Here is a 144179-nt window from a genome sequence, read left to right on the forward strand (position 1 = left end):
GAGAGCCTGGCAGACAATAGCCGACCGGCTCAATGCGTAAGTAGTCAAAAACTGTATAATTAATAAGCAGTGCTCCACTGGAACTGTCATAATTAGGCTACAATTAAAGGAGTTACTTTTCAAATCCACTAACTGTTGTATACTTTAAGAGTGACAAGCAGGTGCATGTTACTAAGGAAATGTAGAGTATGATTAGGTGCAAACAATTATCCACAATCTGTCATTTAATCTATTTTCCTCATGTAACGTTTTTATCTATTTTATCTTTCTGTCCTTCATAAAGGACAAACCTGTCTGGCCATAAAAGGACCTGGCAGCAAGAAAAAATTAAGTATAAGAACATTTTGCAGGCTGGTAAGTGACTCCAAAGTAGATAACCGTGAACAAATGAGGTGAATAGATGAGGTGTCTGCTGACATGTTCAATGTCTGTATGATTGTAGCAGTTTAAAAAAAGGCCTATAGAACTGGCACAGGGGGCGGCCCACCAAGCCAGGATGTGACTCCAGCAGAGGAACTGGCCTCCATTTAAATAAAGGGAGGCCAGTGATGGAGGGGATCCAGGGAGGGACAATAACTGACTCTGTCCCAGCCACAGAAACTGTCCGCTTCATACAAGGTACATCACGTACCGCAATTCTACTGCACATGGAACACAATCAAATATAATATAGTGTCTGACTTTGGATAACCTTGCAGTGTCTGGGAACACAATTACACTTTTGGAGCCACCAGAAGATGATCCGGTTAGTATAGTGTCTCGAAATCACAGGCTTGGTATGTTCTGTGAAATCTTAATCCGAGTCCTCTGGCTGCATGTATACGGCAGGGGGAAGGCACATCTGCAGCTGCAGAATGCACGTCTGCAGATGAGGAGACTGTGTCAGTGGAGTCCAGAAGGCTTGAGGCATGTCAGTTTTATGGGATTGGCCTGCTTATTTATTCCATGAAGGATATGAAGTCAGTGATGTGGTGCTAATAGAAAATGTGTAGCAGGACCCGGATGTTGCACAGTCTCCTAAGCGGCCTGGTAACATTGTGAGTATTGGCTAAAGTAAATCTACGTTATGCACAAATCCTGCTGTGCTAATTGACATTTCCTTTACAGACTTCACAAACTGTCAGAACGCTTTATTCAGGGCACCTGGAGAGAGAGATAGAGCTGGCAGATGTTAAAAGCTGACTCAAAAATAGCAAGCTCCAAGGAATGGAGCTGGATCTTGAGATTAAACGCCGGACACTCAGAAAATTGGACCTGGAAATCCAGTAACCGAAAATCTGTATCTCTCAATGACATAGTCATCTCCAAAGGCTAGGGGATGTGACCTGTCCCTGAAGACTCGTTCACGTCTGAATGCTCTTCTGAGGATTCGGGCTTCCTCGTCCAGCACATCCTCCGAAAAAGGGCAAGCCATTATGAAGAGGGACCAGGTGAAAGGGAGTTGGACCTGAATATTCTACATTGCCCTCGTCACGGATTTCTTTGAATACACCTTTGTAACCTCATCCGCTGTGTTTTGTAATCTCAATTAATGCAATAAAACACATATTTATAAAACCTCTGACAGCAATTTGACGAGCAGTCTTCATTAGCATAGCAATATAACACTTGGCCTGAGTAATAATACTGCAACTCGAATCCATATAAAAAGGCTGTTGCGATTACGAACAGATTTCGATTAAATGTACAGTGACTGTTTATGTAATATTTTAATACTGGATGATTAAAATGACGCGCCATACTTAGGAAGACCATGGACATGCTGTAAAACACATTAATTCCTCACAGAATTGATGTTGGACATGCAGGTGACTCACTAGGATTAATCTTCCGGCAGTTAGCCTGGTCTGGAGCAGGCTAGCTGCAGCGAATAAATCACCACAGTAACGTGGCCGGGATTAGTTTGAGCTGCTTTCATGCAACCGACTTAGGGCTAAATTCAGCCAGGATAACCAACATATCCCGGCTTAATCCCTTATCTTGGTTTCGTGCAATACCCCTCAGTTTATCGTCATCGTGTTGTTTACAGCGGGTTTGATCCCAGTTTAACGTCATCATGATGTTTACAGCTGGTTTGGTCCCAGTTTAACATCATCATGTTGTTTACAGCTGGTTTGATCCCAGTTTAACATCATCATGTTGTTTACAGCGGGTTTGATCCCAGTTTAACATCATCATGTTGTTTACAGCGGGTTTGATCTCAGTTTAACGTCATCATGTTGTTTACAATTGGTTTGATCCCAGTTTAACATCATCATGTTGTTTACAGTTGGTTTGGTCTCAGTTTATCGTCATCGTGTTGTTTACAGCGGGTTTGTTCCCATTTTAACGTCATCATGTTGTTTACAGCTGATTTGGTCCCAGTTTAAAGTCATCATGATGTTTACAGCGGGTTTGGTCCCAGTTTAACGTCATCATGTTGTTTACAGCTGGTTTGGTCCCAGTTTAACATCATCATGTTGTTTACAGGTGGTTTGGTCCCAGTTTAACATCATCATGATGTTTACAGCTGGTTTGGTCCCAGTTTAATGTCATCATGTTGTTTACAGCTGGTTTGGTCCCGGCTTAACATCATCATGTTGTTTACAGCTGGTTTGATCCCAGTTTAACGTTATCGTGTTGTTTACAGCGGGTTTGGTCCCAATTTAATGTCATCATGTTGTTTACAGCGGGTTTGGTCCCAATTTAATGTCATCATGTTGTTTACAACGGGTTTGATCCCAGTTTAACGTCATCATAGAAAAGTCAGCCATTTATGGAAAATGTTCAATAAATGTCTTGTTCTTCTTCTGAACAGTGGGGTAGAGCCAATCTAGTGAGTAAACATTATTTTAGTACAAAACTAGTAACAAGTTAACGTTTATGTTGCTGTGGCTCTAACCTCGTTGCTAAAGTAGATGCTAACATTAGCTTCATATTACAGTAACTGACCTCTCCAGGTGTATTTTAAGGTGGATGAAGGTGGAGATGGTGGGTCCAGCCGTAGACATTTTTAATTCCCAAAAGTTACAGAAGTGCTGAAGCTACAGCTACGTTCACTCTTGCTGTTTGTCAATGTTTTGATGGAGTGCATGTGTTGCAGACATGTCTGTATGACGTTACATCTAGAGAATTAACAGCAGACAACACAGCCAATTGGTCTCTGTCAGGTGACGTAATGCTCGGGATCACTGCAGTGCATTGTGGGTAAATCTCCATGTTGGTTGCATCCCCGTTATAAACAGCTGTTCTTTGCTGCGTTATAATCTTTGATAAAATGGGAGTCATGTGTTGTGTGAAAGACTGCCATACTAAGTCACATGATAATAAAAAGGTAGAAAAGTCGGCCACGACCTTAAATTTGTTCGGTTTTCCACTTTTAAAAGAGGCTTTGGACAGCAGGTTGAGGATGTAACTGAGGTGTGGGATGGCCCGGGTCACTGCACTGAGATGGAATCATTTCCACCATCTCCCTTCATGTGTGTTTGCTCTCGGCATTTTCATAAAGGCAAGTAGGAGAGTTTTTTTGTTGTTGTTGTTTTTATTGTGTAAGTAATGTTAATGAATATACTTTATTTGGCTTTTTAAAGTCGCTATATTCACATTGGCTAACTTCACTTGTAAACTACAGGCAAAGAGGGAGGGAAATAGAAATGGGTTCATCTGTTTGTATTTGATCTGTGTTTATTTTATTTAATCATCTTTATATCAAAACGTCACAGAGTGAATGTTTTTAAAGATACAGGTAAATACCAAGAGTGCTCTGTGAGATCTGATGGGATGTTAACTGGTTGGATTAAGTGGTTAAGATTGTGAAATGTAGTGGAAGCATCCAATGTTAACTAGCTTTTTAATAACACCTTTAATAACACCTACACCTTGCGCTTTCAATGGGGGAGCGAGGAGATTGGAGTAAGAACTTACTCCACCACACTTACTTACATACTTGATGCAGAGTGAATGGTGGATAACATTATAAAAACCATTTAGGATAGACTTGCTTACTTGATACACATTTAATGATCAGAGTGAATGGTGGAAAATATTTCTTGCAATAAAAACGATTTAGGAAACGATCTGTGACTGAAACAAAATGTTGCATCATCCTCTGGACACACACGAGCTGTAAGAGCTTCACCCGCCCTCTGAAATGATATTTTGTGTCATGTAACATAACGTTAAGCAGTCATCTCCCTTCCTTCCACTGATCAGGTCTAATACAAAAGCTGACCGACCGAGCTGCAGGTTCTGTGTCAGAGCCAGTTACCTGCGTCACATGTCACAACAAAATAGTCCACTCAGATGCTTCTTGGGAATAACTTAGGATTTAAACGGTGAAAAACAACATTACCGTAATAATAATTTATTTAATATTTCTTTCTTTTGTAAGTGACCATGGTATATATGGGATAATGCCCTTCGAAGTGTCCATTACCATAAATTAATGAACTTCGCAGAGGCATGAACCGTCTAATGTGAAGCTCCTCCATTAATTTATGATAATGGACATCTCATCGAGCATTATCCCTTACATAATCACGAGTCATAACTTCACTTAACAGCAGGTGAACTTACCTTTGCAGTGAGACTGTGTTGTGCAGTCCTGCGGTGGAAATGTGAACAGATCCTGCACCCAGACATTCCTGAAATGTTCGAGAGCTTCCAGAGATTTGTAGGTTCTGAACTGTTCATACTTGTAAACACTGATACCATAAGCGAGGTAGCTTGTTATGCCCAGCGAGGAAGTTTGAGGTAGTAATGTAGCATCAGAGCTCCATTCCTTAGCTGTGGGGTTGTAAGGATCTATGTTATTGATTGTTAACAATTTGGTCAAATACCGATCTGGGGCCTCCTTGATAAGCTTGTCCCTGTACGGTATCTTCTCATCATTCTTCTTTTTATCCATACTGGCGACTGAGGAAACAGTTTTAAAACATGCTACTAACCAAAATACTGCTCTTCGTGTTGCTTGTTTATATCCGCAATGCAACCAACATGGCGCGGGGGGCATGTCGGCTAGTTAGGTCACGTGTCTGACACAGACCAATAGATAGGAGATCAGACAGATAGGTCTCCTATAACACCCACAAAATTGATGGATTTGTTGGTACTCCTGCTTTTACAAAGAGTCTCGATAAGGGTCTAACTATAGCGACTGTCGCTAAGTTGGCTGCATTGAGGTGCAATGGAGGCAGGTCTACTTCCGGTATTTGCTCAGATTCACCAACAGAAGTGGCAGAAGTGTGCTCTCTTTAGGAACATGTGAATAACAGTTTGTTTTGATGTTGGAAGCCAAAATCAACATTCTATATATTGTACAACCACACCCTGCTTTGTACTGATGGGATGTTCGGCTCTTTTCAGAGAGCGGCTCTTTTGGCTCGGCTCCCAAAAAAGAGCAGGCTATTTTGGCTCCCGAAGGCCTCTTAATTTAGCATCTTTTTTTAGCCCCATAATTTACCTACCTTCTCAAAATTTAATGGTTTGTGTTTTGAAAACACTTTTTGTGTTCAGCATTTGTACAAGAAGTCTTATATTTACCTCCTTTTCTGCATTTATTCTGATACAAAACCACTTACCACAAATGAACAAAACATAGCAAACAGCTGCAGGTTGGCAGTCGAAAAAATAAGATGCCTCAGCTTGGATGGACGATCCGGTTTCTTCTCTCAGTGAGTACGGTTTGATGACACAACACACTCACTCTTGTACTCTCCTCATGGATGTCTGCTGTCTCACTCGCAGTGTAGCGCTGTCTATCCCACCCCCCCTTTCTGTTTTCACATAATGGTATGATCCTATATCCTCACATGTGATTGGCTGCCTGTCCATGTAGCCAGTCCAAGCAAAGCAGTGCCGTGGGCAGACCTGGGCTTAGCACTGAGAGCCAAGCATGCAGCAAAAGAAAACAAAAAACTGGGAGGCTCTTTTGATTCACTACAAAGCATCTGCTCTCAGAGCCGGCTCTTTCGCTCATGGCACATCACTACTGCTTTGTTCTCCAAATGTTTCCTTGTTCACTTGATCAGCGGAGCTCCACAGAGCGACACTGTGCCGCTTTAAACGATATCATCAGCCTGGAAACGTTTGATCATGTGATATCACAAAATTACATTTTCTACCAGTGTCAAAAACTATACAGGTATCACTGCGAATGATATACAGCTAACCTCTCTATCATCTGATCTGTCTCTTCCATCTTTCCGTACAACAGGGGTGCCCAGAGTTGGTCTTCGAGGGCCGCTGTCCTGCAGATTTTCCAATGTTTCCTCCTTCAACACACCTGACTCAAATTAAATAGATCCAACAGCCTATTAAGTTTTGCACAATGACTCATCAGTTTGAGTCAGGTGGTTTTGGAGCAGGGACACATCAAAAACCTGCAGGATTGTGGCCCTTGAGGACCGGAGCTAGACACCCCTGCCCTACAGGTTTCATCGCTTGTTTTCCTTCCATCAATTCCCTTCTTTCCTTCTTTCACTTGCTGTTTTCCCTCTTTACCACTACTATTTTCTCAGTAGCATAGCCTAGTTTAGTCTAGTGGTATACTCTGATTTTTCCTTCCCAGTCTCAAACACCCCTGTCCTGGAGCAACACACACATACAAAAACCACCATCCTCATTAATACATTAAATATACACCCACACAAAGGTGAGATCATGAAAGATGTATTGTAAGCAACATAAAATGTAAAACACTGTTTAACTGCTGGACTTTTAACTATTGACCAACCAGTGACCTGGAGGTGAACAAAAACATCAGTAAATAACATTATTATTATTTAATAAAGATTTTTATTATAATAAAGCTGTTCTTTTTGTATCTACATTTGAACTAAAGCAGCATCTAGAAACCAAACATCCAACACTAATGGGAAAGCTGTTTTCATCTACTACAACACAAACGCATGCACACCCGTGCACACAAACACACACACACACACACACAGCAGCAGCACCTCCTTCTAAGTGGTTATGGGAAATTCGGGACCTTTTCCAACGGGTGTACCAGCGAATCACTTAGACTTCACCATCTGGTTTAATGCAAATGTGTATAACAGAAAAAGGCAAGGCTAACGGTTTAGTACAGCTAGCTTAACCTTCGAAGTATCAAGTACCGTCACAAATGATCTGCCTAACGTTCATTAAATTTTTAAGGCATACAGGGTTTAAATTACTTCTCTGTTTACCTGTTTCGTGTGTTGACCCAGACTCTTTCTGCTCATTGGCAACGACCATAACTGAAGAGTTTCTGTCTTCTTTAAATAAAAAACTGTCAGATGTCCATTTTTGACCGCTGATGATGACCGCTCAAAACAACACCAGAGTTCAGATTAGGGATAAAACACCGGACTGTTAGCCGATAAACACGGAGGATTCCCCACTTCCATAAAATTCCTCTGGGATATTGTTGTACCTGTGTTACATTCACAGAAGCCAGGAAGTCAGGTCCAGCAAGATTACATAAATTCCATAATTCAAAATCAATGAATAAGATTTAAATAAATAAGATTATCAAGAGGAGCCTTATACCCATAGAGCTTGGCAAAGCAGCCAGACTCTGTGACGACATCCGTGAGCCCCCCTGGCAGAGTCCCTCAGCACACGAGCAGGTATGTGATCATTCTCGATCTGCTCGACAACCTTTTAAGCCAGTGATCCCCTCTGTACTAATGGGGAACGTCAACTCACTACCTAACAAGATGGACGAGCTGTTGGCACTGAACAATCAACAGAATTATCGCGCGTGCAGCTTATACATCTTCACAGAGACATGGCTCACTGATGCGATACCAGATGGTAACGTGGATCTACCGGGTTTCACTGCTGTGAGAGCAGACAGAGACATGAACGCCTGCGGTAAGAGCAGAGGTGGGGGGGGCTCATCATATATGTGAACAAACGTTGGTGTTGCTCAAGACATGTCTCATTGAAAAAGGAACTGTGTTGCCATGACTTGGAACTGTTAGCCGTTAGTCTGCGGCCATATTACTTGCCGAGGGAGCTTAGTCATGTGATCGTGCTTTGTGTTTACATCCCGCCCAGCGCGGATGCATCAGCTGCCTGTGAGAAGATACACACAGTAACAGCAAGGCTGCAGACTAAGCACCCCGAGGCGTTTATGGTCATATCTGGGGATATTAATCATGCTTCCCTGGACTCTACCTTGGCCTCTTTCTACCAGGTAGTAGACTGTCCCACAAGGAACAACAGAACAATAGACCTGCATAGACAGTGGAAGAAGCAAACAGGCTGAACATCTTCTTTAACCGCTTTGACCAGCCCACTATCCCCCCTCCCCCACTGCAGTACACATCCTCCCTGACTTCATCCCCTGTGCAGCCCCCCCTGTCAACCTTTACCCCTCCCCCCATCTCAACACCCTCCACACATAACAGCTGAACAGGTGAGGGGAGAACTGAGGAAGCTCCACCCATGGAAAGCAGCTGGCCCTGACGGAGTTCCTCCTCGTCTGCTTAGGACCTGTGCTGATGAATTGGGGGAACCACTCCAGCATGTCTTCAACCACAGTCTACAGCTGGGGAAAGTGCCTACCCTGTGGAAAACATCCTGTATTGTTCCAGTTCCAAAGAAAAAACGTCCTGGTGAGCTGAACGATTACAGACCGGTGGCACTTACATCCCAGCTGATGAAGACGATGGAGCGGACATCACATCTGACACTGTTATTAGCAGCACAGGAGCACCCCAGGGGACGGTGCAGGCCCCCCTCCTCTTCACACTCTACACCTCGGACTTCTGTTACAACTCAGAGCTGTGTCACATCCAGAAGTTTGCAGACGACACAGCCATCGTGGGGTGTATCAGGGATGATGGTGAGGATGAGTACAGGAATCTGGTCAGTGACTTTGTCTCCTGGAGTCAGATGAACCATCTCCAGCTTACCACCTCAAAGACTAAGGAGCTGGTTATTGACTTCAGGAAGTCCAGCCCACAACCACGTCCAGTGACCATCAGGGACGATAAGGTGGAGATTGTAGACAACTACAGGTACCTCGGGTTGTGGCTGGATAACAAGCTGGACTGGACATGCTGTACAGATCACCTGTACTTCCTGCGAAGACTGAGATCTTTTAACATCTGCAGAAAACTCCTGTGGATGTTCTATCAGTCTGTGGTGGCTAGTACGTTTTTTTATGCTGTTGTCTGCTGGGGGGGGTAACATGGCAAAAAGGTGTGCTAATAGGCTGGAAAAACTCATCAGGTGGGCGGGCTCTGTGGTTGGCATGAAGCTGGACTCCCTGGTGACAGTGGCAGAGAGGAGAACACTAAAAAAACTACTGGCTATTGTGAATGATGCCAGTCACCCTCTGCACACTGTCATCAGTGCACAGAGAAGCCTGACCAGTAACAGGCTGCTCCTCCCCAAGAGTAGGACCAACCGGCTCAGAGACTCCTTTGTCCCCTGAGCCATCAAACTGTACAACTCTGCATTAGGCAGGAGGGGGAGAAGGAGGGGGGAGAGGGAGGTGTGCAGTCCGCCTGATAGAACACATGAACATTAAGTTCTTTATTAATTTTTACCCATACAAACAGTTGCAATAACTTATACGTGCAATAGTGAACTGGGAATCTGTACCACCTCTACTGTGTGCAATGCTTGTTTATATTGTTTAATTAACTTATCTTATTGTTATTATTGTTATATTTATTGCATTTTATTTGTCTCTATTTTGCTTTGTACTTGTATATATTGTGTCTTGTGCTTGTCCTGCTTTACTGTTGGTGTTGTATTGCTACTGGTACCCAAATTTCCCTAAGGGCTCTCTGAAGGGATTAATAAAGTATTTCTATTCTATTCTATTCGCTGCAGACTCTGTGTCTCTGCTGTCATTCAGGAAATGAGCTATCCTACTGGAGTCCTGATTCCTTGCCTTTCTAAAGCTGCGTGACAGGTTGGCCCTCCTCATCTCCTGCTCTGAAGGCAGCGTTCTAAGCCTTCAGCAGCCTGCGGACTTCCCTTGTCAACCATGGCTTCTGATTGGCCCGAACAGTGATGATCTTTAGTACTGTTACATCATCAATGCACTTGGTGATGTAGGCAGTGACAACGTGTGTACTCCTGGAGGTCTGTGTTGTTGTTGTTGTTGGTGGCACCCTGATTAAACACACTCCAGTCTGTGGTGTTAAAAGTCCGTAAGTATTCCCAAGGACCGTTTCGGCCACACGTACCTCTTTAAGAACTGGTTTGGTGACTTTAACCAGTGGTCTGTGTGCTGGCATTAGCATGACAGTGATGTGGTCAGAGCCACCGAGGTGTAGGAGGGGAAGGGCCTTGTAAGCTCCTCTCTGGGTGGGGTACACCTGTTCCAGTGTGTTGTTTCCACAAGTAAATAGCAACGAGCAGTATAGCTGTAAACTCCCTCAGAAGGTTGAACGGTCTGCATTTAATGACCATAAATTTCACTGAAAGTGAGCAGTGTTTGCGGACCACAGCCTAGTCACGACACCAGGATGTAAACACAGAGTCCCCCTCCCTGTGTCTTCACTTCCTCAGCGAGAGCTCTGTCTGCCCGACAGCAGGTTAGCCACTCGAGCCAAATGGCGTGGTCTGAGATGTTATTATTGAACCAAGTTTCCTTGAACAGATAAACTCTCACAGCCTTCTGAGTTGTCCGTAGAAGATAAATAGTCCAGTTTGTTGTGCAAAGAACCTACGTTGGCCAGCACGATGGTGGGAATAGCTGGCTTGTGTGGGCTAGCTGCCAGCTTAGCTCGGATACCTCTGTGCTTCCCCTGCTTCTACTTCCTCTCACGCTACTTGTGTTGCTTCCACTGTGGGCAAGGTGCAGGGTTGGGGGTCAGTGATGGACAGTGTTGGGAGTAACACGTTATAAAGTAACGCGTTACAGTAATGATATTACTTTTATGGGTAATGAAGTAAAGTAGTGCATTACACTTAAAATATCGTAACAAAATGACTTTACTGGACTACAGTACTACAGTAACATGTTCTTTTACGTTACCCGTGTTTGCCTGTGTGTAAAGTTCTGATCTGTTTTAAGTGGTATGTGCATGCTGCTGCCTATGTGTGTGCTTGCCTGGGCACGTTGTCATAGAGATCGATTGCATGATGTAGCGGATTGTGCGCCAACTAAAGAGAAAGAAAAATTAAGCTGGAGACAGGAGCTTTTGGTCAGTGGTGATATTCACATTATTTTCCTTTTTTGTTTGTTTTGTTTTTTCTTTTCTTTACCCTGTCCTGTCCAGCATCCTAACTTACAGAACGGTGATCTGTGTGCCACATTTTGTCAGACAGATTTGTTCTACCAAGGCAGACATGCTATATAAATGACTGCCCTTGATGTTTGGAATATTTTTATTATTTTTATTACAATCTTATTTTCTTTCATCTTAATATGTCAGTGTCAAACCTGACAGTGAGACAGAGGATGAAAGAAAAATAGAAAAGGACAGAATTGAAATGTGGAAATAAATGTTGTCTAGGCTGCCAAAATCACATCAGTATTCACAAAAACAATATAAACTACCGCAGTACTACATGATACATAAAGAAAATAGGATAATGGTGATATGAAAAAGTACAACAGTCATCAAACGTACCTGCAGAGAAATGTACCAACACACAAACATCAGCAACATCTGATTGGAAGCGGATGGAGAGACGAGCACGTTTGTGAGCATGCACATGTGAAGGATGAAATGTGTGCTTGCAAGGGGGCAGTGACCACGCTGCACCCCGAAGCATCGGGGGGAGACAGGGGGAGCCCAAGGCCCCAAAGGCCTGGCAGGTCCACAGAGCCAAGGACAGCCAAAGAGCAGCGGCCCACTCAGTCGAGAGCAGAGGGGCCCCCAGACCGGAGTCCCCTGGCGCGACGGAGCAGGGGCATCGGGCAGCCCAGGGCAACAGTGAGCAGGCCCAGTGGGCACCGGGCGCTGTGGCACAGAAGGCAGGCATCCCACAGGTCCAAGGACCACCCATTCCCCCCGACAGAGCTCCACCCAGGAACCCAACGGAACCCGACTGCCCCAGGCAAAAGCACCTACTCACATCCTCCTAGGGGTCTCACTAGCCCCCCAATGCGGCAAGGAGGACCACCCCCAGGGCAAACGGCGCCCAGCAGCACCCCACACAGGACCCCCAGCCGCCCCCAGGCCACCAAGGCCCCAGATCTAGTCAGACACACAGTCTCCCACCTAATGACCCACCCGACCATAGACCCAGAGAAACTGCTAGGGCAGATAGACCCCAAGACCCCCCACCCTGCCCCACCCCCGACCCCCAAGGAACGACAAGACCCCAGCACCCCTTCCCACTACGTGATGTGACTAATCAGCGGGGTCCAGGGAGACTGATAGTTATCTGATTGGTGCACAGAGCCATAAAGCATGTAAGTAATTGTCTGCTGTGTTATCTGTGCACTGTGTGCAGATATCTGAGTGATTAAGATCCATCTTGAACATGTATGAGTTGTAAATTTGGGCTGTCTGTTATATTAAAGGCATTAAGACATATTTGTAGCCAAAATGGTTGGCTAGGATTGATGGATAAATCTATCTCCCATTTTGAAGTAGGTAGGGAATTTGAATAATCTATTTTTAACATTAATCTGTATATTTTTAAAAGTAATTTTGGGGTACAGAGGTCCATAAAATCTGCTACCCCTGGAGGAAGTTCCAGGTCTGTTTAGTGAAGGGGGAATTTTGTGTGTATTATGGTTTTGAGTTGTTGATATTCTAAGAATCTGTTGCTGTTAATCCCATATTGTGATGAGAGTGTATTAAAAGATAAAATGTTTCTGTTATGGATAATATGTTCAAAGCATTTAATTCCTTTGTTACTGTAATCCATTGGTTAAAATTTAGCATATTTTTGTTAAGTAGAATATCAGGATTGTTCCAGGTGGGTGTGAGTTTACATGGTATTATTGAGGAGTTAGTGAGATTGTTTCAGATAGAGAGATTTGTGAGTTCTGGAGGAATAGTAAAACGTCATCAGCATAAAATCTTATTTTATGAATTATATTTTTGGACTGAATGCCTTTAATAGCTTGATTTTGTCTAATTGCAGCGGCTAGTGGTTCAATAAATATAGCAAAAAGTGAGGGGGATAGTGGACAACCTTGTCTGGTGCCCCTTTGTAAATTAAAACTTGGAGAGGTTTGATCATTTGTTCTGACACTCGCATTAGGAAAACTGTATAAGATTTTAATCCAGTTAATGAAAGATGGTCCAAAGCCGAATTTGTTTAAAGTAGCTAGTAAATATTTCCAGTTAACACGATCAAAAGCTTTCTCTGCATCTAAAGAGACTATTATTGTTTCCAGGTTATTGATGGTAGAATAATCTATTATATTAATTAGTCTCCGCATGTTAACAGAGAAATATCTGCCCATAATAAAGCCTGTTTGATCAGGGTGTATAATGAGAGGAATTACTTTCTCTAACCTTCCAGCTAATGCTTTGCAGATAATTTAAAGTCAGCATTTATTGGTGATATGGCTCTGTAGTTAGATGGTATTTGGGTCTTTACCTGGTTTCAATAGTACAGTAATGGTGGCAGAGTTTATGTTTGGGGGTAAGTAACCATTTTCCTGTATTTGTGTCACCATTTTGAAAAATGTAGGGGCCAGTGTTGACCAGAATTCTTTATAGAATTCTGCTGGGAAGCCATCCAGACCTGGGGCTTTGTTACAGGGCATATGTTTAAGGGCTTCATGTAGCTCCTCCACTGTGAGGGGGAAATTTAAGGCCGTGACTTGTTCCTGCTGTAAACCTGGAAGATCTATATTGTTAAGAAAATGATGGATATCGTTGTCTGATGGATCTAAGTGTGATGTATACAGAGTTTTATAGAAATCTCTAAAGATTTTTAATGCATCTGGCTCATGCGTAATTTAACTACTGAATCTTTAACAGGTGATATGGTACATTTTTCCTTATTTATTTTTAACTGATTAGCTAAAAATCTTCTGGAGTAACTAATTACTTTTTTAGAGTAACTAGCCCAACACTGGTAATGGAGCAGGCCTCTGGAGCAGACCGCAGTCTTGTAGGTCTTCTATTTGCATGGAGTTTAACTTACAAGAAGTGGTCCTGTTGACATTGAGCAAAAAATCATGACTGCATGTGCGCTTGAAGACGGACAGACATGACGAAGACGCATCAAAACATTGCGACTCACATGACGAAAAACAGAAAAACAGCATCTCGCTTGGAGAGAGAAGCCGCACCATGCACACATGCCGCCATCTTGGATCTTTTTTTAAACAAGATGCAAAGCTTGTTGCACCTCCCATCTACCACATTATAAACACCAGCTTTGACAATGGTTGGTGTCCACAAAGATGGAAAAAAGCCAAAATACTGCCTTAAAACAGGAAACAGCCATTTACAGGAGCAAATAGTTATATTATTGGTATTATGCAAATGTATGGAAAGTATAATGTATGAACAAATTATGAGCAATATGTTGGAAAATGATCTAATAACTGATTTTCAGCATGCATATAAAGAGGGGCACTCAACTGCTTTGGTTAAATGACTAGTTGGTGCTGTTATATTGTGGCCAATTATATCAAAAGCTGCAAAGAAATCAAGTATATTACTGGAAAAAATGGAACATTATGGGTTTGTCCTCATTGTCATGGATTAAAAGCTATCTTACAAACAGGAAGCAAACGGTTTAATTTAATGGCTGCTTCTCTGATGTGGGAGCTGTGACATGTGGGGTGCTGCAAGGGAGTTTCTTAGGGCCATATTCACAATCTTTACAAATGATCTGCCACATATTTTGAATAGATCCAGTATAGTCGTGTGTGGATGACTCGAACAGATATCTCTCTGCATCCACAGCTAATGAGCTAAATACCATTTTAATGAAGGAGTAAAGAGCAGTGGAAGACTGGGTAATCTGTAACAAAATGGTTTTGAATGCATTGAAATCTAACTGCATTTATACTTTAACATCAAGAATAACCCATAGTTATCCTTAAAATAGGCATAAAACAGGTGCAGGAGACCATGCTGCTTGGAATAGTCATCGATGGAAAATTTTCATGGAAATCACTAAAAAATAAATGGTTAATAAAATGGGAAATGGTATTTCTGTCACAGGAAGACACAGGACATGTTTGAAAGCAACTAAATTAGTAATTCAGGCCTTATTTATATCAAATCTTGATTATTGGTCAAATGCAAATTTGACTGTAAAATTACATAAAGTACAAAACAGAGCTGCACACATTGTTCTTGGTTGTAATTGCAGAATAAGTGTTGCTAATACACATAAGAATCTGGGTTGGCTCAGGATTAAAGACTGCCTACTTTATTCATTACTGCTATTCATTAGAAACTTATCTATGACAAAGTCTCCTCATGCATTATATCAAGAACTTTGTTACAGCTATGATTATCATGAATACACCAGCCAAGCGGCTGGAGGATATTTTGCACTGCCAGCAGTTACATCTAATGCTGGTAGAACTGTTGTGTACAGAGCCGTATACGAGTGGAAGCACATCACCAAAAAAAAAACAGCAAAGGAAAATTTAAACTATTAACTAAGCAACATCTTTTGAATCAGTGTGAAAAAATAAAAATTAGTTAAACAAGCAGCTAAGCTGAGACTTATTGTATGAAGTGCTGGGAACTTTATCTGTTTGAGCCTCTCTTGGTTTTTTTGTTTTATTTTAAGAACTGTATTATTTTAAAATGCTGGCAGACCCCAGGAAGAATAGCTGCAGCCATGCTGCAGCTAATGGGGATCCTAAATAATGAACAATTAACAGACAAACCAACACCACAGAGTACACGACCTCAGCCTCGGCAAAGGTAATAAATCACTGTGTACTAATTCAGCTCCTGATGGTTAAATATAGAGGAAGTCTGTGTGGTCTTCCTTCATCTTTCGACTCTTCCTTGGACCAGAACCAAAGTTTCAGTCATCTCCTCATCCAACCATTTACTGTCCATGACTAATTCTCTTCAACTTCGCTGGATCCTGGTTTTCTTCTGTTCTCTGACACGGACTGAAATGTTGGTGATTCCAGCATTTTCTTCAGCTGAGAGCACCAACGATTCTCTCTCTGCAGCAAACAGAATGTCTGAATTTCTTTAACCTGTTCGGTTTTTACTTCACAAAACTCGTAACAAGACCGAGTTTCAGCTCCATAAAATACGTTGCACCTCAGAGTCTGAGTATCTGAGGTCTGTTAAACAAATGAAAAAAAAAAAAACCAGAGGAAGACTTTAAATGAACAAAGATTTGATGCAGTGCAAATGGAAAAAATATTTACACATCACACTTTTGAGAGGGAGAAAGTTTCTCTCTTTTAGGGTTAAACTCATCTGCCAAACAGGGAGGACTGTTCATGTTTGCATCTTTTATTAGGAAGGACTGGAGCTGGTAAATCAGACACGAGTTTCCATGTTGAACAGAGATTCAGGTTTATTATCCAAACAGAAGAAGCAGTTTACAGTTTCCACACACACCAACACACTGCTACAAGAGTGAAGCATGTTTTCCCTTTTCTAAACATGTTGGCACAATGAACCCAGTAAAACCAGTGCTTTCACCAGTCCAGGAAGAACTGCTGTCAGACCCGGACGTCTGTATTCCACCAAACTGGTTCGTCTCCACCACGAAATACAAAGAAAAACTGAAATAAAACTGGAACATTTCAGTGAAACTGTTTTATTTAAATCAGGTGATTTGTTTATAAAAGATCTGAAACTAAAAGATGTCCAACGTTCAGGTTTTATTTCAGCAGAAATCCAAAAATTTGCAGCCAGAAATCCTGAAACTTTTTTCTATTAAAAACTTTTTCTGAAATATGAACCCAGTAAAACCAGTAGCTGGGACTAACTAAACCAGTCTAAACTTAGACTGAACTCTTTTCTCACATTAAATCATCTTTTTTTAACTTCACTTTGTCTTTTTTTATTTTTACCTGAAAAACGAGTTTCAGAAAATTCTGTCCGATTTTAATCTTCAGGAAGCTGAAAACTCTGAAAGCTCCACAAATCTGACCTGAGACACAGAGTCCATCACACCTCAACACAGATCGAATACACTACCCATGATCCGGTCCTCCTGGGGACCAGAACCTGATCCAGATCCTCCTAGTCTCTGAAATTTCTAAATTTGCTGTAAATGTTTGATGTTTTTTTAATTTTTTTTAACAAGGTGGCTGCAGGAAAATAAAACCGGTACGAACATGTTTCAGTTCCTCTGCAATTCTTTCAGAAAACCTAAAATAAGCCTGGTTCTGGATCAACATTCAGACTCTCAGACAAACCTTTAACATCTCGGCCACTGGCGAGTCTGAACAGAAAAAACTCTCTGAAAACTTCCGGTGATGGTGAATACTGTTAACGGTCAGATAAAAATCCCCCCACCCCCCCGCCACATTACAAAAGACATTTAGAAAAGGACAAATCACAGACAGCATACACGGTTGCTAACGATAAAAGATCAGGACAACGGGAAGAATCAGGTAAACACCTGCTATGTTTATCAGGTAAACGGACCACCTCAGGTTTTCTTTCCAAGACTTCAGGGAAACATTTGAAGAAAAATAAAAAGAATAAAATAATCTGGTGACAATGAACAAGAGTTCAAACTGAGCAGAAAAACCTGGTTGTGATACAAATACTCTGATTTAAGCAGAACTCACTGAAAACGTTGGTTTAGACTGTCCTGGAACCTGATCCAGATCAGGAACCTGATCCAGATCTAGAACCAGATGGTTTTGATGTGGATTGACCAAATTCAGACAGCAGAAGTCTCATCGTCCTGGTTACCAGGAAACAACCATCCTGACGAGTGACAGGAAAAAACCAGAACATTTTAGAGAAACGGTCGGTTGAGCTAAACATCTCCATCCGGATCAGATCCGTGTGTGGTGTTTGTGTCCTGGTTTTCATTTCACAGATGCTCTGAAAGTTGAAAAACCGCTGGGTTGGCGTGAGAAACAACTTCTGCCACCATGTCTGGGACCAGACGACAGAAATAATCCAGAAAAGCGACTTTTTCTTTGATAAGTTCGGAAACCTGATGCTGCTATACTGATCTGCTACCATCTACTGAGAACAGACAGAAAAAGAGACAAAATATTTAAAAAATGAGTTTTTCTTTTTACAAGAGTGAAGATTTACAGACTCCGATCTCGTCAGACACACTCCTCTCCTCTGGTTGGTGTGTGCAGGTGAAATCAGCTGATCATGTATGAATGTTTTCTTATTCTTCTGTGTCTACTTGTGTTCTTTAGTCGGGGCGAAGTACAGCTCCATGGGTTTATTGACCTTCCAGTACTTTTCACTGACCAGCTCCAGGGAGAAGGAACCATTCAGGACCTGTAAACAGAGGCCACAGCTGAAAACATTGTTTACCATCTTCTCTGAACCTGGTCAGCAGCTTCCACTGATGATATGAACCATTTTAATACAAAAGCTTCAACATGTCGTTTGTTCTTATCAGCATTCTGACTATGTCCCTACTAACACCCACCCAAACAATTCAAACGTCTCTAGACTGATCAGTATGGTGCCAGCAGCTCTGGCTTCTAAAATTCAGAAATCCTGCTAATCAGATACTCACAGTGAACTGGTTTCCAGCGGTAGGTATGTAGATGGTGTACTGTTTCTCTGACGCTGCCTCCATGTTAACAGGACTGGCCTCAGCATTTCTTCTCAGCTCCTCCAGAGCCAGACGGACAGCCAGGTATTTGGACAGGTGATCCACTGTGGCGTTCCCGGACGTCTTAATGTAGCGGGGGACAAACTCCACGCTGTATTGAGGGAGGCAACAGACAGAAATAAAAATACACGGTGACCAGATGTGGATGAAAACACCAGGAGCCGTATTTAAGTGTCTTAGGCTAGGTTCATACTGCAGGTTGAAGTGACCAAATCTGTTTTTTTGCCCCTATGCGACCTGTATCTGATCTTTTCAGTCTGAACGACACAGATCCGATATTTTCAAATGCAACCCAGGCCACTTGGATATGTGGTCCTGCATCCGATACGTATCTGAAATGTATCAACCGGAAGTACATTTGCGATTTTATTTTGAATTGTATCTCGTGATTTTTCCTGTCCTGACAGTGGAGGCGGCTTATTAAAAGCAGCACACGCAACATAGAAAGACAAAGTACAATCAGAAAAAGTTACATTGGAAATAAAATTGTATAATATTTTTAAAAAACAGAGTTAAATTTGGAAACATTTATTTCTAATTCATTGCCAATGTTTATATTGTGTATAATTTTGTTGATTATTGTCCAAATACACAGCTCCATTGTCCATTTAACAATTAACTGAGATGTATCTCTAAGATATTTCGATATTCTTAGATAAATCATTTAAATCATTTTGATGGACTTGGAAGTGACTTCATCTAAAACCCCTAGTACTGTCGTAACCCTCACACTTCAGACTGAGTCCTACACTTCGCTAAAAGTGTGAGTGAGACACTTGATAAGTAACTTTTAAGTGCAGCTTTTAAGCAAGGCATTTTTTATTCAACTTAACATAAGAAACATAAGAAATGAGATAAACAAGCCCCAGGACAATCTGAGCAGTTTGTCCTAACATGCTGATTCAGAAAAATGTTTGAATAACATCAGTAAAGCTGATATTGTTTGAAATTTCATAGTGAACAGGCGTTCAGTCAGCTGTTCAGTCAGGCGACTCACCTGTTGTGACCTTCGTCCTTCTCCATCAAGGTGGGATGAGGCCTAAACACCAGCTCTATTTCACTGGCCCCCCCATCGATCACAGAGTCTGCTCCTCCGTTCTCAGCAGCATTGTCCATGTCCAATCCGCTGTCATCGCTCATTTTGGTGCGTTTGATGCTTGGACCCGCCTCCTGGAGACATGCGTCACCACATTTAGTTATCACAACACACACCTGAAGACGTGATTACACCACCGGCCATCTTTCACCATGAAATCTGTGCTCGTGTTGGAACAGTCTGTCGGTAAATCTAGCAGAAGTCCTCAGTCTGGACATCAGGTTCAGCTCAGAGGGCAGGTAGGTGAATAAAGAGCAGCCGAAATGGTGGGTTATTAAAAAATATTAAGTATTGTCTGTTTTCTTTAGGGAAAGAAAAACATGCTTTCTGGATGTTCCTTTAGCTTTTTTATTCATAAAATAACAAATATAAGAGATTTCAATTAACAGCTGGACACTGTGGCTTTGGTAAAAAAAATACAATAAAATTATTTGATCAAACTTATGTAAATATTTATAGTTTTGTTTCAGATAAAGTAAAAAAAAATATGGAATTACTTTTTTGTGAGAAAAAAGTTTGAGAAATATTTTATGAAGTAGTCATGCTCACCTTTTAAACTGCACTGAAATGAAATAAAATTATTACATCTGAATAAAACTAAAAATAATTTATTAATGTCAAAGGATAAAAATATTTATACAAATATAAATAAGTTGTTTCTTTCACAATCTGAGCCCCATGAATCCTGGTATTGTCATCTTGGAGTATGGCCGTGCCATCAACCTGCCCATTTTCAGGCAGTCAGCTGACCTCATTCTCTGGACACAAAGTGTTGCTGAACCTAGACCTGAACCTAGACCTGAACCTAGACCCGACCCACTGCAGTAACCCCAGATCATAGACTGCCCCCACAGGCTTGTACAGTAGCATCCCTTCATCCTCCTCTCTTCTTACCCTGATGCTCCATCATTCTGGACCAGGGTAGATCTGGACTCATCAGACCACATGACCTTCTTCCATTGCTGCAGAGTCCAGTTTTTATGCTCCCTAGCAACCTGAAGCCTTTTCTCCGATTAGCCTCACTGGTTAGTGATTTTCTTAAGGCTCCATTTGCTCCAGGGAAGCAGTTGGAAGGAGTTCTGGGCCTTGCTCAACAGCTCACCTCGAACCCAGGTTCTCCAGACCCAAGCACACCTGTGGAACCACTAGGCTACCACTCCCCCAAAGTCCCAACCCCTTTAGCTCCCCTCACATTCTTCAGGTGGAGACCTTCTTAAATCAGGGCTAGTCAATTCGGTCCTATGAAGGCTGCAGTTCCTGCTCCAACACACCTGACTCAGATAATGAGCTGTTGTGCAGAAAGTCATAGGCTGTTGGATCCATTTAATTTGAGTCAGGAGTCATGTGATCAGCTGTTACCTGGTTACTGTGGACAGAGGCGTTGCTACAGTGGGAAGAATCTCCGTTGTCCTCAGCCCCGCTACCGTTCTCCACTGTGGGTCTCTTACCGCGCTGCAGTCTGACAAAGAAAACGAGAATCCATTTCTTCTAAAGCTTGGAGTGTAAATACAGACCGGCAGCATGGCGGTTGGTGTTTACCTGGTCATAGCCTGTATTTTCAGCCCCTCCTCTATGCTGTGGGAGAGCGCCTGCTGATTGTTGTGTTTGCTAATACGAGCCAAAACTCTCTCCTGATGGGCTTCATACTCGTCGCGGCTTGGATAAATTTTACCTGAAATGAAATAAATAAGTCTGGGGTAAAACAGAATTAAAAGAGGAGGGGGTCAGTGTCCTAATGTGCAAAGACCAGTTAATTTTAAATGCCAAAGGTGATGTATATATTTTCATACTTTATCAACTGTTTATTAAATAAGTCTTATAAAAACTTAGTGGGGGAAAAGTGACCGACTTTCTGTACAACAGAGCCAGCCGAGCTCTTCAGAATCAGAAGTATTTAATAATCCCAGGCAGGGAAATTTCAGTGTTACAGCAGCACTATAGAATGAGAGAAAAAAAAAAGATGCATAAAAACTCCATACAACCGTACCGTCCATACAGCGCTTTACAATATACATCACATTCACCCTTTCAGATACACATTCACACACTGATGGTGGAAGCTGGCTCTCAACCACGACCCATCAGGAGCAATTTGGGGTTCGGTGTCTTGCTCAGGGACACCTCGACATGAGCTCGACAGGCCGAGGACCGAACTGGCAACCCTCAGGCTACAAGACGACCGCTCTACCCACTGAGCCACGCCGCCCTGAGAAATCAAGTAATTCATTTGCCTTGAATAAATAACACTAACACTAGCAAACAGTAACGAGAGTAAAGACAAACATATAAAACAGGAATATCTAACTTGATAAAACTAAAAATAAAAATAAAACCATAAAACTAGAAGCACTCAGAGAGCATGGACCAAGCCATTGTAATTTATTTATTTATTTTTTCTGGCAATGAGTATGGGTATTATTTTTGCATTGATAAGCTCTGATTAAAGAATCTCCCCATAATAAAGAACCATTAAAAAAAAGATTCCTGGATCCAGGTGGTGATCTAGATTACCCCCAAAATCTAATCACTTGTTCCTTTTTTATTTCTGAGATGTCCTAAAAGTTTTATCAAAATCTGTCCATAACTTTTTGAGTTAACAGACAGACCAACGGCGTCGAACACATGACCTCTGCCTTGGCGGAGGTAAATATGTCACCTGGTTTATTTATTACTTACTGATCAGAGCATCAAAGTTTGGGTCTGGGCGCAGCGATCTCTTTGACACAAGCTTCTTCCGACAGGTAGGACACTCTTTATTACTGCAGAGACAACAAGCAGGAAAATAACAACGATGCTGTCAGATGGCAGGAGCTCCCATTACACGACACGGATTGCTCAGAACAAGATGAGATGATTGGAGAGCTTGGCCAGGGTTTATAAAACTACTATTCAACTCCTTATAGACTTAAGAGTGAAGCTCTAAACTTCTAAACAGGCACGAATATCAAGCCTAGCACATCTTTTACTACACCTCAATGTTGTTTTTACATTACCAAGTGCTCCGACGTTGCATTTATTATTCCTATGTATGTACTGTATGTTGTTGTGTTGACCTGCCAAGAGACTACAGATAAAAACAACCTCATTTGCTATCTCTGGCACATTTACATTTCAAATCTAAACTGAAATGTCGATTAATGAGCACAGTCCCCTTTAAATAAACTATTCTGCAACTAGAACAAGAACTAGGACCGGAAGTGGAAGTGCAAATAAGATTAGAACTAGAACCAGAATTAAACTTGAGCCGACCTAAAACTAGAACTAGAGGAGAAACTAGAACTACAACCAGACCGGTCACCAGAACTACAAACAGAAGTGGGGGTGGAACTAGAACTCTGTGTTCATGGAAACTTGGCTCAATAAAAACATCTCGGACCACGTCATGCAGCTCGAGTGGATAACCTGCTGTCGGGCAGACAGAGCCCGACAGCAGGTTATCCAGAGTGGGCGGGGACCCTGTGTTTACATCAATGATGCCTGGTGTCATGACGCTGCTGTGGTCCGCACGGCTCACTTTCAGTGAAGTTTATGGTCATTAAATGCCGACCATTCAACCTTCCGAAGGAGTTTACAGCTATACTGCTCGTTGATGTATACTTTCCTCCGAGCGCCAGTGAACAGGAGTGAGGCATTTAATAAACTATATCAACACATCAGTGAGCAGCAGACAGCTCACCCTGATGCCTTTCTCATTTTGGCTGGGGATTTCAACCACGCACACCCAATGAGTGTGTTTCCAGAACTACACAAACACATAGACTTTCCAACAAGTGGAGCCAACACACTGGACCAGGTTTGTCCAGTGTCATGGTTGACAGGGGAAGTCTGCAGGCTGCTGAAGGCTTTGAACACTGCCTTCAGAGCTGGAGATGAGGAGGGCCAACCTGTCACACAGCTTCAGAGAGGCAAGGAATCAGGACTCCAGGAGGATAGCTCATTGTCTCAATGACAGCAGGACACAGACCATCATACAAGCCCCCACTGCAGACCTCTGACAGCTCCACCTCTCTGCTAAACGAGCTACATCACTTCTTCACACCACACCTGGACAGAAGTCTCCACCCCCTCCTGGTGAAGAGGTGTTGACGTTGTTCCCGGACAGTGTGAGGACAACACCGTATGTTATCAGGACCAGAAGCTTGCAAAGGGTTAGGGTTCCGTTTTACAGCGCTTCTAATAAACATCCTAAACTTACCTGCCTACTGCATCCAGGGTGTTTACCACAGAACCTGTTAGCTGTCTGCCAAGCTGGAAGTCACACCAAAATTCCAGTAAGGGCAGAATAGTACTGCTTCCTGGTTTTTAAACTGAGCTGGTGCAGTGTCAGCGTTTTAGGAATGGAGGTGGAAACAGAACGAAATTGTTCTATGTTCGGTTCTGGTTCCAGAGCAGCTCTATAACACCTTTTCATGTTAAAATACTGCTTCATTTCCTTTAAATAAAAAGTAAAAAAAAACTCACCCAGATCTCAAAGCTGTAATAATACAATCAGCACAGAAGCGGTGCAGACATTCTTTGGTTGTCATGGTGTTCTTCAACATGTCCAGACAGATCGGGCACATTAGTTCACTGTGTAAGGACCTCGGGGACACCGCTATCTCCAGGCCATCTGTGATGGCTTCCTGTGACACACAAAAATCAACATGTCATGGAGAACATGGATCTAAACTAAAACCACAGCTGCGGGGAAAGATTAGTTAGAGGTTTAAACTTGCACCACAGCTGTAGGGGATGCCTAGTTAACATGGCTCTAAACCGGTCAAACTAGGGTCCTCGAGGGCCGGTATCCTGCAGGTTTTCATTGTTTCCTTGGATAACCAGTGGATCAAGTTGACGAGAGGCTGATCGAATTATTTCTTTGTTTTCTTCCACAAACTAATAAAGAAAATGGAAAACACTGAACCATACTGGACTTCATTGTTGTTTTAAATCAGAAAATATCTACCAAACTCAAGCGAACCATCAAAAGAACTCCAGTCTGGTGAGTTTACCGACCGATACCACCCCTGCTGCTACCTTCAGGTTAGGAGGAGAAACTGCAACACGACACCAAAACTATGTGCAACCCCTACGCTCAAGTGTGAACGCAAACTCACCAGCGTCAGCTACACCGTAAACGACCGCATGCAGAGGCTGCACGAGCATAAATCCGGCTTAGCACCACAACTGCGGGGGGGAGACTAGTTAGGGCTTTAAACTTGCACTACAGATGTGAGGATAACAAGCTAACATGGCTTTAAACTAAGCGGGGGCAGCAAGACGAAATAAAACTTCCGCTGGTAAAATATGGACAAATTTGTATGAATTGTGAAGAGACATTTCAACTAGCTGAACCAGTTCCAACGCCATTTGGGAACTTCTCATTCTGAACACAGAGACAAGCCTGTTGATTACTTTAGAAATAAATGGCTTAACTGTTGTTAATAGCGGAGTTGTTTTACTAAAGCAGCGTCCGTCCCATGAAATGCTCAACTCACCTGAGGTAGTTTTCCGTTTCCTGGTTTAAAACGCCTCACACTCTAGCAGACGAACTGATCATTCCCTCTGCCACGGACAGGATGAGGCAACAGCCAATAAATTAAAGACTATTTCATGGCATATTTCTTTGTAAGCATCAGAGTGCATGTGATCGTGGGATTGGTGGGGCTTGACATTATTTTTGTTGATGAAAGGGGCAGAAAAAGTTCAGGAACCACAGGTGTGGAGTGGGTATGAGAATACATGATTCTAACCAAAGTTAACAAGGACCCTGAAGTTAGTATTAGTGATATCTGCTGCTTGGTCAGCCCCCACTGAGTAGCAGAAACATGGGACAGTTTATGGACTGGATGAAATGGGATGCGTTACCTGTGGTGTTCTCTGCAGCTCATACAGACTGAGCTCCCAGGTCTTACTGAGGGGTTGGACCCCATTGGTCTGAATGGTCTGAGTCATCACTGCAACACTGAAACACAAAAACACAAAAACTTAGGCATGGAAATTTCTTTTAAAGCAAAGATAAACACACTAAATTTCTCTATCTGTACACTGGAATTATCTGCAACAACCTGGAATAACTGGAGGAGGAAATCACCTATAGCCTAGTTAACCAAAACTACTTTATATGTTTTATAAAAGCAGATCAAATTCAGGTGCGTTGTGTCGACTTTTATAAACATCTGTATTAGTGATGCGCGGGTCGGGTTTTTTTCCGACCCGCGGGTCCCGCTCTTTTAAAAAAATTGGACCGCACCAACCCGCCCCGCACCTCCGCTTCTATTTTTTTAACCCGACCCGCCCCGCCCTATTAAAACACATGTTATGATATTGACGAATGCTTTTATTTAGTCTGAGAAAGGTGCATATGGTCTCCTAAATTGGCACTGGAAACTGGCAACACAAAATGTATTTTCATTTGAACGTTAAGCCTATAAACATAAATAGGCAAATAAAGTGTTTTAAAGCGTTTAAGTGTTATAAAGCACATAGACAATGCTGCTGTTGTTGTCTGCACTGATTACCTCGTTGAACCTGTCCCAAACCTGTGATTTAGCCATTTGACCCTCTTTCTTCTTTTTAAGGACGTAAACTCCCGAACGAATGTTATTCAACACTTCTTCTTCCATCTTTTGCTGCTTGTCTGCTTGGCGCTTTCTGCACGTAGCCTGCGTAGCCTACTACGCGCCTACGTGGACATTACGTTACAAAACGTGACCTGTGTTTAAATAACTGATAAATATTTTGTCTTACATATTATAGTAACAAAATGTAGACACTGATTAAGGTCTTTATTTTCAGTTTGACAAAAAATAAAATTAATAGATAGAACTAGATATTTCAGAATAGTAAACCACACCAACCCGCCCCGCAGTGAAGCGAAAATTCTTTGACCCGCCCCAACCCGACCCGCGGGTAACCCGCGGGACCCGCGGGTTAGGAGGCGGCCCGCGCATCACTAATCTGTATGATCTTTGTTTGATGTCTGATCAGTTTTCATTGGGAAGCAAACTGCTCTGTTTTTTGGTCTGCAGACCATGTTTTCATTAACAGTGTGAGGGCTGAAACTAGGAATAGGAAAAGAAAACTACCTAAATTCAGTTGATTCCCCAGAAAAACCAACTTATGTTTATTTGAGGCTTTTGCCTTTTTAAAGAAAGTGCTGATGGGTTTGACAAGTTGCTGCTATCACATCGATCATAAAGAAGGATCACCTGTTTCTAGACCAGCCTAGATCTTCACAAGCCCGAACACCATTACAGACTGAAACATTCATGGGCTGAAACAGTCCTGTTATGTTTACACGTCACAGCTGATCAACACAAACTTACAAACTGGATTTTTAACCAGACTGAACCCTGATTTTTCTGACTGATCTCCATCAGCAAAAAGTGGATTAGTGTGGATGCAGATTTCACACGAGAGAAGAGCAGATCCAATATGGCAAGTGGACTCTATCAGCAAACAACAAAGCTTGTGTTTTCAGGCATAAACCACAAACTATGAGAGCCTTTTGTTGTTTTTATATCACAACAGGCCATATCGTACCTTTCACAGTGATACCAGTGTAATGTTCGGGGGTGATACGAAATTGAAATATCGCAATAAAATTTGGATGAAACTAGGGCTGGGCGTTTAATCGATAAAATCGATAAATCGAATTTTCCATTTCTGGCGATTTATTTTCATTAAAATCTGGATTTTTTTCCATAGTTAGTTAGCAGCAGACTTAGCCTTCCCTCCACACCAGAACGGTGTTTGTCTGACAGATTTTCAGTGAAGTGGTCCTTCACTCACAACTGGGATTTAGCTGTGTGTATAACTGCAGTGAGAAATGCTGCTCTCTACGAGATGCAGAAGTCAACTTAACCCACAAACCCTGGTTAAGAGACAACCTTCATCAGGGGAATTATGTCTGCAGTGGATCCTGTATGAAAAGGATCCAGATGGAAAGAGATCACAGATGCATTCGAAGTCGTTTATATGGTGGAGAAGTTATGACATTATATGCTTTATTTTGCTGGCATTCATCTATATAAACAAATAAATGTTTTTAATAAGTTTATTTGTGTTTTGTAAAAGAAAAGAAAATCTGAAATCGAATTTGGTTATAAAAAAGATTTTATTTTTAGGCCATATCGCCCAGCCCTAGATGTAACGTGTATGCGCAGTGACGTTGCCTTCATCCATTCTAAAGCATATAGCGCGAGAAGCATGTAAGCAACGGAGGAGGAAGGTGATAGCTGTGCATTACCGGACACAGAAGAACCAGAACTGGTTTGTGGTGTGGAACTGGTTTGGCTTCCGTCCGTCAGATACACACCAGAGCACTATTTTATGTAAAACATGCAAGCAGACTGTCGTGGCGAAGGGAGACAACACCACAAACTTGTGTCATTGTCTGAAGCAAACACACTTGACGGAGTACAACAAAGCTGTAAAAGCACACGAGGTGGCGTCTGCTTCAACTGACGTGATAGTGAGACCTAAAGAACCGACTGAACAATCAACGCAGCTTTAAATAACGTCACACCTTATGAAAAAAGTGGCACATGTTCAGTAATAACGCTCACAATACAATAACTCATAAAGAAATATCGGCCTTTTTGTTTTCAATGGTCTTTTAGCTGAGATATGATTTGTTTCTCCACAGATTATAAATGCATTTCATTTTCATGGAAGAGGTTATTTTGTATTAAAGTTTTGTATTTTTTAAGTAATTGATCCTGACATAATGTATTGTTTAAGTATTTAAAAAAAGAGAGATGGGTTTTGGAATATAAAGTTTCCGTCTTGCAGCAAATAATAATCTAAATTAACTTCATTGTAGTTTTAGCGCTTCCCCTACCAAGCAGCCTGTCATGTTTTTCTTTTCACAAATATAGGTATGATAGTAAAAATATTTCCCTTCTTAGGCAGATGCCTCCACGACCTGATTACAAAAGAGGAGAGCCAGATTTGTGGCCATGGCATTTTGTGGAGCAGTGGCAGAGAAACGTGGGTACGGAGTCGCAGCCGGGAGTGGTGGAGAGTGGTGTGAGCTTTTACAGATAAGAGTTTATTAACAATGTCGTGTATGACGTGTAGGTCAGGTTAATGCGGCCTGGCAAAAGATCAGATATGTACTGGATGTAAGACCACATATCCAACTGGCTGAGTCGCATTTGAAAAAAATCGGATCTGTGTCGTTCAGACTGTTATGAAAAGATCAGACACAGGTCGCATAAGTGTAAAAAAAAAATTAAAATTAAAGAAAATTGGATTTGGGTCACTTCAGCCTGCATTGTGAACCTAGCCTTAGTGACCATTTCATGCATTAAACCTGCTCTTCAGATTTTCAACAATTACTTGTTCAAAGTAAAAGAGAGTGACAATCAACTCACAAAAGACATAAAAGCAGCAATACTTGACTACATGAACAAAAGCTACAAAGACGGTGTCACAGAGAGGCTGTAACATGGCTTCTGTCCTTGACCAACACTTTAGCACAGAATATCTCAGTGAGAGTGAAGCCAGCAAAGTCCAAGCTCTTAGTGAACTGGAGCACCATGTGTCAGACCAGGGTAGCACAGCTCCAGGTGTTTCAGAAACCCCTCCTCCATCCCCAGGAGACCACATAAGTCAGGGTGCTGCTAAAAAGCCAAAGAAGAGCCTGGAAGCTTTTTGAAGGGTGCAGCTAGTGCCACGACAGATGCAACTGCAGAAAGGTTAATATCTGAGCTGAGCAGCTATCTGAATAGTCCACCGGTAGACAGTGACTGTGATCCACTCATGTGGTGGAAAATTCACTCAGTAAACTTTTCCCACATCAGCAGATTAGCCAGAAAGTACGTTTGCATTCCAGCTACCAGCTCTGCATCTGAAAGGTTGTTCAGCACAGGTGGAAAAGCAGTGACTTGTCAAAGGTCATCCCTTAAGCCCACAACTGTGAACGTGTTTCTGACAAAGACTCTTCAGTTCAGTTTTGTTATTTTTTTTCAGTAACTAAAGGTTATTTTGTTATTTAACTTCTTTATTTTGCTCACTGCAGCTTTATGTTGGAAACAACTCTGCTTTACTTTTGTGGACAGTATACATGGTTATGCCTGCTTGTTAAATCAAAAAGAAATTGTCGCCATTTCGATTTTGCACCATTAAAGTGCAGTTTTGAAGTATTTTGTCTAGCGACCATTATATTGTCAGTTATATGATTACAAATGATCAAATTTATATTGTGATAAATATTTTTGGCCATTTCACTCTGCCCTATTTCACAACATGGATTTAACAATCTAATTGTGATTTTTCTTTAAAGTGAAGGAAATAGTAGTTTTCTATTCCTTGCCGGGAGGTATTTCTGTGGTACTACCAAATGTGAGAGACATGGGGATTGTACACTAGGCCTGAACGGTTTGGAAAAGAAATGTAATTGTGATTTTTCTGACCAGTATTAGGATTGCAATTTGATTTGTGATTTACTCTTTAAATTCCAGCTTCTGCTCGATGTTCATGCAGAAATATATTTTCTATGAGATGAAGGAATCACATGGCATCAAAATATGAATTCCTTTATGTTCTAACAAGGACAAAACATTGAGCTATGAACGGCTTCACTTAACAACACGATGCAACCTGTGGCCAAAACACTGACACTTCCTCTAAAACAGGTTTCTACTTTGTCCTTGCAGTAAAAACCTAACAGTCGGATGGTATTTACTGGATTTACACCACAGCTCCTCATCTCTCTGTAATTTCTGTACGGCACATAGCGAGTTTCAACCTGATGCCACCCGCCCACACCCCCACACACACACACACACACACACAAGTTGGACTTTTTTTTATCCTTGATGTTTGTTGTCTTAGCAATTCGGTCATTTATGGATAATTTGTTCGTGATGACGTTAGAAGACGTGACTGTAGCTGTCCCATGATGTTGAATGTAGCATATCTGATCTTCGCCTTGTCGTATTAGGGTGTTGAACCCTCTCACCGGGGAACGTTTGATGGGCTTGACACCCCCCATGGGTACGGGTGCAGACACCCAGTTACTCTGTCCTCCCAGCGCTGCAGCAGCCTCATCTCCCCCTCCCTCCCACCAGCTGAGAGCAGATGATAATAAATGAGTGTGGGGAATGAAATGCAACACAAATCCGATGTAAACACATTTGAGGCTCAGACGGAGCAAAATCGCATCCGGAGGCATTTTTTAAACGTCAAAAAAGGCCTCTACTGTTCCACAAAAAAGATGATAGGAAATCCATCTGAAGCGAGTGGTTCTGTAAAACCACGAATGCTGCAGGTCTGAAACCTGGATCAGGCGCCGTGTGACATGTAAACTGACTGATTGATTGATCTTTATTAATCCTGAAGGAAATTCATTGTGATCAACTGCTTCATACATACATTAAAACCATGCATCCTTTAAAAAAATATCATCATAGCAATAAAATACTTAATAAAAAATAAATATATCAAAACTTTATAATAAAGATCAAAGTTCAAAAGTGCTTCAGTGCCCCCCCCCCCTGTATAGTCTAATGGCATCTTTCTGTGGAGCAGCACTGAGACAGCAGGCTGCTGTTTGACCTGCTCTTGCTCTGGGTGAAGGCCGAGTGTAAGTGGTGGTTGGTATTCTCCATCACTGCTCTAAGTTTGGACAGTGTTTTCTGCAGGAGCCAGCTTCAGCCCCACCACAGAGCCGGCACTCTTGATGATTTTGTTCAGCCAGTGGATGTTCCTCTTGCTGCTACTGTATCCCCAGCACACAACAGCATACAGAAGCATAGCCTGGTAAAACATGTTCAGTAACTTTGAACAGATGTTGAAAGATCCAAGCCTCCTCAAAAAACACAGCCTCACCTGACCCTGCTTGCTACTAGAAATCAGCAGGTTAGGCTACCACGGTCAGTAACACGGCAGTACGAAATTAGATGTGTCAATGTGTCTTTAACTGATGATGAAACTGACTTAATATTTGCATATAAGCACTGGGAGTCTGAAAGGTATTGATATTATTGATATATTTTCTTGTTGTATGGGTAACTGCGGAAACATTTACATCCATTTTTTTAACCCCACGCTGATACAATTATTTGAATTAAAGATCTACGAGGAATATGAACATAATTATAACAAACTTATTTCAGTCATAGCACCATCCACCTTACAAAGTCAGTCCGTTTTATTGGAGTGTTTGTATCCAAAATGATGAGACATAAAACTCCAGAAACTTATTTGTTAACGATAAAAACAGTGGATGTTGTCAGTAGCCTAACAGATAACTGTAAACCATGCAGTTCTGATTCTGTATCGGTAGTCCAGATTAAACATATCAAGAGGATTCTGGGGCAAACTGGCGTATTAAATCAAGAGATGTGGAAAATGTCCATGACAACCAAAGGGATGCTTCCCTGCGCCGCAACCAGCTAAGCATGTCAATAAACTAAACCCAGTGTCTGATTCCAAATTTATGAGCTTTACTACAGTTATTAGAAATTAAACAGCTTCATAAGCAAACACAAAGACGTGTTTAAACAGACACGTACTCCGGTCTATGGCACCTCCATCGGCTCAGCAATAGATTGACCTCGCGAGCAGATTTCAAGAGAATCTGCGGGGTACAGCTAAAGCTAACTTGCTACCAGATGCTACTGTAGCTATTGTTCTGAACATGAACACCTCAAGACAAAATAAGCAGGGCAACCGAAAACAATCACTCTACAGGACAAGAAAACATTTGATTCTTTCAACTTAACAGAGCAGACTAAGATTAAATGATCCATAAGTGTTCAATATATTTTGTCGCTGTGAGAAACAACAACACATAAAGAGCCGAGCCTCCGAGGTAAGCTAGCTAAATTTTCAACCTTCTCTGTGAGATTTAAACAAGCTGGAACACAATGACAGAATATAAACTGATGTACACACTGAGAGACAAAGGTTAAATCAATGTAGAATTCTAAAATATTTTCGTATCTGTACTTACATTTTCACTAGTAAATAGGGGCCGATCAAGCTAGCGCGTTTAGGGGAGACAAATATGGCTGACACACTGGAAGCGATGCAACCTGGGAAATGGAGGCGTATGGGTCCAGACACCGAACCCAAAGACAGTAGTTAATAGTTCTTAAGAACTTTACACAAAGAACACTTTATTTTATTTGAAAATATTAAAAAGAAAGAAAACAAACACTCCACCGGTTTCAGCAGAATATCTGGACGACTGACAACAGCAGGAAAAAAGTGAAGCATAAAAATCTCTGAAAACACTGATTTAGTTCCACACATGTAGTATCTAGATTTGAATGGTGGTAGGACAATACATTTATTCAGAGAAAAAATATATATAACTGACCAATGCAAGCTTTTTATTTTTTTATACATTAGGTTATCTTTGCTTCAACACATATTACATTTTAATGTTTATCCAACTTAAATATGCTAACTGCATTTCCAGAAAAATGTGCCAGTTTTTCTAAAATGGAACAAAAACTAAATCTGTGGATTGTTAGTTTGTTTGAACCTTTAGCTGATACAGTACAATGAGTGGGGTTTTAAGTGTCTTTACTGACCAGCTTCATTGTACTTGGACAATTTATACAAATCTAGAATTTCTTACCAGAAAAAACTGAAATAGGTCAATTAAGGCAGATTTTAGAAAATACAAGTAAATGGATTATGGAAGATAATAAAATCAACAGATAGTGCCAGAGATCTGTCTTTTTCCAGAAAGAACAGCCCATGAAAACAAAAGGATAAAAAAAAGCGAGTGAATATTGATCCCAAAGGAAATCTGGGAACTCAGCAGAACTTTAATCAATCACAAAAACAAACATTAACAGAAATGTAAGTCAGAAATAAATACAAATCCACGGTGCAGATCATGGTGGGGGTGGGGGGTCTGGAGGCGAGCAGGGGGCGTAGCTCCACGGTGAGGATTGGGGCGGAGGTAAAGGAAGTGGTCTCGGTGTGTGACATGAATGAACCATGTTCGGTAACGGAGGCTTAGCTCTCCCTGTCTGCTCCTTCCTACTCATTCACCTCCCGGCTCTCCCGCTGACCAACCACCGACCCGTTAAGGTAAAAAAACAAAAACCAAAAAAAAAAAAAAGAAAGAAAAGAAAAAATCGATCTCAAAGCTACAGACGGGTTCTGGTTCTAGTTCTGGTTCTGGACTTTGTTTGATCCGGTGGATCATCGTCAGTTTTATATCGTAAACTTACAACTGCCTCAGTTTTTTACTAACAGCCCGTTAGGAATGTCTCAGCTTCCTTCTGGGAATATCTTGGAAATTTTGTGGAATTCTTGGATCCATGTTGTGACGGTGATGTTAAAATGTTTACACCACACAGTCAACAAAGTATTCCCACGGTGTTAGTAGTATGCCATTACTAGTGTGTTGGGGTGGGGGGGTAGTTTATTCTAGTGATTCATTGTTCTGTTCATGGATATTGAAGCATACATGTATAATATATTAAATTAGGTAGAAAAACATCTTTGCTTTATTAGTGAAAGATATATTTTCTGATAAGGGCCAGAATTAGTGGCTAAACAGCTCAGTGTGGACAAAGGGATTTCCAACTGCTTGAGTCTTTTTAAATTACGATCAACAGACGTTGCAGATGGCTGGAAATCTCTGTCAGTATTTAAATAACACATCACCAACGGCACCAAACAGTTGTTTCAAACCATTTTTCTTCCTCTAGTGACAACTGGTGGTTCGTACAGCTTTCCCAGTTGTAACCAGTGGTAACAACCAGCTGTTCGCACAACTTCAGGTGTTGGTACAGATTTACTAGTGGTAACTAGTGGTAACCAGTGGTAACCAATGATGACAACCTGCAGTTATGGTGCATTCCAGTTGTCTCGAAATTCCGAGCAGTCAAGAGTAGATTCAGTTAGATTTAGCTTTATTTGTATAGCACCACTTCACAACAACGTCATCTCAGGGCACTTTTGCAGACATATTGACATTCAAGCCAATTCATCATCAGTAATAGTCTTGTTAAGGAAAACCAACAGATTGCATCGACTCTTCAATCCAGTCCCACATCCTGAACATACACGGGGCGACGGTGGAAAGGAAAAACTCCCTTTCAAGAGGAAGGAAAATTGTCTGGCAGAACCCGGCTCAGGGAGGTTAGCCATCTGCCTCGACTGGTTGGGATGGCGAGTAGGGCTGGGTTCCATCCAAATATCGATATAATTGATACCAGGACTACCCTCTGTATCGAACAATATGAGAGCGATATTTTTCTTACAGAGTGCTTTGGGGGCAAAAAAACACAGAATGAGAGCAAACCAATAGTAGTTTTTTAAAGCTAATTTACACTCTTGACTTTATTTTTCTCAAACAATTGTGTCATAAAAGGGAATAACAGAGTTATTTTATTATTTCGTTACATTGTTATTTTATATTTAAAAAATTTGAAAAGCTTACATTTAAAATGATTAATTTCTTTCATTCAGTTTTTTAATAAAAAAGTTTTATTTGACAATAATATTTATACTGTGTTTGATTATGATAATAGTGATAGATAATAAAGGCCAAATCATTAGATCATTACCGAAAGCTTTGCCTCCCATTGAACTCTTAGAGACTCTGGGAACCACAAGTAGACCTGCAATCTTGAGAGCAAAGTGTTCTGTTGCGAGTATGTGGAACTATTAGCTTTTTGATATGCAGAAATATGCTTGGTCATGGAGAGCTTTATATGTGAGGAGATTCATTTTAAATTTTATCCTGGATTTGACAGGGAGCCCAAGAAGACAAGCTAAAATTGGAGAAATATGATGTCTCCAGCTAGTTGTCATGAGAACCCTCGCAGCAGCATTTTGGACCAGCTGGAGACTTTTCAGAGCATATTTACTGGAAAGATGGCAGCCTTCCTGCTGCCAATAATCAGTCAGGACAAGCTCTTAATGCAGCTAAAGCTTCTGGACAGCAGAATGGATGTCGTAAGCAGTACCCCATTGCTCTGGTTCTGGCTCTGACCAGAGAACTGGCACTGCAAAAATATGATGTAGTAACAGAAGTTATGGTTTTTAGTCCTGGTGCCAGTGGGTCCTCTGGCACAGTATTGTAAACCTGCTGTCAGGTTTACAATATGGGTGTAAAAATGGACAGTAATTTTAATATAGACAAGCAGATCGGTGCAGTGGTCAAATCTAGCTTTTTCCAGCTGAGGCAACGGGCAAAGGACACGGCCCCCAGTCCTCTGATGACCCCTAATACTACTGTTGCCTTTACCTTCCAGGCTTTCTCCAGCTCTTCCTTAAGTCATTGTTGTTTCCCCAGTTTCTTGTGTTTCGTTCTCCTAGATTGATCACTACAGCTTTCCTTTGATGCTTACTCATGATCACCATGTTCGGTTGGTTGACCACCACCATGTTGTCGCTCTGTATCTAGAAGTCCCACAGGATCTTAACCCTCTCATTTTCCACCACCTTGAGAGGTATTTCCCATTGTGACCTAGGGGTCTCCAGTCCATCTTCTGCACATATCTTTCTGTACACTATGCCGACTACTTGGTTATGGGGTTCCATGTATTCGTTGCCTGCCAGCATCTTGCACCCTGCTGTGAGGTGCTGGATTGTTTCAGGGGCCTCTTTGCACAGCCTACACCAGGAGTCCTGCCTGGTGTGGTAGATCTGGGCCTCAATTGCACTGGTACTCAAGGCTTGCTCCTGTGCTGGCATGATTAGCATCTCTGAGCTGTCCTTTAGTCCAGCCCTCTCTAGCCATTGGTAGGGCTTGTTCATATTCTCTACTTCAGCTATCTGTTGGTGGTACATCTTATGCAGGGGCTTGTCCTCCCAGGATGGTTCCTCCATTTCATCCTCCTCCAGGTTCCATTGCCTGAGACATTCATGAAGCTTGGATGTTTCATCTTGGAAAGTGGCCCTGATGCTCACTAGTTCTCAGCCTCCCTCTTCGAGCTTAGTGTATGGAGGGTGGAACCTTTCATGCATGGTGAACAGTGTTTTAACATCTGTGGTCTGAACTTCCTCCTTTGGCCAGCTTATTATCCCAGCAGGGTATCTGATCACTGGCAGGGCAGAGCTGTTAATTGCCTAGATCTTGTTCTTGCCATTGAGCTGACTTCTCAGGACTTGCCTTACTCATTGCAGATATTTGGCTGTGGCAGCTTTCCTTGTGTCTTTTTCATGGTTGCCATTTGCTTGTGGTAGGCCAAGGTACTTTTAGCTCTCCACAACATCTGTTATTCTGTCCTCTGGGAGTGCAATGCCCTCTGTTTTGACTACTTTCCCTCTTTTTATTACCATTCAGCCACATTTCTCCAGTTTGAATGACATTCCAGTGTCCCTACTGTAGATCCTGGTTGTGTGGATCAAAGAGTCAATGTCTCGCTCGCTCTTAGCCATCCAAGGGGAGGTGACTGATGGTGGCCCCATTCCTGAGTTGGTAGTCATAGTCAGACTTGTTCATTAATTGGCTGAGAGGGTTCAGGTCTATGCAGAACAGCAGCGGGGACAGATCATCTCCTTGGTATATACCATATTTGATGGAGACTCAAAGTTGACTCAAGGGTGGTCTGTCACAGCCTCATTAAGTTTGCAATGAGGTTGTGTTGTTGATCTTGTACAGTTCAGGCATTCTAGGATCCATGTATGTGGCATTGAGTCATAGGCTTTCTGATAATCAGTCCAGAGAGTGCACAGGTTTGTCTGGTTTTGCAGTCTTGGGTGACAGTTCTATCATCCAGCAGCTGGTGGTTTGTTCCTCTGGTACCTTTACCAAAGCCTTTCTGTGTCTCATGTGTGTTATGTATTGATCCATGTGCTCACTTACCTTAGCAACTATGATACCCAACAAGAGCTTCCATGTTGTGGAGAGACAGGTTATCAGCTGATAGTTGGATGGGGCTGTTCCCTTCTGGGGATCTTTCAGTATCAGGACCGTACATCCCTTTGTCAACCATTCGGGGTGGGTCCATCCCTCAGCAGTTGGTTCATTTGTGCCACAGGTGCTCATGGAGTGAAGTTAGTGTCTTTAAACAACACGTGTGGATCATGTCCAGGCCAGGTGTGGTCCAATTCTTCATACCTGACAGTCTTTGTTGGATGTCTGCCACTGTGGCGGTTACTGGACTTTGTTCAAGGAGGGTGCTGTGGTCCACTCTCAGTTTTTTTAACCTCTGTGCTTTATTGTTATGTGATGCCTTCTTATCCCATATGTTTTTCCAGTATTGTTCCTTCTCCAGTCTTGGTGGGTTTAGCATGTGTGGGATTATCCTGCCACTGGGAGCACACTTTAGCAGGGTTAGTGGAGATGAGATGGTTTATTTTCCTGGCCTGTATGTCTTTCTGTTTGATTGCACTCCTGATGAGGTAGTTAGGCAGTAGCGTTAAGGGTCTTGCCTAAGGTCCCAACTGGAACGTGTTCATATTTGCTCCATTGTAACATGTCCATTGTGGGATTCGAACTCTGGTCTCTTGCACAGGAGATGCATGCCCTAAAATGAAGACACATTTTCTGTCTGGAACTTAAGAAAGAAGAAGAAGAACTGACTTTTCTCTTTGTCTAAACTCATGCAGATGGCAGAATATCGTGATTTTTGGACAAGAAACCGCTCTCAAAAGACAATGAGAACCTTTTTATTTATTTATTTTTATTTTTTAATAAATGCAGCTTTAATTTATGCAAGACAGCAAAGGTAAGACATGCTTTCTGACTTTTACAAACGTGCAGCATAAATCGGGTTTTCTTCTGCCTCTGATTCGGTGAATCTTGGTCGTAGCGAGATGAAACTTCCAGCTGTGGAATCTGTGAGATGTGAGCTTTCAGAAGAGGAGTCGTTTGTTCATGTTCATGGGGAAACATCATCTGTGTTTACATGTGTGTTTGGACTTTGTGTACCTGGTTTTTAAATTGTTTGTTGTCTTAACTGTGTTTGTTGGTGATAGAAATGGTTTTACTGAGCTGGTAGCTGAGATTCTGGACTTTCTGTTGATACCACACATGTTTATAGTTACATCTACAGACCTGACGTTACACCCAGAAACGAGATGTTAACCCTTAACTCCCGGTAGCGGAGGCTGCAGGTGCAGAGGTGAAGCTAAACAGTGAAGCTAAGAATTAAAGGTTAGAGAATTTATAGGCCAGAAATCTGGATAATGAAACACTGAAGGAGCATGGATGGAAGTTATTGTGCATATTGTGAATATTTCTCTCTCCTCACCATCTAGAAGCTGTGAGATTCTAATCCTGCTTTCTGTCTGTTCACCTGATGCTGATATTCATCACATATTGTTCCTTCTGTGTTTAGAAGGAAGCAGCTTCACAGCTTTAAATTCATCCTGCTGACTTTTACCTTTTAGTTAGTAAATCCTGAACATTTCATCCTTCTTTCTCATAAATATTTGATTTTATATGAAGAAATATTTTAACTGTTGCTGTTTAAAGAGAAAACTGCTGCTAAACCTGTTTATGTGTTTAGTGCAGGGGTCTGCAGCCTTTCCAATCCAAAGAGCCATTTTTCCCTCAGACAGCTAAATAAAACTCCTTTAGAGACGCAGATGTTACCAGACTGTTCAAAAAGGAAACTTAATATATATTGTAACGGGGAGGCTGTGGACCCAAATGCAACAAGAGTCAGGAATAAAAGAAGAACAAGCTTTATTATTTTCTCTGGGTAAGGTCGGGTGGCTCCTCCTCCAACTGCTGTAGGTACGGGTTGGTATCGAGTCTCCCGCTTGCCCGGTAAACAGGTTTTCCTCTGGACCAACAGGACTGACTCAGAGAATACAGGACTGGTGAGTGAACAGAAGTTCAGGAGATGACAACAGGATGATGTGAAATTGTTCAAAGTGGGTGAGACTCTTTGCGAATGCCTGTCCTTTCAGATGTGATCCAGGTAGATCCAGAGATTGAACAGCGCTGAGACAAAAAGCAAGGTCAGAAACAGGCGAGTCGGTACCGGGGAATCAGAGATGACTTCAGGCAGATTCAGGGCAGGGCTGAGCTGAAAGCCGGTGGTCAGGAGCAGGCAGAGTTGGCAACAGGGAATCAGTCCAGAGATGAACGCTGGAGTCAGGTGATAATTGACAGGTGGCACCAGCAGGTGGAAGTGGTTGAGTTGATGAGGGAATGGCAGACCCAGAGAGCAGGCGGTCACGGCTGAGTGTGACACCAGAAAGCCACTTGTGGTTCCAGAGCCGCAGGTTGGAGACCCCTGATTTAGTGTTTGTAAACCAAAATTTACTGCATTGTCTTTATATAGCCGTAGGCCTCTTTTTAATGGAAAGAGATATTTTGCACCTAACAATGCGTTTAATTGCGATTAAAATGTTTAATAGTTGCCCAGCACTAATATATATATATATATATATATATATATATATATATATATATATATATATATATATATATATATATAGCAGTGTATATATATGTGTGTATGTGTCAGATTAATCAGTTTACAAATTAATCAATCATGATTAATCACCATTCGCAACTATACCTGAAATATGCCCGTTTTTACTGTACTGTATCAAGTAAAAGACCAAGGCAATATTCACTCTGATTTTTCTTTGCATTTTTTACATTAGAAGATTTGTTGTAGTTGTAATAATCAGTCAAATCTTTAATAAAATCAAAACCTTAAATAAATATGTCATTTGTGCCACCCTTTTGCTGGTCAGTCCCCTGTCTAGCCCTCATCTAAATTTTTCTAGACCCTGTGTATCTGAAGTAGATGTGTGCTCGGCTGTCTTAGATTTTACAGCTGTCACTGGCAAACCTCATTAATACTGAAAAGTGATATGAAATGAAGGCAAACACTATACAACGATATCTAACTGAGCTAGTTTCCTCCTTCTCAGTTGAATGATAAACAAATGTAACAAGAAAGACGGTGCTGGCAACAGAAAAGCCGATCAGCTGATCACTGACAGTAGTCATGATTCACACCAGGAGAGGGAGGAGGAGGAGGAGGAGGAGGAGGCAGACACGGAGGAAAAACTTCAGAAAAGTGTTTTTAAAAAATGTGTGAAAAGCATGAGTTTCAAAACACTCTCTAATGTATAAATTATGACAATGTATGGGAATTAATATTGTATTAGTTGAAAAAGTAAGACGATCAAAATGTTATTTTAAAATTTAATTTGTAATCTGTGAAAAATGTAAATTGTATACTTTTTCTACTGTAAACTGACCCCAGGAAGAATAGCTGATGCAGCATGCTGCTGACCCTGAAGGGGATCTCAATAAACATAAACATAAACTCTCATTCCCATGAGGGTGAAGATGATGAATCTCTGAACCCAGTCATCTGTTTCCGTCCATGTCTCGTCGTCATAAATGACGGATGCTGTGCATGCTTTAAATGCCTTAAAATTAAGGCAAAAATTAATTAATTTACCGCAATTAATTACATTAGTTACAGCCATTAATGCGTTATTTATGACAGCCTTAGAATTAATATATTATACATGTACTTACACTATATATTATACATTAATTTGTATAGGTGGTAACTAATATAATTGCATTAATATTTTTAACCCAATTAACCCATGCATGGCATAACAAGGCCATACTTCTGTCATTTCTCCGTTATGACGGTGGGACATGGAGGCGTGTAGAGACAAGTTGGAAAAGATCATCCTGCTTACTCTATGGATGGATTTGAGAATAAACACAACTTTAATGGAGCAAGCCATGGATGTTGCTCCCGTTGAGGATGACAGTGTTTTAACAACCACACTTTTCTCGTTGACAGGGTTCCAACTCTCAGAACTGCTTACACCTGTCTCTAATTGGTCTCATTTGCTAAGTGCTTGATTGGTTTCCAGAGGGTGTCAATAAAATCACGTTGCACTCCATAAAACCACAAGGTCTCACAAAATAAAACATGCATTTAAAATACAACAGTTCATGCATCAAATTAAGCAATCACCCTCTTTGGCCCCATCACACATTCATCTCTGGACAATGTGCTCCAGGATCCAGATCAGTCCCCAGAACAGAACCAGAACTTCTGGATCAGTTTGTCCAGTTTGTTTAAGTCTGTGGTTCTGTTTCTGGGTGGGGTTAGGCTTAGACTAAGCTCTCCACCACAGACTGATAGAAGATATGAAACATCTTGGTTCAGATATAGAATTTCCAGGCATTTCCAATCCAGTCTGTTGTCCAGCTGAACTCCGAGGTACTTGTATTCCTCCACCACCTCCACCTCTTCTCTCAGGATGTAAACAGTGTTTTGTTCACTCCTCTTCCTCCTGAAGTCAACAGTCGTATCTTTTGTTTTGTTTGTGTTAAAGATTAGGGGATTATTTCTGCACCATCTCTCAAACTGACCGATTCTCTTTACACAGCTTCTTATCCATCACCGATAGTCCCCTCAGCTGCAGAGTAATCAGAGTACAGGCCCTTGTGGTACTCCAGGTCTGCTGACCACACACACAACCTCTCAGTCTCACATACTGGTCTGTTTGTTAGCTAGTCATAAATCCTGGTGGTGATAGGTACCCACCTGAAATTTATGGACCTTACAGAGCAGATGAACTGTGTTAAAAGCACTTGAGAAGACAACGAGCATGATCCTCAAAGTGCTGCCTGATTGGTCCAGATGAGAGTGGGCTCTCTGAAGCAGGTAGTACTTCGGTTTGAAGGTAGTTCTTCAAACCCAAGAACGATACGATAATAAAACTGTAATGGGTCCTGAAGGGTGTTCACTTACCGAGGTGAGTCAATAACAATGTTAGAGCGACTCGTCTGTAGTCATTTGGTTCAGATGGTTGGGATTTTTTAAGTACGGGAACAAGGCAAGATGTTTCCAACAGCACCGGAACTCTTTTCTGACTCAGGCTGGTGTTGAAAAGGTGCTGAATAATCCAAATAAGATGTTCTGAGCTGGTTTTCAGAACCCTGGGGCTGACACCATCTGGACTTGCAGCCTTGTTTCGGTTCAGTTTCTCCAGTTGTTTCTTCACCTGTCTGCAAGAGACAGACAGGCTGGAGGTGGAGAAAGAGGATGTCTTAGTATGTTCTGTTGTGGGGGAGATGAGGCTGTGTTAAGGTCCATGACTGAGCTCCAGGGTGACAGAGTGGAGGTGCGACAGGAAGTCCCGTTGATCCTATTGAAGAACATCTCCTGCTCATTAGTTCTGTTCAGCCTTCCATCAGTCTGATTCGCCTTTAACTTGAAACTGGTGAGCTATTTCATTCCTGACCACACATCCCTTGATTGTTCTGCTGGAACTTTCTAACCTTTTACCATGATATGACGTTGGCTGTATAAATGATTTATTTGGGATAATAGTTCTGGTTGTTGCTGTCATCTTGAAGTAGCCATAGTCCTCTGAATACTAATATTCCTAACTTTAAATTTAAACCACTTTCACTTATTTAAGTAATCTAACATTGTGACTTCTCTGATTAAAGATAATATTTTATCACTGAAATAATTGTTATTTAGTAAATGACTATAAAACTTAAAAAAATAGAAAAAACTTTAAAAGCTGGTGGTGTTAAATGACATCCAACAGGACCAATACCGATACATGACAATTATCAGATCATTTTTTAACTTCTGAAAGTTATTAGTATTTATTTTATCATTGTATGTAAAAATAAATTAAATAAGATATATAAAAAAACATATATACACTGCTATTAATCTGCAAGAGAAATTCTACATGTTTGTAAATGCAGATGAAAACTTAATTACAATTCCAGAAGGCTGTTTCATGGCAGCAGTACATCATTATCAGATCTTAATCGCCTCAAAAATGAACCATGTTAAATGTCAACAATTTCTTTCCAGGAGGTATTTCAGTGGTGGGGGGAGTGGTCCAGTTGGTCTTCCTGTTCCAGAAGCTGTGGAGGAGGCGTGAGGAGTCATGAAAGACACTGTCTCATCCAGAGGTAGAGTTATTACATCAAACACACAAAGCTCCACTACTGAACTTTGTCAGACTTTCTGCAGGACGTTTCCAGGAAAGTACATAATAAATATCAGTCTGGCATCAAAACACAGAAACACAGAGTTTTAAATTTGGAAACTCATGTGGGGCTACTTTAACGGGTTGTTGTCAGATACTTTTATCTGCCAAAGCCTCTGAAAGAAGTTTTTCTGACTCCAGACAGGTTATCCAGAACACAGTGATGGATTTTGGTTTGTGTAAAACTCATGCTACTTTTCAGAGGTAACATAATGGATGATGAGCAGAACTTCAGAACATCCTGGAAGATGATGTTGTGTATATTGATGACTAGACCCACGACTTTGCTTCTGTCAGCAGCTTCTCTAACATTTAGTGAGTTACTTTTCTCACTGAGGGGGGAGGATGAGTTTTCAGTAAAATCAGGAGGCCTTATGGAAGCAATGGTTGAAATAAACTGATTTCCACACAATCAACTTTTTCTGTCCTGTTCTCCACCTCTTTCTTTCTACCCAATACCACAACGTCTGTACTCCCAGTTTCTGCTTCCTCATCATCTGTTACCAGCTAGATGTGACATTTTTCTACAGTAACCTCCCTCTCACCTCCTCCTGCTGTTGTTCTGCGTTATAGGACGTCAACTTCCTAGATGTTCTTGCTACAATTTTTTTATCAGAGAAATAATCATGATCATTCCATGTCAGTTAATTTCCCAACACAACAAATGTTCAAAATCTCATGAATACTCATTATATCAGTGGGTTTCAACTGGTTTGAATTTGACAGTCACCATCACCCCTAAATAACAACCAGTGACTCAAATAAATTATTAAAAGTGCTTACATGCACAAACACGGAATAAAAAAAGAGCAACAAATGAGAAGCAGTTAAAATAAAACAACACTCAGCTTCAGCCATGTACCCTCTAACTGAATATATAAGAAACACTGGTAGTATTTTTAGCTCCCAACAACATTTTGCCCAGGTAAAGGCCTCACCAGTTGAGAACCACTGCTTTATAGGTCTTAAAGTGTCATTTATTTCCATTTTTTTAATGCAAACATAACAAAATTCCGATGTCCGATTGAGTGAACGCTGCCGTGTCTGTCGCCGCTGCTCACCAGTAAAATTTAAATTTTAAATTAAACAAAACACCGTTTGTACCGCATTGGATGGAATTATCGATCTACATACCGATATCGATGCTGCCTTTCTGTAGGCAGTTTTACCCGTGGCTAATTTTGGACAGATTCTTACCTGGGACCTCTGGCTCGCTTGTTTTCATTCCTAAGAAGTGATGTGGATTCTCCAGACCTGCTTGTTTGCAGTCGGCTGGCTCCTTGTGGCCATTGTCCACCTGCAAGCAGGCGCACTCCTCCAGTATTCTGCTGCTGAACTTTTAAAACTTCAACGCCACATCTGCTCTCCACAGCCACCACCTGGTCTTGACATCCACCCGGACATCGCCTTTCAACCCCGTCAGAGATACATTCACCGTGGATCGGGCAGTAAGCTCCATTACAATGACTCTTACTCCATTAAACTGACTTGGTCCACTACACACGTCATCCCCATACTGCTGGCCGAGTGTTAATCACAGAGTCCTGGCCAGCTTGCCTGGGTCGGCTAACTTTGCAGCCAAGAACAATTCCACCACCGTCAGCTTCGGCCTCCTTAACATCCACTCTCTCAGCAGCAAAGGAATCTGCTCCAAGATGTTCTTGTGGATGGAAAGCTAGACTTCTTGTGGCTCACTGAAAGGCCTCGCTCAATGAGTCAGCTCCGCCGGGGTTTGTTTACATCTGCCTGCTGTTCCCGTGTTCTCCTCCTTCCAGTACTCTGCATCACTGCTGCCTGGGCCCTCTCCTACAATTGTTGCTACCATCTACCGTCCTCCAAAACATAACAAGGACTTTTTAAATGACTTCTCAAACCTCCTGACACTTTTATCATCTCTGTCTTCAAACGCAATTATTCTCGGTGACTCTATTATTCATATGGACAATAACAGTAATGCTCTCTCCAAAGACTTTTCATCTTGTCTAGAAAGTTTGTCTTTTTTCCCAACTCAATGTAAAGGTCATATCTTGGATTTAGTCTGCTGCTCTGGTATCACTCCCATTGACTGCAAACCTCGTGTGCTTCCTTGCAATGACCATAGGCCCATAACTTTCAATGTCAACCTCCTTCTGTCCAGAATCATTCTCCCCCGGACCATCTCATTCCGTAGTGTTAAGGACATCAACATTGAGACTTTTTCTTCTGAAATCATCAATTTTCCCAGTCCACATACCAACTGCTCACCTGATGACCTGGTTTCCCACTACAACAACAATCTCCATACTCTTCTGAATACTCATGCTCCACTGAAAACCAGATCCGTCTCCTTCACCAGCTCTGCACCCTGGTTCACTCCTGCCCTCCATCGGCTGAAATCCCAAGTACGACAACTGGAACGACTCTATAACAAAACTGGACTCACTATACACAAATAAATGTACAATAATCATGTAATGCTATACAAGGACAGTCTCTCCTTACCTAAATCTGCGTACTACTCTGGTGTCATTCAGTCCAGTCCTGGGGCCCCTCCTTTTCATTATCTACATTCTTCTGCTTGGTTACATCTTTCGCAGACACAATATTAATTTTCATTGCTACGCGAACAACACCCAGCTCTACCTCTATACCAAACCATCCTCTTCACTTCCACCAACCTCCCTCACCACCTGTCTACAAGAAATTCATTCTTGGTTTTCATCCAACTTCCTCAAACTTAACAGTTCTAAAACAGAAGTCCTCGTGGTAGACACGCCCCACACTCGCTCCAAATCCAACAGTTTTCCTATTTCCATAAACAACTCTCCTGTCCTTCCCTCCCCTCAGGTAAAGAGTCCTCGACAGCACTCTTTCCTTTCACTCCCACATTAACAGTATCACCCGGTCTGCATATTTTCATTTGAGAAACATTTCTCATCTCCGCCCCTCTCTCACCCCCCACACCACTGCCATCCTTGTCCACATCTTTGTTACCAAGAAAGTGGGGCTGATGCAGAACAACATCTACTACTGCAGTGATTTGAACTATTTAAAAACAGATCCTTGTAGACCTACACATTATTTAAGACAGGACAGAAGAATTCTGTGGTCTATTGTGTCAAAGGCAGTCCTCAGTTCTAAAAGCACTAAGATAGCAGCATCACCAGAATCAGATCATTTAAAACTTTTGAAAGTGCCATCTCAATGTTGTGATGGGATTTAAAATCAGACTGAAAGACTTTCTTCCAAGAGAGACTGGATTTGTTGAAAGACCATTTTCTCCACAACCTTTGAAAGAAATTGGAATTTTGAGACGGGCCGGTAGTTGGAGACAATTAATTAGAGATAATGTTTAAAGTTTTTTGAGTAGTTTATAAATGTCTTAATGGTCTTGGGCCCTTTTATTTATCCAACTTGCTTTTAAATTATGAACCCTCACGGACCCTGAGGTCCTCTGGTAGCGGTCTATTAGTTGTTCCAAGAATGAGGACCAAGACATATGGTGAGGCCTCTTTCTGTTGTTACGGCCCTGCTTTGTGTGTATACATGCATGTTCCTGCGTGCAACCGTAACTTTTTTTTTCTGTTATGTAGTTTCTTTTTGTCTTAATATGCATAAATTGATTTTTCATCTAAAGCACTTTGTGTTGCCCCCGCATGAAAAGTGCTTTATAAATTCAGTTTGATTGAATGTTATATCCATTAAGCAGACTCTTCGCTCAAATAAACCCTTTACAAATTGACGGTACAGAACAACAGCCACAACACATTTCCTCCAGTCACAACCTCATCTACAGTAGACCTTATTCCAGTACACATCACTAGCAGACATGACAAACATCTCCAATCACACCCACACACTAGCTCCATTATCAGAAGTTGCCATCCACTATACTACACTATACCACAACAGAATTCACCCTCAGCTTTTAACATGGCACTTTTAAAAGTCTTTTATCATCAGTGATCTGATTTTAGGTAACAAGATCAACTGTCTCTTTTTAACTGAAACCTGGCTTGACACCAGTTTTTCTCACTGAGGCTTCCCCCCCCCAATTTTTTTTACTATCTATCACGGGAGGCAAAAAGGTGGAGGAACTGCATCGACTACTCATATCTCAATTTTAACTCAAGACAATCCCTTTAAATATATTTTCTTCTTTCAAGCATGATGCATTTGTTTTTATCAGCCCATCTGTTACAGCAAGGGTGCCCAAGTTCGGTCCTCTAGATCTACCATCCTGCACCTTTTAGATGCAACCCTTCTCCAGCACACTTGAATCAGATGTCATCTGCATGTCATTCAGCTCTGCAGAGGCCTGGTAACGAGCCATTCATTTGATTCAGGTGTGTTAGAGAAGGGTTGCATCTAAAAGTTGCAATTCTTGCCTTCACCTGTGGGGGCGGTAATGTACTGAAAGGTGTACAGTCTGCCGAAAAGTCAGATGAAGAAGTAGAAGAAGAAACAGACAAAGAAGAAAACAGAAGCAGTGCAGCCATCAGTTTAACTGAATTGAAAGAAGCAACATTTAATAAACATTCATCTTTTCTGTCATTCACTCAGGCACTTCCCACATTTTGACTCTAATTTCCCCGTCGGCTTCTCCGTTGCCAGAATCTTCTCTGTACCTTAGCAGTCACAGGCAGGCAGCCAGCATAATGCAAGCCTGGAAGTGAACAAACCAGCCAGCTAACCGGAACGTATGATAATGCTGTAAGTTTCATTGTGCTGATGTTTATTCAGCTGTTGCACACCTGACGACATAGTTCATAATGCCATTATGATAGGCGGAATACACAGAAAAAGATATATGCTGGTTTGATCGATAGGTTACAATGATATTTGATATTTAATTTAGCTATAGTAATTTCCAAGTTTAACATTACACATTCAATCTCATGGCATTTTGCGAAAAGGTGCTGCATGCTAATAAATCTGTGCTATAACACGTGTTACAAGCGGCAACCTCCGCCTGTAAAATGTGAAGCCTATGTGGAAGTGCAAAAAATTGCAAAATAGATCAAGTTACCTTCATGACAACTGTCATTTTTTTCTAACTCATCCGTTTGGATGTTATTTAATCTTGAAATTCGGCATAATTAGGGTCATATCCATTTGACTGACAGGTATCCAATATCCGCAGAAAGAAGGGAGAGTGTAGCACAACCGCAGTTTTTAGCCGGCTAACAGTGTGCCATAGCTTTAGCCCGCTTAGCTCCGTTAGCTGGTTAACTACCGTTGCTCGGGGTTAGCTCGGTTAGCTCTTAGCTACAGGCTGCTCGGAGTTTGATGGGTGTCAATCATCCACCCCACCTTCACAGTCCCCCTCTCAGCTCCACCTCTTTGCCCAATTTTCGGGACTAATGACACGCGTGACGCTACCAAGATGGCGACGGTAGCAATGCCCAACTGGCTTCACTTTTGCTCTTCAGAAACCTACGGGTGACATCACGGAGGCTCCGTCCATCTTTTATATACAATCTATGGTTTAAACAACAATAAAACTTCACTTGCTAAAAGATTAACAGGGGAAAAACTGCATTGCAAGTATAGTTTCATACACCTTATAATGGTTTTTTAAGTGAACTTTCCCTCTAGCTTTAGTCATACAAGAGATGCACTTGAGCAGTTCTGCTAGTGGCTTCACAGTCAACTTGACAACAAGCTGTTTTATACTAAGCTGTCAGAACACCTGCTTTAATATTTTCATGGCTGAGGGTGATTGGAGCTGGCTGAGGATATTAGATTCCAATGTTATTTGTAATGTAGCAGCCACGCTTTTGGTCACGTCAGAAATATTGTCAGAATATATACACACACACACACACACACACACACACACATATATGTAAATGTATTTATGGTATTTATATAGCATTTTACTTTACCTGGAACAATACCCAAAGCGCTTGACATCATACATCACATTCACCCATTCACACACACGTTCACACACTGATGGTGGAAGCTGCCATGCAAGGCGCTCAACCACAACCCATCAGGAGCAAGTTGGGGTTCGGTGTCTTGCTCAGGGACACCTCGACATGAGCTCGACAGGCTACAAGACGACCACTCTACCCACTGAGCCACGCCGCCCCCTTACACGTACACGAAGTAGACAAAAAGGTCCGAGTACTTATTTACTATTTTAAACTATAAACATCATAAAGAATATAAGGTATAACCTATATATTATTGAACTTTAAGATAAATGTTTAATTTTCAGTAAGCAGCGCTGCTGCATGTCTGAATCAACATGAGACACGGCAGCTCTGCATGGACTGCCTGACAACTGCTGCCGGCCTTTGTCTTCATCGAGATCCTCCCCTCCATCATCATCATCTGCCTTCCCCTCTTCCTCCACTATTGCATCCAAGATGTCCTCTGCTGCCACACAGATGTTATGTAGAATGCAATAGCCTCCTACAACTTTGGGAGCGAAGAGGGGCCAGATCTCCAGAGCTAAATGGAAATGGATCACAGGGTGCTGCAAGCAGGGGTATCCACCGTCTCCCAGCAGAAAGAACCCAAATGGAGGATTAAGGCCTGCTTGTACATGGGCGATCGTCACAGGAAAAGTGCAAGCCTGGGTTGCCTATGTACACGCCAGGAATGCTCCCTTGGCATCACACACACACACCCTGCATTAATGGGGGGAAAAACTTTTCTGTTCATGTAACTTTTCATTTGTGGCTCTGCAGGTGGAAGAATTTGGATATGACATCCATCAATGGCACCAATGGGCCATGAGGGGCTCCACCCCTCATGGCCCGCAAGGCCTGCAAATCCTGCTCCCACCTCTTCCAGCTCTTCTGCCTGGGAAAATGAATGACTCTGTGTAGGATGGTCATCATTTCCTCCACTACATTGTTGACAATCCTGCAGACAGCGGCAGTTGCCACAAAAATGTCTGCAGTTGCTCTGTAGGAGGCCCCACAGGCAAGCCACTGAATGGTAATCCAGGACCTCCGTCTCATGGCTCCATCCATGTGTGTTGGTTTTCCGGGGCAACATTTGGACCAACATATTAATGCTGGGCCTAGACAGCCTGAAAGCCAGTTTTAGGTCAGCTCCAGAAAAAACAGACTGGCACATTGGTGTCCAGTTGGCAGTACCTCTGTGCAGGTTCTCGCTATTGTTGGAAGCAAAAAGTGGTGTTGGGAAAACTTACGGTTAGACTCATTTTTTAATTAAAAGATTAGTTTATTTAATTTCTTTTTTATACATTGCAGTGTAACCTAAAAGTTGTAACTAACCCTGAATATTTTTCTTCTAGCTGGTGTAAGACGTGTATTCATGCTTGTGTTTTAAATTATATTTGTTAATTTACAATAAGTTGACTGTACTGAAAGTTCTATTTATTTATTTTTTGTTAAATCCATCTAAAACTGAACTAATCCTGAGATGTAGTTTTCAGTCATATAGTGAGTTATGTGCTTGACAGTGCAGAGCAGGAAAGGGAGGCGTAAACTTATGGATACAGTCCTGTTTGACCGTAAGCATAAACCTACAGACAGGTGTATGAAATGTCACTGAATTATATTATTTATTTAACTGAAAAAGTTTTCAACTTATTTCTGAAAAACACTCAAAAGGTATCAAAAGGTATTTAAAGTATATTACATACTTAATATATACTTTATATATTGAAAGTATACAGACACTAATAACTTTACATTGTTTTTTGTTCTGCACAATAATACATTTTAAAATAAATTTATACAGTTTGTACTGTTAAAAACTGAAAAGGAGCATTTTGGAAAAAAAACGTACGTACGCTGACAGGTTGCATCAGGAAAAGCCATCGTTCCTCCCTCTCCACATCCTGCCTCTTGCTCCTGGATCTCCCTCCTCAGCCAGCAGCACCCGTGAGCTTTGCTCAGTCCGTTTTTAACCTTTGCAGCAAATGTTTTGTGATTTTTTTTTTTTAGCAACATCTTTGACATCATCAAGTACACTTCCGTACCAAATGCATGAGCAATGAGCGTACTTGCATCCTCCCGTCCTCAAAAGTTCGTAGTTCTGACAAGTTCATACTAGCAAGTACACAAGTATGTTCTAAGCGTACTTGGTATTGAGAAATACCAAGTTAACTAGTCTACATTTGAAGCCTTTGTTTAGTTTCCAAGTGTCTTCTTAAGTTGTATTCTTTCATTACAACCTCACTGTCTCCACACAGAAGACACAGCTTTGTCCTTTACATCTGCAAACATATCCTCTATTTTTAAAGTCCACTTTTCCTTCAGCCAATTTTTGAGGAGAAGGGTCGTTGACAGTTGACACAAGCTGTGTCTCAGTTCAGGGTCTTCACACTAAAGGCGTGAAGCTGGCTACCCACCCCACGCAAAACTCAGTGAAAACAGTCTCAGTCGTTTGTGCTGCTTTGGTTTTTAAGATATTATAACTTGAGGCCCTATTATCCCTTTAATATTTTGCTAAATGTTTAGTTCATACTGTGCAGGTTTGGACTCTTGTGTCTATCACTGATGGACACACGAGTCCAAAGTGCCATCACTGACACTCCCCCACTGCTGCAGAGTATTTTTGCAGATGACAGGACTCGGAGTTGGACCGGAAGTCGGACAGTGTTCAGAGAACTGGTGAGAGGACAGGCCCATGTGGTGCTCCAGTGCTGCCGACCACCACCTCAGACACACAACCTCTCATTCTCACAAACTGTGGTCTGTTTGTTGGTCATAAATCCAGGTGGTTGTGGAGGTTCTACCTGGAATTTATGGAGGATCCTGAAGTTAAATAACCCTGTCCTGTATTAAATCTTACATGCAGTGTGATGTAAACTTGTATACAAACTGTCCTGTGTGTCTCAGGCTGCCCTCCACCCTGAATGTAAACGACTCATATTGTGTTGGTTCCACTAAACAGTTCCAGCTGTGTCTGAGCCAGGTATGGTGCTACTTATTGATCAGTTAAAAGAAACCAATGAAAAGTTTTATTTTAAGCTGTATGTATCGCTTTTATCTCATTCCAGCCCTGTCCAACGCCCAGTGTTAGCTTCAAACAGCACCAGTGTTCCCAGTTCAACTCTAAAGCCTTTGGAAACAGATACTACCAGTGGATACCACTTTACCCAGGTGTGTCAGCTTTTCTTTCTTTGTGGTTTCATTCACATGAAACCACACTCACCCAGCGTCCCAAAGTGCTTGCCGTTGTCGCACATTGCAACCTGTAATGTAAATATTTGGGAATTGACTTAATTTTTCAAGTGACATTAAGGACACTGTGTTGAATGTCCAAACATCTAAAGGTAATTTTCTCAGGATGTCTGCCAGAAGCAGATGTGTCAACGTGGTGAAGCTCCATGATGTACAAGCTGTTGTACATCAGTGTCATAGATGTTCTGCATAGTTGTTTCTAGCAAACCGATTGGGTCTGATGTCTCATATTTTAAACCTCTGGGTCTAAAAAAAATCCACTTATGCAGCACTTCCATACACCAAACTTTCCAGTTCAACACCTGTCTGCATTTATAAAGGTTTTATAGAAGGCTTTTTTATATATCTCATTCACAGCCTGATTTATAGAGCATTTCATGCCCAAAACATGGCAAAAATGTAGTTTTTCTGGTTATTGACAGTATTTTTCTAAATGAGGACTCATTAAATAGAGACATTAAACCCCCCCTGTTATGGTACAGTAACCGCTAACGTTAAGACAACATCCGCAGTCCAACAGGAAATCAAAAATGGAGTTTTTATTTGTTTTTACTTTAAGAATATCACATTTCAGACATGGATGCAGACATCAGATCTGATTATTAGTAATCTGATTACTTCCAGTTACCTGATTTTGATGGTCATGTAAAGATAGTATGTGAAGCTTTTATTTATTTATTTTTTTTTGTTGTTGTTTTGATTTTTGTTTTTTTCTTTTTCATTTAATCTACTGATAATGGATTTAATGGCTTCTAAAGGATTTTCAATTTTTATTTTATTGATACTGTATGTTTTTGGTTTTTATAATCTGGTTGATCCCTTTAAGTTTAAGGGTTGATTACTTTTGTCAGGTGTTGTAAGGTGAATTTACAGTTTTTAACATGCAATTCCCTGTTCAGCTGATTATATCAGCATCTCCAATAAGCCATGTGACCTGCAGTGCACAACCATCGGCGGTGAGCGGCAGCTGCTGGTTCCTGCTCATGACGGCACTTTCTGTCGCGATACCAAATACCACGGCGTGTGTATCCAGGGTATTTGTCAGGTAACCAAAGATGTGATCGTTTTTAAATTTCCATCCAGCATAGGAGGATTTAATTTCATTCCATCATGTATCTTCTCTGCTTCAGCCTGTAGGCTGTGATGGGGAGCTGTACAGCACTCAGACCATCGACAGGTGTGGAGTATGTGGAGGAAACGGGACGTCGTGTCGGCGCGTCACAGGATCCTACAGGAAGGCACTCACACAGTTAGGTAACACACACACACACACACACAAAATGCCGATTGTTCAAATGCACGTAGACACACATGCACAAAGATACAAGAACATACAGTATGAGTTTATTTTTTGTATGAAGTATTTTTATTGTTGAATGTTTTTTTCAGCTGTTCCCAAAGATTCAGATTCAGCTTCAGGTTACGCAACAGAAACACTCGAAACAGCATTAACAATCCCTCCCAACAGACAGACAACAGCAGAAGCTTGGCAAAGATACCGTCAAATCCCAAATAACAATGACCAGTTGATAAAATATTTGCTGAAAATAATTGATAATAAATAAATAGTGAGTCTGTATACACCCGGCCTGCTGCCATCAGACGTATTTAAGAGTCTGGTTGCAGAAGGTAAAAAAGGAGTCTGAATGTTTTACTTCCACCCTCCACAGGGCGTCAGCTGAAACTCCGGTGATTCAACATGATCGGACTGACTCATGATTTACTCCCTCAAAGCTAGAAATCTTCACACACAAACCTGCTATAAAATCATCCAACATCAATATTTTTTCAGATTTTTTTTCTGAAATCACTTGAACAACTTCAGACCTGCTCAAAACTAACATTTGATCTTCAGTTTCTTTTTTTTTTATCAATTATCAATTATTCATTTAAAAAAAAAACTAAAATGATTTTCTACATAGTAAATATCAGAGGAGAGGGTCTCTAGTGGTGATTAGAGTCTTGGGTTTGTCAAAGACTAACAGCAAAATTAATTTGATGGCATGGATATTTGCATGTGCTATCAGAGACTTCTTCAGGCAAACTTCATGGCCAAAAATGGCCATGACTACTGATATCCATTAAAAATCCGTTAGGAGAGGGGCTTGAGTTAAAAATTAATTAATTAGATGCTTTGTAAATAATTAATCTCTATTAATCGCATTTTAATCACTTAACAATATTTGCTACAAAAGCAGCTTTTTTTTTATGGATTTTTGTGGACGAATGAATCAAATAATAGACATTAAAATTGTAAACTCAAGCTCTAGGAAGTTGGCAACACTGACTGAGCTCTGACATGTGCATCAGTGTCATCGGTGTACCAGGGTTAATGCAATCAATGCAGTAATGTTTTTTAACGCATTCATTTTTTGTCCCAACCCTAATTAAAACCACATATTTTGATCTCACAGTCATTCCCACCTAAAATAATTCATGTTTTAATGTCAGCATTTCATTTTGAACGAATGGTTTCTTATTGCAGGCGGATGCAGGATTTTTTTTTTTGCTTGTTATATTATGGAGTCATGGTTAGTCACTGTAATATGACGCTAATGTGAGCATTTCTGTTAACAAAGAGCTTAGTGCCACAGCAGTGTAAATGGTAGCTTGTTACTAGCTTTCTACCATCAGATTGGCTCCACTGAGTAAGTTGAGAAGAAGGAGACTGAGCAGTTTCCATAAATGTCTGACTTTGCCATGATGACGTTAAACTGGGACTGTAAACAACGCAGTTTTACTGGGTCTGTTTATTAGACAGAGCTGTTGCAGACTTAGGAATGTAATGTGTAATTATTAGGCCTGCAGTTATTGGATCAAATTTCTTTTTACAAAAGGTTTACTTTTTATTCGATTTTAAAAAGTTTTAATTGAATATTTGCTGTACTTATCTCGCAGAGTTCTTTCAAGCTCTTGAAAAAAAATAAAGATGTTCTGATGCACTAGAGTTCGTGTTAATTAGGAGCTGACAGGAAAACTTGGTTCAGGATGGATTGGATGATACTCGCCCTGGGGTGTCGGTTAGGACACTAATGACATGAGGCAGGATGCAGCTGAACAGTTTACTGAAGGGTTCTTAAATACAGCACAACAATGCGGCAGGCCCGCGGGATAGCAGCTATTAGGCTTGAGGTATTTAGGTAGAGTGTGCAAAGTGGTCTGGAATATACGAAAAACACATACACCAATCAGCATAGGAGCGCATCATTACAGACAATAAATCAGATATTGTACTGCTTATGCAACAATAAACCTTCGCTATGCAGAGAGCTATAGTCATATTAGCACCATTAGACCAGAACAACCCGCCGGTAAATCAAAACATGAACAGAAAGACGCACCGCGGCACAACGGGCGGCATATTAGCCAACATGACCTATATGAAATAACAGGCACGCAGCATAACATCATTCAGAACATCAGGGAAATTACATAGAACTTACTATCTCTTCATGCACGCACTCACACACAAGGAAACAGTCCGTGGACGAGGGTGAACAGCAGGTGGAGGGACAAACGTCGTTCGAGGGCGAAGGCGAAAGCATGAAAGAAAATAAACTTTGTCTTCTCCGGGCGCTTATTCCCGCCGCTGCTCGTTCGGCTGAGCTCGTGTCCGCTCGGGTGCTGTCGGGAGCGCTCAGCTTCGCTCGGCTGCCCTCGTGCCCTCTGGTGTGCGCTGTCGGGACAGCAGTGGACTTTATTACAGCCGGGGCAGTTGTGTGGCAAATGTGTGCACTCCAGAGATGGTCAGGTGAGGTTAATCAGGGGAGCTGTCGTCGGGGATTTCCGGGAGGACGATGAGCTTGACAACCGGGCGAGTGTAGACCTTGTCTCCGACCTTTATTTCCGCTGCTCGGACATGCCCGTCAGCACTACTGATCACCTTGGCAACCCGACCGATGGACCAAAGGGCTCGTGGAAGCTGAGGGTCAGCCAACATGACTACCGTGTCCACTGCCAGGTTATCTGTTGTTGCATGCCATTTCAGCCTAGGTTGCAGAGTGGGCAGGTAGTATTTCACGAACCTAGACCAGAAATGGTCCGTCAAGATCTGGCTCTGCCTCCATCGCCTCCGACTTAGTAGCTCTGACTGTGGGTAGACCACGGGAGGCAAGGAGCTGCTGGGCCGCCCCATGAGAAGGTGATTCCGGGTAATCGGGTCAAGGTCAGCGGCATCAGAGGAGACATAGCCTAAAGGCTTCGAGTTCAGGATGCCTTCGACCTCTATTAAGACGGTCAGAAGGACCTCCTCGGTGACGGTTTGAGATCCGAGGATTGTGCGGAGGGTGGATTTCACCGATCGGATTTCTCGTTCCCATGCCCCTCCGAAATGTGGAGCAGCCGGTGGGTTGAAGTGGAACTCTATCCGGTGATGCTTGGCGAGGAGCTCCTTCAGGCTAGTATGCATCTCCTCAAATGCCTTAGCCAGCTCCTTTTCAGCTCCACGGAAGTTGGTGCCTTGATCAGAGTAGAGCTCGGCAGGTGTTCCTCAGCGTGCAGTGAATCTCCGAAGAGCCATGAGGAACGCGTCTGCATCAAGGGCAGTCAAGAGGTCCAAGTGGACGGCTCGCGTCGTGAGGCATTTGAATATGAGGCCCCATCTCTTCTCCGCGCGGCGTCCTACTTTGACCAGAAAGGGACCAAAGCAATCCATACCCGTAGAATGGAATGGGGGTTTAAAAAGGCGGAGGCGTGCCGGAGGCAGGTCAGCCATGGGCGGCGTAGAAGGCTTAGCTCTCCATCTTCGGCACTCGGGGCAGGCATACTGCTGTTTCTTTATAGCTTCGCTGCCACGTAGGATCCAGAAGGAACGTCTGAGTTCTGCGAGAACCCGTTCAGGTCCTGGATGGTGCAACTTGTCGTCGAGGTGCCTTATCAGGTGTGTTGTCACTACATGATGTGGATCTAGGACCACGGGATGGACTACGGACGGGTCCAACCCTTCTGCCCGACGCAGCCTCCCTCCTACTCGGATAAGGCCTGAGGCTGTGTCCATCTCTGGGGCTAAGGTGATAAGACGACTGCTCGCTGGGATAGGTTTACCTACTCTTAGTAGAGCATACTCGTCAGGGAAAGAGTCAATCTGAGCTCTCTGCAGGATGAGATGCTCCGCTTTCTGGTAAACTTCTGCTGAGGGCGCTCCGCCTTCACTGGCCGCCCCGTGTAGCCCCTGTGCTGTGGCATCACTCAGCTCTTCCCAGGTCTGGTACCTTCCTGGGTCTGGCACGGCTGGCTCTGGTTCAATGGTAGTGGTACCACAGAACACTGATCGACGCAGCTCAGGAGTGTCCTTCAGCGGCTCGTGCAGGGTAAGCTGAGGCCATTCCTCTGGTGGTTGCAACAGGAAGGGTGGACCATGCGTCCATCTGTTGGGTTTGGCTAGGTCAGCCAGGGATTTACCTCGAGTCAGGTCGTCGGCAGGATTAGCCTCCGAAGTGATGTATCTCCAGTCATGAGGACCGGTAAGGTCTTGGATCTCTGCAATCCTAGTGCCCACAAAGACCTTAAATCGGCAGGAATCGGAATGCAGCCAGGTGAGCACTGTGGTTGAATCAGACCAGAATACCATCCTCCTGATAGGCAGGGTGAGCTCAGTCCTCAAGAGCTTGCCCAGTTGTGCTCCAGTAAGGGCAGCGCAAAGCTCCAACCTCGGGATGGAGTGCCGTCTTCGCGGTGCAACTCTGGACCTGGCCATCAGGAATGCCACGTTGACGTGGCCATGACTGTCTTCGGAGCGCAGGTACGCCACTGAGCCATAGGCCTGCTCAGAGGCGTCACAGAAGACATGTACGTCATGGACTACATCAGGGTGATCCATGTGTGCAGGAACATAACAGCGAGGTAGGTTCACTAGAGGAAGGGAAGAGAGCTCGGTTACCCAGGTGTTCCAGGCTGTAAGGAGCTCCTCTGGGAGCGTTGGGTCATCCCAGTCCCGTGGCTTGTCCCACAGGCGCTGAACGAGTATCTTGGCCCTCGTCGTAAAGGGAAGCAGGAGACCCAAAGGATCATACTGGGTTGCCAGTACCCGGTATACGTTACGCATGGTAGGTGGGCCATGGTTCACCGGTCGGTGTTTATAACCAATGGTGTCCGAGGCACAGCGCCACGCTAGACCAAGGGTGCCCTCCTGCATATCAGCTTGACCTTGGGAGATCCAAAGCTCGGTGGTATCAGAGAGCGCTTCTGAGGGCAGGTGGCTGACCACGGATGGGATGTTGCTGGTCCACTGTCTGATCTCAAAGCCACCGGACGACAGAAGAGCCCGCAACTTGTCCAACAACTGCGTTGCTCCGTCTGCAGATGGAACACTCTGCAGGCAGTTGTCAACATAAAAACACCTCTCGACTGAGGCTCTAACGTCTTCGTCTGGACTGCTGTGATCAGCGATGTGCCGCTGAAGGGCGTAAGTGGCACAGCACGGTGAGCAGGTTGTGCCGAAGGGTAGCACTTGCCACTCGTAGACATCCGGGGGCACAGTTCTCTCCAGGTTCCGCCACACAAACCTCAGGAGGGGCCTGTCCTCGGGCAGGAGTCTGACCTGGTGGAACATGCCTTTTATGTCCCCGCTTATGGCTACGCTATGTTGGCGAAAGCGTAGCAGCACTCCTAAGAGGGATGGTCCAAGTGTGGGTCCAGGGAGGAGTGCCTCATTGAGGTTGAGACCCTTGTACTCATAGGAGCAGTTGAACACAATGCGATTCTTCTGATTATGGTGCACCATATGATGGGGTATGAACCATGATTCCTCACCATAATTCGTCTCTGTATTGGCCAGCTTAGCTACTGAGCCTGCGTCTTCGAGCTTCTTAATCTCTACACTGTATGCTGTCGCCTTCTCGGGGTCCTTTAGGAGCCGCCGCTCTGTGCTCCGCAGGCTGGGCATCACAGCTTCTGGGGGGGCTTGGAAGTGCGGCGCGTTCTTACGGCGGAGCAAAGGCGTGGCATAACGCAGGATTCCTCCGACATCAACACGTACCGTCTTCTTCTCCAGCAGGGCTATCGCCTCTTGATCCTCCTTTGATCTGGTCACCAGCTTCTCATCTCTGAAAGGTAAAGTATCTACCTGCCATAGACGCTCCACATGACGGAGAAGCTCGGCTGTGGCTGGGTTGGTGGAAGTGAAGAGGCAGCTCTGTGTCTCATTGTACTGCGGCAACCCCCTGGCTGGGCCCTGCAAGGTCCAGCCCAGTTTGGTTCGGATGGCTGCCGGACCTCCTGGTGGTCCGCTTCGCACAGGCTCGATAGGTGTGATTAGGTGGGTCTGATCGCTGCCGATAAGGAGCAGGGGACTGACTCCCGAGAAGGACTCCAGGGGAAGGTCTCTAAGGTGTTTGTACCTCTTCTGGAGGGCAGCCACTGGGTACGAGTGGTCGGCCAGACAAAGATGTTTGGAGGTGAAGGCACCGCATACCTCGTATGACTGGTGAGGATAGGAGATGGGTGAGATCTTAAAGGAAATCTTGGCACCATGAACAGTCTCAATATCCTGCCTAACTGTTCTCAGTGGCAGGTCTTCAGGGGTGCCCTTTATGCCTAGCTTGCTGGCTGCAGCGGAAAGAAGGATGGTCCGTTCTGAACCGTCATCTAGGACCACGTAGGTGTCCAAGGTGCGGTCACGATGGCGAAGTTGGACCCGGATGACCTTCAGGAAGACGCGGCTGCAGTCGGCTGGTCTGCCCAAGTACAGGGTTGTCCCCAAGGCTCTGATAGCTTTATGTTTACTGTTCACGCTATGCAGGATCTGTAGGTGTCTCTCCTGGCAGATATTGCAGGGCTTCTTTAGATTACACTGCTCAGGTAGGTGTGCTCTGCCGCACTTATAGCATCGCTTGTTCTCCTCTAACCAGTTGGTCATCTGTTCGAGAGTGAAAGACTTAAAGGCAGTGCACTGGCTGAGGAAGTGGTCGGTGCCGTCGCAATAGGGACAGAAAGGTTTGGGTCTAGGTTTCTTCCCCTTGCCTTCAGGGAAGGACTTGGCTGGAGAAGGCTTCTCTTCTTTGGAGGGGCTTTCTGAACCATGGAGAATAGTTGCGGCTCTAGGCTGAGCTGATGGCTCCTTCCGCCGCATCTGCTTGTAGCCCAGCTTCTCCTTCCTGTCACCAAGCTGCTCTTCGTTGCCTTGACACCACGTTTCATATTCCAACCACTGTGAAAACTCAAGGAGGGTGTAAATGTTACCTGGCTTGTGGAACATATGTCGGCGGAACGCTGCCCGCAGTTCGGCTGGCAGTTTTCCCAGGAGCCTGGCCACATGTGAGCCGCATCTGAGTTCTGTGTCGCCTTCGGGCCCAAGGGTCTGCAATATGCCCACCAGTGCACGGATGTGTAGAGCAAACCTCTCAAAAGCCTCAGTGTCTCCACGTCGGATGTCGGGAGAGTCCATCACTTGAGCAATCTTCTTCAGCGCCAACAGGTGAGGCTGACCAAACTTCTCGTTAAGTGCTGCCATGGTGTCAGAGTATGGGGCAAGCGAGTTCAGGTAGGAGTCAGCAATGAGGCGTGCTTCCTCCAGTTTCAGATGGTCCACTAGGATCTGATACTTAAAGAGCTCGGTGCTGTCGGCTGGAAGGAGATTCTCCAAAGCGATTTTGAGTCTTGCAAACTCTCCTGGGTCCCGATGGACAAAGGTAGGAATAGTTGGTTTCGGCCCTCTGTAACTCCTCTCAGGGATCACTGAGGGTGGAGGCTGTGCACTCACATGAGGTAAATAGGCCTGAGAAGGGGACCACAGTTGGTGTTGATACTGCGGCGCAGACCTCGACGGAGCATATGGCTGCTTGGGTGAGACGGTCGGCTGAGGATATGCTGTGGGCACAGCATATGAAGGCGTCGGCCTGCCTGATAGCTGCGGGTAAGTCAACCAGCCTTGAGGTGGAGTTGGCTGTGAGTAGGGCCTGGACTGATATGGCTCAGGTGCAGCAAAGTCAGCGAAGCCTGGGCGTCCCTGAGGTGCCTGCAGCTGATTATAATATGAGTGCTCCATAATGGACTGTGGCTGATGAGGCTCTGGCCTGGTGGTAGAGGGTGCTGACATATAGTCTTTCATCATCTGCAACTCCTGCATCATCTTCTCTAAGAAGCCCATCAGCTTGTCACCAGATGCAGGTGCCTCCTCACCTGTCCTGTCTCTGCTAGGCCTATAACCTGGGTCAGCCTGGCCTGGCCCTACCTGAGCAGGAGTCAGCTCTCGCTGGGGCCATCTAGGCTGTTGGGAGGCCACAGGAGGCGGAGCTTGGATGGGTGGTGAATATACATGTCTCCCAGATGAGACTGGTGGACGAGAGTGAGGCCAAGAATGTTCAGCAGGGGCAGTGATGACCCTCTCTCCATCCCTGGGATTGGCCTCTGATATTATAGAGCACGGTGGAGACTCATATTCTACCAGTTCTAGCCGGCGTCTTAGCTGCTCCATCAGACAATCTGGGCTGGGGGAGGCTGGATTCCTCCTGGGTGCTCTGCTGGTGCTCTCCACCCCGAGATCAGATGTAGCTGGGGAACTATGGGGTGGATCATCAGCTCTATCCAACATGTGCCACTCTTCGGCTGCTTCTTTTCGGGGCCTGCCAGCCTGCTGTGCTGCATGATATAGGTTGGGTGATGATAAGGTGACAGGTCTGCGTTGGAGAGGACCGATATCATAATCCAGTAAGTACCGGGGGGGCTGAGTGTCACGTCTAGGGCGTGTCGGCTTCTCAACCTTATCAGTCTGCCGGCCAGGTGAATCCATCCCTGACCAGGGCAAGTACCCAAATCCGGCTCGAAGGACCACAATGTTAGTTAGGAGCTGACAGGAAAACTTGGTTCAGGATGGATTGGATGATACTCGCCCTGGGGTGTCGGTTAGGACACTAATGACATGAGGCAGGATGCAGCTGAACAGTTTACTGAAGGGTTCTTAAATACAGCACAACAATGCGGCAGGCCCGCAGGATAGCAGCTATTAGGCTTGAGGTATTTAGGTAGAGTGTGCAAAGTGGTCTGGAATATACGAAAAACACATACACCAATCAGCATAGGAGCGCATCATTACAGACAATAAATCAGATATTGTACTGCTTATGCAACAATAAACCTTCGCTATGCAGAGAGCTATAGTCATATTAGCACCATTAGACCAGAACAACCCGCCGGTAAATCAAAACATGAACAGAAAGATGCACCGCGGCACAACGGGCGGCATATTAGCCAACATGACCTATATGAAATAACAGGCACGCAGCATAACATCATTCAGAACATCAGGGAAATTACATAGAACTTACTATCTCTTCATGCACGCACTCACACACAAGGAAACAGTCCGTGGACGAGGGTGAACAGCAGGTGGAGGGACAAACGTCGTTCGAGGGCGAAGGCGAAAGCATGAAAGAAAATAAACTTTGTCTTCTCCGGGCGCTTATTCCCGCCGCTGCTCGTTCGGCTGAGCTCGTGTCCTCTCGGGTGCTGTCGGGAGCGCTCAGCTTCGCTCGGCTGCCCTCGTGCCCTCTGGTGTGCGCTGTCGGGACAGCAGTGGACTTTATTACAGTACGGAAGCCTAAAAGATTCATAATTAAATCAATAAATACAACACTTTTAAATAAATATCATTTTAATAAATAACAAATATATAATATGACCATGAAATTGTAAAATGGGGCAGTAATATTGTGAAATACATTTCATTTCCACTTTTTTTATTATTAAATAATTATTTTCACAATATCATACTTTTTAAAATAATCCGTTTTATTTAATTTCTCAAGATTTTTATTAAACTTTTGTTTTACAAATTCAGTTTTTATTTCATAATGCCCTTTCCCGCAATGGTCTATTTATTTCATAATTTTGTTTTTCAGCAGAATGACTTCAGCTGTCAATCAAAGCTAGTGGGTTGGACCTCTACTTGATGCTTTGAGATCGATTCTTTTTCCTAGACACCGGTCATGGCCTTGCCTTGGGAGACAAACTCCAACATGCAGAGTCAGCAGACAGTAGATACGACCGACTCCAGCAGAGTTTCTGCAGCTTTGCTGACTCTAGCTGATCAAATAGAGCGTGAGAATCTGTCAGGAGATGCTGTTTTGACTCATTTAGATGATATTTTCGAAATACTCGGGATGGTAATTGTTGTACAGGATGCTAACATCGATGACAATATTTTCGACAGTTTGAGAGAAATTGAGCACCGGGTGCATATAGAATATGCACAGGAGGAACTGTCTTTAAGTTCTGGCCGTCCACGACTTGAAATTCCGCGTGAGACTCTCAGGACTTTGGTGCTCTCTGGCATAACCATCCGGAGTATTTCTGACATGTTTGCTGTGTCGCCCAGCACTGTTCGGAGGAGAATGGTGGAAGAAGGTTTACGGTAAGTTACTTTTAGTATTTTTATGGAAATGCAGTGAAATTTAGCTCACTGTTGTATTTTCACAACAGTCTGTACAGTTGTTGCTGCCAATATATAAAAGGATGATTACTTTTTATGATCTGTTTTCTCAAGTAGCTCGAGTTATGTAAATGTGTGTGGCACGAAATGTAAAATGTAAGCTGCAAGAACCCCTTTAATAGATAGATTGTGCATTTCTAAACTGCCCCAGAATTATCTTACATATTGCATTATTATTATTATTATTATTATTATTATTATTATTATTATTATTATTATTATCATTATTATTATTATTATTATTATTATTGCATTAAGCCGCTGACTGCACTGCCACTCTTAAACGGCGCTATCATCGTGCACTTGAACTTTATAATATTAGGAATGTTTTGCCCCATGAGTCTGAGAGTAACGCAGCTTTCATTCTCCTGTATGTACCATGCATGTACCAGAACTGACAATAAAGCAACTCTCTTAAGTTGATGATCCCCACAAAGAACATGGCAAACGGCAAATTCATTTCATTACTAGGTGAAAACGTTTTTCTAGGCTTTCAGAATTTTGTGTTAGACATAGTATATTTAGTTCATGCATTCTGTAACATTATCATCTGTTTTTATATGCAGGAAATCTGATAGGTATTCTTCTGTTGGAGATGAAGAATTGGATGCCAAAGTGCTGGATATTCAGCATTGTCACCCAAATGCTGGCTGGAGAATGATGTTGGGACATCTACGATCCAGAAGAATACACATTCAAAGTAAGGGGATACTGTTTGGATATCCAGTCTCTCTCTCTCTCTCTCTCTCTCTCTCTCTCTCTCTCTCTCTCTCTCTCTCTCTCTCTATCTATCTATCTATCTATATATCTATATATATATATATTTATTTATTTTTGTAAAGATTGTTGAACCTGTCAGTACTAGGTTTTACTATTCCATTACCTCTGTAAACCAACTGTGAAGTCACAACATCATGACAGTGAATATAACTGAAATTGTCTCATCAGGATCTCGACTGGTAGAGTCCATGAGACGTGTGAATCCAGAGGGGGTCATCATGATGTGACGCTTGTCTATTCAGACTGCCAGACGCCGTCAGTACAGTGTGCGAGCACCAAATTACCTCTGGTATATAGATGGAAATCATCAGCTAATTCAGTCAATATTTTCTATTACTTTTACAAATGCACATTTTTTAATTCCGTGTATTATCATCCATGTGTCAAATTCTTAGCACTTTCTCATGTAAGCTGTAGAGAATCTGACATTCATACTATAACCACACAAACACCACCCATCTATCCATCTTCTTTACTACTTAGTCCAATTCCGGGTTCTGGGGGGCTGGAGCCTATCCCAGCAATTAGTAGGTGAGAGGCAGGTTATGGAAACAAGTTTATTACAGGACCAACACAGAGACAGACAACCAGTCCCTACAACATGCAAATCTAGATTATTTGATCTTTTAAAGTAATTAATTTAGCACTTATATTCTGTCATTGCAGTAGCATTCTTGTCATGTAATACACTGCCACCACTTTTAGATGAACATTTGAACTTGTAACTTTTCACATCAAAGTCCCCCCTTTATTATAATTCTTTGAAATTGCATGAAAAAATCTAATAACTCTCCAGAGATGACAGGGATCTTTCTCTTCTTTTAACCATATGGAGATTTGTTGTCCATGGAGGAATAGATGGTTTTTCCAGGTTAATTGTCTACCTTAATGCTGCCACTAACAACAAAGCCACAGCTGTGTTTGATGGGTTCTTGTCAGCTGTCAGGCAATATGGCATACCATCACGAGTTAGGTATGTAGTCAAAGACGTATAATATCTTTACATTCCTCTACTGGACTCTTCCAGACTGTAGATACCAGCAGAATTTTACTGCAGAATTACCACACACCAACGTTCCACTCAGCCAGGCTTTGCAAGTCTACATTCAAACTGTTCATGCACTCAAACATTTGCTTCATAGCAACTTTTGAACTGAGAGTGCAAGATGCATCACTTTGTCATTACTCATGTAAAATATATACTCATTTTTTAAGTCATCCTTCCTCTAATAGTCCGATTGCTAATCTGTGGGAACTTAACTTTCATTCAGCTACGTCACAGTAATAAAGACACTGAATATGACCATGTAGTGTGTCTCCTTTATTAATTTCTGAATGACAGACAAACAGTACAATAGCTGCTGCTGTCACACACTGTGTTTACATCTGTGTGCTCTTGTAACAGATTCTCAAACTTAAATCCTTTTTTTACCACTGGAACAACTGTGGAAACCTAGCAAACGTTTTCAGATACAAACCTCTGTGCCAGTTCTGTACATAACATGTAACAACACAGATTTATTAGCATGCATGCACTATGATTATGCCTTAATTTTCCACTACATGTCTGTATTGCATCTGTATGAAGCAAATATTAACAAAAATGCAATAGAAATACAGAGGGGTCCAAAAGTCTAATATCCCATTGAGCGTGTTTAATTCTCAATTTAACTTGAAATGTAAGGAAAATAATCACCTAAAAAACAGAAGATGTTATGTAAAATTGAGAAATATCTATTCTTTGTTAGTGTATTAGACAAGTTATTAAACCAAGGCTTAAATGACAACATCAGGATTGTGTAATATGATTTCTGGACCCAAATGAATGGAAAAATGACATCATGTCATTTCACATTACTGAAACCTTCATGTAGGTGTATCTGTATTTTTCCCTGTCTGTATAATTAACTGGAACTCTGTTACGGCCACTGCCGATTGCTGGCAGCTGCAGCTCATTTTGACGCTGATTGGTGATCTTAGAGCGCTGCCTGGATTGGCTGGAGCCGACACACCTCCGTTTCCGCTCCTCTGATTGGCCATGTCTGGACCTATCAGGCTGCAGTTTGTTAAGAGCTGAGGCTAAAAAGGCTGCAGCCGAGGCCAGTCTGGAGGGGAAGCTAGAATGGCACAGGCCGCTTCCCCTCACCTTAGTTACTGTGTGTTTGTATTGTAGGAGTGAGGCTGGTCAGCGCAGCTGGCCTCAGCTCCGAGTTTGGCAGACGTTTTGGTGGCATAGCTTACTGGGTGTCTGCTGTGCTATTTGGTGGTCTTGTGTGCGTTGGACTGTTCGAGTGTGTGTTCCCCGTGGGGGACGGTAGAACAGTCCGTTTAGTTTGGACGCACCTTTGTTATACACTCAGTTTAGTCCAAGCTTTGCTACACTTCGGTTTGTGTTCTGCCACTGTGGTTATCTTTTGTTTAGTTTGGTGTTGGGCTAGTTTAGTGTTTTGTTTGTGACAGGCGTCACATTAGTTTATGGAACTGCTGCTCTTTTGTTTGGTTTGGTTTTCACACCGAGTTCTGTATTTTCATTTGGTTTCACTCGGTGGGTTTTATATAGGGTTTTGTTAATTCCTTTGTGTATTTATTTCAGCAGTTTCACTAACCCCAACACATGTTTTTCCTTTGTTCCAGGTTTTATTCTGTGTTCCATGTTTGTGTAAATAAAATGTGCTGTATTCACCTTTTACATCTTCGTCCCGACGTAACTTTGTTGCACCCAGTCACACCCCAGATTTGGGTCGTAACAAACTCACACATAGTGCAGTAAAGGAACAACAAACACATCTCCATTGCAGTTTATATCAGTCCTAAACCAGACCAAAACCTGAGCCAGAGAATTTGAGACACAAAATGACTCATAGTTCTGGTAATGTGCAGGAAGACGCAGGACCTCGAAACAGGTGGAAGACTTAGGAAGACCTTGGCTATTCACCACTTCTACAGCCATTTCTGTGGGCAGGACTTCCCATCTAGTCCAGAATTTCAGAAGGGCCTTATGTTGTTCACATGATGCAGCAAAAAAGAGGTTGTTTCTGACAACATCCTATATTATTGTACTTGGTTACAATGTATGGGATGTTACATAACTGTAAGAGACTTACCATTTTCAATGAAAGACCAAAGGTACCCTGTTACTCTGCACTGGTCCTCAACAGCGCATTCTTCCCCATCTTCATCGTCTTCCATGACAGGCCACACAAGCTTTTCTAGGATAGACTGCATGAAACAGTAAAGTACTGATAAATCTTTCTTTTGATTGTTATTAGATTTGTCTGCCAAGCATGTCAAACTAGTTTACATTTAAAATTTTTCTGTAATACTTGTGGCAATTGTCATATTTATATTACTTTTTAAGCTTTGTGCTTTCTTCAGATTTGAAAAAGGGGTAAGGTTGCACTTTACCTCACCAGTGGGAGCAGTCTCTGATTCCCTTGGTAAGAACAGGGGAATAATGTCAGCTCTCTCTGTGAGAAACGGCCAAACCATGGTCTCCTTGAGCCCTTTCCTCAGCTGCTTTATCTGGTGACTTGTTCGAGTCATGACCTGAAATGGTGGGACCAAAAAATTCTTCAGTTTACAGAGTGCGCTACTAAACATTTTTAAGTTTAAATACTCAAATGTCTTTAACCTTTGTGAAGCAACTCATCTTTTTTGGAATTTTGGTTTTGCTTTCAAATTTAACAACAACAGCTCCTGATTAGAACAAACCATAACTCACAGCATGGAATAAAAGACGTTCATACAGCCACCGTCGATTGGTTTGTGTGACACCTGGCAGGTCCCAAGAAAGTGCCAGCTCGAGAACATTGCTTTTTCCTTTTTCTGTTAATTCAGCACTGCTGTCAAGATATAAACAGTGATACCATTCTACAGAGCACACCATTGTAAATTTAATATCTAAAGAAATAATATTTTCCATTTATTACCAATAAATGGAACTAAATTCCAAACCAGCTGAATAGTGCTGGATAAATCAATATCAATATCCGGGCATCCTCAATCTGAATTGCAGCCGTATCAGGTGAACCACTGAAAAAGACATGAATGATTGCAGGACTCATCCCAGACACACATGGTCCACCATGAATGAACGAATGAACCAAAATTCACTAAGCATGTCATTACAATGTTAATAACAAAGCTTGCAACGTGGCTATTTAGGACACATCTTACAGCATTCTCCCTCAAATGCTGTCTGAATATCTACAGTAGATTGATGCATAGCTTCAACTTTGTCTTTACAATTTTAGTTATTAGAATGTGACAGTAAGTGCTGAGCCTTTTCCATTTCTACACAATACCTGCCACTAAGAACATGTCACTCTCCAGCAGAGTTTGAGAGGTAGATGGTGTCAAGTGATCAGGTTCTCCATCAAACAACCTTGTAATGTCTGTGTTCCCTGAACAGGAAATGGCAACGTTAACATGCTACAGCAAAAAACTCAATTATATGTCACCCATTTGTGCCAAAACAAAAAAGGACATATTTGACTTATTCACTGCTCCACTTAACTATACTTTCTCTCGTCATTGTAAATCACATACCAAAGTTCAAATGAAAACTTCCCCTTCCCCGACAGCTGCATCTCCTGGGACAAAAAATTAATGAAGAAAGACTAACCAGGCAAACTTTGTAGACATATATTTAACTAGTATTCCCCAGTATGATGGCAATACCTTCCAGTTTGCAGAAGACAGGGCTTGCCCACTCGACCTTTGGCTCTTTGTAAAAAGAGATAAGTGATCTCTCTTGATCCGTTATACTTTCCCTCAAATCCATGCGCAGGACAACAGCCTTTCTGGTCTCATGCTGTGCAAGTGATTTAGACTTGTAGAGCCAAGCAGCTCTGGTTCCATCAGCTTCACATTTCCACTCTGAAACACAAACTTAGATTAGATAGGGATGGATTAACAAATACAATAATTTCATCCTAATTCATGTAATTCTGAGCTATATAATCATTTATATCCTCAACTGTTTATCTCTGCTTTGACTACCTGGTGTTTCCCCTACACTTGATTTTTCTTCATTTGGACGAGATGCTGCATCTTGAGGCTCTACCATGTCATGTGAAGATTGCTCAGCTCTTGTTGAGACAGTGGTAGATGCCAAGATAACAACATCCTGTTCCACTGCACTGCTGCAGAGGTTCCAGGCATTGCTGCTGCTACAGGATGGAACCTCTGTCCCTACGGTAGAATTATCAGCCTGCCTAGCCTGAGTCTCCGTGAAGTTCTGCACCATTCAGTGAGCTGTGAGGAGGATTAACAAATATTTTAAACCTATCAACAATGTACAAAGTGGACTTACTATTAATATTTTTGTGTAAAAAATGTTAAGTACAAATAAAAACGCAATACCCTACCTTGTGCATTTGCTGATGTGGTTTTTCATTTTATTTAAGGGAATGTCTGTGTCACAGCTCAGACATTTTGTGAGTGGCCCTTGTTGATGGAGGGTGCAGGAACTCTAAAAAAAAAAAAAAAAGAATAATGTATACTTTATATACGTTTCTGATAATGATAAAAACATTATGTATTTATTTATTAGTAAAAAATCACTCACATTTTCCAAAGGGATACTTTTCTGTAGTGGTCTTATATAGATTACTGCTTGTCCAATTCCAGTCAAAGGGCTGCGAAGATAGCGTACTGTATATCCGGTGTTTGGCCATGGGATTGAGCCCAGGTTACGGCTTCGTGTTGTCCCTGAGATTCTCAGCAATTCAAACCCTCCTGTGTCGTTTAGCTGAGGATAGTTATCCTCAATGGTTGCCTTGAAGATTAGTGGACCATCATCCCTTGCTGCACAATAGATTACATGTAGTTATACAATATCAATATATATTCATGTCATAAATTTTTACATTTTCTTTTCTCCTTAAACTCTGACAAGTCACATCACCTCGAAATGAGATCCGTTTTTCCCCAAGTCCAGCTGCCGTTAGTTCATATTTAACTTCTTTGGTTGGTACTGTATCCGACATGTGATCACATAAGCAGAAGAATGTGTGTGTGTTTGTGACGCAGCAGACTTTCTTAGATGATTGGGAGGCCAGAGATGAAGGTGTGGAGGATAGCCTTGCTCTGTAAGGGGCAAACAATTTTGCGACCTCTGCTTTAAAACTTGAAAAAACAGAAAATTACAAAGTGCCAAAGAAAAATTGAATTAAAGTGCAATCATAATAAAAAATGATGGTATCATGTCTGCTTTACTATGCTTAAAGATCAATGTAGGAGCCGTATTATCGCTGAATTTTGGGATTTTTTTATTTGGTTGTCATGGTGATGTGAATCACTTGATGTTACCTGCAACAGGTGAGTAGTCAAAAGTGATTTTCAGTCACTTGGTGGTTTTGCCAGAAGGCTGGGTAGCCATGGTTTGCCACACTAAATGTCTGATTATGTTCAACAAGTTTCCATGTACATTGCGTTACTCATGTAAACTTCAATCACGTTTAAAAAAAGGGGGGAAAAAACATTGAATCTATGTGTGTTATTGCGTGGAAGCCGTCAAACTGGATCAATGCACAAAAACTAAAGAAGCAGTATTCCAGTTTACGTGCTTGAATGGCTTGAATCGAGCTGCCAAGATGCCATTGGCCACCAGTTTTGCCATATTTCAGAGCTGCAACATCACTGGAGTGCCAAGAAGCACAAGGTGTGCAATACTCAGGGACATGGCCAAGGTAAGGAAGGCTGAAAAACGACCACCACTGAACAAGACACACAAGATAAAACGTCAAGACTGGGCCAAGAAATATCATAAGACTGATTTTTCTAAGGTTTTATGGACTGAGGAAATGAGAGTGAGTCTTGATGGGCCAGATGGATGGGCCCGTGGCTGGATCAGTACAGGGCAGAGAGCTTCACTCCGACTCAGACGCCAGCAAGGTGGAGGTGGGATACTGGTATGGGCTGGTATCATTTCAGATGAGCTTGTGGGACCTTTTCGGGTTGAGGATGGAGTCAAGCTCAACTACCAGTCCTACTGCCAGTTTCTGGAAGACACCTTCTTCAAGCAGTGGTACAGGAAGAAGTCAGCATCGTTCAAGAAAAACATGATTTTCATGCAGGATAATGCTCCATCACACGCATCCAAGTACTCCACTGCGTGGCTGGCCAGAAAAGGTCTAAAAGAAGAAAAAATAATGACATGGCCTCCTTGTTCACCTGATCTTAACCCCATAGAGAACCTGTGGTCCCTCATCAAATGTAAGATCTACAGGGAGGGAAAACAGTACACCTCTCTGAACAGTGTCTGGGAGGCTGTGGTTGCTGCTGCACGCAATGTTGATCGTGAACAGATCAAGACACTGACAGAATCTATGGATGGCAGGCTTTTGAGTGTCCTTGCAAAGAAAGGTGGTTATATTGGTCACTGATTTGTTTTTGTTTTGTTTTTGAATGCCAGAAATGTATATTTGTAAATTTTGAGTTGTTATATTGGTTTCCCTGGTGAAAATAAATAAGTGAAATGGGTATATATTTGGTTTTTGTTAAGTTGCCTAATAATTATGCACAGTAATAGTCACCTGCACACACAGATATCCTCCTAAGATACTAAAACTAAAAAAGCCCCACTCCAACTTCCAAAAATATTCAGCTTTGATATTTATGAGTCTTTTGTGTTCATTGTGAACATAGTTGTTGTTCTATAATAAAATTAATCCTCAAAAATACAACTTGCCTAATAATTCTGCACACCCTGTAGTGCTCCTTCACAGTTGAGTTTTGCCACTAAACTCATTATGTATTAGTTAATCTCAGACACACTGGGAGTCTGAGAAGTCAGTTTTTGTCATGTATTTCTCTTAACCTTGTTGGGGTATAGTTGTTGTTCTATAATAAAATTAATCCTCAAAAATACAACTTGCCTAATAATTCTGCACACCCTGTAGTGCCAAAATTATAAAAGTCCCTTTTATGAGAGACATTTTTAATGGTGACATATTATGTTTTTCTGAAAAAATAAGAAAGGCAAGACCAGATATTCAACCCTTCAAACAAATAAAGGCAGACAAGAAGCACCAGATTTTATTCATTCTTTTTTAGCAAGTCAGTTTACGATATATAGTTAAATGGTTAAATACCAACAATAATAATGCTTCAAGGATGAGTTTAGAACATGTAGACTGCCAAAATACCAAACTATCAGATCTACCATTCCTTATACCTCACTTAAAAATCACAACTGCTTTAAAAACACTGCCACACACACGACTCTGACAGCCTGGTGGAGACTCCTCAGAATCCCCAACTCCACCACTGCACTCTGTAAGTTCATCCTGTTATGGCACAATCCAGATTTTAACCTCCCGCACAACACCGATTCACAAACAAAAGCACACAGACAGAACCACATGCAGGACAGATGTGTAACAGCTTCAGGCTTCCACCCAGAACCAGATCAATGTCTCCTGTCATGTCTTATTTTAATTCAACAAATTAGATTAGGACAATTAACAAGTCAGCCAGGTTTGAGTGGGCATTCTTGTCATGCCATGTCTGGACAGATGGAATAAGTGGTCAGAGCGCTTTGGTGATAGTTTTGGGGACATCACCTGGGCTGTGGCGAGCAGAAGGATTAAAGCGACAAATTCATAAATTTTTTTGTACCTTTTTTCCTGTCATTTCTGCATGATTATGGATGAAACATCTGTGGGTTATGCCTGTTAACCAGGGTCTAATTTGACTTTTCAGATATTGCTGATACTTTTGCTACCAAAATACCAAAAATTTGATTTTGTAGTATTCTTTAAACCTCAAAATACACATTTTATTTAAAACAAACCATATGAATGAATGAATGAATGAATGAATGAATGAATGAGGTAAGGAATGAACGAAGGAATATCTGTGTTTGTCCTCAGGTTATGTGTTCATCACCAACATCCCACCTGGAGCTTCAAACATCCAAATCATAGAGAGACATCAGACTGAGAACATCCTTGGTGAGAAAACGGATCATAAATCCTCTGTAGATGTGGAAGTGAAGGCAGACATTTTGTCCATGGTGGAGGATGAAGTCTCCATCAGGTGAACTTATTTGTCCACTGTGACGTTTCTCCTTCTGTTCAGCTCTTTCAGATAATGAAGGACACTTCTTCTTCAATGGAAATACCATCTTTGACAATCCTCAAAACTTCCATGTGGCTGGAACAGTGTTCAAATATCGTCGTCCAAGCAGCGTCTTCTCTAATGGGCTGGAGTACATCATCGCCCAGGGGCCCACAGGCCAGGCCCTTCGTGTTATGGTACCCACAAATACAAATAAATACTACAATGTGAATCAGTTTAACTGTAAAACGTAATTTGAGAAGAAAGTGGCTAATTAGTACTATTTTATTTCTGTATGTAGTATTACAACTTAAATGGAAAACTGCCACACATCACCTATGAGTACACCGTCCCCCTGAAGCCTCAAAACATCACGGCTGCCAGTAGTGTAACCACAGGCCCAGCCCACACCCAGGTGATGGAGGAGCTGGGAGAAGAACAGAGAAGGTTGATGAACAGCAGCAGAAATGCATCTATCCGTCATCATAACACACTACCAGGAGCAGACGTACTGCTGGATGAAGATGAGGAGGTGTGGGAGGTCTACACACCCTGCCCATCTCCTCCACCTGTGGCGGTGGTCTACAGACCAACTGATGGAGTAGGTCAGGTGCTCAGCAGTAATGATGAGCAAGAGCAGGAACCTTCATCACCATCTGCATACCGTAGGTGGCAATTTGATCTCTTCTTCATCTGTTTTACTGAAGTTGCAGACAAAATGTTTGTCAGTCCTGAAATCATTCATCACTTTATTAGTTTTACAGTTTTGAGATGTCATTACTGGATTTAAACTGAATAAAAAGTTAACAGATTATTAAATATGATTTATCTGATAGTCCACCATCCTACTGGCTGATTTGTGGTGTAACACAAAAAGGAAAGCTGCTTCATTACTGTCTGTTTAAGAAACCCATTTATAATAATTACCTAGCTAAGGAAGCCAACGGATTGGATCACATCTGCCTTTTGATTCAATCATCCATCCGGAGCTGCATGAGGAGACAGGGATGAGGAAATACTCCATCAGAACGAGAAAGGAAAACCTTCCATAGCGATAGGGTGCACTTTGAGCTGGGCAGTGGCCAAAAGCTGGGACTCTAACAGTCTAATCTTTAGCTGCAGAAGCTAGCTACGGGGATGTGGAATTTCACCTTTCTGACGGGGAAGTGGCCTGAGCTGGTCCATGAGGTCAAGCAGTTCCAGCTAGATATAGTGGGACTCACCATGATGCACAGCTTGGGATCTGGTGAAGGGCTAGACTCTTCCACTTTGCAGTTGCTCCCATGAGAGCAGCTGTGGGCATACTTATTGCCCGCCGGCTTGTACATTGTAGGAATGGAGAAATTCACTGATTTGCATCGGTGGTCTGAGAGGTTTGCGATGCGACTGCACTGGTAGCTTCAGTGTGCATTGGATGCAGCTGCCAGCTAAATACGTAGTCTATCTTTCTTAGCGTGTTTGCATCGGTAAAGCCCACAGTTACAGAAATTATTACATATTTTATCTCCTCTTCACTCATGTTTTTGAGGCTTCGTGAACCCATCATTACTATCTTTTGGTGTTTTGTTATTAAAACATACAGGAGGCGGGTGGTGCAGCTGGAGTTAGATAAACAGCAAACATGGAGGGAAGCGAGACAACAGGTGGAAAGGAGATATTCAGCGTATGTAAGTTTCATAAGTGTTTCTTAGAATATAAACAACTCAGAACCATAATACTTACAAAACTCCCCCTTCACCAAATAGACCTGGAACTTCCTCCAATGGTAGCAGATTTTATGGACCTCTGTATACCAAATTACTTTCAAAAATATACAGATTAATGTTAAAAATAGATGATTCAAATTCCCTACCTACTTCAAAATGGGAGATTGATTTATCCATCAATCCTAGTCAACCATTTTGGCTACAAATATGTCTTAATGCCTTTAATATGACAGACAACCCAAATTTACAACTCATACAATACAAAGTCCTCCATAGAACGCATTACACAGGACAAAGGATGTTCAAGATGGGTCCTAATCACTCAGATATCTGCACACAGTGCACAGGTAACCGCAGATGATTATTTACACGCTTAATGGCTTTGTGCGCCTGTCCAAAAGTTCTGGAACAAGGTTTGTGAGGATTTATCAACATGGGTTAGATGTAACATTCCTGCATGTCCTAAACTTTGTTTACTGGGTGGTCACACAGTGAGTGACATCAATATAGACACTAACAAAGCAAACTTGGTCCTCATGGCCTTATGTATTGCAAAGAAAACAGTTCTAGTGAACTGGACGGGTTTTTCTCTCATCCTCTGTCTCACTGTCAGGTTTGACACTGACATATTAAGATTAAAGAAAATAAGATTATAATAAAAATAATAAAAATATTCCAAACATCAAGGGCAGCCATTTATATAGCATGTTTGCCTTGGTAGAACAAATCTGTCTGACAAAATGTGGCACACAGATCACCGTTCTGTAAGTTAGGATGCTGGACATTACAGGGTAAAGAAAAGAAAAAACAAAACAAACAAAAAAAGAAAATAATGTGAATATCACCACTGACCAAAAGCCCCTGTCTCCAGCTTAATTATTCTTTCTCTTTAGTTGGCGCACAATCCGCTACATCATGCAATCGATCTCTATGACAACGTTCCCAGGCAAGCACACACATAGGCAGCAGCATGCACATACCACTTAAAACAGATCAGAACTTTACACATAGGCAAACATGGCTCGAGTAACACAGAAAAACATGTTACTGTAGTCCAGTAAAGTAATTTCGTTACCGATATTTTAAATGTAATGCACTACTTTACTTCATTACCCACATTTTAATCCTGTCCTTTTCTCCCTTTTTTTCCCCCTTCCTCTATCTCCCTGTCAGGTTCGGCACTGACATATAAAGACTTAAGAAAATAAGATTACAATAAAAATAATAAAATATCAAGGGCAGCCATGTATAAAACATGTCTCTCTTGATAGAGCAAATCTGTCAAGCAAAATATGGCACACAGACCACCGTTCTGTATGTTAGGATGCTGGACAGGACAGGGTAAAAAAAAAAAAATGTTTTGTAAGTGTTTTGTAAGACATTGTAAAATTAGAGACAGAGAACACGATCAGTAAAAGCACCTGAGAAAAGGACTGTTTGTTAATAGTCCATGCTTTTTTATTATTATTATTAAAGGGCTAAAAAGAACTTCATTTTTTGTATAAAGTAAAGTATGAGATTAAAAAGAAAAGTAATGGAAAAAAATATTTAGGGTTTAGTGTTTATTAGGAATAAAAAAAATCCTCTGTACCGTATTGAATTGCGTTTTCTTTTAAAGTTGGATTTATATGGACTGTATATAAAACAAATATCAAATACATCGTTCACAGGGTAAAAAGAGGACAAAATAATTGGGTTTAGAAACTAGATGTGGGCTTGTAAATTCTTTGTATTGTGTTGAATAGTTTTGAATCACATCATGAATTGTATCGAACCAAATAGCATTGTTGAAAGTCAAATTGTTGTCAAGTCAATAATGAATCATATCGTATTGGCAGGGGGCTGTATCATTAATCTATTCTAACACTGGCAGTGTATTGAGATGTGTATTTAATCGGCCTCAGTGATGGGGATTCACATTCCTAGTACATTGGGTGTACCCCAATGGGCAAGAGGATAGCTTTCCTAGGTCTTCCGTCAGGGGGACGGGTCCTTGGACGGAGTGTTGGAGAGCACTACTGCTGAGGACTCCATTGTTCAGCTGGGAGACTTCAATGCTCACATGGGCATGGACAGTGAGACTTGAAGGGGAGTAACTAAGAGGATGGATGGATGAATGGATGGATGGATGGATGGATGGATGGATGGATGGATGATGGATGGACGGATGGATGGATGGATGGCGTAAAGAGAGCAGAGAGGAGCCCAGTGCATCATGGGACATCCCCCAGTAGCGTCAGCCTATAGCAGCAGAACTAAAGGGATGGATAAAGGTTCATTTATGCTCCCTTTTTGTACGTAAAGAGGAACATCCATGTCAAACATCACTGCTCTCAAACTTCCTTGTGTCCCTTATGGTTGTTCAACGATACATCAATGCAGTGCAGAGTTCATAGTTCACCTCTGAATTCTGATGTCAGTTTCAGAAATTAACAAACAATGGTTGAGGAGATCATGATAATTCTCATTCTCAGAAAGAAACATAAAAGGAGGCAGCACAATAGATGGCGATGGGCTGTGCAGCCATTACATACATTGTGGCTTCTACTTCTTTTTTTGTTCTTTTTGCTGGTTGCATGTCAGTTATACTGCTCAACCTTCCCCCGTGGTTTCTGGGTCTACTGTTCCGTTTGCTGTGTCCGGGGACTCGTCGGCAAGAGCCCTGGAAATGGACCAAATTACACACATAAAGGATGCAGAGAATGAACAGAAGCCTTTAGTGTAGATCACAAATACCTTTGAGGGTAAGGCAAGGCAAGGCAAGGCAGTTTATTTGTATAGCACATTTCATGTACAGGACAATTCAAAGTGCTTTACATAAAACAAAGATATTACAGATATTTAGATTAGTAAAAGGCATCAACACATAATCAACACATAATCACAATAAAATAATAAATTACATTAAAATGATTAAAAGCAAGATAAGTTAAAAAAAAGTTACCGTGCAGATTTCATGCATAGGCGCATGAGAAAAGAAATGTTTTTAACCTGGATTTAAAAATGTCTACATTTGGTGAAAGTTTAATCTCCACTGGCAGTTTGTTCCACTTGTTTGCAGCGTAACAGCTAAATGCTGCTTCTCCATGTTTAGTCTGGACTCTGGCCTGGACTAGTTGACCAGAGTCTTTGGACCTAAGAGCTCTGCTAGGTTTATTTTCTCCGAACATATCACAGATGTATTCTGGGCCTAAACCATTCTGGGATTTGTAAACAAGCAGAAGGGTTTTAAAATCTATTCTGTGACTGACTGGAAACCAGTGTAAAGATTTCAAAACTGGTGTGATGTGTTCAGATCTCTTAGTCCTGGTTAAAACTCTAGCAGCAGTGTTTTGGATGAGCTGCAGATGTTTAATGCTCTTTTTAGGAAGTCCTGTTAAAAGACCATTACAGTAATCCAGTCTACTGGAGATGAATGCATGGATGAGTTTCTCTTGGTCTTTCTGGGAGACTAAACTGTTAATTCTGTTGATGTTTCTGAGCTGGTAAAAAGCTGTCTTAGTGAAGCTTTGATGTGGCTGCTGAAAGTCAGATCTGAGTCTATCAACACTCCCAGGTTACAAACTTGGTTGGTGATTTTAAGAGCCCGAGTCTCCAGGTGTAACTAAGCCAGTTCTTGAGCAAAGAACATAGAGCAAGATTTGAAGATTGATCGTAAAGGTAGAGATATAATATAATATTCTTATTGAAGCCAAACTAGGAGAGGTGTCCGATAGCGGAAAGTTCTGCCTCCCGTTCTACTTTAGAACCTCTAGGACAAGCAAACCTGCAGTCTCAGAGTGAAGTGCTTTGTTGGGAAAATCTGGAAAACTTCATATCTGTAACACTTTGTCCATTACGGGTCGCAGGTAACTTTGACTTTGATGGGCTAGGTTGACAGATAAAATAAATTCATGATCCTTTGCAACACTGGACCATGAAATAATTAAATAGTGAAATAATTATATATGTTTTTACATACATTCATTTGTATTTTAATTAATTAGTAATACATTTAATAACATGTAAATTTATTTAATTGTCATATTAATTATTTAATGATGCATTTAATTAATTATTTAATATATATTTAATTATTTCATTGTGGCACTTTTACTTCTCCATATAATACCAAGCCAATATTTAATTTATTTAAATATGGCAGATTGGTGGGTAGGGAGTATTCAGGTAATCATGCACTGAAAAATGTTCTGTGTTGTTTGTAATGCAAACTGCGATTAAATATGTAAATTGTTTTGTAATTAATTAATTGGCGCTTCCTTTAAATGTACCAACTTTAGAGTTGATTCTGATTTATAAACAGAAACAGGCATGGGACGTGTGTGTGCACTCGTTTATAAATCTGGAAGTTTTTGTGTGCTGCATTTCCTTTTTTCTCTACATACACCCTAAGTCATCTTTGCAGTTTTATAAATGAGACCCTGGTTTTCTAATTTCTACCCTAAGAAGTGGCTTATTATTATGACAACTCTGATTACTTTTGTTAAAAGTATCAGATTAAAACATTTTTGAACCCATGTGTAAGTTATAAGATGTTTTACATTGTAATGAAACACTGATCAATCAAAAACACAATAAAAACGTGATTATATAGCAGTGCTTATAAAACATTAAAGAAAGGATGAATATGATGATATCAGAACACATGAATTAAACATTGTACAAATCTTGATGATTGGAGGTGTCTGTATATCTAGCTATTAGAAAGGATAAGCATGTTGTTGACATTACTGGATATAATAAATGTAGAGACACACAAGTAGGTTTAATGACAAAATAAGACTTCTGTCCTTTCTCATCCTAAGTATTCTCTGAGTTTATTAGGAAATACTGTAAATTGTATAAAAAACCTTTTCAAAGTTTTAAACACATCTGGAATGTTAAGGCAAGTCTTTGTTACTGAGTGTCTCCATGTCTCTGGTTGTAAGATGACATTAGTGTTCTGGACAATGTCACACCGTCCTGTGGATGAGAAGATCTGAAACGTTAAAGTTGTCTTTATCAGCACACCTTGGGAAATGGTTGGCTTTCAGAGAAAAGGGGGGTTGGAAAGAGGTCCAGCTAAAGTACTGTTGTGTCCACCTGTATCTCTTGTGCTTTGACCCAGATAGTAGATACATTTGGGCCATATCCGGGCTACTTTTAGCACTTCTGGCTCAGTTATGTTGTGGGCTACATGTGAACCAGATATCATTAGCTGGACTAGACTTAGGTTATGGCAAGTGTGTTGTGGGTCAAATGTAGACCAAATATATACACACACACACTATGTTGCCTTAGAGTATGACCAAAGCATGACTCAGAAAGAAAGGAGGAGAATGGCGCTCATCCAACCATTTGTGTTCTTTCTTCCTGTTTAGTGATGAATGTTTTTGCTATAAGATTTAGCAATAAACACCACACAACTAGTTCACGCAGAGTCCTGTGTCTGCTTCGCCACTGCTGGGTAAAGTGAAGGGAGCTAACCCGGAATCTAACTGCTGCTTCACCCAGGAGAAATCACCTCTCCTCCACCTCCTGACATTGGTGTGGAGGCAGAAAGTTTAGAGGCTGTTTCTGTCGGATTTTGACGATAGTGGAGGCAACAGACCAGAGCAACACGGTTACTAAACCCTCACAGAAATGTTGCTTCAGGAGCAAAAAAGACCAGAAAGATAAGGAAAATAACTGGTTTTATTGTTGCTGAACGTTCCTGTAGGTGCGGTGTTTAGCTCACGCAGCATTGCATTCGACCCTTAAAGCAAGCCTCCGTCTCCCTGACCCACTTTCTCATCTACCTGCAAAACAATAATAGGAACTGGAGCCCACAGAATGTTAAAAATATAACAATGTAAAAAACACTTGTTTATGGAACACGCACAATATGCAAATACCATTTCATACACGTTTTTCAATTTCCATTTAGAGATAAAACATTTATTTTTATTTCATTATTGATGAGGTCACGACTAATCGTTTTTGAAAGGCCTGACTAGTCGACTTCAAAAGACCAAAATGCCTGTCCTTAGGAACCTACTTTTCAAATTGGCCGGTGATCAAAACAGTTAATTTAGAGCCCTGATTGTATGTATTTTTTGGTAGTAAAGGACTATACATGCATACATCCAATCAAATGCAATCCACTTTATTTTTAAAGCACATTTTAAAAACAAAAACCTCTCCAACCTGCTGCACATCACAAATCAGCAATATTGATGAATAAAATAAAAACAATAGCCAGGTGTTTCTCTGTTTATCTCTACCAGCTCTTATTGAATAAAAAAAAGTGAAAAAATAAACTACATTCAATTAAAAGATACAGTAAATAAAAACACACAAAGGACCACACAACTCACGTGGTGTTAAAAGCCAGAGAATAGAAGTGGGTCTTTAGACAAGACTTAAAGACCTCCTCTGTGGAGGTAAATTGGACATGGAGATGTAGAGTGTTCCAGAGTCTGGGGCCAGCTACAGAGACGGCCCTGTCCCCTCTAGTTTTAAGTCTCGTCTTAGGCACCACGAGCTGGGACCGGCCCTCAGACCTCAGAGCGTTTGCTGGAGTGTAAATTTGGAGGCAGTCGGTATTGTATTAGTGGACCAGTTCATATTCAGTTCAATAAGATCTTAAAATCAATTCTTAAAACATACAGGCAGCCAGTGCAAAAAAGCTAAAGTAGGGGTGAGATGTTAACATTTCATGTTCTCAGTTAAAAGTCGTGCTGCAAAGTTCTGGACTAACTGCAAACAGGAACGTGTGTTATTGCAGATGCCTGAGTAAAGAGTGTTGCAGTGGTCCAGACAAGAAAAAATAAAAGCATGCACAACCTATTTAAAAAGATTAAAAGATAAAAAAGATTTCACTTTTGATAAAAAAAAAAAAAGGTGATAACTTAATTTTAAAATGGCATTTACCTGGTGACTTTGGGACGAATATAATTTTGGAGGGGTCCCAAGTTAAAAGAGGGCATTTCCAAACAGCATGATCTCAGGCTTTCCCTCATTCAGTTTTAAATCATTTTGGGCTAACCAAACCTTAATGTCATTTAGACAGTTGAGTAGGGGTGACAGGGGGCAGTGGCTGTTTTTGGCAATTGGCATGTAAATTTGGCAGTCATCAGTATAGAAATGAAAAGACATGCCATGTCTCCCTGAGTGGTAGGAGGTACAGGGCAAAAAGAACTGGCCCAAGGATAGAACCCTGGGGAACATCACAGTGCAGAAGAGCAGAAAGTGACGTGGAGTCGCCTAGTTTAACTGAAAAGGACTTCCCACTAAAAAGTTGAAACCACTTGAGATGACAGCAGTCCCCCAACACCAACACAGCTTTCCAAATGAGATAAAAGAGTTGCATGGTCTTCCATGTTGAAAGCAGTTGTCAGGTCCAACAGCACTAACTGCTCTTAGACCGGTAGTTGAACCATTTAGTTCTCCATTCATGATTCAGATACCTTTTTTTTGCAGTTAATCACCTTGTTAGAGGACAATAAATACTTCAACACTGAACAGCTGGACATGTATTTAGAAGTTTTAAGGTTATAGTGGATTTTAGGTTAATTCTGACATCATACAAAAAGAAGAATATCCCTAACTATTTGTGAGTAGTGTACAGTCAGCGAGTTCTCCAACCATTGATCAAATTTGTACCAGTTGTTGAAGCATCTTTTCCTGGTTCCTCCTTGGAAGGTATTAGGGAAACTCGTGTTTTGGCTGTGCTGACCTTTCACTTGCATATGTCTAGAAGATGGAGAGGGGGACAGATGTAAGCTGACAAACAGGTGAACTAATAATTAAGGCTGTCAAAAAACATGCATTAACAACGGTAACTAATTTATGTAATTAACTGCGTTAATATTTTGAACACATGCACGACATGAAAAGCCCCATACATCTGTAATTTTTCTGTTATGATGGCAGGACATGGAGAGCCCAGATGGAAAAATTACAGCTGGTATGTTACTTCAGTAACTCAGGTCGCTATCTGCAGTGCAAGGCAGTAACTGTTAGTGGATTAATCTCTAGGTTTACTCAAGATGGAACATGAAAAGTTACAGTGAGGTACATAATTTGCACAGAATATGTGGCACATTGTGGTTCTCATATTCTTCCTAACTACAGGCTGAAATGCTTGCCAGTAACAGCCAGTTAAAAGCTCTCATTCACAGGGTCACGGATGCACTGTGAATTAATAGACAAAAGGGACCTCTTTAATAGCATAAACTGACAGCTTATATGGACAGTACTGAACATGGGCGATGTAAATGCTGAATTTTACCATTCCTGCTGATCAAGACTAACTTAAATAGCTAGCATTAATATCAAAGATCGGGGGTTTGAAATATTGTCATTGGTAACCCAGAGTTACAAAATAACTTCTTCTAACTATGATCAAACAAAACTGTCATCACAATGCACTGGTTTGTAAGTACACTTGGAAGTACACTACTGTGGCACAAACTGTGAAGAAATAAAACTTGGTTAGAGAGAAAGTACAGTTGAAATTACAAGAAATTTGCAGAAAAATTAATATTTAAAACAAATATATCAGTAATTGCCAATTATGAAGTTCTAAAAGAACTATCAAATCAAAAGTCAAATTTTGATAAAGAAAAATATTTTTGGGGGAGAATATGAATATTAAACAATGACTAAATATGGATTAGTATGCATGTGTTCTGTGATAATACTGGTATTACACAGCCTCACGCGGGGCACCAATCATGTTGGGTTAACCTAACTCTTCCTTTGTTCTAAAACATGTAGCTAAAAAAATGTTTACCGTCTCCATTGCAACAGATGCCATCTTGTGACCACATCATTTCCATAGCAACAATGGCCATTAGTGTGTTCTCTCCATCCACATAAAGGCGCCTTTAATCATGCCTGTCTTTGTTTTCTCACCCCCCTTTGCATTGAAACCCCCACACACACTTACATCACACCAAACCAAGTGATTCTTTGTCTTTATTATAATAATAACTATGCTATAATTGCTAGCATAGTTGTACATAATTTGGCAGTTGGATAATCGTATTCATTAACTAAAATATAACTGATCAATAATTATTGTACTTAATGTTAATAAATTATGTTATATTGTCAATGAGAAATTTGTTTTGTGATTATTGTGCATGTGTGTTTTGATAACTATGGTTTGCTAAGGTTAGTGCTTGGATTCACTGTCTTCATTGTCTGTTCTGTGGGCATCATATCTGTCCAAGATTGGCATGTACAGACATACAGACTCTCAAGACCATTGTTTCTCAATTCGGTCCTCTAGGACCACTGTCCTACACGTTTTAGAGGTGTAAATATAAATTTACCCCTTTAAAACGTGCAGGCTTGAAATGAACTTGATGAGCAGTTCACTTAATCTGTATCAGGTGGGCTGGAGTTGGAAAGAACTAAACATGTAGGGCAGTGGTCCTTGAGGACCAGGATAGAGAAATATTATTAAAGACTGATAGCAGCATATTGTTATTATTTCTAGAATTTCTTCTAGTGGTACCCCATTATTGTTTTACATTCGTTTTGTTTTATATTAATGTAATTGAATATTAGTAGTTGTTCCTTGACACTTATTAATAAAGACTAATAACTAGGCTAAGTCCTTCCAACACCAACAGTTGTAACAATTCCACATTCATAAGTTTTTCTGTTTACAGGTCAGAGTGTTCATTCTGCAACTCGGCCAGAGGATGCTTCTTACCTGCTGCTGGAAAATTTACATCACAATCAAACACACAGGCCTACACACACCAAAACACTATCTGTGAAACAGACACCAACACCCAAAGACACAAGTTCAATAACAGAAACAGCTGTACAAACTATGGCCATCAAAGAAACACAGACAGACTCACACTCAGATGTAAAGACAGAAACACGCTTGGACATACAAACAGAGACAAACTCGGAACTACAAACAGAAACGCACTCAGACATACATACAGAAAGACACTTGGACATACAGACGGAAAGACACTCTGATGTACAAACAGAAAGACGTTCAGACATACAAGTAGAAACAGACTCAGACATGTTCACAGTTACTGACACACACACTGTCATCTTGGTTCAGATGAAACAGGTGTCAGCAGCCCAGGAAGCCAACACAGAAAGGTATGAGTAGTTTTAAAAGAGATATTTGTTAATAGATCAATAAATACCATCAGATCATTTCATACAAAAAATAATCTGTTATTGATTGAAAGCCACTGACAATACTCAATCAACAGAATAGTGTGGCCTTGAGTTGTTGTACTGAACCTGATCAGGTCTCATAAAATCTGCAACTGGTTAGTCTTCTATCAGCGGCTGTGTTTTCTAGAGCCATTAAAGGAGGTGCAGAGGTCTAGTTTCCTTTCAGATCAACATAACCATATTTGGTCCCAATAATAAATATTAAATGTAAAATCCTTCAGAGTTGTTACTATATATATATATATATATATATATATATATATCTTAGCATAAAGAATGTGATGTCATTTTGACCTTAAGGACTGTGGGTCTAGAGCGCAACCAAAACTTAAATATAATTGAACATTTTATAATGAAGTGAAAAACAGCTTTCAGAAATCTGCCTGTTTCTGTTTCTTCTAGCAATGACTTTGATCTGGATTCACCTCCAGGAATCAGTTTGGATGACCTGTATCGCTGGAAGGTTTCTGCCTATGCTCCTTGCAGCTCCACCTGTACAGCAGGTAAATACTTGTACACAAAATGTGCTTGTTTTTTTTTTTTTCTAGTTCCTTCTGATAAGGACTCTTGAGACCTCCTGAGTTTTTCTGTCTCAGTTAAAATAATATCCATTTGTTTGGTTTACTGTACAATGAGAACACACCAAGCAGAGTTAATGTCTTGCTGTAAATCAGTATTCAGGGTCTATTAAACTGCAGCACTGAGACAGGTATTTGTGAATACTGAAACACACCTATAGACTACTTTAAAGATGAAAATTTAAAAACCTAAGGAGCATTTTTTCCATCTCAGAGAGTATTCCAACCATTCACTATCCGGCTACAGGGGGCTCCAGTCAAGGGGCCTCAGCCCCTTGAGCATACACAACACAGAATATATCTGTGTGCTGTGTAAAAGGCTGGAAGTTTTTCAGTTTTGCACTGTTGTTATCTGATTTGGACCAGAACTTTTCTTATAAGTGTAGAAAGGTTTCTTAATTTCATAGAAAATGGTTTCTATGAAGTATTCAGTCAAAGTTTCTTTTGTAAATGATGAATTTTAAACATCTTATTTATATTTATAAAATAATTAGGAGCAAAAAGTGTCTGAATACTTTATGAAAACTGCAGAGGTCATATTGTTTGAGCTTCTTTACATTTTTTTTTAGATCTGTTTTCCATCACAAACACTTGACACACTGAACTCCATGTTTACATGGTGGGTTTGTGTGCGTTAACAGGTATCACCACAAATTACGCCCAGTGTGTGAGGTATGATGGTGCCGAAGTTGATGACAGTTATTGTGACTCTCTGACGAGGCCAGAACCCACACAAGAGTTCTGTTCTGGGAAGGAATGTCCTCCACGGTATGACCCTGACCCACTCTGTAATTTTCACATTGACTCCAACAAAATACACGCTGACACAACAAAATACACACAGCATCCATCCATTCATCCATCCATTTTCTTCTGCTTATTCGTGGTCGGGTTGCAGGGGCAGCTGCCTAAGAAGGAAAGCCCACACTTCCCTGTTCCCGGCCACATTCACCAGCTTGTCCTTTGGGATCCCAAGGAGTTCCCAGGCCAGTTGGTCTTTGTGATGCTTGGCGCTCTCACCATCCCACACTAAGAGAATACACCTTCTTCTCTTCACCATTCCTATTCTAGATTAGATTATTTCTTAACTAGCAGCTCACTGATGAGTGACATGTCAGAAATCAGAATTCATCCTATTAACATTAGTGATCACGCATCAGTATCATTCACTCTGAGAAGTAAGAGCAATAAACCAGCAACTAGAAACTGGAGATTTAATACGTCATTACTTAAAGGTCCTGAGTTTATCAGCTACTTTAAAAGAGAATGGTCCTTATATCTAGAAAACAACGTGCCAGAAACTTCAACGTGTGCTCTTTGGGAAGCAGGAAAAGCAGTAATGCGAGGGAAAAACAATTTATTTCTCTTCCCATAAGAAAAAGAATGAAACTTTGAGAATTTCAGAGTTAGGACTCAGAATTAAATCCTTAGAGGACACTTACCATGTCTCCCCAGAAGAACACATACTGAGCACTATGAGGAAAGCTAAACTTGAACTTAACAAAATAATAGATAAAAAAATCTGGAAGGTTCCTGGCTAATCGATTAAAAACAAACAAGGAGAAAACAACCATCTCCTCTGTGAAAGATCCAGAAGGAAATATCAGTCACGACCCTGACAAGATAAATAACACTTCTAGAGAATTCTGTAAAACTATATAAATCACAACTAAACACAACAGATGAGAATATTGATCAGTTTCTTAGTAACATCAATCTTCCAAAATAAAACATGAAAATAAAATGGTCTTGGATTCATCTCATTTAGTCTGTGAACTCCATGAAGCCCTCCAGCATATGCCCAACAATAAAGCCCCAGGTCCAGATGGTCCATGACCAGATGGTCCTGGTCCAGATGGTCCTGGTCCAGATGGTCCAGGTCCAGATGGTCATCCACATTCTACAAAGATTTCTGGATAACGCTGGCACCCACTTTCCACAATATGATATTAGAAAGAAAGGAAAAACAAAAAATACCTTCAAATATGAACCTAGCTAATATTACTCTACTATTTAAACCAGGAAAAGACCCGACACTTCCATCCAGTTACCGTCCAATTTCATTAATAAATGTAGATCTTAAAATAATTAGCAAAGCTTTGGCCAGAAGGATAGAAAAAATAACCCCTCTAATAATACATCCTGACCAAACAGGCTTTATTAAAGGTAGACATTCCTCTACTAACATCCATCCATTCTCTTCCGCTTATCCGGAGTCGGGTCGCGGGGGCAGCTGCCTAAGCAGGGAAACCCAGACTTCCCTCTCCCCGGCCACATTCACCAGCTCATCCGAAGGGATCCCGAGGCGTTCCCAGGCCAGCCGAGAGATGTAGTCTGTCCAGCGTGTCCTGGGTCTGCCCCGGGGCCTCCTTCCGGTGGGACGTGCCCGGAACACCTCACCAGGGAGGCGTCCAGGAGGCATCCTAACCAGATGCCCGAGCCACCTCATCTGGCTCCTCTCGATGTGGAGGAGAAGCGGCTCTACTCTGAGCCCCTCCCGGATCACCGAGCTTCTCACCCTATCTCTAAGGGAGAGCCCGGCCACCCTGCGGAGGAAACTCATTTCGGCCGCTTGTATTCGAGATCTCGTTCTTTCGGTCATTACCCACAGCTCATGACCATAGGTGAGGGTAGGAACGTAGATCGACCGGTAAATCGAGAGCTTTGCCTTTCGGCTCAGCTCTCTCTTCACCACGACAGACCGATGCAGAGCCCGCATCACTGCGGACGCCGCACCTCTACTAACATGCGTAGATTAATTAACATCATAGATTATTCTACTCTAGTAGAATAGTCTATCGTTCTCTCTATTCTAGTCATTTCTTTAGATGAAGAAATAGCATTTGACCGAGTAAACTGGAAATTTTTATTTGCAACGTTAAACAAATTTGGGTTTGGGTCATCTTTCATAGATTGGATAAAAATATTATATAACAACCCAAATGCATGTGTGAAGACCAATGATCAAACTTCTCCAAGACAAATAAAGAGATTAAAGGAATCCATGCCAAAAATATAGAACATCAGATAAGTCTTTATGCTGATGATGTATTACTTTTTCTCCAGAACTCACTGACATCTCTCCCCCAGACAATCACACTTATTAACACATTCTCATCAATATCTGACTACTCTATTAATTGGTCTAAGAATATTGTTATGCTCAATAACTGTGATCTACAAAACATACCCAATACTACAATACAGTCTGGAAACATCAGATATTTAGGCATAAACATTTCCCCCAGGTTATCAGAACCTGGGAGAAAGAACTAACAGAGCTAACAAAGCTCACGGTGGAGGTACTTGCTCATATCACTCATGGGGAGGGTTTCCGTAATTAAAATGATGGTTCTACCTAAAACCAACTACATGTTTTTAAACCAGTGGTTCTCAAACTTTTTCTACCATGACCCCCTTTGGAGGAATAAACATATCTGCCCTTTTTCATCCCAGTTCCCTGTTTCTTCATATCTCTCTCTTTCTTTTCTCCCTTTGATGCTTTCAGTAAACCCTGATCTCTGTTCTGCAGTTCTTCTTTATATTCTTTGGCAGTTGGCAAAAACAATTTGGTTCAATTCTGCCACCAAGTGGTCTGGAGTGTGGTCCAGAATGTTTCTAAGAGCCCAAGTTGTCAAAACATTACTTTGTCTGCTACAGTTTCCCAATCCCATCACATTTGGATATATGTGAGTAAACGAAGAAAGAATCTATCTATGCAAGTGCAAAGACAAAGATGTAAACATGTAGACATTAAATATCATTTCATTATATAAAATATTATCCAACAAATTACATTGTAGTAGATGTGCTAACTAAACCAGCCACTGAACAGAAGTTTGAAGAAGTTATGTTTGGAACATGAATGTTTATTTAGCATGTTATATGCTGTATGTATATTTGTAAATATCTGATTTACAGAAAATGTGAGCAAGTGGGAGTGTTCTCATTTCCTGTATATTTGTGTTGATATGACTTACTTGAACCTGATTGGTTGTTTAAAATAGTGGAAAATACATCTGTAAATATAATATCTGCACATTTGATGTGATAATGACCTGGCAGGCCATGTTGCAGTGGAGATCTGAAGAAAACTAATAAATCATTGAGCTCTCCAACAAACTCATCTCCTCAAGGAGCCATAAAAGGCTAAATTTATTACCAATGTTATATTGTTGAATGTTATATCTTTAGTTTTCCACTGCATCTGACCATCATTCATCAGTTGTTCTTATTCTAGCACTTATTCCAGTTCAGGATTGCAGGAGCTGTAGCCTGTCCCAGTAGTTTTTAGGCAGGAGGAAGGATACACCTGAAGAGATCGTCAGCCTACCACAGGGCTCTCCCTCCTGTAGCTCAGCTTCCCCTGACTCCATGCCGAAGTGTCCTTGGGCAAGACACTGAACCCTACGTTGCTTCCTGATACCTGTTGGGGTCAGAATGTGTGAATGCATAGAAAGCAGTTAATATATAACAATGGGAGTGCTTTATGTGTGTGTGTGTGTGTGTGTAAATTGGTGAATGTGACATGTGGTATATGGGGGCGACATGGCTCAGCAAGGTAGAGCGGTCGTCTTGTAACCCAAGGGTTGCCGGTTTGATCCTCGACCAAGTCAGGTTTATGTCGAGGTGTCCTTGGGCAAGACACAGAACCCCTAATTGCTCCTGATGGTTCGTGGTTGAGCACCTTACATGGCAGCTTCCGCCATCAGTGTGTGAATGTGTGTGTGAATGGGTGAATGTGACGTATAATGTAAAGCGCTTTGGGTATCGTTCCAGGTACAGGAAAGCGCTATATAAATACAGACCATTTACCATTTATAGAAGCGCTTTGAGTGGTCAACATGTGACTAGAAAAGCGCTATAAAAGCACCTTTTAACATAGACAGGGCACACAGTGCTGGTTATATTTATTGTATAAAGCTGTATGAACTGCTGTAAACAAAGATTGAAGCGTGAGTGGTTTTAGATGGACAAATTCACTTTTCTGTGTCTTTACATAATAACTTTAAACTATAGTAAAGTTATTAAACAGTGAGAAACTGTTAGCTCCCACCAGGACTGCTGCAGATAGACACGAACTTCTTATTATTATAGAGGAATGAGCTCTCTGGACGAGGCTGAAACTGTTTCATCAACCAGATATCAGAGGATGTTTCACATTTCTTTGTGACATGACCATACCTTACATCTGTACACTGTTTCTCTTCAGATGGGAAACCAGTGGTTGGAGTGACTGTTCTCGGACCTGTGGAGAAGGTGTTCAGTATCGTACTGTACGCTGCTGGAAGATGCTGTCTCCTGGTCTGGATTCCTCCGTCTACGATTCACTGTGTCTGTCTCATGATCTTCACAAACCAGCCAATAGAAAGGTTTGCTTCGGCCAGAGCTGCGGACCCCAGTGGGAGGTGTCAGAGTGGTCAGAGGTAGAACAGCTAATCTTTTATTTCCAGGTTCCCCAGTTGGACCTGAAGATATTTCCACAACATTTAATGCTCCTTTTCTGTCCTGCTTCATCCAGAGAACACTGGTTGGTTAACAGCTATATAGCTAGAGGTCACGTCTTTGTGTTCCTTGAATAGCTGTTCCCTTGCCACAATGATTTAAGACTAAAATGATGTGGATGCCGCAGACTGTTTAGGACAGGGCTACTCAACACGGTTCCACAACAGCCGCAGTCCTGCAGGTTTTCTTTGTATCCCTGCTCCAACACACCTAACCCAAATTAAATGGATCCAACTGCCTGTAAAGTCCTGCACAAGGTTTCAGTTTGAGTCAGATGTGTTGGACACATCGAAAACCTGTAGGGCTGCATCAGGACCAAATTGAGTCGCCCTGGTTTAGGAAATAACCACCCTGCCATCCTGCCCACCATTGCTAAAATGGCTGATGTTTTAAACGTCGGCAGAATATCTGTTTCAGCTATGACAGAAGATACAGTGTGTGCAGAATTATTAGGCAAATGGGTATTTTGATCACATCATCCTCTTTATGCATGTTGTTCTACTCCAACCGGTACATGCTTGAAAGCCTACTACCAATTAAGCATATCAGGTGATGTGCATCTCTGTAATGAGAAGGGGTGTGGTCTAATGACATCAACACCCTATATCAGGTGTGCATAATTATTAGGCAACTTCCATTCCTTTGGCAAAATAGGTCAGAAGAGAGATTTGACGGACTCTGAAAAGTAAAAAATAGTGAGATGTCTTGCAGAGGGATGCAGCACTCTTAAAATTGCCAAGCTTTTGAGGCATGATCATCGAACAATCAAGCGTTTCATTCAAAATAGTCAACAGGGTCGCAAGAAGCGTGTTGAAAAAACAAGGCGCAAAATAATTGCCCATGAACTGAGGAAAATCAAGCGTGAAGCTGCCAGGATGCCATTGGCCACCAGTTTTGCCGTATTTCAGAGCTGCAACATCACTGGAATGCCAAGAAGCACAAGGTGTGCAATATTCAGGGACATGGCCAAGGTAAGGAAGGCTGAAAAACGACCACCACTGAACAAGACACACAAGATAAAACGTCAAGACTGGGCCAAGAAATATCATAAGACTGATTTTTCTAAGGTTTTATGGACTGATGAAATGAGAGTGAGTCTTGATGGGCCAGATGGATGGGCCCGTGGCTGGATCAGTACAGGGCAGAGAGCTCCACTCCGACTCAGACGCCAGCAAGGTGGAGGTGGGATACTGGTATGGGCTGGTATCATTTCAGATGAGCTTGTGGGACCTTTTCGGGTTGAGGATGGAGTCAAGCTCAACTACCAGTCCTACTGCCAGTTTCTGGAAGACACCTTCTTCAAGCAGTGGTACAGGAAGAAGTCAGCATCGTTCAAGAAAAACATGATTTTCATGCAGGACAATGCTTCATTACACGCATCCAAGTACTCCACTGCGTGGCTGGCCAGAAAAGGTCTAAAAGAAGAAAAAATAATGACATGGCCTCCTTGTTCACTTGATCTTAACCCCATAGAGAACCTGTGGTCCCTCATCAAATGTAAGATCTACAGGGAGGGAAAACAGTACACCTCTCTGAACAGTGTCTGGGAGGCTGTGGTTGCTGCTGCACGCAATGTTGATCGTGAACAGATCAAGACAGTGACAGAATCTATGGATGGCAGGCTTTTGAGTGTCCTTGCAAAGAAAGGTGGTTATATTGGTCACTGATTTGTTTTTGTTTTGTTTTTGAATGCCAGAAATGTATATTTGTAAATTTTGAGTTGTTATATTGGTTTCCCTGGTGAAAATAAATAAGTGAAATGGGTATATATTTGGTTTTTGTTAAGTTGCCTAATAATTATGCACAGTAATAGTCACCTGCACACACAGATATCCTCCTAAGATACTAAAACTAAAAAAGCCCCACTCCAACTTCCAAAAATATTCAGCTTTGATATTTATGAGTCTTTTGTGTTCATTGTGAACATAGTTGTTGTTCTATAATAAAATTAATCCTCAAAAATACAACTTGCCTAATAATTCTGCACACCCTGTAGTGCTCCTTCACAGTTGAGTTTTGCCACTAAACTCATTATATATTAGTTAATCTCAGACACACTGGGAGTCTGAGAAGTCAGTTTTTGTCATGTATTTCTCTTAACCTTGTTGGGGTTGATTGACCTCCACAGCCGAGGTTCACTGCTGTGGTTGGCTGGACAACAGGACCACCAGAGAGCGGTCTGCCAGGACTGGCTGCCAGCATCATACCCAGGACTGACCCTAATCCTGTTTGACTTTGATGTATTTGATGAATCCGTTCTGTTTCAATCAGACTGACTCACTACAGGATCTGTTATTTTAGCACTGAGTCCAAAAAGTGACGACTTAATTTGCTTTTTGGTGTTAAAATAACTTTCTGGCCTTTAGTCAATGACTATTCAAATTTAATTTTACTGTTGCTGTTATCGTTGCTATAAGAGATGTGATGTATGAGCTGCATGTAGTGGTAAAAGAATCTTTTTGGCAGTAACCCTGTTTTAACTGTGTTGCTGGGTGCAAATATGCCACATGCACATGCATATGCATGTGGCTTGGAAAGTCATGGTGCTCAACTGAAAATAAGGCTCCCCAAAAGGCCCTGTGTAATTTGAACCCTGCTCATTATCATATTGATAGGTCCCCAGTCACAATGAATAATAGTTAGAGTTGTTGTAAATATGAATGCTGACTGCTGTTTACGTTTCTGTGTGTATTTCTCGCTTTTTTTCAGTGCTCAGCACGTTGCAGCTCCTGGGGATTCCAGACACGAGAGGTTCGCTGTTCTATGGAAACAAAACTGTGCAACAAATCCTCTCAGCCAACAGGAAGTCAAGAGTGTGAGGGACCACCCTGTGACAGACGATGGACCGTTTCCGATTGGGGACCCGTGAGTTATTCAGTTTCATGTCCACGTTAGCTGACCAGAACTTGACAGATTAGTAACTCCAGCATCATTCAGCTTTGTATCGGCTATCATGTCTGAAAGGTGTCTGTTGTACATTGTGCCAGTGCTCAGGTGTGTGTGGGGAGGGAAGGATGGAGCGTGCAGTGACCTGTCGCTCTTCAGGTGGTTTAGTGATGTCAGAAGAGCAGTGTGACCAATCACGGCGCCCACTTGCCATCTACCCCTGTGGTGACAGAGACTGTGCCCCCCACTGGGTGGAACAGGAGTGGCAGCAGGTAGTGGCGGGACCTTTCAGAGAAGATTTCAGACATTCATATGACGATGATGATTTTCAGTGTGTTGTTTCTCATGGTTTCAGTGTAATGCTTCATGTGGACGGGGTGTGCAGCAGCGTCAGGTGGTGTGTGCAGGACTGGAGGGAGGTGTGTTCAAAGAGTTTCCAGACATCAGCTGTGACCAGACAAGCAAACCAGAGACCAAATCCTCCTGCTTCCAAAGGCCTTGCTTCAAATGGTTTACAACAGCTTGGTCCCAGGTAAGCACACCTGTCTGCCTCCACTCCAGGTGCTCTCACACGGTCCAGTCAGCTGTAGTTGGGCATCTTCTAGAGGCAAATTTAACTTTTTTCCTTAAAAGGGCAATACGTGTAATTGAAATTAATCATTTCTACTTTGAAAGAATTCAAAACGTACCATGTGAAGAACTAGAGGTGTAATACGATCTGTAGTATCTGGATCTGGAGTATAGCATGACGTCACACACCTTCCCTAAAACCCCGGTCCGACCGTGCCTTCATGTACACTGATGTACGGTCCCTATAAAAGGCTACAGCCAGCAAACAATGGCAGCAAGTATTTTTGAAGTAATAATGGCAAAGAGCGAAACAAAACATCCACCCGAAGATGACCAACAGAAGTTGTAAAAAAAGAACGGGACAGAATCTGGATCAGCATTAGCCTTGCATTTCAAGGTGGAGAGCTCAGCAAGAGCCAAAGGAGCTTCACTTTGACTGGGAGCTATCTCTGCTTCTCCTGGACAGGTAAGTAACAACATAAAGTCAAATGTCTGTTTTAATTTGTGTTCAGTAAACGTTAGACACATGTTGCAATGTTGATTCAATTAAATTTAATGTTACAATCGTTGTATGGGTTCATTTCCAGAGCTCAGGGCTCAGTTCCAACAATGGGTGAGTTAGGTGAGCAGCCCATCAAACATATGCAGTTAGCATTGTAAAATGTAGCTCACAGGCTGGCCGCAAGGCTTAAACATCGTTCTCACTCATGGAGGAGAGTAGAAACGTTAGCTCTCGGTGCTACTGGGACACGGTGAGGGCTCTAGCTCAGTCGGCAGCTTGAGAAGTACTGCAAAGAAGAATGGGCGAAACTGCCTAAAGATAGGTGTGCTAAGCTTGTAGCATCATATCCAAAAAGACTTGAGGCTGTAATTGCTGCCAAAGGTGGATCAACAAAGTATTAAGCAAAGGCTGTGAATACTTATGTAAATGTGATTTCTTCATTTTCCATTTTTAATAAATTCAAAAAATCTCAAAAAAAACTTTTTTCACCTTGTCATAATGAGGTATTGTGTGTAGAATTTTGAGGTAAGAGCTTAATTTAATATAATTTGGAATGAAGCTGTAACATAATAAAATGTGGAAAAAGTGAAGCGCTGTGAATACTTTCCGGATGCATTGTATATTACATTGCCAGGATTGTGGCAAAGAGACCATCCTCAGGTGAGACTATAAGTCACATTTATTAACAAAATGTGTTTCACAAAATCCAAGACCAAAAACAAACATTTAATCTGGAAAGGCAAGTTATTCCACTGCACAATAGCACACAGAACAACAGGCTGAATATGTGTCCGGTAAATTAACGGAACACCAGGGTTTCCTCCAGGACTATTTTAAGTGTGTTGGAGAACTAGTCTCCTTATTACATTTAATGAACAGCTGATTGAAGTGCTGAGAAAGTACAAAAACGTTAACATCACATTTGGCTTTTAAAGACACCGACACTCCCGCGTGCACAACCCCGCCCTGCCATCAACGAAGCTCCATGTTAAATATGAAATAACCGGTCAGTTGTTCATTGCACATAAAGACACAGATGTGTGTCTTCATAAATAACCTTGTTCATCACAACTCATAATTCAGTTGTCTGTAACAGATAACTAAAGAAGCCAGAAGCTCATATTAGAAGTTGGATTTGTTTTACTTCAGTAAATTACAGAAAACAATTATTGAAATGGAGTTCAGTGTAATTAATAAATACCAACTTGTTGTTGCAGCTGTACTGGCATGCACGGTAAACGTCCAGACAGGTGTAACCTTTATAAGGTGAGATTTAGTCCCTTGTATGTGTATCCCTGCCATAGAAATATCTTGCCAAACGCAAGAGCTTATAAAAACATTGGAAGGTAAGGTACCTGAAAGGTCTGCAAATGACAAAACATGTATGAACCCTGTGTTACCCACAGATCAGAATACTTTTATGGACTTTTACAATTACATTATTTATAAAATGGCTAAGACCTGCTGGGCTGTTGCAGGTCTGAGCTGTCTTTGATTATGAGGCATGTATCTGTGACTTTGGGCTGAGTGTTTGTGAACTGAAAAGTTGTTGCAGTTGTTCCAGTGTTCAGGAGTAAAGCCTGTATACCGTCCATGAGGGTCAGACCACTTGCGCCTAATCCGCCACACACAGCCAGGGACGATTAACCGGTTTCCCTGCCCCACTGCACCATGCTGCCACTAGATGAAACATCTATATGCAGCATAATGGTACTCCTGGTTGCGATGCCTCTCTGTAGTTCCTATGTATGCACAGAATTCCAGCATCAAGGCAGTATATTGACAAAGATGACATTCTGCTGATACAATGGGCTGCCTCCTGACCACAGCAGTTCCTCTTTAAGTCTGTGGGCATCTCCCTCTAATTTCCAGAGAGACACCGTAGTACTCCTTGAACCCCTGCAGATGGAGGAAAACCATGACGACCCTGTTGCATCATCAAAAACTAGTCCAGGCTGTCGGTAGCCAAGCTACCTCCATTCATCTAATTGTCCACTGTGAAGCTGCCTCTGTAAAAGATTAACAAAAACACTGATATAAATCATGGCTTAGCCAAAAGATGCTGATATCTGTAGATTTACTTCAAATAATTCAAAAAGAGGTTGTCCAGAATAGAGGCACAGTTGATACATACCTCTGTTTTCTCTGTCCTGCCATCACACAGGGCATCTAGTTTTTGCTGCTCCTGTCACATTGTTTCCACGGAGCTCCTCCCACCAGCTCACCTGTGGGAACAGGACTCACCTATGGCTCGGGTTCCACCTCAACCGTGTCCTCATCCCTTTTTTCTCTCTCCCAAGATGGTAGAAACTTGCTAAAGCCAGCGTTAGCAGAAGAATTTTGATTGTGATCACGATTTTGGTTAAATGAACCTGATCGTCAACAATATTTACATTCACAATGCGGCTCTGCTGCATCTCTGATCACACACACTCTCAACCAGTAGTCCGCCAACCACCAGGGGGTCAGCACAAGGCCAAGGCTTCATTAAGCTGCCTAAAGAACAAGCGTGTACACCTTTTACAGTCGGCAGCTAGTTGTCAGTGTTGCAAACTTACAGACTTTGTTTCTATATTTAGAAAGTTTTCACTCGCCTCTAGTGACTTTTCAAAAAAGCGACTAACGACAAATCTAGTGACTTTTTCTGGTGATATTGGAGACTTTTGGAGACTGACGTCAAAGACCGATAGTTTACTCTTCAATGAGTACTGGGTGCTGCAGACCCCTCCCCCATCCAAAGCACTCAAACAAGCCCGATGCTCACGCTGCAGCATTCAGAGCTGATCGCCTCTGTTTCATGACCAGGCTGAAATGAAACATACAAAGCTGCTGCTGGATGATCCTGCGCTGGCTTAATGTTTATTAATGAAGAGTTTGAACATAAATGTTTAAAAAGTTAAAAGTGTTGTGACATGTTTCAGACTGTTAATTAAAAAAAATTACACTTAATAAAATTAAACTTAAAAAACAAAGAAAATATTGACCGAAGAATTTAATTGTATGATTTTTTTGATGTCCTAAACATTTTTAGGTTGTCTTTTCATCCATTTTTGCCTTTCTCAAGGCACCCCTCTCCACAGTAGCAACCATTACAACTATTTATACTAGTGATGGATGTTCGGCTCTTTTCAGAGAGCCGACTTTTTTGGCTCCCAAACAGCTCTTAATTTAGCGTCTTTTGAAGCCCCATAATTAACATTAACTTCTCAAAAATGAATGGTAAATGTATTTTTTTGTATTATTTATCATCTATTCTAAGTTAAAGTTTAATTTTTCACAAAAAATTGTTGCCACATAGTTTGTTTATAATTGGTGCAATAAAAATACATGTTTTTTCAAACACGGTGAATAATCGTGATTAATAATCATAATTACAATATTGATCAAAATAATCGTGATTATTATTTTGGTCATAATCATGCAGCCCTACTTAGCAGACAGGTCACTGCTGCTGCTCTTAGTAGTTGGATAAAAGGCAAAATGTAACTTACACTAAAATGTAGTTGGTTTTGATAATATACATTTATAAGTAAAACAAACTTTCCATTACTTGCTAACTTTGATTGTATTTGCAGGAAATCTACTTGCTGCCGTCATATTACAAATACATTACTGGCAAACAGACACCGTTTGTTGCCAATGGTGATACACTATGTTAATGGCATAGTAATTCATTTATGGACAAAACTATATAGAAAACTTGCCAAAAGAAAGTTCTCTTGCTTGCAGTATAATAATATTATAGTTAACTTACATCCATTTTTGACATGTTCCACAAAATGGTGATGATGTTTGCACTTTACAGATATTTGTTCATAGACAAGGCGAGTGGGGGTGGGGGGTGGGGAGCAGAGGTTTAGTAGGTGCGGACTGATCTACATCCAGTGCACAACAGCAAATTTGTGGTGAAACAATTTCATTTTTGTCCATTTAAACACTAGAACAATGATAAAAGATGCAGAAACGTTTCTGGTCTGTGCTGAAGGATGAACAGAATTTCACCAGAAACTGCTGTGACATTCTTTAGTGATTATATTATTATATAAAACCAACAAAAAGCAGGATTCACTGGTCACATAAATTTTTGCCTTAAAGGGGCAACAAGCATAAAATTAATCATTCCTATTACCAAATACAGCACATGTACACTTCTTCACAGTATTTTTAAAACTTTTAAAGTTTACATATATTTTAAGCTTATATATAAATATATTTAGATTTAGAGTTTATATATAAATATATGTAAGGGATAATGCATGACAAGGTGTTCATTGTCATAAATTAATGGACGAAAAAAAAACACATATATAAGTCGCACTAAGTCACATTTATTTAGAAATTGTTTGATCAGTAGACCAGATCCAGATTCATTTAAGCATAGTCTAGAGGCCTGATGTCACATTAAAAATGATGAAGTGAATTCCTCTCCATCTCTTCTAGTGCAGTAAGACTTGTGGAAGGGGCATCCAGGTTCGAGAGGTCAAGTGTTACCAGGGGGATGAGCTAGTAACTCGGGGCCACAGCTGCGACTCAGCTCTGAAACCAGAGTCCAGACAGCGCTGTGAAATCCAGAGCTGTCCAACAGAGTCATCAGGTAGAAAAACATCTAACTTCTGACACATTTCAGCACACCTTCACCTCCACCAGGAGAGGATAGATCAGCAGTGTCAGAATTACTCCAGATATCAACGGATTGAATTTTTACTGATTTATATGTTCTTATTATTCAGAAGCTGCAGCAGCATCAGCAGCCACAGACATCTCCTGCCAAGATAAGTCTACAGCAAACTGTGCTTTGGTTCTAAAGGTGAAACTGTGTTCCCACTGGTACTACCAAAAGGCCTGCTGCCTTTCCTGTAAGGCACAGAGACCCTAAAGTCACAGCAGCATCTCACCAACCACATCTACCCACTACTGGTCCCCACCACTGGCACCCACGATCAACCACTGGTACCCACCACCAGCCACCTTTACCCACCACTGGTACCGTCCACAGACAATTGGTGTCAAACATTATTTACTGGTCCTCTCTAGCCACTGATATTAACTATCAACCCCTGGTCCCCACCACTGGTACCCACTGTCTTTCTTTATCTCCCCATCTTCTACATGACTGAAAACAACCAATCAGAATGTCTTTAGACTTCTCTGACCTTTTGGACCTGGTACCCATCACTGGTACCCTGTACTGGTACTTACCACTGACCAATGGTATCAAACACTGCTACCAAGCACCAATCACTGGGCCCCACCAACCACTGGTACTGCCACTAATCACTGGTATCCCCACCCCTGGTACCTACCAACCACTTGTACCAACCACTAACCACCAGTACCCACCACCCCAGCCATTGGCACCACTGTTGCTGACAGTGGAAGGCCTTGATACATCAACATTAATCTCACTACTGTATCTCAAAGGTTCTGGTGTGGTCCCTCTGAGTGCTATCCCTTCCTCCCTATCTTTATCTACATGACTGAAAACTACCAATCAGAATGTCTTTAGACTTCTCTGATCTTCTGGACCTGATCTGCATCACCACTCAATGTGAAACCACATTGTTTTTACAACATTGTGACACACTTTCTCTTCATTAATAAAACATTTAAGAAACAATGTCTTTATTCTTTTGTTCTCCTCCTCACCATCCATCCATCCATCCATGCATCCATCCATCCATCCATCCAGTCACTCATCCATCCTGAAATGGATGTATCATCTTTATTACGTTAGCAGCCGGCTGTGTGATTGTCTTCCTCCTCAGCGACGATGGCCCCTCTCCACGGGCCAATAGCTGAAGATTTTAGAGACAGGTACAAAATTATCATTTCTAGTCTCCATGTAAGACTTGTGGAAGGGGCCACATAGTCTCCATTAACAAAAGGTACTGATGTTGTGTGTACCGAAACTTCCTAGTGGATGTATTTTTATCTTAGTCATACTTGTAGGTGGTCGCAAGTTTACAATAATGGACATGTATTGTAAGGAATCCAGGAAGTTCCCCACAATAAACACACTGAGTTCTGTACCAGCATACTAGGCTGCTATATGGGAGGTTGTCAGCACCAGGAATATTTCAGCGTACCATGGACACTACCCAGATGGTGGTGCGAGTGGACAACATCTTGGTGACAGGACATGATGACATTAGTCACCTGCAGAACTTTGAAGCTGTGCTGGGGTGGCTCTCTGCTGTGGGGCTCTGTTTGAAGAGAGAAAAGTGTGGGTTCATGGCACCAGAAGAGGTGTACCTGGGATATAAGATTTATCATGAAGGGTTCCATCCGGTTGTGGACAAGGTTAAAGCCATTGTAAATGCCCCACAGTCAACATATCAGATGCAGCTTAAGTCTTTCTTGGGCATGCTTAATTGTTATCACAGGTTCTTACCTTACATTTCCACCTTGGTGGAGCTGCTGCATGAGCTTCTGAGGAAAGGTGTTCCGTGTAGATGGGTATAATGTCAGATGCAAGCATTTGAGGCAACCAAAATGTGTCTGCAGTCAGAGCAACTGCTGGTACATTATGACAATAGCAAGTCTCTGTACATGTCCTCCGTATGGCGTAGGGTTACAGGGCTACAGACTGCGACCAAATGGTCGCATTTTGCGACTGAAATGTGAGACAGTGCGAGTGAATTTTTCATCTACTCGTGCAATGGCGACCAATACATTTGTGGGTCTTTTTCTTATAGGAGTTATAACTGAATTTATTTTGTCGCTACCTGAGCCACTTGTGTGGGTTGTAGACTCCGTCTCATGCTACCACTAGAGCGAAAGCACCGCCAGCATTCAAAAGTGACCAAAACATCAGCCAGAAAGCAGAACTGAGAAGTGGTCTGTGGTCACCACCTGCAGAACCTCTCCTTTATTGGGGGTGTATTGCTAATTGCCAATCATTTCCACCTGTTGTCTGTTCCATTTACACAACAACATGTGGAACTGATGGTCAGTCAGTGTTGCATCCTAAGTGGACAGTTTGATTTCACACAAGTCTGATTGACTTGTGTTGTTTAAGTGTTCCCTTTATTTTTTTATTTATTTAGTTTTTGAGCAGTGTATATGGAAAATATTGGGAATATACCAATATTTATATATATATACACACTACCGTTCAAAAAGTTTGGGGTCACTTCCCTATTGAATCCCATGGCAAAGTGACCCCAAACTTTTGAACGGTAGTGTGTATGTGTGTATATATATATATATATATATATACATACTTATATGTGTGTGTGTGTTATGTTTTTTTTTTTGTTTGTTTTTTATTATGTTTTTTTGTAAAATGAAAAAGACTAAATTAAATAAATGGTAAACCATTGGTTTATGCCAAATGTGAACAAATCGTTTTTTCATTCTTTCTTTCTTTCTTTCTTTCTTTCTTTCTTTCTTTCTTTCTTTCTTTCTTTCTCTCTCTCGCTCGCTCGTTCACTCACTCACTCACTCACTCACTCACTCACTCACTCACTCACTCACTCGGGAACCAATAAAAAAACCAAACAAACAAAAATACAGATTATCTGCTTCAGTTACAGTCATACACTTCAAACCTGTGGTCAAAGCCACGGAGAGTGTAACAGTAGTGTTTTCATTAAACAGTTTCTCATTAAAATATCCAAACAGAAAATATTCAACAATACATAATGAGCAGGTTTTAAACATCTCTAAAAACAAACAAACAAACAAAAAAACAAAACAAACAAACAACAACAAAAAAAAGCACTGCCTCTAGCACTACATGACAGCAGTGTGACTACCACTTAATTATGACGTCCCATCTTGTTTGAATTCTTGCTTGTGTTGTTCTTACTCTCAAATGTAAGTCGCTTTGGATAAAAGCGTCTGCTAAATGACTGTAGAATAGAATAGAATAGAATAGAATAAAATAGAATACTGAGGGGTGGCTTGATCACTGATGTAACACCAGGCCCATCTGTACATCTGTACGGGAAACTGTCTAGATAAAACAGAATCAAGAAGCCTTGAGAAAGGCATTAAACTGTATTTTTAAAAAAAGATAATTCTGCCCTATTTTCTAATATTATTTAATAACTAAACCAAGGAACTTTAATATTACAAATGATAACCTTCAGATAAAGTTTTCCAGATGTGCCAATGACTCATTGACAGCTGGGTGTACAAGAGGCGTTAACTACTTTGCCAGATTCAGAGATGATTAAAATGTGCTCTACAAGCATGGAACATTAACCAGTTCCTTAAAGAGCAATGGGTTATTAATGCTAAGTTTGTATAAAATCCATCAATATTATTTCACATCAATTATAGAAATCAAACTTGACAAACAAACGTTCACTTTAGAATTCTTTAAATACACTGGGACCACTACAGAAAAGAATAAAATAAAATTTGGGAACCAGAAGCAGTTGTTCACTGTATTTTCCTGCAAAGCAAAATGTGAAACAGTACCATCATAACAGAGGATGAAAGGAAAAGGCGAGGTGTGGTCACAGCTGCTACACTGCATACTGTAAGATGTGAATCCAGCTCAGGCACATCTCCATCTGGAAGTAGAAGAAAATATAAACAGATGACCATTAATGGTTGAAGGTGCAAAAAGCACATTAAAAGCAAACATATAGTAACTTCTGGCTGCTGTGAGAAACAATGAAATAAGAAAAATGTAGTTTATGTGGGGTCATTTAATTTCCTTTTTGTGTCAGCAGAAGTTTGTGGTGATATTAGACTGCATCTTCTTTATTTTCTAATTAAACTGTGTGTATATATTGTACTTGTGACTTCTTTTTCAACCTTAATGGATGATATAAAGTTTTAAAAATAAGACCATTTGGAATACTGGTTCATGGTGATCATATAGGTATAAATAATTACACAGCAACAATCCTAGAGCAGACAGCCGGACAGAAAGGGTCAGAATAAAAAACAAGAGGGGGTTTAAAAAACAAATTAGACAAATGAAAAGAGATTAGTCAAAAGTCATTAAATTAATATGTAAAAAAAAAAAAAAAAAAAAAAAAAAAAAAAAAACAACTTGCAAACCAAAACAAGCAGGGCAACCAGTCACATCTGATCCTCCTTCAACTGAATTCATTTATCATAAAAAACCTGTTTTTTCTGACTCTGGTCATTTCTAAACCATGAATAGGGCAAGGTGATATTAAATTAACCATATATGGTCTCTGTTTAAGAAAGACTTTGGCACAGTAAGAGGAGGAAACACAAGATATCAAAAATTAAATTGGATTAATTTTTCTGTACTTAAAAAGATTCAGTCCCGTTTTTCCGAATGTCGGCTCCTATGAGCTCTGCTGGCTCCCTCCAAGCTAACAGGAATCTATGAAGCTCATAAAATACCAGAAAAAGGCAGCATCACTATTATGTGTAAAGTGTGCAGTAACATTTTCATACAATGTACAGTTCAGTACGCTGCATAGCATCAATACTAATTTTACTTAAATACAGACAGCATCCCTCCCCACCGTAGACAGGAAAAACAGGCAAGCCATACCGTAGCGGACTGTATCGTACTTTTTAAAGCTTGTTAGAAGTAAAAGCAGCAGCACTTAAATCAAGCTGTGAAAACTAACACAATCTGTGAAATTTACCCAGGTAATGGCTTTTCATGCACCCTTTGTCCAACCATCGTGACGGCAAGTTGAAATGTCCACGGACACGTATGACTGTAGAATCCAGGTCACATCCACAGCTCACCAGGACAACTTGTTCTCTGTTCTAGCTCCTGTTGAGAAAATTATTACTTGTACAAAAACTAATGCCTAAAGAAAACTTTGCTGCAACCGAAATATTTCCTAGTGTTCATGTTAAACATGAAAACTACTGGCCTGGTGCTGTACGTAGACGTCCACGTCCTTCTAACAAAACTCCTCTGACCAACTGCCACATGGACACCAGACCTCTGGGGTAGACGGTTCTCTCTGTGCAGAGGAAAGAGATACTGAATGTTTAAAATGTTAAAACCTGCAAAGAAATCATGTATACATACCAGAGATTAACATACTTTGGATCAAGTCCCTAGATGAACTCCTGCAGCTCATATTGTGGCCACTCAGGTGATGGTAAGGTGCTGTTCACATAACAAAGACATGAAAAAAATAAATTATAATTCAGAGCATTGATTCTCAGACTTCAAAACAAACATGAAATTGTACAGAAATGTCTCTCATTGCAAAGACCATGAATGGAGGACCACTGACATCCCAGCAAGTATAAAGTAAACCGATTCAGCTCCAGTAAACTCAAGAGCCTGTGATGAGTAAAGCCACGAAACTATGCAACTCATCGAAAATGACAGAAAGCACCGGTATCTAGATATGTGGAATATGATGGCCTGCTTAGATGTTTCTCATACACATACAATGAAACACATACAAAATTGTTTCCTTTCAGTAGCACAAACCCAGATTGGTATCTACGCTGCTGTAATCACACATGATTTAATTTGTACTTGTTGTCAATTTTATACTTTACCAAGTATTTGTTTATAAAGTTCTTTGTTAATCAGTGTGCCAACCAACCTGAATGACTCTGAATTTCCCCAATAGTGTGAAATTACCTTTTAAGGAAATATAAAATGCCATGTTTTCTCTGCTTTCATTTTTAAAATGACTTGATCTACCAGTAGAAAGAATGCCAAACTGTGAACAAAAACTATATGATCGCTGGCTGACATATTAAATCAGAGCATCCTTAAATAAGCCAAGGTATTTTTATGAATTTTATAGTGCACAGTTACAGCAGAACTAAAGAGAAAACAAGCCACATAAAATGGTCATGTACGTTTAATTTACCTCACTGCTTTCACCTACTTTTTGTATTTGCTTTTACACAGAACCTAAAATAATTATCCTGTTTAAATATACTTTATTTAAATAAATGTATATAACAAGGTGTATTTTACTGATAAACTGACTAAAACATTTAAATGCATAACTTTACTAAGGTCTGATTTAAAGTAGCATCTCTAAATCTAATCTCTCAGAAATATCACTCTTAAACCTTAAACTTCCTGCTACTTTCTGAAAGTCTTCAATAAAAGTAAACGTTTTTCCATTTTTTATGTATTCATTTATTAACTGCTCATGTATTTAAAAATTTTGTTTTAAATGGCATATATGGTATTTATATTGGCTAATACTACTGCATAATATATAAATAATCATTCATTCAACTTTAAAAAACTCAACATCTTACACAATCAACCAGACCAATAGTGTAGGCTACTGAAAACACTCACCAACACATTGTACATGCCTTGTAAGCATCTTCACTGACGCTGCCCAGCCAAGGATGCGCCTCTTCCCACTCACGTCTGTATTTCTACAAGTACTTTCGCTTTGGAGGACATAGAGAACCAGATATAGTAGACATTTTTAAAAGGCGCGGGTCCCAGGGTAACGTCTGGACAGCAGGCAGGCACAGAGGGGAGGAGGCTGGGGCCTGTGAAGATCCTGCCCGAGACAACTTTTTTGCTGGCTGTTGTATTTCCTGTGATTTATTTGGTTAATTCTTTTTACATTAAGTATTGATGTGTGTGACCGACGTGTAGGCTATTGGACAATTATCAAAATACGGAACAATGCGCGTCCGGTATTGGTTCAATCCGGGACGCAACATTTATTTGTCAATTAAAGGACAATTACGTATTTTACGGGACGGGTGGCAACCCTAAGTCACTCCAAACGTCTCTTTGAATTACACCAAACATAATTTAAATGAACTCAAAATAAAAAATAAATAATAAAAGAAAAAAAACAACAGTTTCCCCTGAAGGAAACTATTACAGGTTTTCCCTGTCTTACAAGGTTAGCATGCCTAACATACCATTTTTTCTACTTTACTAAGCAGCAAACATGGCATTTACATTGTTTTGGGACAGGATAGAGATGCTGTTTAAATTAAAAAGCAAAGAACAAAGCCATTGTTAAGTTTTAAAGCCTTAACAACATCATTATTCTCCTCAGCTAAGGCGCTTTAAACTAGTTCAAAATTACTGCCTCACAAGCAGGCTTTAAAGCATACTAAACATAAATCCCTAACTAAACTAAAACTATTCACTTGTAACACATTGTGACCATATTGTGAAACTTACTGTTCCAAACTTTTAAGTCCAAATGCAGAATTTGTTTCCTTCTCAATCTGTTGTCTTCGCTCTGAAGAAAAGTCTTCTGGCACTCGTTTAAAAGACTCCGGCCCGGATCTGCTTTGACTGCTGATTCTTTGATGTTCCCGCCCTCTGACTCCGGGACGGATCTGTGTTAGAGTCAAAATACTGATGTGACTGTTACACGGATGTGCCGGCCTGGAGGCGGATCCGGTCGGGAGTCAGCTGATGACCCAAATAGGGGTCCTGGACCCCAGGTTGGGAACCACTGCCTTAGACTATGTTACTAATTTCTAGGACTACTTTACTACTGTACGCAACAGGGTTCCATGTGAATTTCAGCCTCTGGCTGAAGGGGAATTGGAATTTCAGCTTGTTAACTCGAAAATTGCTGTTGTTGCATAACAACATGTGTGAATGTGTTACTGCTGATTACCTGTATAATAGTACAGGATTGAAAGTGAAGACTGAAGCAGTTAGCAGACTTCATGTGGAATGATGCAGCTGGACTTGAATCCGTGACCTTTGGAACCATCCTATTTAACCACTAGACAAGTCACACAATACAGACTTGGAGAGAAGCAAAATAAATGTTGCCACTGAGAAGGATGTGTCCTAATATGTTTTAAAGTCCGGAGAAAGTTCACTCAACCACGTCTCAGTAAAACACATGAGGCTGCACTCACGGCACTCCCTCTGCAGCCGGGTCAGCGCCGTTAGCTCTTCCATCTTGTTGGGGAGAGATCTTACATTCCCCATGATGACAGACGGTAAACAAGGCTTGTACCGTCTTTTCCGTTCCCTGAGCTTAACTCCCGATCTACAGCCTCGTTTCCTCCTCCGTAACTCCTTGGGGATCTCCGGCCTCTCCGCGCCGACAGAAGGTGTGTGTCGCAGGGATAACAGCTGATCCCGGGAGTAAACAATGGAGCCGTGGTTGAGTGTGTTTCCCACAGCTACACCAAAAAGTTCCGATAATAGCAAGGCACAAGCTACGAAATTAAAGAAGTGAGCCTCCATAGCTTCACCCTCACATAAAGTGCCGATGTGACGTAAAATAAGTAATAAAAATAGAATAAAAACACTAAAAAACACTAAAAAAGGTCGGAAAAGTTGTAGCCGCTGTAACAAGTCGCCACTCACGCAGAGCCTGCGCACTATTATGAAATCCCCCTCCACCTGGTTTAAATCACTAGAATCACACATCTCCCAATTTCTCTGGAAAAATAAACCTCCCCAGATCAGTTTAAAAACTTTACAGGAGACCAAAGACAGGGGAGGATTAGACCTGCCTAACTTTCAACATTACTTCCTAGCTAATAAGTTGCAATATGTCCTAAAATGGCTCAAACCTAGTCCACTAGATGACCTGTGGATAGACATAGAACAAACATTTTGTGACAATTTGGAAATTTCTAATCTTCTTAATAAAAAAGTATTAAAAAGCTAAAGTGCTTCAAAAGTGTCAACATCAGCACTTCTCTGACAGCCTGGTGGGAATTTCTCAAAAGAAAACCAACTCCTCAATAATACCATATAAACTCACACCCATCTGGAACAATCCTGATATTTTACTAAACAAAAATATGCTAAATTTTAACCAATGGATTAACAAAGGAATTAAATACTTTCAACATATTATCCATAACAGAAACATTTTATCTTTTAATACACTCTCATCACAATATGGGATTAACAGCAACAGAATCTTAGAATATCAACAACTCAAAACCATAATACACACAAAATTCCCCCTTCACTGAACAGATCTGGAACTTCCTCCAATGGTAGCAGATTTTATGGACCTCTGTACCCCAAAATTACTTTAAAAAATATACAGATTAATGTTAAAAATAGATGACTCAAATTCCCTACCTACTTCAAAATGGAAGGAGAAAGATTTATCCATTCAACCATTTTGGCTATAAATATGTCGTAATGTCTTTAATATGACAGACAGCCCAACCAGGGACCGGAGGCTGCCTCCCTCTGGCTCGAGAGACCCTGCCTGGGCCTCGGGGGGCTTGGTCGCCCTGGGCATGCCATCGGGGTCGGGCTGATCCGATGCCGGGCAGGTACCCTTGGGATTACGATGTGTCCGTAGGGACGAAAGGAGGGGTAGGGGGAAGGGTGGCGGCGGGGGTCCTGGTGGGCAGTGGGGGGGATTAGGGCTCATGGGGACATGTTCTTGTCCCTGGGGTGCCTAACCTTGGTGTTGCGTTGGCGTGGCCAGCGGTGGTTTTGCCTGGGGTGGTCGGGCCCCGTCGGGTTTCTGAGCGGGGCTCTGCTGGGGGAATGGGTGGCCCTTGGGCCTGTGGGGTGCCTGCCCTACATGCGGCCCGGTGCCTGCTGGGCCTGTTCACCGTCGCTCTGTGTTGCCCGGTGCCCCTGCCCCATTGCGCCGGGGGGCTCCAGTCTGGGGGCCCCTCTGCTCTGGTCTGACTGGGTCACAGCTTTGTCTGCTTTGGCTGTCCTGAGCTTAGTGCTCTGTGGACCTGCTGGGCCTTTGGGGCCTCAAGCTCCCCCCGTCTCCCACTGATGCTTCGAGGTGGGGTGTGATCACGGCCCCCTTGCAAGCACACATTTCTTCCTTGTCGCATGGCCACACACGCACCTTCACACGTGCATGCTCACAAACGTGCTCGTCTCTCCATCTGCTTCTGACTAGATGTAGCTGATGTTTGTGTGTTAGTACGTTTCTCTGCAGGTACGTTTGATGACTACTGTACTTTTTCATATAATCATTATCCTATTTTTCTTTATGTATCATGTAGTACTGTGGTAGTTTATATTGTTTTTTGTTTTTTTTTGTGGTGTGTTTTAGGCAGCCTAGACAACTGTTTTTTACACATTTTAATCCTGTCCTTTTCTCCCTTTTTTCCCTCTTCCTCTATCTCCCTGTCAGGTTCGGCACTGACATATAAAGCCTAAAGAAAATAAGATTAAAATAAAAATAATAAAAATATCGAGGGTAGCCATGTATATAACATGTCTCCTTTGGTAGAGCAAATCTGTCAAGCAAAATATGGCACCCAGACCATCGTTCTGTATGTTAGGATGCTGGACAGGACAGAAAAAAAAAGTGAAGTTTTAGGGAGTTTGTCCTGTTGGACTGATCTCCCCTGCGTCCTTTTTTAAATAAACTTTCTGGTCGCAGTGATCAATAATTACATGGCAGGATTTTTATTTTTTTCTTACATATTGGATTTACTTTTTTATTTTGGACACTGTGGAGAAAAACAAAATATAGGACATGTCCTGTCAGGGTTCAACAGAATAAATTAAAATAAATAAACCTAAATGTTCTGGTGACAATGATACTGATACAATGATATGATGTCCATGTGTTGTGACAAGCACCACCTTGCCTTAATTTTCTTTTGAGGAGGAACTGGTTGATTATCAGGAAGAGGAAGAAGTGGATGAGGACTTTGTTAGATCCACAAGGACGGCCGATAGACCTTTTTGAACAGCAGCTTGCCACAGCCTTGCTACAGCTGGAATATTTGGTGCATGTCCCAGGTATTGCTGTTGATGCATTTTTATATGAGCTGAACAATTTTTTTAACTCTGCTTCACTCTCAGTTTCCAGTGGAGTTGTAAAAAAGGTTCTTGATCAACATAAGGTTCAACTTGAAGACAATTTAGTTAAGGATATAACAACTGCATTACCTTCATCCAATCCAATTTGATCCCTCTCATGAGGGATTGTTATTATTGCAGGGCAATATATTATAGTTGCAGGGCAGGAAGCAGCATCTCCTTTGGGGTGTAGGGTAGAGAGAAGTGGTCCTCTATTCTTAAATCTGCCCATCTCCATTTGATGGCTTATCCCTTGTAACTTTTGCTTATCCTTGTTAGCTCCTGCTGCGCTTTGTCATTGTAATGCAGTGTGTGGAGCACGAAAGGCTCTGAAAGACTTTCTTCTGATGAAACTTTACTACCTAACAAAAGCCGCTTGTTTTTTAATGGTCTCTTCATCTCTGCTGCCCCTCCGTTACTATGCTTTGTCACACGTGAGACTGTATTGTGTTGATAAATTGTGCTGCACAGTTGCACAAAATGAGTCCTCAGCTTTTATCCCATTTTAAATCAGCCTTTTTGTTCATTCCTGTGAAAGACAATTTCTTGTCGGTACAATTATTTAACCTTTTATATCTGTAAAAATAAGTCATTGCCCAACCCTGTTTGTCTGTGTTCTGTGGGTCTTTGTAGTTATTATTGTTTAGATTTTGCATGTTTTGTTAATAATAATAATAATAATAATAAACATTTTTTTAGTCTTATTTTATGCCCTCTTTTTTATTTTACAGAGTGAGAAGAATGAACGAGCCTTTTCTCTTGAAAGTTGTCCTTCTGGACAACACCAGCCAAAGGTTGGCCTTTTTAAACAGGTGCCCAGACTCAGTTGAGGAACTTGTGAAAGAAGTCCATTGTCAGTGTGGGCTGACGTCAAATGTGTGAATTCAATTTTTGGACCCACGTTTTGACAATGAATTCATGAATCTCACCAACACACGTAAGCTCCAGCAGAGAGGCACTATCAAAGTCATCCCTCTTTCAGAAGCATCGTCTTCAGTTTCCTCATCTTGTTCATATTTTGCTGTCACCCCAACGAGTGTGACGTTTCCTCCCCCAGTTCCGAATCGTCTACCTCAAAGGAAAGTTGGCTATCAACATTTATTATTCCAGATGCATCATTAAGTTGGATTCATTTTCATAAGTTTGTAATCTGAATGTCTAAAAAGAATCTTCAGCGTCATCAAAGTTGTTGTCGTCACTTTTCAGGAGTTGCAGGTAAATGTCTCGATGTTCATGGAGCAGTGGTTTGGTTACTGATCCAGACACCATCTTAGTAATCATACTGCCAAGACAAGGTGTGATATATGAAACAAACTGAATAAAGAGCAGAAATATTATTTCAATTAGGATTAAAAGATTTGCTGCCAGGAGCCCGCAGCCAGCCAGCTCCACAGGTTTCTCCCATGGTGTGGTTATTCTCCACTGCTTCCCTAAGAACTGTGAGATTTGCAAAAGCTATAGAAACAACATAAATGAGGACAGAGAACAGCACCAAGACTCAGCCCATGCCTATTCTTTAGTGGAACATGAAATCTTGTCCCAGAGGATTTATGGGACAGTTGGGTGAAAATACTACAAAGTCTACATGTATTTTCTAGTGTTAGGATCAGTTACTTTGAGTGACTGCGTCAGTTTCTCCTTTTGCAGATTTCCATTGGCACAGCGAACTAAAACAAAGATATATAAGAACTTCATGTCTTTAAGTGTTCTGTTTATTGCTGTATGTGTTGCTCCTGAATCTTACAGGAACTATAAGTGTGGCCCTGGGCTGGGTCCCACCACTTGTAATTAAGAACTGTGTAGAACTGTGTAACTTCAGTTTCACATTTGTTCTTTTCTGTTGCCATGTGACTGCGCTGCATTTACTGTTCCAGGTTGTTTGTGTTGGTATTGTGTTGCAGTTGTTATCATGTTAATATTTAACATTGTTCTTTGTTTGGACCCACCTTGCAGGATAAGTCTTTTGGATTGGCCAACCAGCACTTCCTAGCTGCAGGTGTGGGTGACGTCACAGATTGGTTCCCAACCTATTTTCCTCTGCGACCCCCTTCATGCAAATACTGAAAAAACATCGGCTTCCTGCCCCACCCCATGCTAAACATGCTTGGTTTTTTGCTTTCAAAAGTGAGATTCTCACCATAAATAATGTTTTCTGAGTCCTGTCCTTCGATAAAGTTAAATTAAGTTAAATTTATTATTTTTTTTATTAAATAGGGACAATGAACCACTGTATTAGATAATTGGGTAAAACCAAGTGGAGGGTTTCTTTTTTTGTATGTGTGATTTATACCGCATCACTTTTTTGTAGTTGTTTGTAACTGTTTAGTGTATTAATATTTGTGTAAAATAAAGTTTCTGGGTATATTGCTTTTGGGGAAATAATATAGTCTAAGTCAGAACAGGTGTGTTTTCTATTGTGTAAACAGCTTGCGAGTGAGGAAAAGAGCTGTGCTTTACACCACTAACTGAATATCGGAGTGTTAGAAAGTTCTGAGAGGACGTCCTCTATTGTAGGGAGAGGAAAGTGGCTCCTTTGGGGTCAATGCAAATCCACTGTTTCCACTGGGCTTTGTCACTATCACCATGTTGATTATCCAATCTGTGTATCGTTCCACCAGAGCTATGATGTTTCTCCTCTCTAGGTCTTGCAGTTCCTCTTTGAGAGGGGTCATCACTGCAACTGCACCCCACTGCACAGCTCAAACCTCTTCATCAAGTTTGCGGGCGACACGACCTTTGTGGGTCTCATCAGTAACGGGGATGAGACAAACTACCGGAGCAAGGTGAACCACTTGGCCTTGTGGTGCTCACTCAACAATCTCTCTCTGAACGTTGAGAAGACAAAAGAGATTGTTGTGGACTTCAGGAGAGTCCACTCCCAACATGCTCCTCTGACCATCAACGGTGCTGCTGTGGAGAGAGTGAGCAGCACTAAATTCTTGGGTGTACACATCTCAGAGGACCTCTCCTGGACCAACAACACAACAGCACTGACCAAGAAAGCCCATTAACTCCTCTACTTCCTCTGCAAGCTGAGAAGAGCTAGAGCCCCGGCCCCCATCATGCAGACTTTCTATAGAGGTACTGTGGAGAGCATCCTGTCCAGCTCCATCACAGTGTGGTACGGCTTCTGCACCGCGTCCTGTCGCAAGTCCCTCCAGCGCATTGTGAGAACAGCCGAGAAGATCATCGGTGCCCCTCTCCCCTCCCTCTACGACATCTACTGCACCCGCTTCACCCGCAAAGCTCTCGGCATCGCTGGTGACCCCACCCACCCGTCACACAGCCTCTTCAGTCTGCTGCCTTCAGGGAGGAGAATGCGGAGTCTCAGCGCCAGGACCAGCAGACTGAAGGACAGCTTCTTCCACCAGGCTGTCAGGATGCTAAACTCTCTCCCTGCCCTGCCCCCCCTCCCCTCGCTGCCCCCTGCCCAAAACCTCCAGACTCTGAACCCCCCTCCCACCAGCTCTGAACTGTTTATGGTCACTTAACTTACCAGTATATAAGCTAAACCTGCACAACTGCCATGCCATTTGCACCACTGTATCCATTTTGCACTATCTGGTTTTCTTTACCCAATGCTGCTACTTGTGCCTTTTTCATTATTTATATTATCTTGTTTTTATTCTATTATATAGCATAATATAGTCTTTTATATATTGTATAGCGTAGAAGAGACCTTTTTTTTTACTTAAAGATGCATGTTAAATGTTTATTGTCTGCACCCTGGGTCTGAGTGAAAGTTAAATCTGGATCCTCTGTATGTCTTGTACATACTGCAGAATTGACAAATAAAGTGACTTTGACTTTGAACTGTCAGCCTGCATTTTGCCAGTTTCAGCAGTTGAATGCTTTGGCCTATTTCTATGAAATGGTCCCCCTCCCAAAGCCTGGCCCATTGAAACTCTAATCTGTAAAGCTTGTCTTGTACTTGAGAAGAACTTTCTGTGTGTTCCAGCTTTCATTGTTTTGTTCTGAGACCACATGTAAAGACTTATATCTGACTTTGTGTTTTTGACCTGCATCGTGTCCCAAAGTGGTTTTGTTTGCCACACTTCTTGCCAAAAGCTGGACATTTTTCTTTTGCATTTCTTTTGCTCGTGATTTCCAACAAACCGACAGCAAATGTCATGTCTTTTGGTTTCTTTGTTGTGTGTGTGTGTGTCACTGTATGTACTTCCTCTATCTGTCCTTAAAGTCTTACCGGTCTATTTTGACAGTTCCAGGCTCTGCATAGCTTCAGGCATTTGTCCAGCCTCAGTCTTCCCTGAGCAACCTCCCTCTCAGTGCCTGACTGTTTGTAACACACTACATGGTTTCTAATTAATGAATGTCCCCAGAATTACAGGTTCTGGCTAATAATCTAAGGGCCATGACATATTTCTCTATGTTTTCATCTGTTTCTTGATTTTGCTAAGAAAGACTATAACTCTACAGTCTCGCACATGATAGGTTTTAGAAATGAGAAAACTGCTGGGTTTCACTGGAAAATGACTAGTTACTGACAACAGAGGCAACAAAAAGAAACCAAAACATTATTTTAAAGTACAGGGTCAAAAAGGTCCAAAGACAAAAACTCAGTTCTCATTTATGTTTCTGAAGATTCTTTGTTTTATACACGAACAGAAAACTTTGATTAGCAAATCAAATCTTACCAAAAATAACACTTAACATTAAACTCATAATACGTCATTGGTATGCAGTAATTTGACTAAAGAAAGATATTAAATCTGTAACTAATGTAAACAATACATTTTAATTCGATACATGGCTTTGGAAAAAGAAGAACTTGAAACAAAGATAGAATTAAATTTTAAAGTTGTATACAGTTAAGATCTTATAGAAAGTGTTTCAGCTGTTTATAAAGAGAAGATCTTCTGCTTTTTCCCACAATTCTTATTCATGCTATGGAAATTCAGGATGAGCAAAGGCTGATTTTAAAACTGGAGTTACTCCTGAAGGCACCAGTGGCTTCAGGTTTCCTTAGGAAAGGATCTTGAACGTACTGCCGTCGAGAGGTGACACTATGCGTCTGGTTGAACCCGGTGAGTGGAGAGGCCTCCACCTGTTCCTCCAGATGACTGTACACAGCCGGGAAACCATGAGGATGCACGCCAACACCAGCAGTATGACTGACAAGACCAGAGAGTAAAATCACATCATCATGATACACTTTCTGCTTCAGCACCACAATTTAAATTAAACTGCTTAACTAATCTGTCAGTTTATCTTTATGTCCTTATTATTTATTATTATATGTCCCCATTATTTATTTATTATAATAACTTATTTTTGCAAGTTTGTTACAATTTAAGAAAACCAGTTTTTACATATAAGATCATCTGAGTTCAAGTTTTTTATCCCTCCCTATTCTCTATTATAACAAACATCAGTCACTATATATACCACATTCATTATTAGTACTAGGCAACACCATATACATCATATTATAATGACATACTCAGCATGTATCACCTTAACCAACAATACATGTTTGTAAGGGATGGATGCAGTAATAATAACCATCGTAACATGTTTTATAGCAACAATGAAGAATGATGAAAATAATATAGTAATAATAATGTGTACAGGGTTTACATAAACTACTACTATATAACCTACAACACTTAAATAATGAAACTCTAAGTATTTAGTTCATTTGGGTGCCAGTGCAGAACGCATTAGGCACACATGTCACAATCGCTGTGTCATGACTTTCAGTGTCTAATTCCACTTGCAGTTTCGATGCCACCAGAAAATTTAAATGAAAAAGTCTCGACTGGGATTAGTGTGTTTTTAATTTCGCTGTACAGACGTCTGCAACACTGCAGTGTAAACTTTCGTCCCATAGGAATGAAATGAGTCATACTTCCAGCTCAGGCTTACTTTCACCTAGAAATATCATTCAAAGTTTAAAGGTGTCACAAAAAATAAAATCTTAGCTGACTGAAAGGACATCTTTATAGCTTTCACAGGTTTGACACAATTAGGAAAAATCTGGTCTAAATCTGGTAAAAAAAAAATATTTTAAAACAAACGTTTTTTGTACATACACACATTATTTGTCAAGTCAGTGTATTTAAGCCTTTGGTTTCAGTTCCTCCGTGCCAGATCACTGTTGTTCCCCATGTTCCAGTCTGTATCAGTTTTCCTTTTTCTTTGGAATTAAACCCTGGGTTATCACATTTGTCTGCTTACTGCCTCATCTGCCTGCATCTGGGTCCTCACCTCAGCCTCAAGCCTTCGCTCCTGACAAAATATTTGTGTTGTAAACACAAATCTGATCAGAGGTCAAACAGCTGATCACCAGATCTCAGGCCAGTAGAGCAGCTTTGGGATGTGGTGGAACGGGAGATTCTCATCATGGATGCAGCCGACAAACCTGCAGCAGCTGTGTGATGCTGTCATGTCAATATGGAGCAAAATGTCTTTTTTAACTTTTTATTTCTTTTTAACTTGTCCTGTCCAGCACGGTAACAGCAGAATGATGGTCTTGCTGTGTTGTGCTGAACCAATTTGCTTTTGCAAGGAGAGGTTTATGGATATAAGGCCCCTCTTGATCTAATTTTTTATTTCTTTATTTACATATATTGTTTTATCTTATTTAATTCGGATTGCTGGACCTGACGGGAGGGAACAGGAACAAAAAGGACAGTAATGGAGAGACGTAAAAAGAAAAGCAGAAAACAGGAAGAGGAGACAAAGATCCAGCAGATAGAAGCAACAAACTTCAGTCCAACCTAACAGCAGGGAGGTTGGCTACAGTCCCATGGATCTTACATTTCTGAATAATATGTGCAGCTGCAGTCACAGGAACATCAAGCTGCTTGGAGATGGTCTTATAGCCTTTACCTTTAACATGCTGGTCTATGATTTTCTTTCTAACCTCCTGAGACAACTCTTTCCTTTGCTTCCTCTGGTCCATGTTGAGTGTGGTACACACCATGTCACCAAACAGCACAGTGGCCACCTGTAGCCTATATATAGGCCCACTGACTGGTTACAAGCTTGTAGACACCTATGATGCTAATTAGTGGACACACCTTGGATTAACATGACCCTTTGGTCACATTATTTTCAGTCTTTTCTAGGGGTACCATCATTTTTGTCCAGGCCTGTTTCATAAGTTAATTTTTTTAAATAATTCTGTTGAAACATGGTTGAAAAGCAATAACTGACTTTCACTGGTTAAATTTTAGAGAATTTTTATTTATTATTTCTTTTGTCAGATTCAGGTTATTCCTGTGAACATTGTGAGTTTTTCTTTCATTAACTGAAGGCTACCAACAATTTCTCTATGTGTTAGATGGGTAAATGTTTGTCTTTAAGTGTAATTCTCTGATTTTGTTTGAGATACAGAATTTAAAAGGAACAAGCCACTTTTAATGCCAATTTATATTTCCAAAACCAGCATCCCAAAAGAATTTCCCTCTTGGTGTTATTTTTTCAGAATTGGGGTTTTCTCTCTCTCTCTCTCTCTCTCTCTCTCTTGCTCTCTCTCATAATAAAAACATAGCTCAGGGGTACAACAGTAAAATATTTTACAGAGGGGATTTCACTTTATTATAAATGACCAAAGTTTGGATGGCCTTCGGATTTGTTGGACCATTACGTGCTTCAAAGTATTGGTTGGTAGTTGAGTATTGGGTATTGTACATTTACATTTATGTAAAAGATATTTAGCAGACTAAATAAAAAAGTTCAGAATGAATATATAGTCCTTTCCAAGATCATTTTTATCATAGAAAAAGTCTTTCTTTGTTAAAATTATAGAAGTACCAAATAAATTATAACATAAAAGTTCAATCCTGAAAAACCTGACATAGACACAATAAAAAATAAAAAGTGCATGGCATCTTCTGGGCATGACTTAACCAGGTACAAAATTCTGGGATCTCATTTCTGTATCTTTTTAATACTTGGTTTGTAGGATAAATTAGCTGAATTATTTTAAAATGAATTTCTTTGACTTTATTTGTGCAAAAAACTTATTATTATAGCAAATTTGTCTCCAATTAATGTCTTTGAAGATAGCATTTCAGAAAAAATGCAGCGGGGTAAAAGACAGTAAATCATATGTCTGAGGTAGTTATTATTACATTTTTGTCCTTAGTATTAGTTCCATTTAATGTAACTGCAAAATTTAAATTTTCTGATGCTGACATCGTTAAAAAAAAAAAAAAAAAAAAAAAAAAAAGTTTAGAGCAGATACAATGTGGGCGGGTCATTGTGGGCCCCGCCCACAATGCCCCACCCACATGGAATTCTTGTGCGTTGCCATGGCTAGGCCTGTCCTTTGATTTTATGATGTCATCTGTCCTTTGGTGTGATTTATATATATCATATAATTCCATTATTTTGATATCATTCACAAGTTAGCAGCTCTGAAACATTCTTCATCACAACTTTAACGTGAGAGAAATTCTGTTTAATTAGAAATGGCTTCAAGAATAAATAAGATTCAGCTACCATCAGTGGAACAACTGAAACCCATAACTAGACAGGAGATGGTGGAAAGAAATTATCAAATCCAAAAGCAAAAACATGACTTACATTATATAGAAATGAAAGAAAAGATTAAATCTTTTCGTCAACAAAGGGATGCTGAAAAACTCCAAAACGAAGAGCGTCTGAACAAGCTTATAGCCCAGCAGAGAGAGTTCGAAAACCAGGAACGGCAGGCCAAGTATAAACTTATCCAAAGAAGGCATCTTCAACAAGATCCGTATGTTCAAAATTTCAATACAACATACAGAACAGAAAAGTGCTATTTAGAAAACGAAAATCTGAAAGCAATTAATAACATGAAAAGACAACATGAACAAGACCAAGACAGGAAATACCAGGAGAGTGTAGCAAGACATAATTCTGAAGCCTTAAAATATAATGAGGCTTTAGCTAGAGAAAAACAGAGAAAGGACAGTATTAATTGTGAGGCTAACAGGAAGATTATTGCAGAAAGGAAAATGGTGGCAGAAACAGAGAGACAGTTGAAACTGGAGGAACAAAAATGGCAAAGAGACCAGGATTTGAAGAAGATTCCAGATTCAGCGATACAAGAGGCCGAGAAACGGAGAACCAGGGATTTTCTCCGGCAAAATCAGCCACGACAAAGAATCTCCAAAAAAATGAGCTATAAAGCCCGACTTGAAGAAGGGGATGAATTTTTCCGTTATAACTATGAGATGAAAGCTAAACAGCGGAAATTAGATGAGGACCGAGCTTTGACCAATAAACGCCGTGAGATAAATACACAAATTGTGTCAGAAAAACTGGCTGAAACAAATAAAATAAAGGCTGCTAAGGAAGCTCTTTTCGAAAAGAAATTATTCAGAGAGGAAACAGAGCAACGAGTCATGGCGGCAATGCGAGAAGAGCAGGCCAGGCAGAATAAAAAGGTAAGTGCTAAATTACATGAGAGAGACCTTTTAGAGCAGATAAGGCAAAATAAGATTTTAAAAGATGCAGAGTGTCAGCAGAAATACGTAGAAGGTCTAAGAGCATTCGAGTCTGATAGATTATATAATCTAGAACAAGAGAAGAAGCGTCGAGTTGAAAAGGAAACTCGTGATTCAGATTGTCTAGAAAATATGGCCCTTCATAAAGAAAGATGTGCATTTAGAGAAAAGCAGGATAGAATAGAAAAGGAAAAAGTGATTCAGATAGCTATAAAAGAGCGTGAGGAAATAGAACGAGAACGTAAGGATTATATAACAGCTAAAGTTGGTAAGGCTGTAGAGAAGGGGCTTAATGTTGAACGTCTTCTAAATTATAACATCAAGCCAAATATGCATCTCAGTTCAGTTCCGAGAGGAAAACCATTAGGCTGGTATGATACTCCCGAGACGCGTGCCGCGAAAAAATTGCAGGCAGCTAGGGACATGCATGTCCCACTGCCAAACAAAAACACCGCCATGGTGCCAGGTGTTAAAAGACAAGCCGGACACCAAGTTACAGTAAGGGATATAGTTGCAGGTGCAAATGACAGGACAACTGTCCCAAAAACCGCCAAAGAACTAAATCCTTACTGTCCTCTCCCCAACATTACTTCAAGGCATAAAAACACTTTGAACGGCAGGACAACAACGGTCCCAAAACCCGTCAAAGAACTGAGACCTTACAGTCCTCTCCCCAACATTGATCCAAGGAATACACACACTTTGAACGGCAGGACAACAACTGTCCCAAAAACCGCCAAAGAACTAAATCCTTACTGTCCTCTCCCCTACATTGCTTCAAGGCATAAAAACACTTTCAACAGCAGGGCAACCACAGCCAAGCAACCATCACACCAGTGAAACAATTCACCACTCTCCCAAAAGCTTACACAAACCAGGGAAAACTGTCAATAAAACGACAACAGGAGTCATCCCACCCAGAATCACAACATCATCCCACCAAATATTCCCCTCAGGAGAAAACTGTCAAGCTCTGGTTGGCCTCCTAGGACTAAATAAATTACATTTAATCCTTAAAATGGGGGCCAATGCTGAAGAACTTGAGTAAAAATAAGTCTTCAAACAAGATTTAAAAGACCTAAAAACAAACAACACAATCTTAAACTCAACTCTAAAGAAACAGTTAGCCAGTGCAGTGTATACTGGTATAAAGGCCCAATATCAAGATCCACAGCGTGGTAGCCTGGAGTTCTAAGGAACAGGACTTCAGTCTTTTCCTCATTTAAAAAGACATTTTAACCATCCAGGACTTACCATCTTCTAAACAGTTTAACAAGGAGTTTTTAGGAGTCTGGCTGATTCACTTCAGAGGGATGTATATCAGTGTATTGTCTGCATAGCAGTGATACGAGATGCCATGGTTTTTTTTAAAAACCCGTCTAGCAGACATTGTTAAGACCATTTAAAAATGACTGAAGTTGGATAAAACAGCTTTCTCCAGCAACTTGGAAAGAAAAGGCAATTTTGAGTTCAGAAACAGAAGGAAACAGAGTGTTAAAGCCCTAAAACTAAACAAAATCAAATCCTATACTACAATAAAATCAAGAATAAAAAAACTATTAAAAAAAACTATTTAAAATATATAAATATATATATATATATATATATATATATATATATATATATATATATATATATATATATATATATATATATATATAAAACAAAAAGAACCAACAACAACAAAACAAAACAAAACAAAACAAAAAAAACCCAAGTAACTCTGCCAAAGTGTCTCATTTGGGTCACTTTGCCGGTCCCAAGCCCGGATAAAGGAGGAGGGTAATGGAGCTTGTAAATTTTAGAAAACCAGCCTTGAAGACTCTGTTCAGGGTTATGCTGTATAATTTAGGTTAAAACAACATAACCAGTGAGCACATAAAACAGATTGAAGGTAAAAGACCAGAAGAGAGTAAACCAACTACATACAAAGTTATACATAAAGTTTGTTCAAACTGTGCCTGCATTGACGTAACGAGTGAAACTCTGTGTGTGATAAGGTGGAATGTAAGTCACAATGATTTCATTCAAACGTTATTCACACTTTATTTTCCTCTTTTTTGTGCAAGTCAGTGTCTCACATGTGCAGTTAAAACGTTTGATGTTTTGAATTGAGTGTGCAGAACAATCTGATATTTCCAGCTTTTAGAATTTTTCTTACCATTTATTTAATTCAGTCTTTTTCATTTAACAAAAAACGTAATAAAAACAAACAAAAAAAAACATAACACACATATAAAAGTATGTGTGCGTATATATACATACATACATACATATATAAATATTGGTATATTCCCACGAATCCAAGTCTCCCCACAAAAGACTACCCCGGACCCACCCCGAGGGCGGCAGAGGAAGGCCCCAGCCAGAGCCCCCGCGGTCACAGGGCACAGGAAACGGGTATGAAAAGAAGCCATTGCCCTCACCTTCCCCGCTCGTGACTGTCTGTGTGTTTACAATTAAAAGTGAGGGGAGTAACCACGCTGTGCCAGGAGCGAGGCCGCTCCATTTTCTGCCACTTCTCTGGAGTCGGGTCGCGGGAGCAGCTGCCTCCAAAATTTCAAAAGAATGTTTCCAAACCTTTGTTGAATCTATGCCACGAAGAATTAAGGCAGTTCTGGAGGAAAGAGGGGGTCCAACCCGGTACTAGAAGGTGGACCTGATAAAGTGGACGGTCGGTGTGTGTTCATGATGTTAAACTCACCAGTAAAGACAGAATTTGGGGTGGGATCAGCTGGGTTAAAATGTTTGTAGAGGATTCCAACCAGAGCAACGATCACCACAGGGTAGACAGTCAGAATGTTTCTGGTCCAGCGGTCCAGAACCCAGTTTTCTAGAATGAACCTGAACAAAGAGACACAGCAAAGCAAACATCAAAGGACTGAAGAAAAGAATTTGCTGCAATTTCTTAAAATGTCCTAAAAGAAAGAAATCCCAAACAATGACAGAGGGGTCAGAGTAATGATGTAAAGTAATAACAGCAAAGCTTACCATCCCACCACCTCTGCAAACAGGATACACAGACACGCCGTGGCCGCCGTGCTCTTCTCAACCCCCCACAGATGAAGAACCACACAGAAGTTGATCAGAGAGGCAATAGATGTCCATGTAGCATAGACCGTCAATCCGTTCTGGACCTGATACAACCACACAGCATGCTGTTATTCAGACGGGACAAAGTTCATGTTTGACCGCACACCAACCTACCAGAATCCTGAGACAGGCCAGAGTTTTACGGTGATACGTCTGCAACCACATCCCATAATAATCTGTTGCAAAGCAACAGAAGAACAAAGCACCATAGTTGGAAATCACAATGCAGATCAACACAACCAGAGCGGCCAGCATCAACCTGAAAACCAGAGAAAACATTAGGATAAAGATACAAAGATTTTGTGTTACTGCTGTGTATGTTTATTTTTATTATTTATTTTTCCTCAAACAAAACAGTAAAACACAATTACACATTTCATGTTAACTGTCTTCCCTGCCTCCCCTCCAGATACAGAATGTTAATGTGATGTTTCTCATTTTACTCCAGGTCACCAGTAATCTGTCCAGTTTACCAGTCAGTGTTCCCTGTGCAGAAGCAAAGGACTTACTCCCTATCCCACAGCAGGAGCCAAGTCATGTTGGTGGTCATGCTGAGCAGCCAGCAGAAATAGAAGGCGTACGGCAGCAGACACTGAGCCCAGGATCTATTCACAGAAACAGCTATCAGTTTCATCCTGCAGGATGCTGCAGTTCAGATTTAGCATGACTGTTAAAGCTGACTTACCCTCTGCAGACAAATGAAGTGATGAAAATGACCATCAGGGTCAGCCAGGTGTAGATAACACCCCAGATAGAGAAGGTCCAACCAGCTGGAGTGATATCCGTCTCATACCGGGCTGAGACATTACCGGTACTGGAGTGGAAAGGACCTAGGAGTCAGAAATATTCAGCATTATTGACACCCAGCGCTGAGCTAGTTAGCATGTCGTGGGTCTGACCCAGCGGCACGACAGAGTCTGCTCTGTTCTTTTCTCTAGATGCTTCTGTTGCATTTCCAGTCTAGTCTGGTGTCTAGCTCAGGGGTGTGCAACCTGTGGCTCCGGAGCCACAAGTGGTTCTCTGGACCTTCCACAACGGCTCTTAATACATGGCTAATAATGTTAAAGAATTAAATATAGATATAATAAAGAAATGCAGGTTTTTAGCAATTTTTCTTTTTTTTCACAGAATATTTGCAATAGATTTCTACAGCATGACACTAAAAGTACCAGTCATTTATTTTTTTCTGTTTTTCTTGTCATTAGGTTGGAAACTATGGACTTCATTTATTTTTACATAATTTTTCACAAATATCTACATCCCATAAAAGAAAGTTTCATGTTTTTCTTTATTTTAAAGCCTAATAATAAAAATAAAAATGTGGTTGAAAATAAATTTCCTATAGTAGATAAAATGATAAGTTGTCTTGTTTCAAAAGGTCTCTTAAGCTTTATTTCGCTGGGCTGAGGGAAAAATCGCTCTTTGGATTGTAAAGGTTGCAGACCCCCGGTCTAGCTGAACTTCGAGGTACTTGTTTTCCTCCACCTCTTCTCCCAGGATGTAAACAGCGCTTCGTTTACTCCTGTTCCACCTGGAGTTAACAACTGATTGAGTGTTAACTGTAATGGGTCCTGAAGGTGTCGACTTGCTGACTGAGGAGAGCCAACAACAGTCTCTGAGGAACTTTCATGAGGGGAGATGTTACGACAACTGGCCTGTAGTCATTTGGTTCAGATGGTTGGGTCTTTTAGGTACTGGAACAGGACAGGATATTTTCTATAGCACTGAAAATCTTTTCTGACTGATGTTGAAAAAGGTGCTGAAGAATCCAACATTGTAGTTCTGAGCAGGTTTTCAGAACCCTGGAGCTGAAACCATCTGGACCTGCAGCCTTGTTGAGGTGGAGGCCGAGGACGTCTCAGGAGACGTACAGGCTAGGGGTGGAGGCCGAGGACGTCTCAGGAGACGTACAGGCTAGAGGTGGAGGCCGAGGACGTCTCAGGAGACGTACAGGCTAGGGGTGGAGGCCGAGGACGTCTCAGGAGACGTACAGGCTAGGGGTGGAGGCCGAGGACGTCTCAGGAGACGTACAGGCTAGGGGTGGAGGCCGAGGACGTCTCAGGAGACGTACAGGCTAGAGGTGGAGGCCGAGGACGTCTCAGGAGACGTACAGGCTAGGGGTGGAGGCCGAGGTCGTCTCAGGAGACGTACAGGCTAGAGGTGGAGGCCGAGGACGTCTCAGGAGACGTACAGGCTAGGGGTGGAGGCCGAGGACGTCTCAGGAGACGTACAGGCTAGAGGTGGAGGCCGAGGACGTCTCAGGAGACGTACAGGCTAGGGGTGGAGGCCGAGGACACCTCAGGAGACGTACAGGCTAGAGGTGGAGGCCGAGGACGTCTCAGGAGACGTACAGGCTAGAGGTGGAGGCTGAGGACTAACTTTGCTCAAAATATTGGATCATACTTGTCTTCTGCCCTCTATGATACCAGGAGTATAAATGTATGGTAATAAATGGTAAATACCCCCCCCCCAAAAAAAAAAATTAATAAAAAAATAAAATTGTAACACTTTTGTTAAAGGGTCAAGTAAAGACATTAAAAAAGGAACTTTTCTTATTGTTTCATGGTTAGGAAATTAAAGGGTTAATAGAAAAAACGCAGTCAGAAACACACTAAAGAAAGAAAAACTTCCATCCAGATGTGGGACACACCCTGGCATTTACATGTCGCCATTCCAACTTTTCCAGAAGATCCGGGGAAACTACGTTATCAGTAACAACGACTGTATCCCTCCATTTTATGGCTAACTCTTCCTTCCCGTTACAGAAACAAACACAACCTGCAGAATCAGCACAAAACAGCTTCTCGTTGTTCTAGTAAACAAAAAGAAACGACCTGTGGTTCAGTGGGAGCAGCTTCGTGTCCAGTACAGAACCCGGTGTGACCAGTACAGAACCCAGTGTGACCAGTACAGAACCCGGTGTATCCAGTACAGAACCCAGTGTGACCAGTACAGAACCCGGTGTGACCAGTACAGAACCCGGTGTGTCCAGTAACAGAACCCAGTGTGACCAGTACAGAACCCAGTGTGACCAGTACAGAACCCAGTGTGTCCAGTAACAGAACCCGGTGTGTCCAGTACAGAACCCAGGGTGTCTGGAAGCCTCGTGTCTGATTCCGCTTGGGCAAAGCGACTTGTTTTCTGGTTCCAGTAAACAGACCGGACTGGTTCCGGCTCTCGGACCACCGGGGCCGTGAACTTACCTTTTCCTGCTCCGGCCAACCCGTTAACGACCAAAACGGCCACGTAGACCAACGAACACGCGGCGATGATGAAAACTCGACCCAGGTGGTTGTCCTTCATTCTGGTGAGCTGCAGAGCTGTTGAGATGTCAGAGGAAAGCAGGGCGGAAACAGTGATGCCTTCACTTGCTCTTTGGAAACCTGCGTTATGCAGAGTTTGTCTGTAGCCACAAGCGTCCCGCCCATTTAAATTAAATTAGGCAACTTTTTCCTGTGGATATGACAGGGGCGTAGCCATCATTTTAGAAGTGAGGGGGACAAATTGTTTAGAGGTCTATTGAGTGATTTATCATCCTCTCACATTCAGTTGCATCTATCCTTAGCAGCTAAAGAACCACATAACCACAAACAGCACAGCACCAGGGAACCAACTTTAGTTCTTTAGATTTTGATAGTATATCACTTTAAAGTCAAAATTTAAAATCTAAAGCTGCCAAACTCTGGTTGAGTTTACGTAGAATGACCCTGGAGCATCTACAGGGTGAGTAGCCAGGTTATTAAGTGCCAAATGAAAACACTGAAAACAAAAAGTTCTGTAAAACACTTTTCCTGTTTAAAAAAATCAGCACCAAAATGAAATGAAAGTGACAAGGTAACAGGGTAATAAGCCACATAATTTAATGGCAAGAAGCAACAAGTGAAAGTGACACAACAATAAATATATCAGCATTAAGATGATGCTATTTTATCATTTATTTTATCATCAACGATGATGTGCAAAATTAATCAGTTAAGAAAAATGGTATGACCAGTGCCTGCTGACTAAAACAGTAGTCGAATAATGTCTGCAAATAAATGAGTAATAAACAAATAGTCTCTTTGAAATTACATATAACTACATCTTTAAACATCAGTGTCAGTATTTTCCTTTTGAACTAAGGGAATCAAATGCTGCAGGCTCTCCTAATTAACTATGTTACAAAATAATATCATCAGCTCTAGATTTCATTTTAAACCCAAGCAGAAACAATAATATAATCAAAATAAAATAACAATTGATGTTAATGTTTGTGTGGGGGCTATACCTATACAAATTAAAAAATTAATGAAATATACATATCTGTCTGTGATAGGCCAGTATTTCCTCTATCATGTTTTATAAGGAAGCCTAAAGATAAGGAACATGTACATATATGTAGCTGTACCTCTCACCTAAGTGAAGCACCCAAAGGGGATTCTGTGCCTCTCATTAGCCACAAAGAATTTCTGAGCAATTTGACTCCTATTTAGTTTGTCCAGTTTATCTTTGTGGATATGACAGCACCACCGTTGGGCCAACACTGTGCCATTGTGCTTCGGAGCCAGGTTTTTAACCTCTGAAGACCAGTGAAGTTTCTTTCAGCCTCAGCGGAGGAGGCAGGTACAGTAAGAAGTAATCACACAAGTATTTGTACTTGTTCAAAGACACCCCTCACTTCTGTTGACATACCTCGCAGGATGATAGCAGCCTGACTGCTTGACTGGAAGTCATACTTGGACTTGAACATTTTGCACTTGAAGAGAAGGTCTGGACACTTCTGAGTATTGCAGCAAAACATCATTATCTGTCACTCCTGTTAAGAGTACTTTTTTGAGTTTCCTTATCATCAGCAGTCCTTCATTTTTTAAACGTTCTGTTAATTGCAACTCACAGTGTCCAGAACCTTGAAAACTTCTGTTCTGAAGTAGTTGACTGAGGAAGGAGGTACATGAGCAACAGCCTCACCAGCCAGGTGTTTGGGAGGGTTTCAAACCCGAATTTTAGTTGGAGACAGGTTGAGGTTTTCATGCATTTCTGATGCTTTGGTGTTGATACTTTGAAATCTCAGGTGATTTTTTTTTCAGCTATGCTCTCTTTGATGCGCGTGACAGCAGCAAGCATACCATCAACTGTCTGTGAACGACTCTGAAGAGACTTACTGAGGCACTCCAGTTCCTCTGTAACCTCCAAGGCAAGCAGAAGACCAAGAACCACATTGCCCTTTTGTAATTTTTCAAGCAAGCCATTTGCTTTGCAGACTGAATCTGACTTACCAGATGCCATTTCCTCTAAAGCTAACAGCACAGGCTGATACTGGTTCAGTAGTGAACAAATGACACCTGTACGTACAGTAGGGCTGCTCGATTATGGGAAAAATGATAATCACGATTATTTTATTTTGATTGAAATTGAGATCACGATTATTCAACACAATTAGAGAAAGAGAGCGGGCGAGCGGGGTTGGTGGTGGGGTGTGTGTGTTGTGTGTGTGAAGCTTGTCTGTGGTAATACAGACTAGTTTCTTTCCACCAGGTCCCTGTAGCTCTTGTTTGTCTCAGACCAGTAGCTACGTTCTGCCCAGTGTGATCTGGAAAAACCTTAGTCTGGAGACATTTTGTTTTCACGTCGAAATGAATAAACATTAATATACGGCTTTATGGTGCGGCTTGACCACAGGTCTGCAGCGGTGGCAAAACACTGGACTGTAGCGACGTTCGTCACAACACCCTCATCATCCAGGGCAGGGAGAGATACTCCACTAACACGGAGACGAGATGGCCATGATGCCGTTTGTCCAACGTGTTGATGAGTTTCTTAAATCCCAAGTTGTTCACTGTGTTAACTGAGAAAAAGTTCTGTTTTTTTATAACGTTTATCTCTCTGTGTCTCTGGATTATTTAGTCTCGACTCACAAAAATTGAACATTTTTCTATTTTCTTGTGTCGGGTCACAAGCCCCCGTGAACGAGCGCATCAGTTCACTTGCGGGAATGTCACCTGTCACTTGGCTGGAGGATGGCAGCAATTTTCGCCTCGTCACGCAAGTTTGATAGAAAATGATGGAGAAGGAGCGACTTCGCCTCCCGTGTGTCCAGCCCATAACTGGTGAAATGTTTGCAACGCGTGCTGAATAAAACTAAAGCAGTCGGGGCTGTGGGAGGAGTCTGCAGCAGAGCGCTGCAATGTCTGCTGTGCTCGATTTGCAACTGAAAACAGCACAAGAGGAAACTACGAAGGACAAAAATAATCGGATCCTTTCATTTTTATGATTGTTGAAAACAATCGTAATCGCCCTAACGTACAGTCCACCTTGTGGGATATAAGGGTCTGATGAACTGTGCTGGCCCACACTCTCTCTTGTTTTGCAATATCCTGAAAAATGGACTTCAGTTTCATTAACTGGCCAAACAGTCCCAGTTCATGAGCCCACTGCAAAGAGTCAGGGACAACAGAAGAGGCTGTGTAGGCATGTTGTGTGATTAGGTTCACACAATGGGCCCCTCAATGTACATAAGGAGCCAGAGGTTGATGCTTCCTGATAGCAGCCTGTGCCCCTGCCATGTTTGCAGCACCATCATACGCATGCCCTCTCAACCCAGTGATTGACAAATTCAGATGGAGCAGTACATCCATAATAACCTTTGCAAGGTGATCTCCTGTGCTCAGACACTTCATACGTGCCAACAAATTCTTCATCATGATCAACGTATCTCTCACACACTGCCTCCTGCTCTTTTCCTGACACGTCTTGTGTTCCATCCATAATCACAGAAAACTGTAGTCGCGGAAGTGACCTGACATTATCTGCAATTTCAAGAATTATTGAGTGGCTCAATAAATTCCGGATCTCATTTTGAACTTGGGGACATGTACAATCAATTTGGGAACTCAACCATTTCAATAGCTGTGCAAAATTTCCTTCACTGTCATCATGCCCTCTTAGAGCTAGACCCTGCCTCGTGAAGAACTGCACAGCACGGACTCTTTCTAACAGACAGATCCGTGCCTCCTCTTGCTGTGATGCCTGTACATTGGACAGTTGCACAGCTACTGATCTGGTCTCGTAGATTTGCATTGTTAAAGCTATTTAGTTACATTCTGATCGAGCATGTAATGCAAACCTTTCATGGCCTTTCTTCCAGTTTTAAAACCAGTGGAAATGAATGTATTCTCTCTGTTTTTTGCAAGCTGTGATGTTTTCTTTTCAAATGCTTTGCGACAGTAAAAGCACAATGCTCCTTCAACACCTGGGATGAAATGAAGCCAAGGGAAGTCCTGATACCATTGTTCCTGAAATCTTAGTTTTGTCTGCCAATCTCTGAGACACGATGGTCTTAGGATCTGGCTGATGTGGTTTTAAAGTGTCCACAGAAGGTCCATGCTGTGCTGTATCTCTGTCTGAAGCCTCTCCCTGCCTGTCAGTGCTGCAGCCTGGTCTCTCCCCTGACACATGACCTGTGCTGCCTGCTGCAACATAGACAAAAACATTAGTATAAATAAGAGTAGTTCTGAAATAGCAGCGCAAATGCTCATCTTAGAGTCACTCTTACCCTAAATATATTTCCTTAGCCAGTTATAATTTCTCCTGCAATAATATAAACATTCATTAATTCTCTGTGCTGTCCATTACAGGTTGCGGGTAAGCTGGAGCCTATCCCAGCATTGAACAGGTAAGAGGCAGGTACACTCTGGACAGGTCACCAGTCCAATATAAACACGCAAAGCAAATTTATAAATAGACTGAAGAATAGTAGTGGTGACATAGCTGTGGAAACTAATCACAAAGTCAGTCATGTTATCCATACTTTTTCTCAGCTAGTTATATTCTTTTCTCACCTGGGACCCTGCATAATCATCCCTGTTATCCTCTGGGCCACCGTCTTCTCTCTCACCCTGCTCTTTCTATTGTGGAAATAAATATAAAAAAATATGTGGAAAGCAACATTTTGAACTAGAATTAGGAATACAGTAGTAGTAGTGAAACTGTTGTCGAATTTAACCTCAAAATCCCTTTTAATACTACCGATATTTTCTCTCAGCCATTATTCTACGGACTTTAGTTATAATTTCTCTTCACCTGCTGTGAAGACCCTTCATCCCTGCTGTTGGCCTCTGGCCCACTTTCTCCTCCCTCACTCTGCTCTTTCTATTGTTATTTATTTATTATTTAAAAATATGTGCAAAACAACAGTGAGCACAAGTTCTGTGCAGAGATTGAGGGTTGGGTTTATTCCTAAAAGGTAGATTAGCCAAAAATTCAAGTAAGGGTATTGTTTATTTTATTTCTTATTTAATATTGAGCAATATTATTTGCATAGAAGTAAAGAGAACTCATCCAATTATTTACTTGAGTAAGAGTAAAAATGTAGTGAAAATGTAGTAAATTTAGTGAAAAAACTGAAGTATTGTGTAGCCTAACGTCTGATTTATTCATCAAATAACACTAATGTAATCATTCTTTTAAAATAATAATCAGTAATCAGCAAATTCATGTACTTTAAACTTTAGTTACCACTAAATAAATTAAATCTTTATAAATATAACAGTAAAAGGAACACAAATACATTTATATTCTTATTTTCTACCTAGAAATGAGTAATCTTAGAGTAGCCAAAACAGTAACGTTACTTGAGTAAGAGCAGCCTGTTGTTACTTTAGAATAATATTACTTAAGTAAAAGTAAAGATTGTTTTACAACAAAACAACTCTCAAGAGTACAATTTATCCAAAAAGTTATTAAAGTAAATGTCAGGGAGTAGATACTACCACCTCTACCTTAACTAGCTAGCTTAGCTAACTAAACTGACATCTATCCGTCATCTTTTAAAGTCCTCATAATATAATATATAATATACAATATAGAACGTCTCTGTTTTAGCTAAACAGTATCTTCATCCAACAGCATTACTCATCTTTCACCGTTTGTTTGGAAGGAACTTTCTAAAGTTTTATGCCTCTTGACTGGTTTGCTGAACTTGTCTGAAGAAGTGAATCACACCAAAGACAGCCCGTCTCTGTTCACACACGGTGTTTGTTTGCCGCCTTAGCTTTAAAATGTGTTTCTACAAAATTTAATTAAGCGGTTGTAATGGCTGTAAAAAGTGCGGGGGACAGAGGACAGAGATGCAGGGTACACGGGGGACGCTACGCCCATGGGATATGATACCATTAGGTTATGATACATCTTAATCTATCGATAGCCTTTCTCCCTTAAAGGAAAAATCATGATTGCACAGTGTGTATTAATATCTCTATTACAAGGACAATATAAATTCACGAATGAAACTAATTTACTACTAATTTAAATGCCTATTAAATTTTGAGCAAATCATATATGAAAAAGATTAAATTAAATCTTTTAAAATTGATAAAATTAGATTACAATTAAATTTAAGATTTCACATCAAATTTTTTTTTTTTTTTTTTTTTTTTTTTAACCTGTCTTGTCCAGCATCGTTGCAAACAGAATGATTGTCTGGCTGCTGTCTGGTGCTGGGCAATTTTATTCTATCAAGCAGGGATTTATACTACATGTATAAAGTCCCTCTTGATGACATGAAAAACTTTATTAAATCAGACTCTTAATGCTGGACTCGACCGGAGGGGACAGAGAGAGAGAGAGAGAGAAAAGAAAGTAGAAAGAAGAGGGAGGGGAGAGAGAGGGACAGAAAGGGTGTGGGGAGTGCGGGTGGGGACTTGAAACATCATACAGAAGACCATGTAATCCATACTACTTACAACATATATAGCTAAGATCATCCTAGCCAGTAGGTCATTACACAACTAGTTGATAATAGTAACAATAATAATAATAAGAGTAAGAGTAATAATAATAATAAGAACAGAAATAATAAAAAAAAGAAAAAAAAATATGATAATAGATATAAGTGAAACTGCTGTATTCAAGAACACGCGCAGAGAAACCTGTGTGGATGTGTTGGAGAACTCGGCCACACGGCGTCGCAAAGACTGTGTGGAGACGTTCAGGAAGGAGTGACCATGCAGAGTGATCATGCAGATGCCACCTCACTTGAACAGAGGCCAGAGTCAGGCCAGCGGTCCCGAGACCCAGGCCACCAGCCCCCCCGCAGGCAACAGATCCCGACCGGTCCACAGAGACGACCACTCGCCCGCCCAGGAAGGCAGCAGCAGGAGACCCCAGCAGGAGCCGCCCCGCGGACACAGGGCACCGGCCCCGGCGGGCCGAGGCCAGCAGTCCCCGACCCCCCCGGGCACCGGCCGCCCGGGACAGACGGGGCAGAGGGCCCGGGCCCAGGAGCGCAGAGACACCCCCCACCCCCACAGGCCAAGGGCCAGCATGCCACCCGGGGGGACCCGGCCCGCCCAGACGGCCACCACCAGAGGCCAGCCCCACACCCCAGCGCCCAGCCGCACACCCCGAGAACCAGTCCTGCCCCCCCCCAAACCAACACACACACACACAAACACACACACTCTCCTTCCACTCCTCCATTCATCCTCCCACGCATACACCATTCAACCCTCACATACTCTGTCCTCCCACACACACACACCATCCTTCCACCATCCATCCTTCCACACACACACCATCCTTCCTCCCACACACTCACCATCCTTCCACCATACACTCTCCCACACCTACCCCATCTTCCCACACACACATCATCCCTCCACCACTCATCCTCCCACACATACACCATCCTCCCTCTCATACACCATTCATCCACCTTCACACCTCCCACACACACACACACACACCATCCTTCCACTACCCATCCTCCCACACATACATCATTCTCCTACACATACACCGTCCTCCCTCTCCTATACCAAACATCCACCTTCACGTACCCCATCCTCCCACACACACACACCACCCCTCCATCACCCACTCTCCCAAACATACACCACTCCCCCACACACACACCATCCTCCCTCCCATACACCATCCATCCTCCCGCACACACACCATCCTTCCACCATCCATCCTCCCACACACTCCCCCATCCCTGCACCATACATTCTCCCACACATACCCCATCCTCCCACACATACATCATTTCACATCAAATTTGATTGCCTAAAGCTCTGAGGTGTATTAAAATTCAAGAAGTATATTATGGGGCAGAGCATCCAGGAACCGCTGAACAGCTAAAATTAATCTGTCGATCTCCTCGTCAGAGCTGATGTGATGAGGAAGCTCAACTGAGTCGCAGGTTAACCCTGCCTGGTGAACCTGAGAGAGAAGATGGTTTGTGGCAGGATTAAAGGAAATCATGTATTGTGTTAAAGTATGGGGAATACTTACAAAACTAATATTCAGCCATTATTTATATTCCAGAAATGAGCAATAAGAATTACAAACAAAACAGCATGTAGTCACATCTCTAATTTACTGTTTCTCAAACTAAATATTTTTAAATTTCCATGATTTAGTCTACCTCAAAAAAATCCAGATGATGTATAAAGTTAGACACTATTCATTGTCCAACAGCATCCACAAGCTGTTCCAAGGTCGGCTAACACACCATGCAATGATAGGTTCAATAAAGCAGCTGTAAGAACTGACGCCAAACCATGTTTGATTATTTTCATCAATAATTACAAAATTAAAAGGAATGCTTTTCAACTTGGAAGGTTTCTCAACCAACAGCAGATACTTTCTGATCTGTGCCCCCTTTTTCCTGGTCAGTGCTCCTGCCTGGCCCCCCACCAGAACTTTTCTAGACCCGCCCCTGCATACTGAAGTATAAACATGTATAAACAACAACACTTTGAGGTAAATATGTGAAGGTGTGAACCATGAAGCGCTTGTTTCCTCCTTCTCAGCTGATCCACAAACACACTCAACAAAAGAGAAGGAGGTTATGTTTTCGCCGGCATACATTTGTCTGTCTTTCAGCAACATAACTAAAAGAATAATAGACAGATTTTAATAAAATTTTCAGGAAATAACTGAAATGGAATAAGGAACAACTGATTCGATTTTGGGGATAATCCGAGTCCAGTCTGAATCCAGGAATTTCCTTTAACACTAGAACTGCCAACATTCTAATACCCCCTAGAACCATGCCGGCAGCATAAAAATGACGAAGGGGCGTTTGAAGAGACCCGTTTTTTTCTCTTTGAATATTTTTTTTTAAATAATTCGGAAGTACACAAATCTTCGATAAAGAAAAAATTAGTTGATTACCATGTGGGAGTACTTTGGGTTTTTACTTGTATTTCAAATAGAAAATGTTAAATACTTACTAGCTTACAACGTTCACTTATCAACTAACAACAATTTATTTTCTTTTTATGAATTTCTATTTTTTATCAATTATTTGAGAAGGAACAATTAGAAGAAAAGCATCATATATACTGATTTATTGCAGCTTATTAATGAACGCATGCCGGGTGATTCTGGCATCGATGCTGCGCCCTGCCCACGCATCCGGTGCAGACATGTCCAAAAAGTAATAAAACACCACAACAGGCCATCTTGTAGTTGCAGCTCTTCTCCTATTGTAGATGACCATTTCTCCCCCATCCAAACTTCCTCATTCATTTGTTGGAGCACGGCCAAAGCTTATTCTGCATTCACTCTAGCTGTGTTACTTTGTCTGTCTGTCAGCAACATAACTCAAAAAGTTGTGGAAGGATTTTGATTAAACTTTCAGTATCACATTCCCACTGATATGTGATAGGAATGAATTTCTCTGAATTGCAATAAATTCAATTACAATTCTGTAATTCCAATTCAAATTCAGTTCAACATCCTGTGGGGTGGAGTCAATTCAAATTTAAATTTATTAAACGAACAGAATTAAATTCTTAAAATTCTGATTTTTGTACAAGCCTGCTACCTATGGTCATTCGGACATGACACAGTTTATTTTTTTATTATGATTTTGTGTCACTCAACACAAAACACAATAATGTTTCTCGTTTAGTTAAAATACAATATGCTTAATCTCCAATCGGTAGTAAAATAACAGCATAGCAACCTATAAAAAATTAAAACTCCAAATATTTCACTTTGTTTTAGTACATAGAAGTACAAGTACATTATCAAACATGTTTACACTGTATTAACTATTATTTTAGAAAACAATCTGAAATTTCTGGAGAAAAATAAGTTTTGTTTCAGTTATTCATTTCCACATGCATTACAGCGTCCAGATCGCAATGAATCTATAAAGGCACCAAACTTTTAATCCCAGGTATCTGGAAGTGAAATATCCAGTATTTTACATTATGCTCAGAGTAACTTTTCCAGATCTAGAAGTTATTTTAAATGTACATACCTGTACGTTATATTAGTTTTAATCGATTTTGTGCTTTTACCACTTTGTAAATGGTAAATGGCCTGTATTTACAAGCGCTTTTATTAAAATAAAGGAAACGCTACACAAAGCGCTTTACATCTTACATCACACTCACCTATTGATGGTGGAAGCTGCCATGCAAGGCGCTCAACCACGACCCATCAGGAGCAAGTTGGGGTTCGGTGTCTTGCTCAGGGACACCTCGACACGAGCTCGACAGGCTGAGGATCGAACTGGCAACCTTCAGGCTACCAGACAACCACTCTACCCACTGAGCCACACTGCCCTTCTACTATATTTCCTTTATTTTAATGTGTATTTTTATTTATATGTTTCATGATGTTAAGCACCTTGGTCAGCTTTGGTGTTGTTGTAAGGTGCTACAGAAATAAACTTTGAATTATTGATCGATTGATTTCCGTGTGTGTAGTAATCCTGACCGCCTTAACTGACTCGCTCATCATACAAACTCAAGTCACATCTATTAAGTTAGAAAGATAGAAAAAATAGAACAAGTTCACCCACTGCCTTGGAAATGTTTTACATTTAAACATAAAAAAAATTAAACCTTACATGGACAAATTAGGAATTACAAATACTCTTATTAAAATATTACTATCTTCTATGTTCTATTAATATCTTCTATTAATATCTTCTATGTTATATCTGGACCCTCTGGAGGGCTGGTTTGGTACAGCCTTGTTTCTACCAACGAGTGTGGGTCGGGGCGGTAAGGGTGCGGCTATGGTTTGTAAACTCTATTCTCGATGCGTTTCCCCAGCCACTGTAACCCTAACTGAGAGGCAGAGTATCAGGTGATGGATGCTTCAGATAGCATGACACCATTATAGCGCTGCGCCTTCCTTAAGGTTTAACCAAAACATGACGCAGAACCAAACGAGAAGAATGGCGGTCATCCACCAGTTTGTGTTCTTTCCTCTTGGTGGTGCTTCGTAACGCCATTTTAAATGGAGATTCAATTAACAAAAAGAAAATCTGTTGCTCTAAACAAGGAGCCATTTCTGCTTTGTTTTTATGCCAGGTTGCATGGGAAGTGACTTTTTTCCAACCAATCAATGGGCTGCAGTGTGTCAGGCTCCACCCTTTTGGATCAGATTGGTTAGATTGGTCTAATGCCCCGCGGTGCAACCGTTGATGGAAACAGGGCTTGTGTTAGCGGAAAATACAGCTGAGGGTTAACAGTAATATCAACACAAGGTGTCCTTGTCTAATAATTAATGACATACGGAATATTTTTCTTACCATTTCGTAGTCAGGACTGGGATTTTTTGCCTTCATAATAGAAACCAGTTGGGATAACGAAGACATGCTGGAAAAGAAAAAAAAAGAAAAACAAAACAAAAAAAGGTATGATGAAACCGTGACTATGTCAGTGTAGTGCTTATGTTGGTCAGATGGGCCAGCTAAAGTGATCAAACTCTGACCTGTTTCATCAAGAAGTTACCAGTGACATCTCTCCATAGGCATCCAACACCGGATGAAGCTTGACCAATCAGATGAAGGTGGGCTTCATCACATCTGACAGACATTTGTCTGCTGCCTTTGATTGTCAGCAACCACAGACCACAGAGGAATACACCAATACACCCTCCCACCCCATCATAAATTTACACTTTATTTAGAAGTTCACAGGTCTGGTTTTCCTTAATCTGAGATGGTAATCCATGCATTTGTTTCAACCCAATTGGATTGCTGTTATTTACTTTTACATAGGTGCACCCTCTATCCTAGATTTGACCACTGCATCGATCTGCCTGTCCAGATTAAAATTACTGTCCATTTTTACACCCAGATTTGTGACACGAGAGGACTCATCGGCACCAAGACTAAAAACCACAACTTCTGTCTTTCTTTCATTAAAATGAAGAAAATTTGAGGTCATCCAGGCTTTGACTTCATTGAGACAGATTAAAAGTTTTTCTAGGGAGTAAGAGTCCTTGCGTTTAAGGGGGACATAGACCTGATTATCATCAGCATACAGATGGAAAGCTTCCTAATAACTGACCCAAGGGGTAGGAGGTATAATGGAAAGAGCAAAAGCCCAAAAATGGACCCCTGGGGGGCCCTACATGACAGAGGAGCAGGGGATGACTGGAGATGGTCCAGTTTGACAGAGAATGTCCTCTTAGACTGGTAGGACCTAAGCCCTTCCAGGGCAGAACCACAAATCACAAATGCCAACACAATGCTCCAGATGTGTCATTAAAATGTTGTGATCCACTGAGTCGAAGGCTGCTGTTAAATCCAATAAAACCACGATCACATGGTCACCGGAATCTGTAGCTAATAGAAGATCATTAAAATCCTCAGTAAAGCCGACTCGCTGCTATGAAGAGACTTAAAACCAGAATGACAGACATCAAAAACTTTATTTACCTCTAAAAAATCTTATCTGTGTATAAACAATCCTCTAAGATTTTTTAAATGAAAGGAAGTTTGGAAATTGGTGGGAAATGACACAGAATGGTGGGATCCAGGCTGGTTTTTTTTTTTTTTTTTTAGCAGAGTTTGGAATATAGCATGTTTACAATCTTTAGGAACCAGACATGAGGACATGATGCTGTGAATAACAGCAAGAACCGAGGGCCCTACAGTGGAAATAAGCTCCTTGAATAATCGTGGTGAGAGAGCATATGTAGGGGAACCCGAAGGCTTCAGATGACCAAAATCTCACAAAGAAAAGACAAAGACACTGGTTTAAACTGGTGAAAAGGAGAAGAACAGGGGTCAAAGACTGATGGCTCGAAGACAGAGGATGGTATCTGAGCCTATCAGGATCTTATCTACAAAGACATTTAGAAAGCTTGCATGCCTCAATTAAGGGATCAATACCAACAGTCTGAGGAACATTAAGAGCACAATCCATTGTTTTAAACCCAAGGCTTTTCGCTATTTGATATAATATCAGACCGATATTTTCTTCTACATATCTCACAGTTTTTTTATATTGATGCCAGAAGTCCTTTAAAATCTGGAACGACGCCTGGAGTTTATCCTTCTTCCAATCTGTGAGGAATAGTGATGAAAAGTGACCAGCAGTGGAAGCGTTAAACATACGGACATTAAAGGACTGATGACTCAGCAGGATTTAGAAAAACTGGTCCATACATTATCTTTAGTAAACTGGACTACTGTAATGCTGTCCTCACAGGTCTCCCTATAAAGTCCATCAGACAGCTGCAGTTAGTCCAGAACGCTGTTGCTCCAGTCCTCACTAAGACCAGGAAAGTAGATCCTAGAACTCCAGTCCTGACTAAGACCAGGAAAGTAGATCCTAGAACTCCAGTCCTCACTAAGACCAGGAAAGTAGATCCTAGAACTCCAGTCCTCACTAAGACCAGGAAAGTAGATCCTAGAACTCCAGTCCTGACTAAGACCAGGAAAGTAGATCCTAGAACTCCAGTCCTCACTAAGACCAGGAAAGTAGATCCTAGAACTCCAGTCCTCACTAAGACCAGGAAAGTAGATCCTAGAACTCCAGTCCTCACTAAGACCAGGAAAGTAGATCCTAGAACTCCAGTCCTCACTAAGACCAGGAACATAGCTCATATAAGTCCAGTTCTCAGATTTTTTACACTGGCTTCCTATCTGTCAAAGAATTGACTTCAAAATCTTGCTGTTAGTTTACAAAGACCTGAATGGTTTAGGGCCAAAATACATTCAGGATCTTCTGGTTCGTTAAGAACCAACCGGATCCCTCAGGTCATCAGGGTCAAATCTACATAGAAAACATGGCCAGATTTGTGAAAGTACCAATGAGCAAACGATGATGAATCAACAGTAGACATTTCAACTACCAAAAAAAAAAAAAAAAAAGACAAAAAATGATGAGGCCTATCTTGTCCTAGGACTGAGCAGGTAATAGTCAATGGTGGATAATGAAGAGAAACCACAATGTGTATGTATGAAGTATGAAGCCAAAAAAGGTCTATCACTACTTGGGGACTTCTCATCCTTTAGAATAAACTTTTAATTGTCATATAAAGCAGAGTTGTTTTACTGAAACTCAACTCACCTGAAGTAGATTGCAGTATTTTCTAGTTAAAAATGCCTCACATTATAGCAGATGAGTTGATAATTCCTTCTGCCACTGGCATGGTTTTAACCAGCGGTAGCTGGCCAGTAGAGGGCACCAGGGTGCCACCCTCCCAACAGAAAGCATGATTCAGAAGAATTTTACAAAAATGTCAAATTTTTTAATTTATGTGATAAAAATATTGATAGTAACATGTGTAAAATGTTTGTTTAAATGTTTAAAAATACAAACTGCTGTGTAAAATTGTTTTTTTTCCTGCAAGTCTATTGTCAATACTCTCAAGTTTAGTTCTGGGGTGATGGAAAATCACCCAGAGCAGGCAGAGTTTTTTTTCTTTTCTTTTTTTTAGCAGATTAGCCAATAACATAATCAGATTGCCAAATGTTTTATGCAAATTAATCCTATCAGCACTGTCAAAATTATTCCACGAGGGGTGACAATTTTATCGCCCCTTGCAACACTGTCAAACTACACCTAAATTAAGGCAGTTGGACTACTTTCAACAGACACCATTGTTCTACACAAAATGACAACTCTGATCAAACAGAGTCCCGACTCCATGAGATCATTCAAGATCCATTTGAGAGGAGAACTTTCATGGAGAAACTTTGGGTAAAAGAGTTAGGACAAGATAAACTTGACCTTGCTATCAAACAACCGCAAAAGCAGAACAAGAGAGGTTTTCTGATAACTGGTACACATGTAGGCTTGGCTAGTTGGTTGCAGACAAGCTAATGTTTTGTTTTGTTTTGTGTATGCTTTATAAAACGACTGGAACAGATCCGGCCTGGGCAGTTACAGGAGTACGGGATATGAAAGATCTGTCTGAAAAAAATAAAGAAACATAAGAACACCTGAGCACACATGGATAGCACGGTGAAGCTAGCTGTATTAGAACGGCAGAACATCGCTAGCAGCTGGATGATGGTCATAGGCTGGCAGTGAGGAAGTCAATGAGGAGCTGGATAAAAACCGGCATGTTTTATCCAAAATTATTGATTGTGTAAAGTTTTGTGCTGCTTTTGAGTTGACCTTGTGTGGTCACTCATTTCAAGTTGTCGGAAACCCACAATATAGTTTGGGAGTGGTAGATTTAGTTGCCTCCTCCCTGAGCCGCCACTTTATCGTGGTGGAGGAGTTTGTGCGTCCTGATGATCCTAGCGGCTATGTTGTCGGGGGTTCATGCCCCTGGTATGGTCACCCATGGCAAACAGGTGTCTAGGGGAGGGACCAGACGAAGTGCGGCTCAAATCACCCCTATGATGATGACAAAGCAAGGACCAGGGTTTTCCCTTGCCCAGACGTGGGTCACCGGGGCCCTCCTCTGGAGCCAGGCCTGGAGGTGGGGCACGGAGGTGAGCGCTTGGTGGCCAGGCCTTTGCCCATGGGTCCCGGTCAGGCTCAGCCCGAAAGGATGACATGGGTCCCCCCTCCCATGGGCTTACCACCTGCAGGAGGGGCCATAGGGTTCGGTGCAGTGTGAGCTGGGCAGCTGCCAGAGGAAGGACCCTGGCGGTGTGATCCTCGGCTGCGGAAGCTAGCTCTAGGGATGAGGAATGTCACCTCTCTGGCAGGGAAGGAGCCTGAGCTGGTGCGCGAGGCTGAGCGGTTCCGGCTAGATATAGTTGGACTCACCTCGACGCACAGCTTGGGCTCTGGAACCACTGTCCTTGAGAGGGGCTGGACCCTCTTCCATTCTGCTCTGCTCTTTGTGGATGATGTGGCTCTGTTGGAGCGATTCGCAGCCGAGTGTGCAGCGGATGAGAATCAGTACCTTCAAATCAGAGACCATGGTCCTCAGCCGGAAAAGGGTGTAGTGCTCTCTCCGGGTCTGCAATAGGATCCTTTCCCAAGTGAACGTATCTCAGGGTCTTGTTCACGAGTGAGGGAAGGACGGAGCGGGAGATGGACAGGTGGATTGGTGCAGCGTCTGCAGTGATGCGGACTCTGCATCGGTCTGTCGTGGTAAAGAAGGAGCTGAGCCAAAAGGCAAAGCTCTCGATTTACCAGTCGATCTACGTTCCTACCCTCACCTATGGTCATGAGCTGTGGGTAGTGACCGAAAGAACAAGATTGCGAATACAAGCGGCCAAAATGACTTTTCTCCTCAGGGTGGCCAGGCTGTCCCTTAGAGATAGGGTGAGAAGCTCGGTGATCTGGGAGGGGCTCAGAGTAGAGCTGCTGCTCCTCCACATCGAGAGGAGCCAGATGAGGTGGCTCGGGCATCTGGTTAGGATGCTTCCTGGACGCTTCCCTGATGAGGTGTTCTGGGCACGTCCCACTGGAAAGAGGCCCCGGGGAAGACCCAGGATACGCTGGACGGACTACATCTCTCGGCTGGCCCGGGAACGCCTCGGGATCCCTCCGGATTAGCTGGTGAATGTGGCCGGGGAGAGGGAAGTCTGGGTTTCCCTGCTTAGGCAGCTGCCCCCGCGACCCGACTCTGGATAAGCGGCAGAAAATGGATGGATGGATGGATTTAGTTGCCTCCCTGGAGAACGTCCAAAACAAGTTGCTCTTTCAAGTCTTTAAAAGACTTCATTTGTCCAGTCATCACAGCAAATTATTCTTATAGAGCACATTACATTT

The 144179-nt window shown here is 41.5% G+C and overlaps 4 protein-coding genes and 1 long non-coding RNA gene across 8 annotated transcripts in view; 1 reads left to right on the forward strand and 4 right to left on the reverse strand.

Moving 5' to 3' along the window:
- Nucleotides 1–16392: 16392 nt before the first annotated feature.
- On the reverse strand, nt 16393–32781 carry rnf2 (ring finger protein 2). The gene is made up of 9 exons (XM_041991350.1): nt 32700–32781; nt 25604–25700; nt 24218–24378; nt 22433–22515; nt 21296–21428; nt 21116–21215; nt 19658–19830; nt 18562–18751; nt 16393–18317 (listed from the first exon to the last, which is right to left on the reverse strand). The coding sequence occupies exons 2-9, from the start codon at nt 25688–25690 to the stop codon at nt 18216–18218; spliced, it is 1029 nt and encodes a 342-aa protein (XP_041847284.1). The 5' UTR covers nt 25691–25700; nt 32700–32781; the 3' UTR covers nt 16393–18215.
- Nucleotides 32782–33700: 919 nt separating this feature from the next.
- On the forward strand, nt 33701–101632 carry si:ch211-267e7.3 (ADAMTS-like protein 2). Of its 4 annotated transcripts, none has more exons than XM_041991329.1 (18): nt 33701–33793; nt 43504–43604; nt 52489–52564; nt 52650–52752; nt 53733–53878; nt 53964–54087; nt 73915–73995; nt 74123–74298; nt 74403–74766; nt 85449–85905; nt 86389–86489; nt 87206–87332; nt 91777–91990; nt 94779–94934; nt 95057–95227; nt 95311–95487; nt 100468–100621; nt 100758–101632. In XM_041991329.1, exons 1-18 carry the CDS (start codon nt 33701–33703, stop codon nt 100901–100903), a joined length of 2967 nt encoding a protein of 988 aa, XP_041847263.1. In that variant the 3' UTR covers nt 100904–101632. The 4 variants fall into 4 exon arrangements, with proteins under 4 accessions (XP_041847263.1, XP_041847264.1, XP_041847265.1 ...); XM_041991330.1 differs by having other exon boundaries at nt 91777–91936; XM_041991331.1 differs by lacking the exon at nt 100758–101632 and having other exon boundaries at nt 100473–100555.
- Nucleotides 69885–70691, reverse strand: LOC121643817. The gene is made up of 3 exons (XR_006011171.1): nt 70608–70691; nt 70408–70511; nt 69885–69916 (listed from the first exon to the last, which is right to left on the reverse strand). It is a non-coding gene; the product is annotated as an uncharacterized LOC121643817 (long non-coding RNA).
- A 14814-nt stretch (nt 101633–116446) lies between the features above and the next one.
- Nucleotides 116447–127661, reverse strand: LOC121643801. Its single transcript, XM_041991351.1, has 7 exons — nt 127464–127661; nt 124946–125090; nt 124770–124865; nt 124375–124519; nt 124159–124304; nt 123872–124011; nt 116447–116841 (listed from the first exon to the last, which is right to left on the reverse strand). Exons 1-7 carry the CDS (start codon nt 127561–127563, stop codon nt 116693–116695), a joined length of 921 nt encoding a protein of 306 aa, XP_041847285.1. The 5' UTR covers nt 127564–127661; the 3' UTR covers nt 116447–116692.
- A 7660-nt stretch (nt 127662–135321) lies between these two features.
- The window catches only part of LOC121644310 (UPF0489 protein C5orf22 homolog), a 25455-nt gene continuing 16597 nt past the window's right edge, over nt 135322–144179 (reverse strand). The window contains exons 8-9 of the mRNA XM_041992178.1: nt 138797–138863; nt 135322–135459 (exon numbers count right to left, since the gene is read on the reverse strand). Of these exons, the coding sequence (XP_041848112.1) occupies nt 135322–135459; nt 138797–138863 (205 nt within the window). The remainder of the gene's footprint in view (nt 135460–138796; nt 138864–144179) is intronic.

This window comes from Melanotaenia boesemani, chromosome 8 (assembly GCF_017639745.1).
Source record: "Melanotaenia boesemani isolate fMelBoe1 chromosome 8, fMelBoe1.pri, whole genome shotgun sequence".
NCBI lineage: Eukaryota > Metazoa > Chordata > Actinopteri > Atheriniformes > Melanotaeniidae > Melanotaenia > Melanotaenia boesemani.

Excerpts from the sequence above, each read along its gene's own strand:
- LOC121643801 (XM_041991351.1), bottom strand. The coding sequence starts at position 127,563 with ATGAAGGACAACCACCTGGGTCGAGTTTTCATCATCGCCGCGTGTTCG. Across the intron at positions 124,520-124,769 it reads CTCCTGCTGTGGGATAGGGA|GTTGATGCTGGCCGCTCTGG; the intron begins GTAAGTCCTTTG and ends TCTGGTTTTCAG. Across the intron at positions 124,012-124,158 it reads TTTGCAGAGGTGGTGGGATG|GTTCATTCTAGAAAACTGGG; the intron begins GTAAGCTTTGCT and ends CTCTTTGTTCAG.
- rnf2 (XM_041991350.1), bottom strand. The coding sequence starts at position 25,690 with ATGACTCAGACCATTCAGACCAATGGGGTCCAACCCCTCAGTAAGACC. Across the intron at positions 24,379-25,603 it reads AGCTGCAGAGAACACCACAG|GAAGCCATCACAGATGGCCT; the intron begins GTAACGCATCCC and ends TGTGTGTCACAG. Across the intron at positions 18,318-18,561 it reads CCGCTGGAAACCAGTTCACT|GTCCTGAATGGTTCCTTCTC; the intron begins GTGAGTATCTGA and ends CTCTGTTTACAG.
- si:ch211-267e7.3 (XM_041991329.1), top strand. The coding sequence starts at position 33,701 with ATGTTCGGTAACGGAGGCTTAGCTCTCCCTGTCTGCTCCTTCCTACTC. Across the intron at positions 52,565-52,649 it reads TCCAGCTGTGTCTGAGCCAG|CCCTGTCCAACGCCCAGTGT; the intron begins GTATGGTGCTAC and ends ATCTCATTCCAG. Across the intron at positions 91,991-94,778 it reads AGGTGTCAGAGTGGTCAGAG|TGCTCAGCACGTTGCAGCTC; the intron begins GTAGAACAGCTA and ends GCTTTTTTTCAG.